General features: G+C 37.1%; 3 protein-coding genes, 5 long non-coding RNA genes and 1 other non-coding gene across 13 annotated transcripts; 3 read left to right on the top strand and 6 right to left on the bottom strand.

Moving 5' to 3' along the window:
• Positions 1 to 2,868: 2,868 nt before the first annotated feature.
• On the bottom strand, positions 2,869 to 5,426 carry LOC139194475 (uncharacterized). The gene is made up of 5 exons (XR_011579345.1): positions 5,254 to 5,426; positions 5,012 to 5,171; positions 4,838 to 4,906; positions 4,080 to 4,138; positions 2,869 to 2,986 (listed from the first exon to the last, which is right to left on the bottom strand). It is a non-coding gene; the product is annotated as an uncharacterized lncRNA (long non-coding RNA).
• A 4,345-nt stretch (positions 5,427 to 9,771) lies between these two features.
• Positions 9,772 to 12,329, bottom strand: LOC139194474 (uncharacterized). The gene is made up of 5 exons (XR_011579344.1): positions 12,157 to 12,329; positions 11,915 to 12,074; positions 11,741 to 11,809; positions 10,983 to 11,041; positions 9,772 to 9,889 (listed from the first exon to the last, which is right to left on the bottom strand). It is a non-coding gene; the product is annotated as an uncharacterized lncRNA (long non-coding RNA).
• Positions 12,330 to 16,328: 3,999 nt separating this feature from the next.
• LOC114824190 (uncharacterized) lies at positions 16,329 to 16,835 on the top strand. Its single transcript, XM_029100609.1, has one exon. It carries the CDS (start codon positions 16,329 to 16,331, stop codon positions 16,833 to 16,835), a length of 507 nt encoding a protein of 168 aa, XP_028956442.1.
• Positions 16,836 to 27,687: 10,852 nt separating this feature from the next.
• LOC103426771 (uncharacterized) lies at positions 27,688 to 30,382 on the top strand. The gene is made up of 6 exons (XR_011579343.1): positions 27,688 to 27,972; positions 28,141 to 28,225; positions 28,362 to 28,458; positions 29,189 to 29,346; positions 29,499 to 29,554; positions 30,081 to 30,382. It is a non-coding gene; the product is annotated as an uncharacterized lncRNA (long non-coding RNA).
• On the bottom strand, positions 30,280 to 31,682 carry LOC139194473 (uncharacterized). The gene is made up of 3 exons (XR_011579342.1): positions 31,406 to 31,682; positions 31,146 to 31,304; positions 30,280 to 31,027 (listed from the first exon to the last, which is right to left on the bottom strand). It is a non-coding gene; the product is annotated as an uncharacterized lncRNA (long non-coding RNA).
• On the bottom strand, positions 31,471 to 31,568 carry MIR398B (microRNA MIR398b). The gene has a single exon (NR_120955.1). It is a non-coding gene; the product is annotated as a microRNA MIR398b (primary transcript).
• Positions 31,683 to 41,999: 10,317 nt separating the features above from the next.
• LOC103407894 (ankyrin repeat-containing protein P16F5.05c) lies at positions 42,000 to 69,434 on the top strand. 5 transcript variants are annotated; one of them, XM_070819147.1, is made up of 8 exons: positions 42,100 to 42,150; positions 60,782 to 60,835; positions 60,937 to 61,026; positions 61,136 to 61,223; positions 68,211 to 68,275; positions 68,791 to 68,859; positions 68,941 to 68,990; positions 69,090 to 69,434. In XM_070819147.1, the coding sequence occupies exons 3-8, from the start codon at positions 60,949 to 60,951 to the stop codon at positions 69,199 to 69,201; spliced, it is 462 nt and encodes a 153-aa protein (XP_070675248.1). In that variant the 5' UTR covers positions 42,100 to 42,150; positions 60,782 to 60,835; positions 60,937 to 60,948; the 3' UTR covers positions 69,202 to 69,434. The 5 variants fall into 5 exon arrangements, with proteins under 5 accessions (XP_070675249.1, XP_070675248.1, XP_070675250.1 ...); XM_070819148.1 differs by lacking the exons at positions 42,100 to 42,150; positions 60,782 to 60,835 and adding an exon at positions 42,000 to 42,069; XM_070819149.1 differs by lacking the exons at positions 42,100 to 42,150; positions 60,782 to 60,835 and adding an exon at positions 42,216 to 42,234.
• Positions 45,365 to 46,815, bottom strand: LOC139194472 (uncharacterized). The gene is made up of 2 exons (XR_011579341.1): positions 46,636 to 46,815; positions 45,365 to 46,525 (listed from the first exon to the last, which is right to left on the bottom strand). It is a non-coding gene; the product is annotated as an uncharacterized lncRNA (long non-coding RNA).
• Positions 69,435 to 77,073: 7,639 nt separating the features above from the next.
• Positions 77,074 to 79,809, bottom strand: LOC103426737 (protein LATERAL ROOT PRIMORDIUM 1). The gene is made up of 2 exons (XM_008364820.4): positions 77,694 to 79,809; positions 77,074 to 77,540 (listed from the first exon to the last, which is right to left on the bottom strand). The coding sequence occupies exons 1-2, from the start codon at positions 78,592 to 78,594 to the stop codon at positions 77,197 to 77,199; spliced, it is 1,245 nt and encodes a 414-aa protein (XP_008363042.3). The 5' UTR covers positions 78,595 to 79,809; the 3' UTR covers positions 77,074 to 77,196.
• Positions 79,810 to 121,896: the final 42,087 nt, after the last annotated feature.

Raw genomic sequence — 121,896 nt, 5'->3', positions numbered from 1 at the left:
CCCAGAGGGTTGCTGTCGATGTTGTGTCGCAGGGGTAGTGCCATACTATGTCCAATTTCCCTTAGGGTTTAGGAAACCCAAATTTGCTTCTAATTTATTTTATATAATTTAACTCGAATATTCCACATAACAATTTAATTGTGCGATGCATGAAACAAATATATATATTGACAAATATATGAACATATACAATATATATATATATATATATATATATATATATATATATATATATATCGGATGGAAAATATAAACATAGAGGGGTTCATGCATCATGGGGAATGTTTTCATGCTTCGTGGACATTTCAAATATCTTCTTTTATTTTAAGCGTACCTGATTAGCAGAAAACGAATAAGCCTTTGAATTTGGTGGATGATAGCCTCCTCCTACGATGAGTCAATTCCTCAGCTTCTGGCAAGTGAGTGCTGATAATGTGTTGTAGGCCTATTTGATTGAACAATCTAGGGTTTAGAGAGAGAGAGAGGGGGCCGGCTATGGTTAGAGAGAAGAGAGAGTGATTTAATTGTGAGGTGTGTTTGATTCACCCCATTGTGCCTTTATTTATAGTAAGGTAAAAACTTTTCCCTTTAGGATTACAACATTTAATAGGTAATCTACTCCTAATAGGAATATAAGATACATTCCCAAATTCCCTAAGATTTACACAATCACATTCCTATTCTAAATATGACTGCAACAGTATATACATTTTCATATATTTATAATTAAATACTTTTCCTTAGTTAATTAATTATTGTTTAGAATTTGATTATAATATTTATTAAAAATTAAAAAAATAATGTTTTTGACAAAAACAAAAAAAAAAGGGTTTGCGCGACGAAGAAGAAACTTATGTCGCGCAAAGCCACTTTGCGTGACTCATGTTTCTTATTTGTCGCGCAAAGCCACTTTGCGTGACTCATGTTTCTTATTTGTCGCTCAAACCCTTCTGTCACTGCCTTGGAACGACGATTATCACGCGACGAAGGTTTGTTGGGCTAATTTTTGTGCGACGATTGACTTTGCGTGACGAAAGACCTGTGTCGCACAAAGTGTTTTTTCTACTAGTGCGCCTCCATATTTTTCTCGATTATTTTTTACTCCACATGATTCATTGCATCAAATCTAGCAATGATTTACAAATTAAAAGTCACGTGCTAATTTTAGGGTTAACTTTTTGGTTTAATTAAAAAACTGGTGGAGTAGATATCTACTATTCTATTCGCTGCTGCGTACAACACGGCAAAGGTAAACAAGAACATTGTGGAAAAAAAAATTATGAAAACCATTCAAACGTGGTTTCATTCTATTCCGCATATATGCGTGTGTTTTCTGCAAAAATTGAAGAACCATTCAACAATCCACATCCATGTTATAATTTAGGATCACAGTAAGATTTACTATGCAAACCTAAAGATAACAAGCTAAGATGTAAGTTAGACCAGTTTGTTCAATGTGTCTGACTTGTATCTTTGTATCCTAATTCAAATATCTTCAGTTAATTAAAATTGGGGTAGAAAATATGGTCAAAGGTATAAACTTTTCCGCATATCTCATAAATAAGCACAAATTGGCTAGCTAGAACAGTGAACCAATGATTAAGACAAACCCTAACAAGGCCTTTGAATCTAGGGACGAGTTTTATTGCACGCATGTTATGCATGGTCCTATGGGTCTGGGTAAGTTTCTCATGGAATGGGTCAACAAATCAAGAGCATGGGACTTAACCAAGTATCAAGCGTGTGGCTGTTCTTAATTTGAAACCATGAATTGATGATAACTCCAGAGTTTCTTAAATATTAAGTGCCTCATGATTATACCGGGTCAAAATATAATTAACTAGGTAGAAGCTAAGCAAAGCACTAAAAATGAAGGGAGAGAGGCCTTCACACACTATTTTAGGATCTCATACGCTTCTTTTGATTTTTGGCCATCCAATTGAATAATTCAAACGAAAATAACGGTCTAGATTAAACAAAAGTGTGTTTGAGGCTAAAAAGGATGTGTTTATTATTTTCCAAATAAAATTCATCATTCCTTAATTCTTATATATTTTGCAAAATAAAAATAAGAAATAAGGATGCGGAGGCACTGAAGAGAGTTAAAAGTAGGGTTCGGTTCGGTTCTAAACGGTTCGGTTTTTTGCCAGAACCGAAATTTTGGTTCGGTCCAATTTTTTTCGGTTTTTTTTTTCAGTTCGGTTTTTTTCGATTTTGATTTTTTTCGGTTTGGTTTCGGTTTTTTCATGAATTTTTTTTTAATATCTGGAGCTTGAAGCACATTTTTTTTTTCGCATTCGGCTGCAAATTTACCCTTTCTCTCCACACTCCGCAGATCCAAAGCCCTCTCAAGCAAAGATGAAGGTGGTCGCTGCATACTTGTTGGCTGTGTAGGGCGGCAAGACCAACACAATTGGTGGAGGTGGTGCTGTTGCAGTTGCTACAACTAGTTGTGGTGGTGGTGTTGACGCTGCCCTTGCTGCACCTAAGGCAAAGAAAGAGGAGAACCAAGCAACTAATGATATTAGGGGAGAAAAAAAAGAAAAGGAAAAAAATGGGTGAGACTCTCACAACACAAAAATCAAACAAATCTGCAATACGAACCATAACAACAACCCATAAATTTACACCAAAATTTCATATTCCCTCCATGGAATTTACTCTTAAAAAAAAAATCGACAAAAAAACAAGAGAGGTTGGAGATCTTACCCTGGAGTGAGAAGATCGAGAAACGGAGAGAAAACAACGGAGAAATTGGAGGCATGGACATGGAGGGAGATAGTTTGGAGGCACAGGGTGACACACCCCGTCCCGAAGGAGGGCATGCTGGCCGTCACGTGAGAGTGACGTAACCATTTGCACAGTACGGAAGCTTTAATTATACAATTTATAAGTTGATACACCCGAAGGTGAGTCCTAATTTTGTCCAATCTGTCAGAACACCGTCGAATTCCTCGTAGTCACCACACCTTTGTGATTCCTGAACCTGGAGGGGCGCAAAACCAAAATTGAGTGGGTCAGTAAAACAATTCTTTTCCAAATCCAAACATTTCTCAAAACGTTGTAACCCCTCTCCGTAAAACCTGTATACTTTCCCAGAAATGTAAAATATAAATATACATATATATTCTCAAAACTTCATTTTTACTATCTCAACATTATCTCTTTATCAATCATGCCATGCTATGTCATCTCAACATTTCTCATATTAATTATGCCATGCCACATCATCTCAACAGTAATAAGGTATGAATGCATCAACATAATCATATCAGGTGCAAGAAAGTAATCAACCGTAGGCCCTCTAATAGCCCTATACGGTTGAACCTAGAGCTCAAAATCTATCATTATCACTCTACCGGAGTCACCTCTGTGACCCGTCCGGCCTTCTGCACACAAGTTACGCTCTAGTGCTTCTCATAAATCATCTGTGCACATAATCTAAGGTCACCCACCAGTCGGAATCTCACTAACACTCTCGCGACTGGTCTGTCGTACCCACTCCGCGTGGACTGTACGACTAGCATCTACTTGGATCCAAGGCGAGCGTGCGATGCGGTGAATACTATAAGCACTAAACCATGGTGCAGGATTTGAGCTCAATATATATCATCATCATCATAACAGTAATTAAATACTCATCTGTGCGTCCACCGCACCATTTCATACATATGCATCATAAATCAATTCTTACCTGTGCGTCCACCGCACCAATTCATACATATGCATCATAAATCAATTCTTACCTGTGCGTCCACCGCACCAATTCATACATATGCATCATAAATCAATTCTTACATGTGCGTCCACCGCACCAATTCATACATATGCATCATAAATCAATTCTTACATGTGCGTCCACCGCACCAATTCATACATATGCATCATATATTAATTCATGCATGGCATTTCAACTCACATTTCTATATACTTTTCATATCAATTCTAAGCATGGTATTTCACTTCCCGTTTTTCCACATAACTCATATGCATTTCATTTTAAACATATTTTCATTTCAATTCAATTTCTGGGAAACGTCAAGTATATATATATACGGAAAACAAAACTGCCCACTCACCTGGAGTTCGTCCAACAACTCCCTAGCACCACACATCAAGGCGTCATGACGATCGCCGCCTAGAATAGTAATCAAATCCAGGCTCAGAATTCATATCGATAGAATACATAACTTATATAAAATACGTCACTACGTTGATCGATCCGGAAGATCTGCCACTCAGATTTTAAATCCATAACTTCCAGAGGTCCACATTATACCTCTAGGACAACATCCTAAAATTTCATTACCATCCAACGGTTGGATTTCCGTCAATTTCCAAAACTAAGTGACGGTTAACATTTTATATTATGGACTTACAATTCCAATTCCGGAAGATCCGTAACTCGGATTCCCAATCCGTAAGTTCCAATAATCCTCAAATATTACGTATTACAACGTATCAAAGTTTGGTGACGATCCAACGGTCGGATCATCAATTCACATTTTCACCTAAATGTGAAAACTATAAAACGTTATTTGAACACCTAACCAACAATTCCTCAATAACTTTCTCATACGGTGTTCAATTTAGGTATATGAATATACCACAGTGATCTACTCGACGTCACGGACGTCGACATATTTTTAAAATAATTTTAGTTTTATTTTTTATTTTTACTGTAGCACCTTCTTCTTCCTTGGGTCGCCGGACTGGTTTTTCCGGCGGCCGTTTTCCGGGCAGTTTTTCAAATTGCCATAACTTTGTCATTTCTCAACGAAATCAAGTGATTCAAAAACTAAAGTTGTAGCCCTTGAAGATACAAAGAGAATGGTACCTTGCACAACACCTAGTTCGCCGTGGTTTGGCCGGAAACTGCCTCGAAAGCCTCGGAGGTCGCCGGAAACTGGGTATTTTTCAAATGAGTATAACTTCTTCAATACTCAACGAAATTGAGTGAAACAAAAAGGAAAGTTGTAGTACTTGACGAGACGAAGAGATTGATACCTACCTCGACTCCTAACTCGCCGGGGATTCGCCGGAAAACGCCTCGAAAGCTCCGGCCAAACTTTGAACTTGTCGATCTCCGTGTTCTTACGTCCAAAAACTTCCAACGAAGCACTCCGAGCTTCCTTGGGACCTTACTAAACTCGCTGTGATCTTGTTTTAGCCTAAAACGTAACCAATTCAAAGCTCATGAACAGTGCCATCTCACGGCAACTTTAGAACTAGGGTTTTCGAAGTGAAACTCACCTGAAATTGGTATCCCCGTGCTCGTGAAGTCCCCAGGATCACGATGGTGGTCTTAAATGGAACGTTGGTACAAGATTGTGGTGGTTCTTGGTGGTTGCCGTGAGTTCGAGAGTAAGAGAGAGAATGAGAGAGTTTTCAGAAAAGAATAAGAGAGAGAGAGTCTGGAATGAAAGAAGAAGAGAGAAGAAAGGTTACGGGTTTTAGGGAGGGAATTCAGGGTAGGAGGCCCTACCTAAGTCCAAGCACAAATTAACACATACAAATATAAATCTAACCCTAGTTTAGGATCTTAAAGTAAAACAAATGTCATACATTTACACACCTTAATCCCGTTTAAGGTCACATTGGTCATCTCACGTCCTCGGAATTAATAATTCCGGGACGGGCTGTGACAATCTCCCCTCCTTATAGAATTTCGTCCCCGAAATTCCAATCACCAACCAGAACATCAAAACTCATAAAATAGTCTCGGATACATAACTCTCATCCGTTCTTCTGTCTCCCATGTAATTTTCTACTGAATGATTTCCTTCACAAAGCTTTTACTACTTACTCTGTCTTAATTCTTAGGACCTTCTTTTTCCAATCCAAAGTCGACATTAGTTCCTCACCAATCAGATCCGGCTTAATTCTCAATAGTTGCACCAGAATCTCATGTGACGAATCTGCCACCTAGTGACAACGTATCGAACCCAAAATACATTAAGTACCTTAGCCAACTCTGAAGACATCACCACTTGTATGCAACTTTATTGATTCCTTTAGTGATCAAAAATGGTCTGATGTGTCTAAATCTTATCTTGTCTCCTTTCCAATTCTCGCCATTTCTGTTCGTGGTGAATTTCCAAAAATATCAAACCATTTACCTTACACACTCGATTAGTGGCATATCCATCTGTTGATCTCTTTTGCCATTCCTGGTTACTTCAGGTTAACTTAATCACCTGAATACTTTGAGGAGACTCATCCATAGTCTCAGGGTCTACTAAAACTCTTTCTCGATCGAATCTTTCTCTACCCAGAAACATTCCATTCACAAGTCATCAAAAACCGACTCACGTGACACATTTCATGGTCCTTATGGCGTTACTTCGGAAACTGCACAACCAACATACTTAAGAAACTTAGCAGTTCCGTAATCCAATTCTCTTTTCCATAAAACAAATAAGTAGTGTTGCACTGTCTGGGAAAGGTTGTTACTCAACACTGGAGTAAATGTACTAACTTGTTACTTAACAAGTATAACTTCTTCTCGATCTTCCATTCTTAATTTTTCTTCCGTTGGTTTTCAATCCACAATATGATACTCTTGGCAAACGTGCCAGATATTAATCTTACTGTAGTCTTCTCACCAAGTGCTTCAGCTAGAACAAACTTTACGATCACCCTGATCGTACAATCATGTTCATTAAGCAATACAATTCACTTTCGCTGCCTCATATCAAAATCCTTCCAAGTAATGGATATTGAAGACTTTTTGGATTCGTAAAAATCTTGCATTCTTACCAAATATAATGCCTTCATAACTTCACAGCAAGAATGGTAATCATGACTTCCAAGTCACCCGTAGGGTAATTCATCTCATGAGGTTCCATTTATCGTGAAACGTATGCAATCACCCTAACATTTGCATCAACATGCATCCAATACCATTCAAGAAACATCACTAAAAATTTATGATTACCATTATTCTCTGGGATTACTAAAATACGTGCATGAGTGAGGAAATACTTCAGTTGTTGAATCCTTTGCTCACAATTTCCTTCCCACTCATACATAACCTCCTTTCTCAATAGTCTCATCAATGACAAAACAATGACTAAAAATTCTTTCACAACCACCCAAAATAGCCTGATAAGTTAAGAATTTCCGAATCTCAATTATGGCTTGTGGTTGTTCCAATTTCTCAATTCTGCTGCCTTTTAAGAATTCATTTGAATACCTTAAGCAGATATAACCAATCTCAGAATGCCACTTGATTCATCCAACATTCGCATTTGCTAAACTTAGCATACAACCAAAGTTCTCTTAATCTTTGCTTCACCGACTTAATACGTTTACATACTCTGCTCTGGCTCAGAATATGCCAGAATATCTTCAATGGAAATGATATCAATTTATCAAGGCATTATTGGAATACTTCATCCAATAACTCATAAAACAGCATGAGTATCCATATAGCATCACCAAACTTCATAAAGACTATAACGAGTCCAGAAAACCATCTTATGATCAATGTCACTTATAATATTCAATTGGTAGTAACCAGATCTCAATTCAATCTTTGAATCTTCGCAATTACTTCTGAGCTGGTTAAATAAACATCAGTACATCACCATGGATAACGGTTCTCAATCGTTACCCGACTCCATTGTCTATAATCAATGAACAGTCTCAAGATCCATTTTTCTTCCTCACCAACAAACTGGGCTCCTCAAAAGTGTTGTACTAGGTTGAATAAAACTTTTATCAACCAATTCTCTCAACTGAATTTCCAATTCCCTTAACTCATCCTGAACCAATCTCCAATATAAATTTATACCTGGCAACAAATCAATAATGAACCTCATATCTCTGCCTGAAGGCAATCCAGGTATACTTTCAAGGAAGACATCAAGAAAAGTCTAACTCTTTCGACATTATTCACACTACTCCAAACAACATCATTTAGCACCACATGAGCTAAGTATTTTTGACAGCCTTTCAAAACAATCTCTTTGCTTTCACAGCATAAATAATGGCTGAACTCACTTCACTTTGCATACTTACAAAAGTAATCTCTGGTCATCCAGATCGATGGAAAGTGACTGGTTTCCCGTAACAATCCATTTAGTCACAATTATAACCAACCACTCTAATGGAAATAATTTAACCGACACAATACATACTTTATTAATACTGAACATTCTAAATAAGTACAACACTAACATAAAATAATCTACCGGGTTGCTTGCTTAACGAATCCACGAATGAGTTATTAATATTACGGTCTGCAGCCCGCAATACTGATAAATCATCGTTGTCTCGATAAGTAAGCAACAACTCTCGAAGATATAATAATACTATTTTGTCACTCAATGCAAAATACATACACTCGTCTCAACTACATTTATTTACTACTCTCTAGGTAATAACATACATAATAAGAAATATATCAGCCGAAGTCAACTAGAATGACCAATACGGTTGATTCAACTCTTATCTCAATAATACGTCGGCCGGATCCACTCCGCGTGGTCGGTACGGCCGAGCCTATAACTCACAAATTTCGCATGTGTCAGTCAAATCCATTTCTCATGGTCTGTACAGCTGAACATATAACTCATCAAATCTCTCTGTACTCACGGTCAATCCGACCAAACTACTAAGTCCATAACTCTGCTGAATCGACACTATGATTTCATGGAAAATTATTGAGTACAACTGATTCTAGGGACGATTCACAACTCTGTGTCCCTTCTGTTCACATAAACACATTCATTAATTTCACATTTCCCAAAGTGTTAATTTTGTACCTGCTGCACAAAGTACATTTCCTTTACTCGAGACACCTTGTCTCAAATATCTGGGATTACCAGTATATCCATCACTTTTACTCTGACCAGCGACATTAAAACCTCAGCTGGAAGAATTAACTCTAGCTTCACTTCTTTCGAAGCTCTGAATCCTTCGATATTCTTGATATGACGAATCATTAACTTTATTGTCTTCTTTTAATTCCCATTCTTTTCTTATTCCTCTTTATTCTCGTTGCTCATGTTCTCAGAGTCCTCAAGGCTCAACAACATCTTGTATACTCCTGGTAAGAAGTACAATGGATAGTGGTCACCCAAAATACCACTTCCCTTTTTGCCACCCAGCTTAAAACAACATAACACCTCCACCAAATTAACAACAATATCTGGATGGAACGAGGCAAGTCTGAAAACTTTCTATAATATCCCTCGATCATCACCTTCCTTGTCTCATATTTGTAAACTCTTGTTTACTACCATCGATAAATGCCGGAGGGATAAACTTTTCCTTTAAACAAGTCCTTAAACAATTCTCAATCGACTGATTCCTCTGGTGACAACAATTCATACTCCTGTTTCCACCAGGATACAAATTCATAACCAAAACCAGGTAGTCGTCTCGACCCCTTGTCAGAAGGAAATTTCCTTTGACTTGCATAATCTGAAACATCTTTTCCAATTGGTTAAACCGTCACTCCGCTCCCTCAGGTTCATCATTTCATAAGGTGATTCAAATTCAACTCATAACCCGTCTTAAAATGTCCATTTTGATAATATACTGAATCACCATAATAATAGTTTCCCCCAAACCGCTAAATCAGGGAGACTAAATTCCTCTAACTACGTGGTTTGCTACGAGGCGGTGTAGTTCTGACAGAATTCACTAGAACTTCTCAAAATGTCCAAGATTGCAACCATGCTCTGATACCAACTGACACACCCCGTCCCGAAGGAGGGCATGCTGGCCGTCACGTGAGAGTGACGTAACCATTTGCACAGTACGGAAGCTTTAATTATACAATTTATAAGTTGATACACCCGAAGGTGAGTCCTAATTTTGTCCAATCTGTCAGAACACCGTCGAATTCCTCGTAGTCACCACACCTTTGTGATTCCTGAACCTGGAGGGGCGCAAAACCAAAATTGAGTGGGTCAGTAAAACAATTCTTTTCCAAATCCAAACATTTCTCAAAACGTTGTAACCCCTCTCCGTAAAACCTGTATACTTTCCCAGAAATGTAAAATATAAATATACATATATATTCTCAAAACTTCATTTTTACTATCTCAACATTATCTCTTTATCAATCATGCCATGCTATGTCATCTCAACATTTCTCATATTAATTATGCCATGCCACATCATCTCAACAGTAATAAGGTATGAATGCATCAACATAATCATATCAGGTGCAAGAAAGTAATCAACCGTAGGCCCTCTAATAGCCCTATACGGTTGAACCTAGAGCTCAAAATCTATCATTATCACTCTACCGGAGTCACCTCTGTGACCCGTCCGGCCTTCTGCACACAAGTTACGCTCTAGTGCTTCTCATAAATCATCTGTGCACATAATCTAAGGTCACCCACCAGTCGGAATCTCACTAACACTCTCGCGACTGGTCTGTCGTACCCACTCCGCGTGGACTGTACGACTAGCATCTACTTGGATCCAAGGCGAGCGTGCGATGCGGTGAATACTATAAGCACTAAACCATGGTGCAGGATTTAAGCTCAATATATATCATCATCATCATAACAGTAATTAAATACTCATCTGTGCGTCCACCGCACCATTTCATACATATGCATCATAAATCAATTCTTACCTGTGCGTCCACCGCACCAATTCATACATATGCATCATAAATCAATTCTTACCTGTGCGTCCACCGCACCAATTCATACATATGCATCATAAATCAATTCTTACATGTGCGTCCACCGCACCAATTCATACATATGCATCATAAATCAATTCTTACATGTGCGTCCACCGCACCAATTCATACATATGCATCATATATTAATTCATGCATGGCATTTCAACTCACATTTCTATATACTTTTCATATCAATTCTAAGCATGGTATTTCACTTCCCGTTTTTCCACATAACTCATATGCATTTCATTTTAAACATATTTTCATTTCAATTCAATTTCTGGGAAACGTCAAGTATATATATATACGGAAAACAAAACTGCCCACTCACCTGGAGTTCGTCCAACAACTCCCTAGCACCACACATCAAGGCGTCATGACGATCGCCGCCTAGAATAGTAATCAAATCCAGGCTCAGAATTCATATCGATAGAATACATAACTTATATAAAATACGTCACTACGTTGATCGATCCGGAAGATCTGCCACTCAGATTTTAAATCCATAACTTCCAGAGGTCCACATTATACCTCTAGGACAACATCCTAAAATTTCATTACCATCCAACGGTTGGATTTCCGTCAATTTCCAAAACTAAGTGACGGTTAACATTTTATATTATGGACTTACAATTCCAATTCCGGAAGATCCGTAACTCGGATTCCCAATCCGTAAGTTCCAATAATCCTCAAATATTACGTATTACAACGTATCAAAGTTTGGTGACGATCCAACGGTCGGATCATCAATTCACATTTTCACCTAAATGTGAAAACTATAAAACGTTATTTGAACACCTAACCAACAATTCCTCAATAACTTTCTCATACGGTGTTCAATTTAGGTATATGAATATACCACAGTGATCTACTCGACGTCACGGACGTCGACATATTTTTAAAATAATTTTAGTTTTATTTTTTATTTTTACTGTAGCACCTTCTTCTTCCTTGGGTCGCCGGACTGGTTTTTCCGGCGGCCGTTTTCCGGGCAGTTTTTCAAATTGCCATAACTTTGTCATTTCTCAACGAAATCAAGTGATTCAAAAACTAAAGTTGTAGCCCTTGAAGATACAAAGAGAATGGTACCTTGCACAACACCTAGTTCGCCGTGGTTTGGCCGGAAACTGCCTCGAAAGCCTCGGAGGTCGCCGGAAACTGGGTATTTTTCAAATGAGTATAACTTCTTCAATACTCAACGAAATTGAGTGAAACAAAAAGGAAAGTTGTAGTACTTGACGAGACGAAGAGATTGATACCTACCTCGACTCCTAACTCGCCGGGGATTCGCCGGAAAACGCCTCGAAAGCTCCGGCCAAACTTTGAACTTGTCGATCTCCGTGTTCTTACGTCCAAAAACTTCCAACGAAGCACTCCGAGCTTCCTTGGGACCTTACTAAACTCGCTGTGATCTTGTTTTAGCCTAAAACGTAACCAATTCAAAGCTCATGAACAGTGCCATCTCACGGCAACTTTAGAACTAGGGTTTTCGAAGTGAAACTCACCTGAAATTGGTATCCCCGTGCTCGTGAAGTCCCCAGGATCACGATGGTGGTCTTAAATGGAACGTTGGTACAAGATTGTGGTGGTTCTTGGTGGTTGCCGTGAGTTCGAGAGTAAGAGAGAGAATGAGAGAGTTTTCAGAAAAGAATAAGAGAGAGAGAGTCTGGAATGAAAGAAGAAGAGAGAAGAAAGGTTACGGGTTTTAGGGAGGGAATTCAGGGTAGGAGGCCCTACCTAAGTCCAAGCACAAATTAACACATACAAATATAAATCTAACCCTAGTTTAGGATCTTAAAGTAAAACAAATGTCATACATTTACACACCTTAATCCCGTTTAAGGTCACATTGGTCATCTCACGTCCTCGGAATTAATAATTCCGGGACGGGCTGTGACACAGGGGACGAGAGGGAGAAGAGGGGAATGAAAAATAAAAAAGGTATGGCTGCTACCACTAGTGGCTAGGGTTTTGTTGATTTCTAATTCCACAAAAGACTATAGATTTCAATCTTTATAAATACTTTAATCTTACAGTCATAACAAAACAAGACTCGTTGCCAAGTTGGTTTCAGTGAAACCTTTCAACCTGAAAAGCTTGGGTTTGAACCCTCAAGCTTCCAGGGTTTCTGATATTTTTTTTAATTTTTATGATTTTTATAATTAAAATATTATAAAAATAATTAAATATATATATATTGGTTCGTTTCGGTTTTTTTTCGGCCTCAATCCTATTAGGTTCTCGGTTTTTTTCGGTTTTCGGTTTTTTGAACCCACCCCTAGTTAAAAGGTGAAATAAAACTATTTTGAAAGTTCCTTGGCGCACTGGTTTACATATATATATCCATTATTTTGGGGTACTGGTTTAAAAATTCTTCTTTGGTTAAGGGATCTCTTAAATAAACTTTTTTTTTGGAGGACAATCTCTTAAATAAACTTATTTGAGGATCTTTTTGTAGAATGATCCACCCATACATCTTTCGGTTTTTTCTCAAAGACTATCACTACCAAAATTCACCTAAATTCGATACCATTTGACCGTTAGATTAAATGGTAGTCATATTAGTTCTTCTTTGAAAAATTCTATTCGTCTATTTTTTACACTACAATTGAATGTATTAATAATTTTAAATTTATCTAATTTTTTTTTTAAAGAATGATCTATAAATAAAAAACGTTATGTAATAAAGATCAAAAGGTGTCCCTTAAATAAAATATTTGAGAAATCCCTCAAGGGACTGCAGGTTCACATATTTATTTATTTATTTACTGTTTGTCAACCCAACAATGGAATTTCTTTAACAAAAGAAAAAAAAACCTAACAATGGAATAAGACATTCCACATGATATTCATTCCATTTCAGTTTTAAGAATCATTCTTGATTCTAATAATTAAACATGTTGCAAGTTAATTAAAAGTGGATAAATTAGGTTATCTTTTTTTTTTTAAATGAGACAACTAGTGGGAAGCCATGGTTATTCACTTTTTCCGGGATAAATTAGGTTATCATTCTTTGTTTTTATTTTTATTTATAAATTGATTTTTTTTCTTGTCATTATTTGAATAATAAATTATTTACATGTCATCATATGTACATTTTAAAATGTTAAGCTTATTAATCATTTCCAAGGGGAACTGTTATTAGCACTCGAAAAATCTCATTCTACATTCATCACAAGTATATTTTTCTTTCTAATTATAGAAAGTTTGGAGTGCACAATGAGATTTTTTTTAGTGCAAATAACAATTCTCTTTCCAAATATATCTTTTAGTATTTTTGATATATTTTTATTTTAAATTTGTACCCATTTTTTTAATTTGTACAAATATTCTATTAAATTTTAATTTGTACCCATACTTTTAATTTTAATATGTACTCATATTTTTTAATTTAATTTGTATTCATCTTTTTTTTTTTTGCTAAATGTACCCATTTTAATTGCATGTATTTATTTTATTTCTTAAAATATATTAATAATTACGTGGGTACATTATCTTTTTGCTTGAACTATGTGAAGACTATTATTGATTTTTAAGTAATTATTATATTATAGAAATATTATTTGAATTTGTTTAAATTTCATTATTTGTGGGATATTGAATGCATAAATGCAGAAGTTAAATCCCTTAAATGATGTTAGATATCTCGATCAAACTATTTAAACAAACAATGTTTCATTATAACTATTAGGAAACTTCCCCAAAATGCGGCAAAGGGGATAAATCTCCCTTAAATTTGGCAAAAGGGTCAAAATTGATCCTAAAACCAGAAAGAAAGTTAAAGCATCTTTATAAAACAAGCAAGAATTGAAGATTGCTCACAAAATAGGCAACAAGGGCTCTTAAATTTGGCCAAGCAAGGGAATTAATACACAAAACATGCCTAAATTCTCCCATGGATGAATTAGGACATAAATGAAAGCCAAATCCATCCAAAGGCAAGCCTTGAAAAGCCTATAAATACAAGGTCCTCATACAAGCATAAGGGTCGAAAAATCTCTAAACTGAATAACCTCTGCCAAACCTTTGAAGACTAATACGCTGCCAAAGCTCTCTTCGAAGAACATTCAACCAAAGCCAAAGCACTTCCTTGAAGAATCAACAAGCGTTTGTGCCGATTCCTTCAAGGCTTTGTTGCAAGCTTAGAAACTTGTAGCAACGTTCGTTTCAAGATCAAGTCGCCAAGATCCTTGAAGCAACAAAATCCCACATCAAACACTACCTTTGCCGCACCCTTGAGGTGAAGATCATCCACACGTTGTTTTCAAGCTCAAAACTTGAAGCAATCGTTTGCCCGAGATCAAGTCATCGCGACCCTTGGATCAACAACCTACGCATCTATATCTAATTTGAAGACTAAATCAAAGGAAAATTATAAACAAAGATTGTAACGTACAAATTCAAATCAATACAAATCTACTTTGTACATGTGTTCTCGTTTTATTTGTTACAGAATTTTCATGTTTACAGTATGTATCTGTAAACAAAACCTATTGCAGTTTTTGCACTCCGTTTGGGTATCTCTCAAACGATGTGATTAAATCTTCAACATGAGTCATCCATAGACCATAGCTAATCTAAACCCTGACCTCTCTCCTAACCCTAAAATCAAAGATGTTGTCGAAATTAAAATTCAGATGTTAAGAAGTAACTAAAAACCATTTGTCGGCACACAATTTAAGGGATTTAGGTATGATCACGCGCAGTTGAAGGTATTTTGTAGATGGGTAATGTTAAGAAACTAAATTTGTAGATAAAATTTGTAAATTAAATGATGTGTCACCAATAGAAATGAACACATTTATCAACGTTTAAGTAATAATTCAATCATTAACTTTCATATCATTTAGTTTACAAAATTAGTTTATGAATTTAGTCTCTCTGACATATCCTTTGTTTATATATAGACACACAAACACACTAGCTGGCAATCTCCACACATTATATGCATGTGCTTGTATGAAAAATAAAAGTATGGTTGAGTGAGGGACATCTAAATTAAAAAAAAATAAAATAAAATAAAAATATATATATATATATATATATATATATATATAGAGAGAGAGAGAGAGAGAGAGTAAGGACGAAATGGATTCCAGTTTCCCTCTTAAATTTACAAAGATTAAAATTTACATGAAAAGTATAAAATAATAATAAAAAAAAAATCTTCCACAACATACTCCCACTTCTCTCTCTGTGTTATGTCATAGATGTATTAGTTACACCTTACTTTCATGACCGAAAAACCGAATTTAAGGTAACATAAAGGGCACCACACAAAAAAGAAAACGATCTGGTTAAAGTAACTTTGAAAAGAACAATTAATCACGTACCAAAAGATAGAGCTTGTCAAAGCCGTCATAACTGACCACCGGCATGCTCAAATCTAAAGGAAAACAAGGAAAGACTTTATCCAAGTCAACTTCATCCCTTCCCTCACATATAATAACCCCCAACACCCTTTCTCTCCCGTCGTCCATTACCTAAAAGCCAACTACCTTCCCAATTCCTTAACTATCATCTCGCTCCATCCAATCATATGGGCAATGCAGTTTCTCCCTGCTTTCAGCAAAAAACAAACTCAGTTGTGAAAGTAATATTTTCAGAAGGCAGCACCACAAGATTCCTCAAAGGAAAACACATCGCTGGAGAGATCATGTTCGAGTTCCCTGACCAAATGGTTTGCCACGCAGACTCTTTCTTCATCGGCCGCCCGGTTCCTGCCTTAGCCATCAACGACGAGCTCATGCTTGGCCAGACCTATTTCGTTCTTCCGATTGATCGTTTCGCATGCAGCGTCCTCTCAGCCTCGACCCTCGCCGCCCTAGGCTCATCGTCGAGGCCCAACAAGAAGGCAGCTCCTATCAATTTCGGGGAGTGCCCGTTTGAGTATATAAAGGGTTCAAACGGAAAGGTCTTGATCAAGGTGGTGCCAGAGTTCATAGCAAGGCTAATTGCAAGAAGTCACAAGGAAATTGATGGGTCGTCTGAGGCTATAAGTTCTGTAAATACTACTTTTCTTTGTAGCACACCTGAGCTGCAAAAGCACTATGAACAACTCGTTGTGTCTAAAGAGCAATTATGGTCGCCTAAGCTTGAAACCATTTCTGAGTATAAGGTTAGGTTTTCACCATGCAAATATATAGGGCTGGAGTGGAAAGAAAAAGAGCAGGAAGTCATCTAGTTAATTTCCTTTTTGTTTTTATACAATTTAATTGAATTTTGTATCAAGGGAAAAGTTAATTTGTAAATTTACTATACTAGTAGCTAATTAAGGGCATTAGAAGAAAGAAAGATTTGCTAATTGTACGTGTTGTTTTCTTGATTATTATCTATATGTATTTGTGACTAGTACAAAATTTAATTTTTGTTAAAGTAAAATAGTAAAATAGTTTTTTCTTTTTATTATAAGAGATATTCGTAGTCTAAGCTACAATAAAATAAAATATATATAAAAAAAAAAAGGAGTTTGAATCCGGGATAAAGTAGCTTCAAGAGAAAGGCTAATCCATAGGACAATCCACCACTTGCTTCTTTTTCTATTAGAGCATTGCCCTTTTAGTTGCATAAATCTTTGTTCAAATTGGTTCATCTTTATATTTGGTCATGTACTAGTCGCTATATAACTTTATTGTAATTGTGGAAACTAAATTTCATCGGTTTCAAATGAGATGTCAAGTGTGTATTAAAGCAGATCTAGTGAACCTGGATTCGAAAAAGAGTACTTGGATTCTCAAAATAACTAAAAAGTGTATCATGCCCGAATCTAATTGGGGTTAGAATTTCGCCAACACTCAAGCCTTGCATGCGTGTGTTGAGTATTAACTATAAGAGGGGATGTCTCCTCGTAAATCACGCTTAGTAGAGGTGACACCTCTGCAAAAGTTGGCGTGTGAATCCTTCATGTGATGGGCTCGGGAGCATTTTTGCTCACCACCATTTCGTGTGGTGTATGCTCACCATCCTAGTTATCACCGTTAGATGAATTTGAATTTCGAGATTCGTGTAGTGGATAAGCACAAATCTCAATATTCAAACTCATCTAACAGTGATAAATAGGGTGGTGAGCATACACCACACTAAATGATGGTGAGCAAAAATGATACGCTAGGCCACCCTCATTCAGCAGAATTGGTGGGCTATACAAATTGTACGTATTGTTTTCTTTCTTTCTCTCTATATGTATTCGTGAGCAGAACAAAATTTAGTTGTTATCAAAGTAAAATTGCTTATATTCTTTTTATTACTAGTAATATTTTTATTCTAAGCTCGACTGAGAGAATGGAAAATTGTAATACAATAGTTTAAAGTGAAAGGCGAATCCACCAGAGCAGTTCGTCATTCGCTCCTTTTGTATTAGAATTAAAATTTATTATTTCAGTTGCATAATATATTTTTTTAACTAGTTCATCCCTATATTTGGTCATGCATCCATATCAAAGTTTATTGTAATTTGTATAGTCCAACTTTAGAACGAACATTTGTCTATATATCTCGATTCATATAAAATGTGATTATATTATATTATCGTCAATAAAAATTATTAATATGTTGTCGATACATTTTCGACCATATTAACATATTAACATAGTAACAATGCACTTCCGTCCTTTATGCATAAAGAATTTTGAAGTAGTTTGTATTTTTATATGTCTTAGGAAAGAGTATAAAGCTTTTCATATGCATATGAATGAATATATACTGTACGATACCGTTAAAAAGGGTCTGCTAGGTATCCCATGAGAATAGAAAAGTAAAATAAAATATGCATGTGAGTTTAAGATAAAAGAATATGGGTTGGACTTCTTGTCCACCAAAACCCATTATACGAATACCTTCGGGGTCAAGGCAAAATAGCTTGAGTGGCCGCAAGGCAAGTGAGATGAATCCTGATTCGACGTACCTAACCCAAACCGCCAAATCTAGTTGGATTTGGTATTCAATTCATCGTACAGATTGAGGAGGCAATAAAGCTCTTTGACCTAGATTCTCTCATAGTTTTAGGTTATACCTAAACTTGTTTTACAACTTATCAACACACGGCATGCAACAGTCTCCTAAGCCTGAGCACATCGGTTTCAACTTGATACAGATTTCTGACTTGACAGTCAGAAATGTTCATTGGTCAGCAGTTATTTTGCCCTCAAGGTTTGTTCCTCTTGTAATCGTATATCTAAAGAGACAAAAATAATAATGATTTTCATTCAAATCAACCATATTTATGGATTTCTTGCAGTGGTGGTTTTGGTGGGGCGCCCGGAAGGTGGGGAGGGTGATGGAAGAGAAGTGTCCAGCCGCACAGAGCTCAAATGTATCATCCGAAAATATTTACACAGTTAAACGCGAAAAAAGTTTCAAGTGGGACCTACAACTACCTATTTTTCAACTTTCCCATTTTTTTGGTAAAAACAAAAAGCTTTTCTAGTTTTCTGATTTTTTTAGCAACTTAATAATACTTTAGTGGCCCTTACAATTTAATTTAATGATGATTTTGCAGCAAAAAATGCACGGACAACCATTTTTAAGTGAAACTTTAATGTTGTACTTTTTGAAGGTTTTGTTATTTGGTTTCTTAAGATTGAACTAATTGTTGTTTATTTAGTAATGGTTATTTTTGTAACTTTCTTTACTTATTATGTAAAGATATAATTAGCGTGAGTTCTAAAGTTTGTTTCAATTTTAGTTATTGCTTTCTAGCATTAATATATTGAATTTTTTAAATACTATCTTAAAAAGGCCTTTTTTATAAATTAGCTTTTTAGCCAAAGTAGTCCTTGAGATTGGCCAAACTCCTCAGTTTTGTCCCTAATACCAATATAGTCTTTTCGTTAGAAATCTTAAATTTTTTGTTAGTGTGCTGATGTGGCATTACACACAAATAATTAATTTATTAATTCTAGAATATATAAAAAATGAAAATGAGATAAAAAAACAAAATGAAAAAGAGAAAAACGGAAAATAAAGGCTTGTCTCTCAATCTCTCAGCCCATCAGACAATGTCGTCCAGCCCGTCATCTTCAGCATTGTTCCCATTCATCATCTCCTCCATTCGTACCTTTCCACTTGCTGCACCTACCAACCCAAAACCTAGCCATCGACCTCCATGCTATCTAACGCATCCCTTTCGACCCAAACCCTAAGAGCAACTCCAGTGTAGGCAGCCCGAGGGAGAGTGGAGGCTCAAGCTTCGGGTCTATGAGGAATTGCCAGCCCGGGAGCTCGAGTGGATGTGACGCCAGGGCTGACGTCATCATGGCGTCAGCCCAATTTTATATTTTTTCTGTCAGGCGCGTGCGACTCACTCGCGCTTGGGGCTGCGTTAGCCGATAACTTTTCAGAGTATGGGGCCAGTGTCACATTCTGCCGAGGTTACTGTTGGGAAGCCACATGGCTTCCCACGGTCCATTCGATCTCAACGACTCTTTAAATTGGACCGTTCGATTTGCAACGGTAATAAAAATAAAAAAATCTTATTTAATATCAACCGTTGGATCTGAGATCAACGGTTGATATTATTCTACTTTATAAATAAATAAATAAAAGAAAAAATAGTTTTAAAATTAAGAAAAGTTACCGTTGTGACACGTGGCACAATCTGGAGTGTTGGAATTCAATTTTTTTTTTAAATCCAACAGCAGAGATTAATTAGTTCAATAAAAATTTAAAAAAAAATTATAAAACATTAAAAAAAAATCTAAAAAAATTTTTAAAAAAATTGTTTTTACTTTTCTAAAAATACCTTCTCATTATCATCTACCTTACACCACAATTTCATAATTTCTCAACTACTTTCAATCAAATTCCTATCTTTCTCTCAAAGTTTCAATCCAATTTTTTTCAACAAAATGACTACTGATGCAGGTACGATTAAAAATCTGATCGAAATCTATCCTCAAAGATTATGAAAATCTTATCCGAAATTACAAATAAAAAATTATTTTGTATTATTTTTAAAAAACTATATTTTATTGCCTATTGCCACGGTTATTCAAGTGCAACGGTGGAGATGCAAAAGGTAGTTACTGTTCATTAAGGGTGGTTACTGGTCACAGGGTGGATTGAATTGTGAATAGTCGGGGAATGAGGGCTCCCACGCTGGAGTTGTTCTAATGGAATGCGTAGACATAACATCGCACACACCCAATATGCCATCAATTTTTTTTTTTAAATTTAGCTTCTGTTTATACTCCAAATTCCTAGCCATTTTAGTGATTAGTTGAGAGAAAAATGAGTGGGGATAAGGAAGTAAGGCGGGTGGGGGATTTAGATTTCATTTGGGTTAGAAGAAGTAGTGGGGGCCGGAGCTGCCCTAGGCAGCCGCTTAGGCGTTTGGCGGTGGTCTCCCGATGCGATTGGGGGGAAATCGTTACAAAAGTCGGTGGATATCTAGGCGGCCGCCTAGGCACTCTAGGCGGTGCTCAAGACGGTTTGAAATTCTTGCTATCGTCGAAGGCTCTGCAACTTTTTCCTTCTCGAACTCTCATCGGATCTGGAACTCTAACTCTCGTATCTGCATCGAAACTCCCATCTGCGTCCGCATCTAAATATAGCCATTGCTTTGCTAGAGGTTTCTGGAAAAATAACAAGAGAGATAGCCATGGTTTTCTCGAAAGAGAGAGAAAAAGAGAGAAAGAGAAAGAGAAAGAGAGAGAGAGAGAGAGAGAGAGAGAGAGAGATACATTTCTGGGATTTTGTGATCATAGGTTAATAAAAATAAAGTGGGCGCTAGAGGTTTCTGGAAAGAGAGAGAGAGAGAGACTTTTGGGATTTTGTGATAGGTTCACGGGTTGATAAGAAATAAAGTGGGAAAAGAGTTGTGGGAAGAGAGATGTGGTTGTTTGCCACGTCTCTGTCATTTATTTTTTGTCATTTTTTGTCTCTGTCATTAGGGAATAAGAATTTGTGGGCTGAGATGTGGTTGTTTATTAAATGATAAGCAAAGCCCAATAATAATTCAAATATGTGGGCTGAGTAAATGTTATAAAACTAACATAAAAAGTCCTAAAATTTTACAAATATACTCATATTTTTTAATATATATAATAAATATACATAAATCCGCCTAGGCCGCCTATGTTGGAAATGTGCCCTAAAACCAATCATATGATGATACTTTACGAACATTTCACATGTTAAACTAATCTAGTTTAATGTCAAGGACGAAGATTATTGTTTGAAGCTGTCTCATATAAATGTTATATGCTTAAACGATAAGTCCAATGAATATGTAATTAGGAGAATGTAATTTAAAGAAGTTAGATTCATGAGACCATTCTCTTTCGTATACATATCCTAAATGTTCCTGATCATAGGATTGCCAATTAGGCATTGACAGTCCGTTAAGATCAGTACGTGCTATGTCTTCTCTTAGGGAGAGTGACTGGTCTCGAGTCATTGGTGTGATAGACACCAAGACAAGCATGTAGGTGCTCAATAAGGAATGAGTCCACTGAACACGATCAACGAGGAGTTCTCATACTTATGTCACATAAGAACTCATGGTTGGGATAATGCAAAGTAGTCCTTTGACCTGAGGCATCATAGTTGTCTTGTGGTTAGGTCCTTGATTTTTGACTATGTCAAAGTCACTCCATCAGAGGGTGTCCACGGCATAGTTGGGGTTAAGCCACTTAGCAATGGAGGCAAGTGAATGCGCAACAAGGGATCTCTAACCTTCAAACCTTTTGAGGGAGAATACTCTATGATATGATTAAGAATCTCTGGCCAGAGTATGAATGAGATTTAGGAAATCGTTCCAAATCACATTCAAGGTAATCATATAACTAAGAGAATCACATTGGATAGTAGACATGAATAAACTATCAAACCAAACAATGTGGTCAAGAGTATTGTATTAGAGAAAGACCGTATTGCATTGTAATCCTAAACTGAATAGGTTCTCCACCTCTTCTGATTAGCTTGGGTAACCATGATATACTGCTAGGTGTCACTCATGGTTTGTGGAAGCCCTAAACGTGTATAATCACTAAAGGGAGAATTGAAAGTAAGTTTCAATTCACAATCGATTTGAAAGAGGTCTAATCGCCTACTGCCTCGCTAAAAGGAACCTAACGGATCGTACACCGTGTAAGGTAGAGATTGAAGAAATAACGGAGATGAGTAAGGATAATTAAATGGTTTAATTATTTATGTCAAGGATTAATTAATATGTTAATTAATCAAACGAATAAAATTCGTTAAAGACCTCAGGTTAGTTTTGGGCCGCAAGGCCCAATGAGATTTGAATGTCAAGCCCATTAACTCAAGTTGTATGACAACTTGAATAAACAAAGGGCTTGAAAGCCCAATAAACCCTTAAGGCCGGCCAAATAGAGGAGGGTAGTGAACTTACTTTAATTGCAAGTTTGCCATTCCATTGTGAGGTGGTATAAAGGCAACTTTATAGCCATTTCATCCTTAGGGTTTTCTTTTAGGGAAAGGATGAGAACACAATGCTCTCCCTTTCTCTCTAAGAGGCCGGCCCATTTGGAGGAGATTAGCTAGCAATTTCTCATCCTCCAAGGTCACTCATCTCTTCTTCAAGTCCCTCCTTGGTGTGGAAAAATTAGAGGTTCTCAATTTTGGGAACTTGGAGAATCCTTTCTACCATCCTCCTCCAAGAAATCGATGGAACTAAGAAGCAAGGAATGAAGGCCCTCTCCTTGGGTGATTAGCATTTGCTTATGCAAAGAGGAATCAACAAAGGAATAAAATCTCTCAACTCACTTTGTTCTTGAGTTGAGTCTTGGTTCACCTTTCTACTAGGCTTTGAATTTCATGGGTAATGTTTTGTTTTGAGTGCATACAAGCACGATTCTACCTTTAAATGTTAATTACATGCAATAGATGTTGCTCAAATGAACATGTTTTTCACAAATTTTCCTTCAGCCTAGGCGCTAGGCCCCTACCAGCGGCCCGACTAACGCCTAGCATTTTTTAGAACCTTGCTTGTGCATAGTGTAAAACATGGAAAACTCCTAGATACCCAGCTCTGCCCCATACCACTTGTTCAGGCACTCAAAGCAGAAGAGTATACGAAATGCAGTGGGGGTCAAGTTACATAGAGCAACACCAAAGCAATTCAACAATTGTTTTCGAAAAGGGGAATGAAGAATGAGGAAACCTCAAACCCAAATCCGAATACCAATGGTGGATTCTAGTACAAGGATGTTTGGGATCTGAAGGTTGTGGCAAGGGATTTTGGACATTATGGCCCCTCTCCCATGTGATGGTGCAACCGTTTAGAAGATGCCGACGGAGATTAGCAAAAACTTTTGCTTCTTCTTCACTTTGCACCCTCACCATTAGAGGTTTGAACTGAGAATCATAGTTAGCAGCAAGATAAGGAAGCTCGATTAAAGGCGCGGCCATTGGTTTGGGTGAAGGAATTTGAAGGAATTAAACAAAGAGGTGAAAGGTTGATTTGAAAAAGCTATTACCATTGGAGGCCACGTGGCACCTTCGTGTCCGTTGGATTTCAACAGTTACATTTTGTGAACCGTTGAATTTCCAACAGTAAAAACAAAATTCAAACCTTCTTTAATTTCAGCCGTTGAATTTGAGATCAACGGTCCACATTATTCACCTTTATAAATTTTAAAAAAAAAGCACAGTAAAAAATTCTGAAATTTTATTGTTGTGCCACGTGGCACAATTTGGAGGGTTAGATTTCAAATTTTTTTAAATCCAACGACAAAAATTAATTATGTGAATAAAAGATTAAAAAAATTAATAAAATTAATAAAATTTTGAAAAATTAAAAAAAAATTGATTTTACTTTTCTATAAATATCTTCTCATTATCTTCTACCTTACACCATAATTTCATATTTTCTCAAATACTTTCAACCACATTCCTATCTTTCTCTCAAAGTTTCAATCCAATTGTTTTTCAACAAAATGACTAATGATGCAAGTACGAATTAGACACTTATTAAAGATGTTACGTTGTGTTCTAGTTAGGTTGAAGTTACTCGTGATCTGATTACGGGTAATGAGATGCAGTTACGAGAAATGTGAAGTCTTATTCATACCAATTATCTTGAGAAAATTGGTGGGAAAGGAACCAAATAATCGATGTCCAGTTGTTGGAGAATACTCAGACAATCATTTAGTATGTGGAGAGATGCCTTGGCACAAGCTAATAGTAATCTTCGAAGTGGGGAAAATTTAGTTGATCAGGTAAAAATATATTATTTATTTGTTTGTACCATACCTAAATTTACATTAGCTACTTTGATTACAATTATTTCTTCTCTAGCATTGTGTAGACACTTCAAGCACAAGCTTGGTATAATGCCAAAACCAAAAACAAATCATTCAACCGGTGGGAATGTTGGAATATTGTCAATAATTGTCCTAAATTTAAAGTTGTGCCTGTCGGTCCAGAAGTTGTCATAAACAGCACCCCTCTACATTCTACGCCCGATCATGCCTCGCATGTTCATGAAGATGACGCGGAAGAAGTGCAGGAAACGCCCTCTGCACAAGCGTCGGGGTCGACCCGTTATCCAATTAGGCCTCAAGGTAAGAAGGCTTCAAAGAGAAAAGTGAGTGCTTCCAAGAATGATTATGCAAAATATATGGAAGAACTTGCTCACAAAGGTGAATTGACTTTGGCGAGGGAAATGGTTAAATTTGAGGCTGATAACACTAGAAAGGAGGCAAAAGTTGCAGCTACTGAGAGACTATTTCAACCTAATGAGAGAGAAATAGAGCTATTTAGGCAAGAAAGGGAAGATATTAAAGAAGAAAGAAATGCTCAACAAGATCGTGACATTATGAAGGAGCATTTAGAGGGGAAGTCATCGAATTCTAAATATTTTTGGAATTCGGAGAAAGCGGACGTGGTGCGAAAGAGGTGCAAGGGAAGCGAAAGCAAGAGGAGATGGTCCTAGCACCACAAGAGGAGATGATCCTAGCATCACAAATTGGTTAGGTGATGATTTTCCATTCACGAGGGACTAGGGAATTTGTTTTTAATCGGAGCCTATAATTTTCCAATCACTTTGGATTGTAATTTCTTATTTATTGAATAGAGGACTTTATGTTGTTTCCAATTTATTGAATTTAGTACTTTTTTAAACTAAGAGTATATTTATTTGATTTGGTAATTTATTTAAACTAAGAGAATCTTTATTCAAAGAACATAAACACACCAAATAAAATTACATAAACATACCAAATAAAAATAAACACACTAAATGAACTTAAGTTTCTTGAGCTTCTTTCAATTCCCACTGTTGCTTTATCAAGTCAATTTGCCTTTCATTGTGCATATATGGGTCCTGAAGCACAGTATATCGTTGAATGAGCATTTCATTGTAACGTGCATCCCTTTGTAATGGCTCGTGTCGCACGGGTTCTTCGGTGGAGTCATGAGCACAATATATTTGTGTTTTGGAATTGTTCACCTTGTCTGGCTAATATTCATCAACGACATCATAATCGTACTCATCTTCCACAATCATGTTGTGAAGAATGATGTACGTCATCATGATGGATCGAAGCGATTCTAAATCAAACATTCTGGCAGCACCCTTGACAATCGCCCAACGAGCTTAGAGGATACCAAAACAACGTTCCACATCATTCCTACATCCCTCTTGACAGCTTGCAAAGTGTTTTGACAAAAGATGATCACCTTGGGTAAATGTCGTCTGCTAGGTAGTATGGCCCGTGGTACTTACGTCTGTTGACCCAGTACGTGACTCTTGGTGTTTTTTCTTGCAGGACATCGTTGAACATTAGGGATTGGGGAATGACATTGAGGTCATTTTAAGCCCCGGAACATCGAAAAAAACATGCCAAGTCCATGTGTCAAATGATGCCACCACCTCCAAAATTATACTTTTTGCTCATTTTCTGTCCCCATAAGCTCCTTGCCATGCACTTGGACAATCTTTCTAGGTCCAGTGCATACAATCGATACTTCCAATCATCCTAGGAAAACCTCGCATCTTGGCCTTCTTCAAAAGCCTTTGCAAGTCCATTTCAGTAGGTCTCTGAAGGTACTCTGCGGTGTAGATAGATTCGATTGCAGAGCAAAACCTCATCAGGGACTCAAGAATGGTTGATTTTCCCATCCTCCCTCACTCATCCACTTGGTATGCAGATGCTTCATATGCAAGCATCCGCAAGGCAGCAATAATTTTTTGCTCAGGAAGGAGACCCATAACACCAAAAACATCATTTTTTTTGCACAAAGTAAGAATCATGATTGCAAACAGCAATCATAATTTTTTTGAACAAATGTCATTCCATTATAAAACGACGTCTAAAGTACATATCAAGGAATGCACTGTTACGAACAAAATAATCGTCCAAGAGATCCGTATCTCGTCGTTGCGTGCTTCTATCAAGGTTTGCGGAACGGCTGGGCCTAGAGATCTGAGCCACAACTTGGATGATTCGATGAGACTGTGAGGCTTTTTGGCTTCTTGCTTCGTTGTCTCTCCTTCTACGATCCTTTTCATCTTCCATCTCATTTTGGGCCACATGGAGATTGAACATTTCTTCCCCTTGCTTAAATAATTCTTTCTCTTGCTCCTCGATTTCCCACAACATCCTTGAAGAAGAAGACATTGTAAGAAGGAAGCAGAAACTATGAATAATGATAGAGATTTTTATTTTGGTGTGTGATTTCTTAAGATGGATGGTGGGTTATATGGAGGAAAAAGAAATGATTATGTTGTATATAATGCTATGTGACTTGTCGTTATTCGTAAAAAATCTAATCGAAATCTATCCTCAAATATTGTAAACAAATTGTGACACGTGACGTGACGTGATTGGTTAAAAATCTTATTAGAAATCTATCATCAATGATTCTAAAAAGGTAACGACACGTGGCACGACATTGGATAAATATCTTATCAAAATCTATCACAAAAAATTATCTTATCAGATAATGACACATGACATAACGAGAACGATTAAAAATCTTATCCGAAATTACAATTAAAATTATTTTGTATTATTTTTATAAAATAAAAAAAATATTAATATTTTATTTTCTATTACCATGCCATTCAGCGTATACGTGGAGATGAAAAGCCAATTACAGGCTCTTCAATAGTGACTCCCTAGGGAGCTTTGCAACGCTGGAGATGTTCTTAACTGTGGTTAGTGTTGCTGGAGCGAGTGGAAGAGTTGTAGTGGAGGCACTTTTAGGGTTTTCGGAAGAATCAAGAGATTATGAGGACCTGGGCATATCAACGCCGCCGTCGTACAACTACAAATAGGTGCGTTGGTTGAGCTGGGACGAGTGGCTTGAATCTCTCTTTTCGAATTCACCTGATTCTGGCCTCCGCTTTGAGAAGAGTAAGAGAATCCAACTTCATATTTTGCGATAATTTTGAAAACAATGGACATACTCTTGTTTTTATTTTTATTTTTTCAAGTGGGTTTTGCTTTTAATTGAGTTTTGTGGAGGTTTCTGGCAATTTCATATATGGTCTTCATCTTTGAATTGTTGTTAACCGATATCAGCATGGAGAAGCAGAGGATGTCTTCCTGTTGCGGTTGAAGTTACCGAAACGATTGTTGAAATTCAGCAAAAAGATCCTCAGTTTAGGTACGTTTTTCACCCAACTCCACTCCTCCGAGCCTTTTCAGATCAACTTCTTATGTCTTTTTTTTCCCGACGGGGGCGGGGGATAATGTGTTTGTTCTACTTTGCTAACTTCATGTATGTATTTTGTGAACTATAGATTGGACATGATTTAGATAATTGTAAACGAATCAATCAAGTGATGCTTCACTTTCAGAGGAAATGTTGGCCATGTTATATTGTATGGCAATCATAAGGTGAGCTTTCTTTATTGTTGTGTTCTTACATCTCTGTTCTTTTCTTTACTCCCTTATCGTCATGTGTTCTCTATCTCTCTCTCCCCCCCCCCCCCCCCCCCCCCCCAAAAAAAAAAAAAAATTGTAGTATGTAAAAGGAAACCATTTACTAAAATTTGGTAGTTCTCAGAAAGAACTCCAACCTTTTGAAACTCCATATATAGCAGATGTATATGTTCATTGTACAAATCATTTGGAAGTCTTTAAGCATCCAAAGTTGTTGTCAGGAGTTCTTTTGATATAGCGGCTTATTATTTCCAATTTTTTGCATGTGGTCCAATATCCTAGTGGATAGGCCGATAGGGTGTTGGGTTTTAACCATGCGTCCTGAGTTCAAAACTCTCCCCTCCCCTAGTTTAATATAATAGTTTCAAACACTCCCCACTCCCCTTAATAATAGTAAATTTTATTTATTACATCTTCAATTTAAGATTTCCTTTAGAAGGGGTTCTTGTAAGTGTAACATGAAGAGTTTTTGTAAGCTCTATGTCCCATCACATATGTGATAATAGTTGTATAACAATATAGTTTTGAAGGTTTTTCATGGTTAGGCATACAACAGAGATATTTGTAATTGATTGGCCTTCCATGAATTTGTGTTCATATAAAAATATATGTAATTCACTCAAATTCGTTGGGGATTATTATTTAAGCTCATATTTATTTTTTGCCCCTTTCAATTTTGTCGCAGGTAGTGCGACATGAATAAGTTAGCTTCACACTAGTGGTCATGTTTCTGAAGGCTTTGGAATGGTGTTGCCAAGAAGACATGGAAGAAAACAGAGGTTTAAATTGTTGTGGTTGCTGATGCAATTAGCATTCCACGTCCACTGATTGATATTAATCATGGTGAGAAACTCAAAATTTCATTTGTACATTTTTCTTTTGTTCGTTGGTTAAGCCTTTAGGCTTTGGGTATTTAAGTGATTTTTTTTTAATACTTGTGATACTGCATGTTGATATTTCTTTTTTCTTTCGCTTTGTATTGAATTCTTTTTTAGAGGGATCTCACCGTGATCTTCCCACACTTGAGGTTCTTCATGGTGCATCAGTTAAGGTACAGATCACGCTTGGTATTTCAAAGTTTTGTTTCTTCAGATTCTTCTGATGTTTACTCTTAATGTTTAGATTTTATGTTTGATGCATCTAGTTTATTTGGTGATGAATAATCATAATAAAATTCCTACTAAGACATTGTTCGGTGTCTGAGAAAACTACAAAATAGTTGAGAAGATTTCTGAATTCTATTAAGCTGTGAAAATGAGCTTTGTTTTACCATTCAACTTTAATAATAATTTACAGAAGATAAGGATGCACATTTTCACTTAATTGACTTGTGACAAATTCCAACTCACGAGTCCCTTGTGTTATGAAGACAATGAAAAAAATTTAGTATCAACAATCAATGTGAATGGATTTACCTCTCCCAGACCCTGCGTAAAGCGGTAGCCTTGTGCACTGGGTACGACCTACCTGGGTGAGATTTTGAGAGAGAGTTTACCAAATTACTTTTCTTTTTTCATGTAAGTTCCAGCCGCTTTCTTCGTAAATAAATTCTTATCATCTCTCTCTATTATCTGTAGTGTTAGTTGAAGCAAACATGGTTTAAAGAACAGTATTGAATGGAATCTGGCTGTAGTTTGGAAGTAATAAGGAACCGGAGTTACTTCTGGCTCTTCCGAACGCAGTCCTTGATATGATTGAGACTCATGAAGGAGTGATGTATGAGAAGGGTAATCACATGACCTTAATTTCTTTGTATTTGTTTATTCCATATTCAGATTGACTGGTAAACTTATGCTGAGGTTCTGCATAGAATCTTATGATATTTACATGATACAGTATGAATGCTGATATATATTTCCTCTTTCTTCCTGTCATCAAATTACATACTTCAACCTTTGTATTACATTTGGTAGCTACTAAACAGGAATGTACAAAATACTATGTTTCCCTAAAGCATGTTCATTGTTCATGGCAGCTAGCCAGATGCAGTTTTAGGTGGATGGTGTGTATTTAGTTTCGGAGTCTAATTTCAGAGTGCACACACCTGCTTTTAATTTGTGCTGAATTATGCATTTGATACTCTCAGTTCCTAGCATGAATTCAACGTCGTGTAAAGCTGGATATACAAAGTCTTCTGCTTCACCAAAATTGAGCGTCTGATGGATTTCTCAAGTGCTCAAAACTTGAAAGTATCCAAATGTTCTTATCCTGGTTGCCAGGGCAGAGGTTGAACCCCTCTCATCTCTGTTCACACGGCTTGTCGGAAATTTCAAAGAATTAGAACCTCGTCATGAAAAAGATTTTGAAGCGGAACTAAAAGTTTCTTGAGCAGAAAAAAAACCATCTCCAAAGCAATTCTGGTTGAGCTCCTATGCAAATGGCTTGTTGTATCAGCTTTTGCTAATAACAGGCTCACGGATTCTCTCCTCCATCTTGCACAGCTGACAAAGGACTGCTTTTGAGTTTCATCACATTCGGATACTGCAGAAGATGTTCTTCTAGTGTTCTTCAAAATACAAATAATCTATATATAAAGCAAGATGAATCATAAGTCAAGCGGCAAAAAAGCTACAACTGATTAATGTCGCAAAATGAAGAGCAAGGAATTGAAGAAGACAGATGCTGATGTCGAAAATACGAACAAATGGGTTCTCGCCAAATCATGGAACCGGCGTCCGATTGGAATGTTGCCTCGAGCTGTTGGGTTTTCTGGCGGGATGTCAATAATGTCGCAGAAAAGGTTCCTGGATTACTAGGAAGAGAAGAGAAGTGGGAACTAAAACAATGTAGTGCCATGAGACCTATAAAACTCAATTTTGGTCAAAATAATATATGCAAGCAGTCGAGAGCAAGTAATGTGTCTTATATTTCAATACACCGAAACATGGTAGAACTTTCTCACCTTTCAATGTAACACTTCGGGTCCGTTGTCAATGTCCATTCAAATCTACAGCAGTGCAATGATATGGTAGAGAAGGTACCGCAGGGGCGACCTGAGAACACATCAAGCGCAATACATAAATGCTACATGTGATCTCAGGTCACTCCTGTGGAACCCCTCTACCGCTTTGGCTTATCTCTGTACAACTTCCTTGCCTTAGAATGGTAATATATAGCACAACTTAGAACTTAGTTGTGTACTATTTTCACTCCATTGTACTACATGTTTCTTTCTAGTACAAATCTTCTTGTTTGACCATATACACGTTTATTTATTATATATTGGATTTAAATGTACTACAATGTCAATGTGGTACAGTTTGATTTTTCGAAATTGCTTCGTACAATTGCAGCTTTGTACTTTACAAGCTTTGGAGGACCTTGCTGATTTGCAGACATCTATCTAAATCTTATCCATTCTGATTGTTCAAAATTGCTCTAGTAATCAAACGGACAAGATTTGTCCTTCTGATTTTCAAAATCCCTACTTTTATATATGAATTTTGTAATAATTCACATTCATAACACCAGTCCCAAATACAAATGAGTGTCTTTATTAACTAAAAATGTGGATTATGCGCATGAGTTACCTTGTTTGGACTATAATTTGTAATTCATACGAGTTCTACAACAAAGGTATATGTGCGTTAAAACTTCGGTTTTGGGGTTTAGTGTTCACTGAATTTATGAATTCGCATAGACCCCTATTATGTTTCAAATATAATGTGTCACAAGCCGGATGCATCCGTATTCGACCATCAACTTGTACGGGGTGCAAATTATGCTTGGTGCCTGGATAGATCCATCATATTAAGACGAGTGTTATATGTGTCCTTTTACATACCATCAATGTCCATCAATGTATGTTTCCACAACTTTCTCACACACATTTTTTTTTATTGTTTCAAAATTGTGACGTAATTTTTGTTGGTGTGAGTCAATATACTTAGAATAGGGATTTAATATATGTTGGCAAGAGTCAATGTACTGCAAGAATTCAATGCATATTGGCATGAGTCAATATATCTAGAATAGGAATTCAGTGTTCCCAGAATATGGATTCCATATCCTAGACATCCTTGTACTTTTATATATGTATATTGTCCTCCTATTGAGAGAAATAAAAGACGAAAAATATTCAAAATCCTAAATCAACTTTTATCTTGGCGTCAGTGCAGGTTTCGACTGATCTGTTCCTTAATCCTAAACTCAATGTCGTTGTGCAAATTACAGCTAACCAAACCCTTTCTAGCTAGTTTTGAAACCTAAAACCAACCCACACAAACTCACGCTGCCTTGTGTTCTCTAGGCAGTGCCAATCCAAATCAAAAAATACAAACGAGTCACGCCGCCTTTGATATTGATATGAGCAATCATAAAATTAACTTAGAGTTAATTGCGTTCATTAAGCAAACTTTTGAATATACTCATGTGAATAAATCAAGAGAGCTTCAAAATCACGGTGGGACCTTTGCCCTTCCCTTCTAGTGACCTTAAGGTGGACTATAGACATCCCTTAAGGGTAGGTAATGGAAAGAGAGAGAAAGGCAACATATATAGTATAAGGTGAAACACCTAAATGCTCTCAAAGGATGAGAAACAAATTTATATTGCCTAACCCACTATAGAGTTCAAGTTAGTCATAGATTTAGAGGGTAGATGGCGTACTTGAAGTTCAAACATGAGGTTTTGAGGATCTTGCAAAGACTAGATAGCCTAAGAGATGGGGAGCTGTACTTGAATGCAGAAAATAACTGCCCTAGTCCATGCAATTAGTCTCTAATATGGGAAGATCCAAACATATGCTTGCTCCTATCAGAAGTGCACAAAAAAGGTGCAGTCTAGAGACGCATCTTGAGCAACATACATGGTTATATCCACGAGTTGCTCTTGACATGATTATTGTTTGGTACCATATTTCATACATGTAAGTGAAATGATGCAGACACATCTTCATTATGTGTCGCTGGGCTTTGAATTGGTTCTTTCACCCGAAATTTCACCTTGGCGCTTTGAGATAGTGAGCAAGTTGAGAGATTCATGTCTTCAATGTATAGAGTGCATCCAGACATGTCCTGGGCGTAGAGAATGCATCCGGACGCATGCATTACTTGGCACAGCAAAGAATGCCATATATTATCTGATATGTCATTTTAGAGAGAGAACTAAGATGTGACCTTATTATTATGGAGAAAGTCGATCTTGGAGTAATTTATGTATGTGTTTCCATTACTCCAAGTAGCCCGATTACAGTTGAATGTGAGTTGTCAGGTGGGCGCTGAAAGGGCATCTGTACTGAGAGATTCAGGTCAGGTATTGGCATAGGGATTGTAATAAGATTCGTATGATGATTCAGACAACTATATGTGCTTAAGTCGACCAAAATAGTGGGTGTAATGAATGAATCCCTTCTTCATTACTATGTGAGCCACTGGATTTTAATCCAATATGTGTACCATTTGGATTCAAGACAATGTCAAAAAGAGGATACTTGACTATTTCTACTTTGGCATACTCATATAAGGCGATCAACAATCATTGCTGCATGTTTGAGAAAGCAGTCAAGTCTAGTTGGACTGACATGAATGCTTAGAGAAGACAATTTGTCATTACACCACGTTTAATATGGCTTATTAGCTGGTCAGCGTTCATGTAAAAGATGAGAATAGTTTATTGATTTTCGTTCGTATGTTGTATATGGTTTCACTAGGTCGCGCCACAATACGCCCTTGTGAATATGAGAACGAGAGGATGATGATAGTGTTGTGAATGTGAGGACACCACTCCTATTTGGGTGAGAGATGATAATTTTATAGAAAAACTAATGAAAATTGTTTGAAAACTTTGAATTTTAACGATAAGGACAAAAATAAAGGGTAAAATGAATAGTACCAGGATTGACTTTTTAGTGTAAAAATATAGTTTTTCCTTAAAATAAACTGTACCGGAAGTTTTTCGTTAAAAGTTTCCTAATTTTATTGGACTTAATAAAACAATATAATCCACCCAAATAAGATATGGATTCAAAAAATATCTATTTGGTTAAATCTTTATTTAACAATGAAGGGATATGGAATATTCTTTGCATAGTGGACTTGGCTTAAGCTTCCTTTAGCTGGGCAAGATGCATCGGAATACAAAAACGGTAGCGTTCGTGCTGGCAAACAAAGAAGACTCGTAAGAACGAGACGTTGTTACAAAATTCATCAATCTCGTTAGGTAAAAACCTAAACAATTTTGTTATTATTTGCATAAATTTCTTCCAGAAACAATGGAAAAACGATGAGGAATTTAGATTGCTTGATTTGTTTTGTAAATTTTTTATTATATGGATTTAATTGATTGCTACTTTTTGTTGGTTAGATTAGATTGATCTTATGTAATTGTTCAATTAATACCAATACTAATGCAATCAGTTGCTGAGGACCATAAGAAGATATAAAGCGTTAGAACATCTCTAAAGGAAATGTCAAAATGTCCACATAAGCTATAATAATAAAAAAAAAAAATCACACTAATGTGCTCCAACTGAAATGTTAAATTTGACAGCAACTTCAAAATTAATTATTAATTTTTTATTGGTTTAATCATCATTGCAATTAATGTTGTTGTTGACCTGTTTCCCTTTTGTTCAATTAAGGTAAGTGAACGGTTCTCTCTTGTTAAAAAGAAATGGTGAACGGTCTGGATTTCATAATTATTAAATGCCTTTTATTAAGTTTTTATTAATTTAATAATTTATTTTATAATATAATAAAATAATAATTTAATTTGACATATCGGGTGGACAATAAAACTTTAAAAGATGTCAAAATCCCACATAGGTTGTCAAATTTAAATTTTATGTTCAAAATTTGACATTTCCTTTGAATATGTTCTTAGAGATTATTTATTTGACATGCCTGTGACTGACTCTTTGCTGAGGATACTTTGTTCTCACTTCGATCAGTTTCAGTACTATTATAACTTATTTGTTCAGTCCTTGTATATATTTTAATTTTTATAGATTCAATTCTCACCCCCGCTTCATGGACAATGTTTATTCATATTCAAAAACAACATTTTTTTAGGTTTTAAAAAACCAAACTGAACCGGAAAAATCAAACCAAAATTAAATCGGACATAAGAAACCAAACTGAACCAAGCAATATTTTTAGTTCAGTTTTCGATTTTGGCGAAAAACCGGACTATTGAAACTAAACCATCCTTACCAAAAACAACATTTCCCTTCCAATAGTTTTGGCTTAAAAATTTAGATTATTAAAAAATGAATTTAGGTTAAATATTTTTTTTAGTAATTTTCTTTAAAAAAAATTTATGTAGATTATCATAATTTATTTTATAAACATTTTAACCTAAAAATATTTAGATTGATAAATAATGGATTTGCTCCTAATGATCGAATTATATCCAATGTTGTTTCTGTGAACACGAAATTTTCCTGAAACGAAAGAGACAAGAACAACGTGTACAAAGAAATATTTTGGTGTTAATGGATTTGTAGGGTTACGATCTCTTTTAACTTGATCCTCTGATTCGATCTCCGTAAGGTGTTGATTTATGAATGTTGTTGATCCAAGGGCCGTTGAGGCTTAATTTTGGATGAACGGTTGGGAGCTTCTTCAAGGGCCGTCGGGGCTTGATCTTGAAGAAATGCTGTGTAGATTTGTTGATATTGTTGATCCAAAGGGCCGTCGGGGCTTGATCTTAGGATGAACAGTTGTGTGGATTTGTTGATGTTGTTGATCCAAAGGGCCGTTGGGGCTTGATCTTAAGATGAACGGATGTGTGGACGATGAACACTTTCTTCAAGGGCCATCGAGACTTGATCTTGAATTGGTGGAAGTTCTTCAAGGGCCGTTGGGGCTTGATCTTGAAGGAGGATTTGATGAAGAACGAAGAGGGCTTTCTTGATCCTTCGGGATTTGCTTGAGAGCTTTAGAGTTTCAAAGCTTCAAAGATTTGGGGGATTCTCTTCCAATTTGGGAGTAGAGAAATGTATTTGTGAACTGGTTCATGATACCTTGATGTAGAAGCCTATTTATAGGCTTTGAGAATGAATCACCACCACAAAATATTTTTTTCTTTTCCAAGCACCATTGCCTAATTTCCCACTTAATACAATTTTAAACTTGAAGTGGTAATTTTATGGCCTAATTTTCCACTTAATATCATTTTAAACTTGATATGTGCATGCTTTGTCATTGCCCAAAATGAGAAGAAAACCTTGTTTTGATCTTCAATGGATTGAAATGTGCTTGCCTTGTCATTGCCCAAAATGAGAAGAAAAACTTGTGTAATCCTCCAAGGGTATTTCTTCTTATTTTGTTGAGTCACACACCATGTGTACAATTTGTATGACACGTGGCATATGCCATGTATGCTCTGACACGTCAAAATTTTAATGCGTTGGTGAACATTTATTTCACCGCAATTTCGATGTCTACAGTTTCGACTTTTCCAATCATTTTAGATACAATTCTTAAATTTAAATATTGGATCTTTTGTTATTTAAATTGTGTATCACCTTCATTTGTAATGATTTATGGATGATTGAAATGTGATCCAATTTTTACTTTGTAAATAAGCAAAACATTCAAAATTGCTAGGGTGAGTCTTCCTACACAGTGCCCGACTCTAGACTAGACAAAGTTGCAACCTACCCTCAAAGTTCTTCATAGCCCGGTGGGAAAAAAAATATATTAATTATGCTTCAATTTTGGGTGAATTTTGATTTAATAATGGGTAAATTACATTTTACCGCCTTAGGTTTGAGGTCGATTTCAATTCCTTACAACATCTTTAAAACATTTCAATTTCATACATTTACTTATCATTTTATTTCAATTTCATACATCCGTTAGAAAATCTATTAAGTAAACCGTTAAGTGATGATGTGGCAAATATGGGGTCCCCATTTGTACTGACGTGGCTGCCATATTTGTGCCAAGTAGCTAAACACTTAATAAAAATTTTAAGATATTAAAATAAGTATTTAAAGAAAAGTTAAAATAAAACCAAAACCCAGATCCCCTTTTTCCCCAGAATCTCCACCCGTGCCCACCCTCCCACCCCCCATCACCCACCCCTTCCCTCTTTGCCCATCACCCATCACCCGCAACCACTTCCCTCCCCACTGCACCTCTATCTCCGACGAGAACCTCCCTGCCGAGCGCCTCCATCTACAACATGAAATCATGGAAACGGTATAGTCAGAGAAGCAACAAACCACCTTTTCCATTTTATTTTCCAAGTTTTTAAATTTCAAAAGTGTGAAAAGTTTGAGAGGAAGCACGTACGTAAAATTGTAAGAAAAACCCAGAAAATTCAAAAAATAAAATTTAGGTGAGAAAATAAATGTGGAGTGAAAAATTGGTAGGAAGGGAAAAATTGAGAAGAGATCTGAATCGGAGAAAATTTTCTCGAGAAAGTTGGAGATCACAGGGAAGGTGGAAAATTTTTGAAAGCTAGAAAATCCATAAAACCAAAACGAAAACGACTAAAAAATAAAAACCCACAAACCAAAAAACCCAAATGTTGAAGGAGTGGTGAAAATTTTCTCCATAAAGTTGTAGATCACAGCGGCGGTGGACGAAAAAAACCCATACAATCCATCTTCGTCGAAGATGGTGGTGGTCTTTATCAACTTGATCGACCGGGGTTTTCTTCGAGTGATGGAGGATGTCGAGAGAGTGGTGAGAGAGAAAGAGTGTTAGGGGGTGGGAGAAGGGGTGGGTGATGGGGGAAGGGGTGGGAGAAGGGGTGGTGATAAGGGATGAGGGGAGGGGTGGGTGATGGGGGGTGGGAGGGTGGGCACGAGTGGGGATTATGGGGAAGAAGGGGATTTGGGTTTTGTTTTTTGTTTTTTTGTTTTTAACTTTTCTTTAAATAATTATTTTAATATTTTATTAAGTTTTTAGCCACGTGGCACAAATGTGACATCCACGTCAGCACAAATGGGGACCCCATATTTGCCACATCATCACTTAATGGTTTTCTTAACATATTTTCTAACAGATGTATGAGATTGAAATAAAATGATAAGTAAATGTATGAAATTGAAATATTTTAAAGATGTTGTAAGGAATTGAAATCGACCTCAAACTTGAGGGGGTAAAATGTAATTTACCCTTTAATAATTTTTTAGTTATTTTAGTCATTGGATTTAATTTGGACAGTTAAATCTTTTTTTTTACCGTTATATTTGATCATATTCAATCTCAACCTTTAAATTAATGTATTTATAAGTTATATTTTAAAAAGAAAGTTGAATGTGAACGTTGTATCAACCAACAACCCAATTGTTACAACCGTTGGAGTACAAAATAGGCTTTGGGATGGGATAAGGTGGCAGATAAAGTTGTCAGCGATGGGTCACCCACTGCAGCTTCGCCTTGTGCAGGAAAGTGGAGAGCGTCTGGGCGTAGTGGTTTTCAATTCTTGGGAGCGTTCACCTTTATCGTGGAGACATGCTGCTCACCTGGCTTAATTTTTGGGCTAAATTTGCTTAAATTTTAGCCTAATTGTTGGAATATATTTGGGGTTTTAAAACTGAAAATGTAGGTTTTTTTTTTTGAACAAACAATATTATTCATAGGGAGGGGGTGGGCTTAGTTGCACAATGGCTAGTAATGATGTGGTTTAAATTTGCATTTGTCAATGATCGAACCTAAGACCTCTCATTTACAAGTGAAGAGAAATACCACTAGATCATAGTACTAAGTGACAACTAATAATGTAGATTTTAACTCAACCGTTAGAGTTGATCTTAAAGGACATTACAAAAGTTACAATGAATTGTCCATATTATGAAAAGTTGAACGATAGGACTCAAATTCGAGCTGTTATAAATAGACAAAAGTTAGAGAAATAACCTTTGCTAAAGACAGGAGCGAAGTGGGTGCAAAATATCACACTATAACTTTAGTAGCTATAACACAAAGGATGACAGATAAAGAGAGGGAGGGAGATATACTGATATTATTTTTTTTATTCTTTCTTTCGCAGTGTGTGTTTTGATAACACATAGATCACTCTATTTATAGAGCTACTCCCATGAGAACATCCAAAAATGATCTGATGGCTACTTTTGACAATATTACATAACAACAAATATATCACTATCATTTTCACCTTTTTTCCAAATGCATGTGGGTATACTAATGCATGTGGGATGTGGGCATACACCATACAGTTCTTACAACACCCCCTTGGGTGTCCGCATATCAACATCAGTTGCCTCGTTAAAACCTTGCTTGGAAAAATCCAGTGGGAAAAAACCATAGCGAAGGAAAAAGAGTACAACTTTACTTGGATTGTTAATATAGTGTTATGTAAGCTTATGTTGCCTTGTTAAAACCTTGATAGGAAAAACCCAGTGGGAAAAATCCTAATCGAAGGAAAAAGAGTACAACATGCATGTATCATGGATGCTCCTCCTGAATTGTATCTCCCCCTGATTCTGCATTCTTCAAATTTAGTTGATTGGTAAGCCGACGTAATCCGATTCCCTGCACTAACTTCTGAAATGTGCACTTTGGTAAAGATTTGGTGAACAAGTCTACCAGATTTTCATTGGAACGAATCACTACAAGAAAACATGGATTAAGTGACCGAATTTTTTGTGGCGCATGAAAATTCATCACATATAGGTAAAACAAGTGACGCTTTTTTAAAAATTGTCACTTTAAGATTTTTGCAAGACACCAAAATATTTTGCATCACTTATACTTTTGGATTTGCCACAAAAAATTGGGCAGGAAAGTTTACCGACAAACGAAACTTTAATAAGTGACGCAATGTTAAATTAATCACATAAGAAGAGGGAAGGCCACCTGGCCATTCCTCACATATAATACTGAATTAAAAATAAAAAATATAGATGCAATTATCAAAACCCCCAAATAACAAAACCTATCCATTTATTCTCATTTCTTCCTAGTCTTCAGCACCCTTTCGTCTACTCCTTCACCCTAACTTCGACGACCGACTATTTGGTGGTTGCCAACGACGACGACTACCACCTCTCCTTTGTCTCACTCCCTCAGCCATTCTCCCACCCTTTGATTCTCATTCACTCTCTTATCTATTTGACATAACAAAATCAAATTGGGGAAAGAGAAGTTCTATTTTTTTCTCAAGTTCTTTCAGTTGACAACAAGGTACTTTGTTTTTCTATATTTCTTTAATTGTTTTTGGATTTTTTTTCTTTAATTGTTCCCCAGATTCTGATTTTCTTTCGCTAAAGATCCTATTGTTGGTGAATTGTTCTCTGCTTCAGGGAGAGTTATACTAGCAGTGAGTTTTCTGTTCCAATGAGAGTTTTCTGTTCCAATCTTGATTCTTCTTATTCTTTGGAGTCAAAATTTTGGTCTTGGTGGTTAATATATGTTTTTATATTTTTTTCTTAGTCCCCTGACTAAGTGTTAACTTTTTTTTTTCATTTTTGTTCAAATGTTGGAAGTCTGTAACCATTAAGTTGCGTGTTGTCTTTCTTGAGACTAGTGTTGTCAAGAGTCAAGACTAGGTTCACCTTGAAATTTTTTGGGTAGGGCCTACAATGATCTTAGTGCCGTTTCTTACTAGCTACTTGTGATAGGAATTCTTTAGATGTGTACTTTCTTGTGTTTTGGCTGGCTGAAAAGGGATGATGGTAGGAGATCTGGTAGTACATAAATATAAGAAATGATTAAAACTACTTACATCCCTCCAGTAGAGCTCCGAAAATCACTCGTAGAGTTCTCTGGAAATTTTAAGTTTGTTTGAATGTATTTTTCATAGATTGATTGAATGGATAAGAGGAGATATATAATGAGGTAGAAAGTCACAAGCAAACAGTTCTTCACGAAGGTATATCCAGTATGTGAGGCAAAGGAAGAAGAAGAATAGTAAAATCCTACAAAGAAACATTTTCGGCGAATGGAGATGATAACTGTTTAGGGTTAGAGAGTCGTGTTGATAACGTGTTATAAATATGCAAAAGTTAGAGAAATAACCTTTGCTAAAGACAGGAGCGAAGCAGGTGTAAAATATCACACTATAACTTTAGTAGCTATAACACAAATGATGGCAGATAAAGAGAGGGAGGGAGTTATACTGATATTATTTCTTTGATTCTTTCTTTCTCAGTGTGTGTTTTGATAACACACAGATCACTCCATTTAGTACTAGTTTGGTACTGAGGTACTTTTATAAAAAATGAGTATAAAAAAAAGTTGAGCTCAAAAAGGTGTTTAGTAAACACTTAAAAACAGCTTATTTTCACAGTTTTTGATGAAAAAAAGCTAAAAACGTGAGGCAGCAAAAATGAGTTTATTCTCACAGCACAGCAGAAACAATTTTTTTTTCAAAGCACAGCAATACCAAACTAGCCCTTATAGAGCTATTCCTATGAGAAGATCCAAAAATGATATGATGGTTATTTTTGACAATATTACATAACAAATATATCACTTTCTTTTTCACCTTTTTCCAAATACACGTGGGATGTGGGCATACACCATGCATTTTTTACAACACGAGCATGATTGAGGAACCAATTTTCGAATTATAACCGAGTTGCCACCGAATTGATCTTGAATCAAACACCCACCCACTCTTTGATGCTAGTAAACCATCTTTTGCCGGGTAAGCAATCCTATTTGGTTTTGCTCATTTCTTTTGTTTTTAGGGTAATTCAGCAAATCCAGTAGCTTTGGTATTTTTGTCTATTTATTTGCTATAATTTTTTTTTTGTATGACGCTTTACATTTTCCTGTAATCTCTCATTTATCTCCTAGAAGTTGAATTCAGGTTTGAATTTGGGTTTAGGGTTTAGGGTTTAAGCTGATGAGAGTGATTGTATTTATGCTGTGGGTTTTGGGTCTTAAGCTAATGGAAACGATTGTGTTGTTCTTGTAGCGGCGGTGGCAAATTTGGGTTTAGGCTGCTAGGTACGATGACATGGATGATCTTAAAAGCTTAGAATATGCTGGTCTTTCTCTTGATTCTAAGGATCTCCACGGCCGAACAGGTTATTTATATTTTCGTTCTACCACATTTATCATTCTATTGTTGGTTTAAGGAATTAGTTTGCGCTAGGATTAACAGATTCAACATGCGATGACACTTTGTGGATTCATCTAGTTCTTTTAACGAGCATGCATTTTTTACTTTTCTTTTGTTTGTTTGCTTTCCTGGGAATAATCACTTGTATCCCATGTAATAATGTTGGAACTTGGACTGGATCAAATCACCCATCCAGAGGCCTTGCTTTCGCACGACTAGCTGTGGATAGTGGCCCTTTCTTTCTTCCTTTCTTAGTTCTTGTACTAGTTGGTCTCCATAAGGTTGATACTGTAACGAACAGAGCAATGATTTGCCATCAGGAGTGCTTTAGGAAAATCTGAAAAATATTTCTGTGGTTAAGAATTTTGAGATTCAGCGGGTAAGGTCACTTTTATATACCCTCGGAGTCAGAGGTTTGATAAAATTGATAACAATCTGTAAATTTTGTGAAGAAGGTAGAGAAGTTGAAGAGATGCAGGAGTGGTATTGGAAGAATAGGGATCTCAAAACCTAATTTATCCTGGAAGTAAAGAATTAGGTTTTCCATTTCATCAGAAAGTAGTTAGGTGTTAGGATGTTTGAGGACATGAGGGTTGAAGAGGTGGATTATTTGATAGTCTTGTTTTTATTGTATAATCTGTTTATATAGATTAAGTCTTGTTTTCAAAGAAAGGGGACGATCCCTCTACTCTTTCTTAACTGTGGATGAATCAGTAACACCTCCTGAACAGTAGATTCCAAAGTCCACGGACAGCACAAAAAGCTACAATTTTAAGTCATCTTTTTGGTGCAATGTTTCATTAGTTATGGGATGTGTCCTTCCCTCCTCCTTATTCTGTGGACTCCGCTTTGAGAAGAGTAAGAGAATCCAACTTCATGTTTTGCTATAATTTTGAAAACAATGGACATACTCTTGTTTTTTTTTTTTTTTTTAAAGTAGAGTTTTGTGGACGTTTCTGGCAATGTCATATTTGGTTTTCATCGTCTTTGAATTGTTGTTAACAGTTATCAGCATGGGGTAGCAGAGGATATCTTCCTGTTGCAGTTGAAGTTACCAAAACGCTTGTCGAAATTCAGCAAAAAGATCCTCAGTTTAGGTACCTTTTTCACACAACTCCACTCCTCCGAGCCTTTTCAGATCAACTTCTTATGTCCTTTTTTTCTCGGCGGGGGCAGGGGATAATGTGTTCGTTCTACTATGCTAACTTCGTGATGTGTTTTGTGAACCATAGAAAGGAGCAGTCAATGATTTGATAATTGTAAAACGAATCAATCAAGTGCTGCTTTGCTGTCAGAGGAAATGTTGGCCATGTTATATTGTATGGCAATCACAAGGTGAGCTTTCTTTAGTGTTGTGTTCTTAAATCTCTGTTCTTTTCTTTAATCCCTTATCGTCATGTGATGTATGGATTTATATGAATGTAATGCTCTCATAGTTATTAACCACAGTGCAATAATTTGTATAAACAAGGCCTTTGATCAACTATAATACTCAATTAAACCACACAAACTCTCTCTCTCTCTCTCTCTCTCTACCAATATTGAAAAACTGTTTGAGTTGTTGACTTATCCCAGCTGCATTACACTTTCAGCTATACCTGAAACCTTCCCATTCAATAGTATATAGAAGGAAACGTTTTACTAAAATTTGGTAGTTCTGAGAAAGAACTCCAGCCTTTTGAAACTCCATATATAGAAGATGTATAAGTTCGTTGTACAGATCATTTGGAAGATAGTCTTTAAGCATCTGAAGTTCTTGTCAGTAGTTCTTTTGATATTAGCGCTTATTATTTCCAATTTTTTGCATGTGGTCCAATATCCTAGTGGATAGGGTGTTGGGTTCTAACCATGCATCCCGAGTTCGAAACGCCCCCTCCCCCTAAAGTTTTTGATGATAAAACTTTTCTTTTTCCATGTTCCAGTCACTTTCTTCAGCCAGTCACTTTCTTCAGAAATAAAGTTTATCATCTCTCTCTATTTTCTGTAGTGTTAGTTGAACCAAACATGGTTTAAAGAACAGTATTGAATGGAATCTGGCTGTAGTTTGGAAGTAATAAGGAAAGTTTGGTGAAGTCACTGGGATTAACGGAAAATGTGCTGTAGTAGTTGTTTGGATTAGCTAAAAAGCATATCAGAAATTGACATACCCATGTAAAGCTAAATCGAGCAATCATAATAAAATTTAGAGGGACACTTGTATTATGTTACATATCATGAGCTATGATTTGGGCTCCTTTCCTTTTCCTTCTAAATGGAGAGGACCTCATCTTTCATTGTTATTGCCAATCATGTATTACGGAAAGTTGCTTGTCTTTACAATATGCTCAGACTAGTGTAAATCATAATTGATGTCCGTGATTAGCGAACTGCAGTCTCCATTAATATGCTCAGACTAGTGTAAATCATAATTGATGTCCGTGATTAGCGAACTGCAGTCTCCATTAATATGCTCAGACTAGTGTAAATCATAATTGATGTCTGTGATTAGCGAACTACAGTCTCCATTCGAAAGGTGTTACCAAGATATTGAAAAGTCTTAATGGGTTGTATTCTTCCTTCTCTCCAGAAGTTGTTTCTGTACTGTTGGAGTTCTTGTTGAAGGCCTATGAATCCTCAGAATCCTTGGAAGCGGAGTTACTTCTGTCTCTTCTGAAGACTGATGTATGAGACGGGTAATCACCTGACCTAAATTTCTTTGTATTTGTTTGTTCCATATTCAGATAGACTGGTAAACTTATGCTGAGGTTATACATAGAATCTTTTGATATTTACATGTTTAGAATTGGATTGCTTTTTTACCGGACATGGGTCAGTGATCTAGTATGCAATAAGGATTAGAAACAGCCTGATTTCCTGAGTTTAGAGAGTTTGTAAATTTACATGAAACAGTTTAATACTGGGATATGTTTTCTCTTGCTTCCCCTCATCAAATTACATATTTCAATCTTTGTATTACATTTGGTAGCTACTAAACAGGAATGTACAAAATACTATATTTCCTTTAGATTGGAAAAGCGTGTGCTTGCACAAGGTTCCAGAGCATAAGCTGCTGAATTAGGCTAGATGAATAATCGACATTGAGTATACAAAAATTCTGTGTAGGCGTCCTTTTCTAGTATAAAATACTACACAACAGCTTATGGTCATGGAGAGGAGCCGAAAGCATGTTCGTTGTTCATGGCAGCTAGCCAGATGCAGTTTTAGGTGACTGGTGTATATTTAGTTTCGTAGTCTAATTTCAGAGTGCACACACCTGCATTTAATTTGTGTTAAAGTATGCATTTGATATTCTCAGTTCCTAGCATGAATTCAACGTCATGTGTAAAGCTGGATACACAAAATCCTCTGCTTCACCAAAATTGAGCGTCTGATAAATTTCTCAAGTGCTCAAAACTTTAAAATATCCAAATGTTCTTATCCTGGTTACTATTCTTATGAATTTGTCTAGGAGGGTTTCACACATCACCAGACCATAGGGCAGAGGTTGAACACCTCTCCTCTCTCTTCACATGGCTCGTGGAATTAGAACCTCGTCATGAAAAAGATTCTTCAGCAGAAAAAACCATCTCCAAAGCAATTCTGGTTGAGCTCCCATGTAAATGGCTTATTGTATCAGCTTTTGCTAATAACAGGCTCATGGATTCTCTCCTCCATCTTGCACAGCTGACAGAGGACTGCTTTTTAGTTTCATCACATTCGGATACTGCAGAAGATGTTCTTCTAGTGTTCTTATAAATACAAATTATCTACATTTAAAGCAAGATGAATCATCAGTCAAGCGGCAAAGAAGCTAGAACTGATTAATGTCGCAAAATGAAGAGCAAAGAATTGAAGAAGACAGATGCTGATGTCGGAAATACAAACAAATGGGTTCTGCCCAAATGAGGGAACCCACGTCCGATGGGAATGTTGCCTCGAGCTATTGGGTTTTCTGGCTGCCTTCCTCTTCTGGATGTCAATAATGTCCCAGAAAAGGTTCCTGGATTACTAGGAAGAAAAGAGAAGTGGAAACTGAAACAATGTAGTGCCATGAGACCTATAAAACTCAATTTTGGTCAAAATAATATGTCCAAGCAGTCGAGAGTAAGTTGGTAATGTTTCTTACATTACATTTCAATACACCGAAACATGTTAGAACTTTCTCACCTTTCGATGTAGCACTTCATTCCGTTATCAATGTCCATTCAAATCTACAGCAGTGCAATGATATGATAGAGAAGGTACCGCAGGGGCAACCTGAGAACACATGAAGTGCAATACACAAGCGTTACATGTGATCTCAGGTTACTCATGGAACCTCTCTACCGCTTTCGCTTATCTCTGTACAACTTCCCTGCCTTAGAGTGGTCACATATAGCACAACTTAGGACTTAGTTGTGTACTATTTTCACTCCATTGTACTACATGGTTCTTTCTGGTACAAATCTTCTTGTTTGACCATATACACGTGTATTTATTATTTATTGGATTTAAATGTACTAGAATGTTAATGTGGTACAGTTTGATTATTCGAAATTGCTTCGTACAAATGCAGCTATGTACTTTTCAAGTTATTCATTCTGGTTATTCAAAATTGCTCTAGTAATCAACGGACAAGATTTCTCCACCTGATTTTCAGAATCCATACTATATATGAATTTTGTAATAATTCACATTCATAACACAAGTCCCAAATACAAACGAGTGTCTTTATTGACTAGAAATTCTTTTCTGCGCATGCAGGTTGTGCTCATGAGTTATTTTGTTTGGACCTTAACTTGTAATTTATATGAGTTCTACAACAAAGTTATGTGCCAAAACACTTGGGTTTTGGGATTTGGGGAAAAACTGAATTTACGAATTCAGACCCCTAGCATGTTCCAAAAATAATGTGTCACAAGTCGGGTGCATCCGTATTTGACCATCAACTTCTACGGGGTGCAAATTATGCTTGATGCCTAGATCCATCATACTAAGACGAGTGTTATGTGTCCTTTTTCTTACCATCAATGTCCATCAATATTTCTACAACTTTCTCACACATTTTTTTTGCGTTGTTTCAAAATTGTGACCTAATTTTTGTTGGCGAGAGTTAATGCTCTATAGGGATTCAATGCATGTTGGCATGAGTCAATGTGCCTAGAATAGGAATTCAGTATTCAGTGTTACCAGAATATGAATTCCATATTGTACTATATATTTTGATATTGTCCTCCTATTGAGAGAAATAAAACACGGAAAACATTCAAAATCCTAGATCTACTTTTATCTGGGTGTCGGTGCAGGTTTCGACCTTTCTGTTCCCTAACACTAAACTTCCTGTCGTCGTGCAAATTACAGTCGACCAAACCTTTTCTAGCTGATTTTGAAACCTTAAACCAACCCAAACAAACTCACACCACCTTGTGTTCTCTGGGCAGCGCCGATCCAAATAAAAAATTACACCAGAAAAACTCTAATTCATCCCGCTCAACAATTCCGCTACAATGGCTAAAGAGAAGTCTACGATATTTCATACTCAAACTGTACCTATCCCAAGTGGGTCAAGCAATCATTGCAATGGGAAAAAGCATACACAAGAAACATGTTTAGAGAGGAGGAAGTAGCTCAGGGAAAAAGGAAACACACAGGCCAAGGTAAAGGTGGCAGATGCTGGATGAATTAGTTCTAGTGGAGCAAACCTAGCCCGATAAGCCGAATGATAGTAATAATGGCTTAGTTCTTTCTTTAATCAACCAATTCTCTGCAATTGATGGTTTTGATGCTTCAGGTAATATCCTTACTGCCTTAGTAACATCTGCTGACGGTGTTACAGGTTGGATTCCAGAGCCACAAATCATTTGACATATGATCAATCTTTGCTTCACCTAAATAGAGTTTTGTAACTGCGAATGTTGATTTTATCTCTGTCACTAAAGTGAGATCCATACCTCTTACAAATTCTTTGTCATTACATAATGTACTACTTGTTGCGGCTCTATCAAATCTATTAAGAAAAGTATTTTCCATTGCATAAATGAATAATGTTTACACTTGGGTACTTATACACAAACTATCACAACCAACAGAAAAGGAAAAACAACCAAAACAAACTAAGATTCCTTATCCTCTAAGTATTCTCCCTTGTAAGTGTTATTACATTTTTATCCTTAATATCCCCCTGCAAACGAAACTGGGGAATTTTTAGTTGAAGTTTGTCTCGTAGAATCATGAACCTGGATTTAGAGAGAGATTTGGTACATATATCAGCAATTTGGTCCTGTGTTTGAACAAACTACAGAGAGACTTGATTGGCAGGAACATTTTCACGTATGTAGTGATAATCGATTTCAACATGCTTGGTCCGAGCATGGAATATAGGATTTTTGGCCAATGAGATTGTAAAAACATTATCACACCATAACTGTGGAGAAGAATGGAGAGGATAAGCAATGTCAGTGAGCAATATGCAAATCCAAGTGATTTCAGCATCTGTGTTTGCAAGAGACCGGTTTTCCACTTCTGTGGAAGATGGAGCGACAATGGGTTGCTTCTTGGCACTCTAGCTAATGAGTGAGTTGCCAAAGAATATGCAATATCCACCAATGGATCTTCTATCAAATGAATAGCCTAGCCAATTGGCGTCTGAAAAGGCTTGAAGAGATGCAGTCGTGGAACTCTTGGAAAACCATAAACCGAGATCAATAAACCCATTTAGGTATCTGCGAATGCGTTTGATTGCTTGTAGATGTGAAACTCGTGGCCTGTGCATGAATTGACAAACCAAGTTGACTGCAAAACTTTGATCAGGTCGTGTCCAAGTTAAGTACTGAAGTGCTCCAACCAAAGACCAATATTCAGAATCATTGTCAAGAAGAGGAGAAGAGTGATCAAGTTTAGTTGTACTAAGAGGAGTGCTACAAGGTTTAGCACCTTCCATTTTGGCTTTGGTTAAGAGATCCAAAATGTACTTAGTTTAAGATATGAAGAAACCAGAGGATGATCTTTTGACTTCAATCCCAAGGAAAATAATGAAGGGCACCAAGATCCTTAATGGGAAAAAGGGCACTGAGTTAAGTTATAACCTCTTGACATGCTGCAGAATCTGGACCAGTCACCAAGATATCATCCACATAGACTAGGATGAAAACCAATTATGGAGATCTCTTCACAAACAAAGAATGATCACTTTAAGAACCTGTGAACCCAAGAGATATCATCCACATAGACTAGGATGAAATCCAATGATGGAGATCTCTTCACAAACAAAGAATGATCACTTTAAGAACCTGTGAACCTAAGAGAATGCAAATCATGATGAAGTTTGTCATACCAGGCTCCTCAGGCCACAGAGGGATCTGTGCAGTTGACAACATGAGTTGGTTTTGTGGGATCTTTGAAACTAGGTGGCTAGTGCATAAACACGAATTCAGTAAGTGTGCCATGTAGAAAGGAATCACTTACATCTAGTTGATTGAGAAACCAATCAAATGGAGCTGCAAGAGTGAGAATAAGTCAAATGGTCACATGTTTGGCAACTGGACTGAAGGTTTCAGTATAGTTCAATCCTTCTTGTTGGTGAAACCCTTTTGCAACCAAGCGGGCTTTATACTTGTCAATAGAGCCATCTGGTTTTCTCTTAATCCGAAAGATCCACTTGTATCCAACAAGGTTTTGAGAAGAGGAAAAGGGTACAAGGGACCAAGTGCCAGTTTTGAGAAGAGCATTAAACCCTTCTTGCATTGCTGTGTGCCAATGAGAGTGTTTGGAAGCTTGTAGATAAGTTTTAGGAACATAATCAACTGCAAGATGAGGAGGAAGAGGATGTTTAGTTGCAGTTAAGGAGAAATCCATTATCTTATGATGCTTCTTTCCTTGATCATTTTTCAAGGAAACTATTCTAAAGTGTTATCTTTCCTTGGATCAAATCTAAGGAGGCAAAAACTTTAGACGTCTTACTCATCAACTTACATTTCTTGAATTCTTTGAAACCTTTTGCAAAGTATTCGAACTTGTGTTTATTCAAAATAAACTATAGTCCAACCGAGAGTGATCTTCGGTGAATGTCATATAACATGAGTAGTATTATGTTGTGGACAAGTGCCACTAACATCTAAGTGGCTTAACCTCAACAATTTTGTGATTCTTTCTTCTTTCCAAAAGAATAAAGATTCGAACATTTCGCCTCCATACAATTTTAATAAGAATGTATTGGATCCGGATCTAACGATCCATAGTATCCATCTATGACCAACTCGTAATTTATGTTTTAGAGGTATCACAACTTTAGTTGGGATTAGTCACTTCCTTGCAACCTTTTGGGTTTTAAGCATCATTATTTTCTAAACAGTTAACACCACCATATTATCTCTACTATAGAGACAATCAATTAGATTACCATAATCCAATATTTGATTAATAAAGAACAATGTTTTGTCAAACAAAACATTTATCCATTTCACATAGTGACAGAATTTAGTTCCTTAAAATTGGAATATAAAGACAATCTATGTTTTTCCAATTTCTTTGGTAGTTCATATGAGGAAGTAAGTACCATCTGCTTTCGCAGAGATCTATATTTGATTCACATTTCGAATGTGAAGTACTTTCTCTTCTCTCATTAATCTTCTACTTCTTATTAGCCACACTTTTACAACGATTGTAAAACATAGTTACTAATACGGAATCAAGCATTCAAGTAGAAGAACCAACTGTTTTGAACTATTCAAGAACAATTTACAACACCTTCGAAAGGTGTGTTCTTGACACTTGCAAGACATTTCTTGCAAATACCCCTTCCAATGTCCATCCTTTCATAAAGAAAGTTTGTTCCCTTGGAGTTAATTTAATCTTCTTCATTTGACTTCTCCTTTGACTACAATAGTCATGGTCCCTAAACTCCCACTATCTCTCTTGAAACTTATTTCAATTGTGTTGTACACATCAAACATTTTGGAGAGCATGTGGTTATTGTTCACTATATAGTTTACAATAAACTTAGTGAACCATAAGGATAGGGACACAAAGGTGAAGTCCTTGCCTAGTTTCCGTCTCATTAAGTGGTTTATCATTTCAACACTCAATGATTCAAAATCATTATAAGTCCATGTTAATGGACTATTTTTGTCAACCAACCATTATGTTCTAAACATAATTACAAACCTTCAAGAGTTGTACAATGCAACTCTCATTTCTTCATACAACAATTTGTAAGTGAAGAATCATGGCACATAAAGTGTCCATGCCTTTGTGCTTTCTTCTCAAGTTCTTTGTTCATTTAACAAAGAAACAAGCACTAGTGTTTGCATTGACTAAGGGTTGTTCAAAGCAACTATTATTTCTTCATACAACAATTTGTAAGTGAAGAACTAATAACACTAAAAGTGTCCTTGTCATTATGCTAATCTTCGTAAGTTCCTTTGTTCATTTAACAAAGGATTAAGCATTGGTTGTTTGTGTTGTCCTCTTCATGATAGACTTATCTAACATGTTCTTTCAATGATACATTACCAATAGAACGATTTTGAGGATGAGACTAGTTAGGTACATATACAATCCATTTAAGACAATCTTTGGGATTGTGTTACCAAGTCCGGAAACTAAAGCATTCGGCTTTTCTTTGTCAAGTTTTGGATAGCGTTTGCAAATATATTGGTAAACAAATACATAACGAATATAAATTGATTGATTTTAAGCCATTTGATTCGGGTCTTTAAATCAAATAGCACCACCCACTATTTTTGGCAAATTCCATATCCCTCATTGGAATTCGAGAGTTTTGGATGAAACTCCTAGTAGGGTATGGGAGGCTCACTATTACCAAGCCCACCTCAGAAGAAAATCATATTGGCTAGCGTTAATAATAATGAGAGAGTACGCTTACTCATTTGCAACAACCTCTTGCAAGTACCCATCTAGTTTGGCCTCTAGAGAATGATGCCTCAGAAGAATATCATATTGGCACCATTGCACTTAGTTAAGTCATTCCCACCATGCTAGTTCAAGTAGGGGTTCAAGAATGGTCTCAGAAGAATATCATATTGACCACACTCGTTGCCTACCTTTCACTTCATCATATGTTTATAGGCTTCTCCTGAATGTAAGCACATACTTTGCAACCCCAGAACTGGACGAATACGGTGTATGAGTCACAAACGATTGAAGCCCACCACGGTGGAAGGCCACGAAAGAGTGTTCAAAGCACTCTCACGCTTATCAACTTAATAAGGGTTTGGTTGAGGGTTTTAGGTCTCATCACATATAAACATACATTTTAATCTCTATTAAAACTATTTTGGTCCTATTACAACTATTGGTCCATATGATTGTTTTTAGTTGTATATAATACTCCCACTATGCTTATAAAACGGTTTTTAAAGCAAGAGTATATAATACTACTAACATAACCTTTGCATTCATTTGATGGACTATATAGTTGCCTTAGGGCCTTAGGATGACTATGAACCTTTGTTTAGATTCAACACGAGCCTTGTGTTGAATCTTGGTCTAGGGATGGTGATTGATTTTAGTTACGCGTTTAATCACATTAAGGCGTGTTGTCTTAAGGGCGTTGGACCCAACTACTTCATTTTCATGCATATCAAATAAAGCAAGAAAGAAGTACTACAAAGTAAAGGTGAGCTTATGCTCATTACAACATTTGCATAAAACAAATTACTTTAAAGTAAAGAAGAGCTTATGCCCTTTTACAACATTTGATCAAATCAAATTACAACCAAAATCTAATCTACACATTCCCATGGTTCAAACAAATTTGAAACGGCCTATCACATAGCTCAATTATATTAGGCTTAGGTTCATAATCACCCTTTAATTAATTAACACTTTAACTAATTAAATTGAATGCAACATTTTCATTTGGTTTTTGTATCCATAAAATTGATTTAAATGGAGCTAAACAAAATGAAAATCCAATTCTCATTTAAAGAGACAAAACAATTTTGTTCTCTACTTAATTTGGGCCAATATGCAATAACCACAACTTTTGGGCTATGTTGCAAAACTTTTGGGGTCACTTTGTAAAGACACAAAAGTCCACTACTTCATGTAATTACACTAGAACCCAAAATTTAATCAATGCAAAAACTTCATTAAAGGAGCAAAACAATTTGTCCTTTAGCGTTTTTGGACCTAAACGTAAAAACGTAAACTTTTGCGCCAAAGTGCAAATACACAAAAGTATCAAAACTTTATGTAATTGCATAAAAGACCCAAAAGTACTCCCATTGAGGGAGGGCCGGTTTTTAGAGAGGGAAAGGGAGTGGAGATAAGTCCACAAAAATTTGGAAATTTTTTCAACAATTTCATAAAGCCTTGCAAGTGGAATTTGGTTGTTGTGAATCATAAAACCATGCATGTGGTGTGTAAGGTGTGTACACACCCATCACAATTTCTATCACCTTTCAAAAAAAATGTTTTGGTGATAGAAAATTCACATCAACCAACACAAAACAAAGACTTTATGAAATTAACCAAAACTTTGAATCAAAACACAAAACTTTTTGTTCTTGGCAAAAATGTCAAGAACAATGAAGAACACTCATGAAAAAAAACTCAAAATTTTCCATGAACATTTTTCACCCAAAAACATTCCAAAACCATTCAAACTTTAGGGAAATAACATCTAACCAAACTAGGGTACATAGGGGTTCCAAAAGTCACCTTAAAACACTTTTAACAAGTCAAACAAGAACCCAAAATTCCACCCTTTGGATTTGGCCGAAAATCCCCAAAGTCATGGCATCAAATTTTAGCTCCAATATTCATGCTCATATGAACTACATCTACAACATTTGAGATGGCAAATTTTCTAACAAAATTTACATTCAAAGAAACAAGAATAAAGCTTGTAACATATTACAACTTTTAAATCACACACTATGAACTACAAAACACAAAAGGATTCACCAACTACTAGACCTAGGCTCTGATACCACTTGAAGGAATATTTTAGGGAAAACATGTTCATTTAAGCAACATCAATAAGTATGCAATTAACAATTAAAGGCGGAATCATGCTAGCATGCACTTAAAAACAAAACATTAACCATGAAATTCAAAGCCTAGTAGATTGGTGAACCAAAACTCAACTCAAAACAAAGTGAGTTGAAATTTATACCTTTGTAGATTCCTCTTTGCATAAGCAAAGGCTAATCACCCAAAGAGAGGGCCTTCATTCCTTGCATCTTAAATCTATAGATTTGGATGGATGAATAGGTTTCTCCAAGTTCCCAAAATAGGGAACCTCTAAGTCTCTTCACCAAGGAGAGATTGGAGAAGAAATGAGTGACCTTGGAGTAGTGGGATTGCAAGATGCATCCCCAAGGTGGCCGGCCTCCTAAAGAGAAAATGGAGAGACAAGTTCTCACCAATTTTCTCTAAAAGAAACCCTAATGAATAAAAGGCTATAAAGTCATATTTATACCTTTATTCATTTGAGTGGCAAACTTGTAAATAAGTCCAAGTTCACTACCCTAAACAATATGGCCGGCCATTAGAATATTTTGGACTAATTGGGCCTTTGTGAATCATTATTCATTAAGTTGTCATACAACTTAAGTTAATGGGCTTGACGTTCGAAGCCCATTGGGCCTTAAGGTCCAAAACTATCCCGAGGGCTTTAACGAACTTATTCGTTTGATTAATTAACATATTAATTAATCCTTGTCATAAATAAATGATTAAACCATTTAATCATTCTTACTCATCTCCATTGTTTCTTCAATCTCCTCCTTACACGGTGTGCGATCCATTAGGTTCCTTTTAGCGAGGCAGTGGGTGATTAAAACCATTTTACATCGATTGTGAATTGAAACTTAATTTCAATTCTCCCTTTAGTGATTACACACGTTTAGGGCTTCCACAAACCATGAGTGACACCTTGCAGCATATCATGGTTACCCAAGCTAATCAGAAGAGGTAGAGAAAACCTATTCAGTTTGGGATTACAAATGCAATACGGTCTTTCTCTAATCTAATACTCCTGACCACATTGTTTGGTTTGATAGTTTATTTATTCATGTCTACTATCCAATGTGATTCGTGTGCTTATATGATTTCCTTGAATGTGATTTAGAACGACTTTTCTAAATCTCATTCATACTCTGGCCAGAGATTCTAAATCATATCATAGAGTATTCTCCCTCAAACGGTTTGAAGGTTAGAGATCCCTTGTTGCGCATTCACTTGCCTCCATGACTAAGTGGCTTAACCCCAACGATGCCGTGGACACCCCGATGGGGTGACTTTGACATAATCAAAGATCAAGGACTTAACCACAAGACAACTATGATGCCTCAGGTCAAAGGACTAATTTGCATTATCCCAAATATGAGTTCTCATGTGACATGAGTATGAGAACTCTTCGTTGATCGCGTTCAGTGAACTCATTCTCTACTGAGCACCTACGTACTTGTCTTGATGTCACACACACCAATGACTCGAGACTAGTCACTCTCCCTGAGAGAAGACATAGCACGTACCGATCTTGACGGACTGTCAATGCCCAATTGGCAATCCTATGATCAGGAACATTTAGGATGTGTCTACGAAAGAATGGTCTCATGAATCTAACTTCATTAGATTACATTCTTCCAATCACATATTCCTTGGACTTTATCGTTTAAGCATATAACATTTAGATGAGACGGCTCAAACAATAATCTTTGCCCTTTATAGTTAAACTAGATTAGTTTAACATGTAAAATGTTCGTAAAGTATCATCATATGATTGGCTTTAGGGCACATTTCCAACATGGCATACGAGTTTGTCATATACGAGCTGGCACCAGAGTCTATGATCCAAGTAGGTGTAGAATGTGATGTGTTTACAACCATAGCAGAATGAGAGGATTTGCCACCATAGTTTTGATCCATACGATGAGGACAGTCACAGGCTTCATGATCGAATTGGCGACAAATCTGACACGAAATCTTCTTGTTTGAGGAATAGTTGTTGCGAGCTCCACGGTTGAATATTTGAGTAGTGTTACGAGAGTAGTTGTTTCTCCCAGTGTTGAATCGGTAGTTGCCACGATTTTGATGATTACCATGATTTGTATTTTGATAATTTTGCTCCACATTTCGACCTTGATTGTTGAATTGAGAGACATGATGAGCAACAAATGCTTGAGGATTAGGGTTTGCAAGCAAGGGAAAAATACCAGTTGAGGAGTTATACGCCTGAAACAGTGCAGCTAAAACTGTCTTCTTTCGATTAGTGAGTTGAATCTCTTTGCTCAATAATAAGCCGTGCAATTCATCAATAGTCGTAGAACTAAGGCAAAATTGAATGAAATCCACAAAGGAGTCAAATTCAAGAGGTAAGCCATGAAGAGTGACTGAGATTAGTTCTAAATCTTCAACAGGAGCATCGACACTCGCAAGTGCATCTGCGATTTCTTCAATTTACCGGAGATATTGAGCCGCAGTTGATTCACCTTTAACAATACTAAGAAGATGAGATCAGAGCTCGTGAATATGAGATTGCAATGTAGAAGCAAGTCGAGATTCCAACTTTGCCTAAAGTTCGGGAGCAGAAGTCACACCAACGATGTAAGGGATGAGAGATTCAGAGAGGGTTGAATTAATCCAGATGAGAATGTTTTGATCATTCTCAAACCAAGCAACATAGGCTAGATTAAGAGTAGCAGTTCGATTTCCTGACGAATCAAGAAGGTATTTGGGCGGCGCCACCATAGTTCCGTCGATAAGACTAGTAAGATTGTAGCGACAGAAGATTGGAGCACACAAAGCACTCCAAGTCAGGTAATTGGTAGTTGTAAACTTGATTAGAACCATAGATCCAATGTTTTGGATGGTGATGGAAGAAGAAATCGTAGAATTAGGGTTGGGAATTTCATTAGGAAGCAGATGAACAGGAGAATTCAATTCGGAAGATTGAGATGCAGATGACACCATAGTTGGAGATTAAGGAAGAAATCATGAATAAGAGAGAGAATAATTGAAGATTGAGGAAGAATTCACGATCAAGATCAAGAAATTAATCGATTGATCGAAGATGATGAAGAAGTTCAAGCGGTGCAGAGAGATGCGTGAAAAGAGGATTGAAGAATGAGAGGTGTCGTAAGACTATTGGCGATTGATACTATATTAGGAAAATTATTTTCCATTGCATAAATGAATAATGTTTACACTTGGGTATTTATACACAAACTATCACAACTAACAGAAAAGGAAAAACAACCAAAACAAACTAAGATTCCTTATCCTCTAAGTATTCTTCCTTGTAGGTGTTATTACATTTTTATCCTTACTAAAATCATCTACTGTAAGTTATTTAGGTCACTGAACAACTGGATTGTGCTATGCAAATATTTCATAGTTTTTTCTTGCTTTAAGACATCTGAACATGAGAAACCATTGGGTGTGGTACTAAGAAGAGAGGGTTATACTATGTGGATGATGCGGCATTGAGGTATGTCAATCAAGACCGTAGTTGTGACAACAACAAGATCAAGACAATTTTGTTATGGCATCTTCGATTGGGGCATGGTAATTTAAGGAAGGTAGTTGATTGGGGTATGGTAATTTAAGGAAGGTACTTCTGTCATTATTCAGTAATGTTTCAGACTCTACTCTTAAATATAGTGATTGAATCTTAGCTAAAATTCATCATGCTTCGTACCAGTTAAGTTTCAATAAAAGAATAGTACCGTTTGAGTTAATACATTCTAATGTGCGGGGTTCTTCCCCTGTTACTACACAACATGGAATACATTGGTTTATTATATTTGTGGATGATTGCAATAGAATGACCTATATATCTATATACTATAAAGCCTAAGAGTGATTTTGGCTTAAATTTTCAAATGTTTCACCGCATGGTTTGGACTAAATATTCTTTTCCTATCAAGGTTCTATAGTCTGATAACAGTGGCCAATATCTCAATTCCTGAACTCTCTCAAATTTTTCAAGAACACGACATCCTTCATGAGACTACATGTCCACAATCCCCATAACAAAACAAGGTGGCTAAACATAAGAATAGGCATATTTTGGAGACCACTTTATCTCTTCTTATTGGTGCCCAAGCACCACAGTCTTTACTGGAAGGATGTCGTTACCTATGTTGTGTATCTCATGAACTGGACCCTCCAAAGTTCTTAATTTTAAGACGCCAATGGAAGTTTTGGCCAACCATGTCACTTTGCCATCAACTCTTTGTTTGCTCTCACGTATATTTGGGTACGCAGTGTATGTACATCTCCAAAAAAATCAACGCAGTAAAGCTTGACCTGTGTGCAGTTCAATGTGTATTTCTTGGGTTTAGTCCCCAACAAAAAGGGTATCCTTGTTGTCATCTTTCTTCATGGCACATGTATGTTACAATGGATGTCATATTTTCCAAGGCTGTAATGTTTTTTACCTTAGATCTATACTCTTCCAAGCTTCAAGGGGAGATGAACAGTGAAGATTTCGACTGGACTAATCTCCTAATCCAAACCGTAGTGGCTAGTCCAAATGGACCGAGTGATTAACTAGGTTACCAGGCCTCAAACTTTGGATTGGAATGAGGGGGAGCGAGCCAAGACTTCATCGCCAGCCCAATTCCTAACGATGTTGATGATGACACAAACTTGCGGGGTAAAATTGGAAGAGAGAGTCTGGGTAGGATTCAGTGACCCTTATTTAAAAAAAAAATTACTAAATTTGATTTTTAGTAATTTTTTAAAATAAATTTATGTAGATTATCATAATTTATTTTATGAACATTTAACCTAAAAATATTTAGTCTCTGATAAAAAATGGATTTGCACATAATGATCAAATTATCTGGTCTTTTTTCTACTTTTCAAGTCATTTTAGATACAAATTTTAAATAGTAGATCCTTTTTATTTAAATCGTGTATCTCCTTTACTTGTAGTGATTTATCATTCAATGGATGACTGAAAAGTGATCAAACGATCAAATTTTTACTTTGTATATAAGCAAAACATTCAAAATTGTAGGACGAGTCTTCCTACACGGCGCTCGACTCCAGACTTGATGAAGTTGTAGCCTACCCTCGAAGCTCTTTATAGTCAGGTGGGAAAGAAATATTAACTATGCTTCAATTTTTTATTTAATAATTTTTTTAATTATTTTAGCCATTGGTTTTAATTTGGACCGTTAGATCTTTTTTTACTATTAAATTTGATCACAGCCTTTAAATTAATGTATTTAGGAATTATATTTTAAAATAAAAAGTTGAATCTGAACGCTGTATCAACCAACAGCCCAATCTTTATATTCGTCAGATTACAAAATAGACTTTGAGATGGGATAAGGTAGCAGACAAAGCTGTCAGCGGTGGGTCTCACCCACTGTAGCTTTGTCGTGTGCAGGAAAGTGGAGCTCGTCTGGGTCGTAGGGCTGGTTTGGTATTGCTGTGCTTTGAAAAAAAGCTGCTGTGAGAATAAGCGGCTGTGAAATAAATCAGCAGAGTGTTTGGTAAACTTTTTTTGTAAAAGTACTTTTGAAAAAAAAAAACAGTCTGATAGTGGGTCTTTTCATTAAAGGAGCAATGTAGCTTCGTGTGCTTTGAAAAAAAAGCCAGTTTTCCAAAGCTGCAAATAGTAGCTTCAACTTTTTCCTTTGATTTTAGCTTATTCTCACAGCAGCTTCCAAAATAAGCTTTTTTTTTTTTTTTTTTTTTTTCAGTTTACCAAACACCTAAAACCCTCACAGCTTTTTTTCATGGGTGTTTTTTTTTTAAGCATCTCACTCCCAAACCACCCCGTAGTAGTCTTCAATTTCTGGGTGCATTCTTCTCCATCGTGGGGGACCTACCACTAACCTGCCTTATTTTTGAGCTAAATCTACCCAAATTTAAATTTTGGCCTAATTGTTGAAAGAGATTTGGGGGTTTTAAAAATAAAATGTAGGTTTTAACTCAACCATTAGAGTTGTCACTTTGTACTATGGTTTGGTAGTCTTCCTCTTTATTTGTAAGTGAAGAATTTTAGATTCGATTATCGCCAAAGGCGAATTTGAATCACATTATTACTAACTTATTGTAAGACTTAGCCCACTTCTTCCATCCCTTAGTGTAGAAAATATTATTTGTTAAAAAAAAAAAAAAAGTTAATAACGAATTGTCCATATTGTGAAAAGTTGAAGGACGGGACTTAAATTCGACCATAATTGAGGAACCAATTCTCCAATTATAACCGAGTTGCCACCGAATTTATCTTGAAACAAACATCCACCCACTCTCTGACGCTACTAAACTATCTTTTGCTGGGTAAGCAATCCTATTTGGTTTTGCTCATTCTTTTGTTTTTATATCCAGTAGCTTTGGTATTTTTGTCCATTTAGTTGCTGATAAATCAATCTTTCATTCCTCTTCTAGAAGTTGGATTCAGGTTTGAATTAGGGTTTAGGGTTTAAGCTGATGGAAGTGATTGTATTTATGCGGTGGGTTTTGGGTTTTAAGCTAATGGAAGCGATTGTGTTGTTCTTGTAGCGGCGGTGGCAAATGGGGGAAGGGAGAGATAAAGTTGGTGATTCTCCAGTCGAAACGGCATCATTGGAGAGGGTAGAGGCCTTGCTGGAGGTACCCAACTCCCTTCTCCAAAGCGTCTGATTGTGCATTGATTAAGATATTTATTAGAGATATAGATCCTTCTTTTACGATAAAGATTTGTAGTTTGAGATGGTGGCAGGCTGCTAGGTACGATGACATGGATGATCTTAAAAGCTTAGAATCTGCTCGTCTTTCTCTTGATTCTAAGGATCTCCACGGCCGAACAGGTTATTCATATTTTCTATTGTTGGTTTAAGGAATTAACAGATTCAACATGCGATGCCACTTTGTGGCTTCATCTACTTCTTTTAATGTGCGCGCGCTTTTTTTATTCTTCCTTTGTTTGTATGCTTTCCTGGGAATAATCACTTGTATGATAATGTTGGAACTTGGACTGGATCAAATCACCCATCCAGAGGCCTTGCTTTCGCACGACTAGCTGTGGATAGTCGCCCTTTCTTTCTTCCTTTCTTAATTCTTGTACTAGTTGGTCTCCATAAGGTTGATACTGTAACGAACAGAGCAATGATCTGCCATCAGGAGTGCTTTAGGAAAATCTGAAAAATATTTCTGTGGTTAAGAATTTTGAGATTCAGCGGGTAAGGTCACTTTTATATACCCTCGGAGTCAGAGGTTTGATAAAATTGATAACAATCTGTAAATTTTGTGAAGAAGGTAGAGAAGTTGAAGAGATGCAGGAGTGGTATTGGAAGAACAGGGATCTCAAAACCTAATTTATCTTAGGTTTTCCATTTTATCAGAAAATAGTAGGTGTCTTTTTTTTTGGTAAACTGGAAATGCAATATCCGGGCAAAGATGCCAAAAGATTACAAGAAGGCCTACAACGAGGCAAACAAGCACAAACACCAGCTACAGAAACAGTAGTGCAAGAAGGTAGAAAGAAAATCATGACGCTGCATCTAATGCTAAAGTGCCCCTTCTCACACTACCAAAAACAATCAAGGGGGGCAAGGAAGCCCATCATTACACAAAACATGAACCAGGGAAGATGGGGGTCTATCGACCCAGATTAAGTCACATGCTTCCCTACAATGCCGCGATGCCAAGGAATCTGCAGCCAAGTTGGCCAGTCTTGGGATCCAAAGACCAGCGGCAATCTTGGAAGACCGATCCCAAACTGGAACACTTCCTAAGAATGGGAAAAGCATCCCAACTGCCCTTCCTTGCCAAATCTCTCAACAACAACAACAACAACAACAAAGCCTTTTCCCACTAAGTGGGGTCGGCTGAATATATGAATCCTAGAACGCCATTGCGCTCGGTTTTGTGTCATGTCCTCCGTTAGATCCAAGTACTCTAAGTCTTTTCTTAGAGTCTCTTCCAAAGTTTTCCTAGGTCTTCCTCTACCCCTTCGGCCCTGAACCTCTGTCCCGTAGTCACATCTTCGAACCGGAGCGTCAGTCGGCCTTCTTTGCACATGTCCAAGTCACCGGGGCCGATTTTCTCTCATCTTTCCTACAATTTCGGCTACTCCTACTTTACCTCGGATATCCTCATTCCCAATCTTATCCTTTCTCGTGTGCCCACACATCCCACGAAGCATCCTCATCTCCGCTATACCCATTTTGTGTACGTGTTGATGCTTCACCACCCAACATTCTGTGCCATACAACATCGCTGGCCTTATTGCCGTCCTATAAAATTTTCCCTTGAGCTTTAGTGGCCTACGACGGTCACACAACACGCCGGATGCACTCTTTCCATCCAGCTCGTATTCTATGGTTGAAATCTCCATCTAATTCTCCGTTCTCTTGCAAGATAGATCCTAGGTAGCGAAAACGGTCGCTTTTTGTGATCTTCGCTAGATTGCTCCGGTCATTAGTGTGGATAAGTATATAAATGGATAAAGATAAGAAAGCAAACACAAGATGTACGTGGTTCACCCAGATTGGCTACGTCCACGGAATAGAAGAGTTCTCATTAATTGTGAAGGGTTTACACAAGTACATAGGTTCAAGCTCTCCTTTAGTGAGTACAAGTGAATGATTTAGTACAAATGACATTAGGAAATATTGTGGGAGAATGATCTCGTAATCACGAAACTTCTAAGTATCGGAGTGTGGTGTCGTCTTGACTTGCCTTATCTGTCTCATAGGTAGATGTGGCATCTTCTCTGGAAGTACTCTTCCTCCATCCAGGGGTGGTATTTTTAACTGGTGGAGATGCACAAGGTAATGTATCAATTTCACTTGAACCTTACTTGTAGTTTCAGGCTTGGTCAAGCGCGATACAAACCATGGAGTAGGAGTCCCCCAAGTCGCCGAGCTAGGGGGTTTGCTGAAAGAGGTGACAGACAAGGTAAGCAATCAGAGCTCCGACTGATTGTTCACCTTCTCCCCATCTTGCAGCAGCATGAAGGATAAAGAGAAGAAAAATGAGAAGAGATGATATGAGATACTTTTGCTTTTGAAGAAGTAACTTTCCACAGGCTTATTCTTGAACTGAGCTGGAGGGTTTTCTGGTTTCTTCCAGAGTATAAGGCCGACTGAAGAATTTGAGGGTCAAAACAAGTCCATCAAATCTGGAGTACGTTCCACCCTGCTGATATGGGATACTTTTGCTTTTGACAGAGTAATGGATGTATCGGCACGTGTGCTGTTACGCTTGTCTCCACATGCTTCCTTGTATCCTTCGCACTTGCCCTATCTGTTCCTCAAGCAGATGCGGAATCTTCCCTGGAAACATAAGATGTTGAAGATGAGTACTCGAGAGCAATGCCAGGTAAGTAATCAGGTAAGGGGTTCCAGGCAGTCAGTTCCTGGCTGGAAGCTTGATTCCAAGTGCTGACTGATTGCTCTCTTTCTCCTTGTCTTGCAGGTAAAAACAAGGCCAAAAGAAAAGACAGGGAAAAAGCATGATATGGGATACTCTTGCTTTTAACCCTGATGATATGAGATATTCTTGCTCTAGTATAGCTTGTTTGCAGAGGTATTATCGGGGGGAAAGAAAACTGAATATTTCGAAAGGCTTCGTTGGGAGTGCCCTCTCAGATATGATGAAGGGTTGAGCATTTTTGCAGGTCTGCTTGTCCGTTAGGGATGGAGGTCGACATATATAGGAGTCTCCCTAACAACAAGTAGTAATGCTATTCCTTTACCCTGCTTGGTCATAGCACGGTAGTGGGAGCTGCCAGTTTCACATGTTTTAACTCTGTCAGAGCACTTTGAAAAAGTGGTCTGTGGTATCTGGCTCTCGAGATTCGGAGAACGATGCCTCTTCGATTTTTGAGAAAGCAATCATGCTGGGGGTCTGACTCTCGAGATTCGGAGAGCAGTGTCTCTTCGATTTTTGAGGAAGTAATCATGTTGGGAGTCTGGCTCTCGAGATTCGGAGGGCAGTGCCTCTTCGATTTTGGAGCAAGCAATCTTGTTGGGAGTGTTGTCTCGAATGTGAGTAAAGGTTGGGCATGTTTGCTAGTCTACCTTGCCACGAAGCACAAAGGTTGACACACAGGGACTTTCCAATTATCCAGCAATGGTACTGTTCCTTTACCCTCTCTTCGATTTTGAGAAAGTAGTCATGTTGGGAGTCTGACTCTCGAGATTCGGAGGACGGTGCCTCTTCGATTTTGGAGCAAGCAATCTTGTTGGGAGTGTTTTCTCGAATGTGAGTAAAGGTTGGGCATGTTTGCTAGTCTACCTTGCCACGAAGCACAGAGGTTGACACACAGGGACTTTCCAATTATCCAGCAGTGGTACTGTTCCTTTACCCTTGTGGGTAATAATATGGTAGCTAGACCTTCAAAATTTATGTGTCTAAACTTTGTTAGTGCTGTTTCTTTGCTATTCTTTTACCTTTCTTGGTCAGAGCGATGTAGTGGGAGCTGCAAGCTTCACGTGCTCAACTTTGGCAGAGAACTTTGGCAAAGTTATCTGTGGTACCCATGAGCTATTGTTGCGTGTGGGAAGTGGGTGATTGAACAGTAAGATTCATGTGCTTTCTACTTCACCAGAAGTCTTCGACAGAATGCCCATAATTTCTGCAAAGCTGAGTGTGCGTGTGACAGGTGCTGACAAGGCTAGAAAAGTAGGTGCCTCTTCGGTTTCTGAGATCGGCCCTCGTGGTCTCTGAGCAGCCCAGCTTTTGAGAAAGCGAGCGCCTCTTCGATTGATTCGGAGAACGATGCCTCATCGATTTTTGAGAAAGCAATCATGCTGGGGGTCTGGCTCTCGAGATTCGGGGAGCAGTGTCTCTTCGATTTTTGAGAAAGTAATCATGTTGGGAGTCTGGCTCTCGAGATTCGGAGGGCGGTGCCTCTTCGATTTTGGAGCAAGCAATCTTGTTGGGAGTGTTTTCTCGAATGTGAGTAAAGGTTGGGCATGTTTGCTAGTCTACCTTGCCACGAAGCACAGAGGTTGACACACAGGGACTTTCCAATTATCCAGCAATGGTACGGTTCCTTTACCCTCTCTTCGATTTTTAAGAAAGTAGTCATGTTGGGAGTCTGGCTCTCTAGATTCGGAGGACGGTGCCTCTTCGATTTTGGAGCAAGCAATCTTATTGGGAGTGTTTTCTCGAATGTGAGTAAAGGTTGGGCATGTTTGCTAGTTTACCTTGCCACGAAGCACAGAGGTTGACACACAGGGACTTTCCAATTATCCAGCAGTGGTACTGTTCCTTTACCCTTGTGGGTAATAATATGGTAGCTAGACCTTCAAAATTTATGGGTCTAAACTTTGTTAGTGCTGTTTCTTTGCTATTCTTTTACCCTTCTTGGTCAGAGCGATGTAGTGGGAGCTGCAAGCTTCACGTGCTCAACTTTGGCAGAGAACTTTGGCAAAGTTATCTGTGGTACCCATGAGCTATTGTTGCGTGTGGGAAGTGGGTGATTGAACAGTAAGATTCATGTGTTTTCTACCTCCCCAGAAGTCTTTGACAGAATGCCCATAATTTTCGCAAAGCAAAGCTGAGTGTGCGTGTGACAGGTTCTGACAAGGTTGGAAAAGTAGGTGCCTCTTCGATTTCTGAGATCGGCCCTCGTGGTCTCTGGGGAGCCCAGCTTTTGAGAAAGCGAGCGCCTCTTCGATTTCTGAGATCGGCCTTCGTGGTCTTTGAGCAGCCCAACTTTTGAGAAAGCAAACGCCTCTTCGATTTCTGAGATCAACCCTCGTGATCTCTAAGCAGCCCAGCTTTTGAGAAAGCAAACGCCTCTTCGATTTCTGAGCAGGCGCCTCTTCGATTTCTGAAGCTCCGTCGAGTGCAGATTTTTATAGGGGCTGGCATTAAGTTCCAAAGCACACTTGAATCTCCACCAGTAGAAGCTTCATTCTTGCACTTCTAAGATCTTGATTTGTCCGACCTCTTCTCTCTTCAACACCTTTGAAAATGTCTGGCCCCTCCGACCGTCGTTTTGACTTGAACCTTGTTGAAGAGGCAGCCCCGCCTTCTCCAGACAACATATGGCGCCCATCCTTCGTCTCCCCTACTGGTCCTCTTACCGTTGGGGATTCCGTGATGAAGAATGATATGACCGCTGCGGTGGTGGCCAGGAACCTTCTCACTCCCAAAGATAACAGACTACTTTCTAAACGGTCTGATGAGTTAGCTGTTAAGGATTCGCTGGCTCTCAGTGTTCAGTGTGCAGGTTCTGTGTCTAATATGGCCCAACGCCTATTTGCTCGAACCCGCCAAGTTGAATCATTGGCGGCTGAAGTGATGAGTCTCAAACAGGAGATTAGAGGGCTCAAGCATGAGAATAAACAGTTGCACCGGCTCGCACATGACTATGCTACAAACATGAAGAGGAAGCTTGACCAGATGAAGGAAACTGATGGTCAGGTTTTACTTGATCATCAGAGATTTGTGGGTTTGTTCCAAAGGCATTTATTGCCTTCGTCTTCTGGGGCTGTACCGCGTAATGAAGCTCCAAATGATCAACCTCTGATGCCTCCTCCTTCTAGGGTTCTGTCCAGTACTGAGGCTCCAAATGATCCCCCTCCGGTGGCTTCTCTTTCTGGGGCTCTACCGACTGCTGAGACTTCTCCTAAACAACCTTTGTGAAGGCTCCCTCTTGTGTGTTTATTTTGACTCATGTATATGTACATATTTGTAGCTTATCGGGGATATCAATAAATAAGCTTTTCTTCATTTCAACGTATTGTGTTAATGTGATCCGATTCCACAATTATCAAGTCCCACCCTCTACTAGCCCCCAGCTTGCACCCATGCAAAATAGCCAAAGCCTCCGCCATTGCAACACCATTAGCCTTTATACGGTACCTTAGGATATTTGAGAATATGAGGGTTGAAGAGGTGGATTATTTGATAGTCTTGTTTTTATTGTATAATTTGTTTATAGATAAAGTTTTGTTTTCAAAGAAAGGGGATGATCCCTCTACTCCTTAAATGTGGGTGAATCAGTAACACCTCCTGAACAGTAGATTCCAAAGTCCAAGGATACCACAAAAATCTAAAATTTTAAGTCATCTTTCTGGTTCAATGTTGCATTAGTTATGGGTTGCGTCCTTCCCTCTTCCTTATTCTTCTTTGCAGACTTCGTCTCCTTCGGTTCTTCTTTTCTTCCCTAACAGGACTTTAACTGACATTTGACATGTGGCAGTGAATATTCCTTTGTTTCTTGGATAAGTGGCTTTACTTTTGGCTTCGGCTGAGATTTTTATTATTGGGTTGATTATTAGTGTATGTCCTCCCAATTAAGGAGGCGTGTTAGTTACTTTGAAATTTATCATATGCTGAGCTAGATTTTGTGTTTATGCAGTATGCAACGAACATCCTCTTCTTTTCCTTTCACCAAATTTCCAAATTCTATTATTTCCTTGCTTCTGAGATGTTTATGGTTTCTAAACTAGTTCAAACAGCTGACCAAAATGAAATTTCATTCCTTGATAAGAATTAATAAAGCATAACAAAGCCTTCAGAAATTGATGGTTTTTAATATGTCATGTTGCTACTGTAAAGCTTTAAGTGAGAAATTATTATTTGTTAGGCTTAGTTTTCTGCCGTCATCTTCTTTTGGTTCTTGGTCAAGGATTTGTAGATTATGACATTCATACAGGGAAGCTAATATAATTTATGCTCGCAAAAACAAGTACTTCTAAGTTGAATTTCAAGACTTTGATGTGAATGTTTATTTTTTTTTCCATTTTTAATTGTTATAGTTAGTGATAATTAAGCTATAGGTCATCTGCAGCGAATGCAAAACTGTGTTTGAATTAGTTTTGGTTTAACTGCAGCACTGCACATGGCTTCTGCTAATGGGCATCTTCAGATTGTGGAGTATCTAATCAGCAGAGGAGTGGTGAGGTTTTTTACTTTGATACTCTTTTGATTGATTGAAGTGGGGATAATGGTTTTAACTATTTACTTAGTGTTTTACATGGATAGCATGTAATTGATTTAGAGATAATATCATCACTCTGATCTTATGCCATGAGTATGACTAGCTAGCTCCGAAAGAAAGAAAGAATGAAAAAGGTCAATTTTCATCATAAAAGTTGACCATTTGTTGGATGAGCATTCATCGTAAGAATACATTTTCGGATGTGTATTTAATTATTGATTGGCTTCTTAATGCAGAAAGTTAGTCAAGCTAATTCAAGGTTTTTAATCTATGTTTGATGCATAATCGTCCAAACTAAACACCCCAAGGTCGGTTGTGACTTATTTAAAATGATATGTAATAATGTTTAAGGTCAATTAGGAAAAGTGGTCGAAGACGTGAAGTATTGGAAAAGATTGACCGCGTGTTGTCCATCTTCTAGTTGTGATATGTCGTTATGGTAAATTCTAATTAGTTTGTATTGCTCGTGTAAGGATCTGAATGCTACAAATGAGGAGATGAATACACCTCTGCACTGGGCTTGCCTGAATGGACATGTTGAGGTTATTATTTTGGTTGCTAGGCAGTGGGCGCAGTTATATTCACTTGTGCCACTTCATTGTTTAACGTTTTTGCCTTTGCAGGTGATTAAGAAATTGATCTTAGCAGGAGCAAATCTTAGTGTATTAAACAGGTAAGCATTGTAGCACGTTAACTAAACCCTGAACTTATTTGAAAAAACAAGTTTATACACAGTTTACCATAACAACGGTTGTGGCGTTGTTATCTTCAGCTACGAAAGGACTCCAGTTGATGAAGCAGTGAGCAGGGGAAAGATGGATGTTCTGGATGCCGTTAATGTAGCGGCTGCCCAAGTAGAGCTTCGTGACGTCAGCGTGTCCTAGTGTGCTATTGAGCCCCCTAATGAAAATGATTTATGATAATAGTGATGGATGTTATCTTCTTGTAGAATGCAAGCTTTGATATGAAATAATGAAGGTTTTGGGATAGCTGTAAAACTAGAGAGGGTCAAATGCGTCTTTGGCCACTGTGTTATTGCCTTCATCTCTGTTTTGGTCATTGTAGTTTTATCGAGTACAATTTTGAATGATAGAGAGTAATGGGTGGATTTAGAAAATTGTCCCTAAATTTATTTTTAGGAAAACTAATCAAACATGTTTCAAAAACTTTCAATCTTAACCAAAATTATTTGAATAACTTTATTTAATGGTTAAAACAAACCTAACGTCAAACCAGTTTAATAAAATTGGCCCAAGTAATGAGTTTTTTATTTTACCCTAATGGCAAACCTTGCCCTTGTTTATTTGGTCCGTTTCACTTTAGATGAATACAATTTCTACATACCTCATATTCCTGTTCTCTTTGCTATTTCCTCATTTCATTGCTATTTCCTCATTTCATCAGCCTAGTCGACGATCTTCTTATCTGTTAAATCAGCGAGATACCATCTCACTTGATTCTATGGTTCTCCGAATGACTAGTAATTTTCTCTTCAAACTAAATCAAGATCTAACTACGCCTCCATGGGAAGCAAAGGCCAAGCTTCAACCTTCTCCAACACCTTCTCCTTCATATGAGAAGTCCTTAAATTCATTAAATCTTGTCAAGTTCCTCCGTACTATACGATTGGAAGCTATTCTAGTCAATTTTCGTTCAATATAAGATTGAAAAACAATTAATGAAAAGAAATTGAAATTAAGAGCTCAAACCTTGCTTTATAAATTATTTTGGACGGTGATTTTAATCAAGTGCCAATGAACCAATCAACTTTTTCATCTATTTTCCATGTGTCTTTTCTTTGCTTTTTCCAATAGCTTTTAAGACAAATGCATATTTTAAGTACTAAAACGTTGTAAGAAGCCTGGAATCCATGAATAAAGGTATGCGATGCTGCCAATGGTGCGCATTGCATTGATGCTTTTCCAATTCAAATATTTTGGCATTTCTTTTCAGTAGCAATTCAAGGCAATCAAACATTCCTGAAAGTGAAAGCATTACCATAATTGGAAGCAACTGTGCTCAAGTCACTACACACTCACTCTCTTTTTAATTTCAAAATATAATATTAACGATATCCTTTCATTCAAAGAGAGGTTCTTGTGTGAGCCAACTGCCATCCAATGTTTAACTTAGGACTTAGTAGATAAAATGATTGCAAATGCTCCAGTTTTCTAGGAGGAGAGCCATTTAGTTCTCCATATATAGTTGATGGTTGTGCCTTTATATAGCGGCAAGCCTAAGCTTGAACGTGATTCATTAGGGGCACAAGTAACGTTCACAAGAAGCTTAAGCTTGCTATGCTAATGTTCTGTTAATTAGTTTTAGTAGTAAATACAGAAAAGAATCGCAATACCATTGCTTAAAGAAAATGAGTATTGAGGTTTAATTTTCTTTCTACTTTTTGTATGTAATTTAACTTCCCTGACTACATTCTATATGTACATATAAAATGCTTGAATTTGATATTGTGCGTCCTTTTTGCTTCCATTTTTGTATTTGAGCTTAAATCGTATACAATTTGATATTGTATCAAGTACAACATGCTTGAATTTGGTATATAATTCAACTGTTGTATCGGAAATACTTTTCCTTTTTCTTATATAATTTAAACTATCGTTCCTCTGCCTCTTGCTTGGTCACAGTTGTGTTTTGAGGATAATTTCTGTCGGAATTACAATTATATAAACCTGCTTTGGAACCACATTGGTAATGGTCTCCAACTCTATGTTTGAACGAAGGACTTAAGTAGCTATGATCAGTTTCATTTTGACGTATTCCTGTGTCATATTCTCATGTCCGTGTCTGTGTCCATGCATCGTAGGATATGAGAAAAGATTGACGATTTGGTTAGATGGTGATCAAACGCAAGTGTCATGTCTTAAGTGGCTTTGGTTGGAATGAAGAGAAGAAGTGTGTCGAGGTTGAGAGAGTGATGATGCATGGAAAGCTCATACCATTTTCTTTTCATTAAAAACAAGTAATTGTGCTTCTAATGGGACCTGGCCTGCCTATTTATTATTCACTTCCTTTTTCTGTCAAATAAATTGTTTTTACTGTCATTATATATGTGACCTTGTTATAATGTTGGATGTATTATTATATTTTCTGTCGTAGGTACATAAATATGTTAATGAATGGAGAGATAGACCTTTTCCAAGGTTAGAAAGGTTTTTGTATATATTTGGCCAGGATCGCGCAACTGGAAAAACAACTTTAGCTCTTTCGGAGACGGTTATGGATGATGATGATGAAGATGTGGATGCATCTGAAACTAACATTGGGTTAGAAGGGAGTCATCAAACTAAAGTAGCAACTCAAGCTCATTCTGATTCATCATCTGCTTCTACAAGTAGGAAAAGAGAAAGGCCAAACAAAATTTTTGATGGCTTGGGCAAAATTGCTAGTGTACTAAAGAATATGGTGGGGGGTCATGATTTTAAAATGCTAAAGTTGGTTGATGGGTTGAAGGAGTATTGTGAAGATGATGATCATAATTTGTCGGAGAAGAGCTAAAAAAGATGGGGTTTTTTATTTTAGATCATATTACTTTACTTAACTTGTTCATGGATTCAGCAAAAGTGTGTGTGTTCAAGACACTAGATGAAGGCGAAGATAGTAAGTGAGGACACTCCTTGGAGATTGATCATAGAGCTTGTGATTTAGATGTAGTTGCTTTTTATATTTCTAGTTGGATTTTAAAATTTGTAATTTTGTTGATGTTGTATTTTAATTTGAATTTTGTTAAATTTTCTAGTAAGATTTTTAAGAAATTTAACTTTGTTAATGTTAGAATTTTAATTTGGACTTTTTTATTTTCCAAAAATTGTACTTTTCTGGACGACTATATAAATGTATGTATCTTCATATGATTTTCTTATTGCCAAATTTGTGGTTGTTTTATTGTTTTGATTAATTATATATGATGCTGAATTAATGAAAATAAAAAAAACAAAGAAACTTTTTAAGTCCAATACAGTCATGTACCAAACAATGGACTAGATTTAAGTCCAATTCAATCTCATCTAGCTTAACGTTTCAGCAAACAATGAACTGAGATTCAAAACCTAAGCAATCCATAACAGTCCAATTCTGTTTCTACGACCCATTCTCATCCATCCCATCAAAGGGGCCCTTGGGGGTGGATTTGGATCCTCTCCTGAGCTAATGGAGAGATCCTCCTGACCAGTTATTATGAGCCGTTGGATTATAATTATTATAACTTTAAAGGGACTTCCTGTTTGTAAACGTTGGATAAAAATCCAACGACACATGATAACTGGTCAGAAAGATCCTCTCCATTAGCTCAGGAGAGGATCCAAATCCCTTGGGGGTGTATAGGAACTCAACTAGCAAAACTATGGGCGAAAGAGAGGTTTCAACAATTTTTCTATTTTATTTTTAACAACAGAGAACAGACAAAAGGTTACTATATTTCCATTAAGTTAAGTTACTAAAGAATAATATTTATTATAAATGCGCACTATGGCACAATATTCTAGCCACAACCCTAGCTAGCTCTAGCCAGTTAATTTCTTCTTTCCAAAACCCAGCACCATATGTACCATCTTAACCCTAATTACAGAATACATGCATGCTCACACTCATGTCATGCTCATGCATGGTTCGGTTCACGAGATTTACACCTTCAAAATAGACCAAGCATCAGGTAGCCATCTCGGTTTTATTCATAACTAGTTAGTTAGTGAAGAAGAAAGTTGAGATTCCATCATAAAACCAATTGACAATATGAAGAGTAGCTCAACTTACTTATAAACTCATGCAATCCCTCATTCCGTCAATATAAGACTCATTTTCAACACGTAACCCCTTAAAAGTGAAATAGTTTTATCACAAATTTAACAAAAAGACGTATATTTCAAACAAGTGGACTATTCCTAATAAAGCCTCACAAAATTGAAATTATATATATTTATCTTTAAAGTAATTACTTATTTCGTAAAGGTATTAATCCATATCAAAGGGGTGAATGAGCTCATTAACCTAAGAAGTGGACGCAAGTATTATTCATGGAGCAACTACAGAAATACTCGTGCATATATATGATTTAGCTAAAAATGGCAAAGATACATGCATGAAGCCGAAATCAAACCCTGGACAGGACAATCCCAACGAATAAGAGCCAAAAACAAAACCCTAGCTAGACAACCGAAGAAAGGGGACAAATGGAAAAGAACGGAGTTAGGTTCTCATGAAGTAGGAGATAAGTTCATTCTATCCGTTAATAAGTCATCTTGCGGCCAAAAATTATTTTGAATTTTTTATTTAAAATTGAACACAAATAATACCTAACAAAAACTGATCGCATAATGTACCATGAACAATTACGATGAATTAATCCCTAAAATCCCCACATAAAGAGTATCCAAAGAGCATCCTCATCCGATTCTCATCTCATGGAAAATATTAGAGAGGATATAATATAGGGTTTCTCAAAAAAAAAAAAACCTTCTTAATTGATTAAGGGCTGGTTGGTATTGCTGTGCTTTGAAAAAAAAAAAATGTTTCTACTGTGCTGTGAGAATAAACTCATTTTTACTGCTTCACGTTTTCATCTTTTTTTCACCCAAAACTGTGAAAATAAGGTGTTTTTAAGTGTTTATCAAACACCTTTTTGAGCTCAGTTTTTTCTGGTTCCCACTTTTTATAAAGGTACTTCAGTACCAGTACTAAAAAGAATGGGCAGGATAGCTTCTAGAAGAGGTATACACACAAAACTGCAACTTACAAGTAGAAATGATTTAATTCATCATCACCTTGATATATATTATATTAATTAAATAAATACATAAGCAAAATTATTGGAAATAAATCATGGAACAAGCACAAAGAGAAAGAGTGTAGCAAAGATAAACAATAATGATTTTTTTTCCAACTTACATTTATGAATCAAATCATGAGCTGCAAATATATGAAGTGCATGGATCTGAAGGATGAATAAGTAAAAAAACAATACAGTTCAGGTACTGCACAGCTAGTAGTAGAAAATAAACAAACATTTACAAACAATGCTTTTCTATATGGAAAATGACATATATACAGATAGATATACATATATGTATATGATGTATGTTAATGCAGCCAACAAGAAGACGGGACAAATGTTACAAAGAATAACAAAAAAACCTTACATGATTTAAGTGGTTTTAGCAACTTAGCATTAGGATAGATCAAAGAATAACAATAGGTATTCATAAATACAATACATAGTTAAGCTATAAATAACTTAAGATCATAAATGTGAATCAATAGTTTATTTTTCAAGCGGTAATTTTACTCAAAGCTATACTAAAAGGAGGGAGGGGGAAGGGTTTGAACTCAAAACGCAATGAGTCGAAGATGACTACTTGCCAAAATAATACAAATTTAATATGTTAATTCACTCATCAACAAAACTTCCAATCAATCATTTTTCACTTCTTGGATACCTAATATCGATATGAGCTCCCAAATTCAGTTCCAAGAGAGACTAAGGAAAAATAACAAAATACAAAATATATATTAGGAATAGCAGTAAGAAGATATATATATATATATATATATATATATATATGTATATGTATGTATGTATATATATTACATGTATAGAGGAATAGCTAATCAAAACTGGGCATGTCACATAATTAAGGTGATTATACTTAGAAGAGGTGATCATGTGCAGCATAGTAAGAATTAATATAAAACAAAAAATGAATGTGAACGAAATCCACATGATTAAACCAATCTAGTAATATATATTAGTTCAGACAAGCAAAGGGGACAGCATGTGGGAGAAAGAGAAAATCTAAGTAATAAGCATTGAATTTAGACACCCTCCTTCATTAACCCTTAATTAATCAACATTAGTCAACATTTGTATGCAACATTAATTTCAACTAAAACAAAACAAATCACCCAAATCCACGTACGGTACGTAGCATCAATCACAAGAAACCAAATAAGCATTCTGGATAACACTTATCCTGCTAATTAAGCACAAATATATATTAAACATACACAATTGAAGAAATTAATCTTATAGCAAGCATTCAATGGAGGAAGAATACAGAATGTTTTTTCTGTAAAATTCATATAAAGATCACTATTGTGCAAGAATATTGTACTACCTAACTAGTGCCATATATATGATCCGAAATTTTAAAAAAGAAAAAGAGAAGTACAAATTAAACTTATGGGGTGGGATCCCCTTCACAAGATGTGAGACAACCAATAATCGATCGGTTGTGCATTGACAGTCTGTCTCACATCCCTTGAAGCAAAATTTTGTTCCTCCTAATAAGCACACATGTATACATCAAGACACGATAACCACGTACCCTTTTCTTATCCTAATGTGTCCTTATTAATTGTATTGAATATATCAAACGGATACAACCTGACATGATTAAACATGAATGTATAAGGAGGAAAAGTATCATTTCCATATACAAGGGACCAAAAATACATGGAAATTGAGTAGCATATATAAAATAACAATATAAAGGTTGGAAGAAAAAGTAATATATTAGAATTTGTGTACACACACACATATTTAAGAAGAATTTGGCATACAAGAATAAAAAGGAGAAACAAGTGACATATAATGTTGATGAACGCAAGCAAATGCACGATTGTCCAAAAACAGTGAAGGGAGATTCTAAAAGTAGTAAAGTGAATGGAAAAGGACATGTATAAAATGCTTTTTCTTCTTTGGTAACAAATGATGGTAACATTACAACTACTCTCATTCCCTCATGCTAAAAAGTAGCACTACCAAGTCTACCATTTCCCACATTTACTTCTACCCTTGATGATCCATGAAAAATCTAGACCTACCATCAAGTGTACCATCTCTCTAATAGAGATGAGACCCATATGCGTTGGAGGGTCTTATCTTTACTAGAGAGATGGTACAACTAATGGTACAAATAGATGTTTAGTATAGCATTATTCAAATATATATATATATATATATATATATATAGGGAAGGAAAGAAAATCTGCTACTTCAGTGAAAATATTAATTTGGCCCTAATATCGAAAATATATAGCTGGAATAATAAATACCAGGTCTAGCACAATTATTTGGATATATAATTTCTTTCCTTTTTCTTTGCTTATGAAAAATAATTAAGAGAATACTTTACACTGTAGATTTCACCTTTGACAAGCAAAGTTTAATGAAAGGAAAAGAACAAGAGGGCAGATGAGAAGAAGGCAAAATGCAGCTTCTATATATAGGAAAAGAGATTAAAAATGAAATGACACCAATACCACGGGAATCGATTAATGGTATTTTTATCTTAAAATGCAGTTTGTTATGTGAGTAGTGCTAGGTAAACTAAATTCGCAAACTAAATGATGTGTCACCAATAGATTAAGCATGTTAATCAACATTTAAATAACAATCCAATCATCAACTTCCATGTTATTTAGTTTACAAGTTTTGTTTACAAATTTAGCCTCCCTTATAATCCACCTAGTGCATCTTATGCAAATGCAACCAAATAGAAACTAGAAAGTTAGAAACCGTGAATCTGAAAACAATGAAGGGGAGAAATTAAGGGCCGAGTTGATAACTATTTCAGCTTTCACTCGTTTGATAATTGTTTGGTTTATAACAAAAATTTGAAAATTCGAAAAATGTAGCTATCAATTTTTGGTAACAAATGACTTTTCATTTTTCATTTTTCAAAAAAAGAAAAAGTGAAAACAAAATGGTTATTAAATGAGTTATAGACATGTTAGTAGAATCCAAGTTTCAAATATTAACAACTGGTTAACATATATATAGTAGGAAGAAAAGTTAGACAAGTACAATGATGTTCCTTCCAAACCACAAGGGGTAGGGGTACCTAATTAAATAAATCCACAGTATATCATCAATTTATTGGATTACCAAAGTTTGAACCTCCCAGCAATCCTGCACCAGACGCGGCATAAATATCCGACGGGTCAAGAATCGGAGAAGAAGCCCCATTTCTTCCGCCATTGCCACCACTAGTAGTGCCACCACCCCCCAGATGCAATTCAGAGATGTCAGGAAACCCTTCTCTACCATCAACTCCTTGATCATGCAAGAAGCCTTTGAACACATGACCGTTAATTTTGACAACGGCCTGATATGCGTACTCATCCTCGCCGTCCTCCACGGCAGTCACTCGAACACACTTGAAAACCGCTGGGGCACGTACTTGTCCCGGCAGTGGATCTTTGAAACCAGCATCTGTATGCATAAATTATACATAAGATGGTACATTTTTGTTGGTGAAATAAAACAAATGAATCAAAACCCTAGCTAGTCAAATAATACACACACACACACACACACACACACACACATATATATATGATTCGAGAGAGAGGTGAATTAAAGAACCTTGGTGACTAGAACTAGTGTCGTAGCTTCTAGGGGGAGTAGTGTTGGAAGTGGAAGTGTGAGAAGGAGTGGTTTGAGAGGCGCCAACCAGTCTAGGCTTCTTGGCACTAGAAGTAGACCCAGAATTAGACCCAGCCCCACCACCAGCCGCTGCAGACATGAGCTGCCGCTCCCTGCGCCGAGCCGCCGGCACCCACGTGCTCTTCACGTGAGTCGCACAGTCGAAACCCCGGCTCTTGCAGCACGTCCTGCACCGCCGGTGCGTACAATCCTTCTTGGCCTGGTTCCCGCAGTCTTGACACGTCATGGTGGACGACCCCGACGATGCAGCAGCAGACCCAGCGTTCATAATGTTATTCCCTCCCCCGCCGCCACCACCGCCTCTTCCTCCACCACCTCCATCTTGGTTTAAGTGGATCCCGCCTAGATTAGTAGTAACGGCGGCCTCATGATGATTTTTCTTGAAGAAATGTGGCGGGTTCTGCTGCCACAATTGAATCCCTCCCCCTCCTGCTGCTGAGGAGCTTCTGTTGTTGCGCTGATGGCCGCCACTCATCATACTCATACTCATTCCCATTCCCATGCTCATACCCGCAGGTGTGTGAGTGTCTTCGTCATCGTCATCGACATTTGACATATTAGGTGGGGCGAGACAAGGGGTTGCTGTGAGAAGAGGAATGACACCGACGCCGACACCAAGAGCGGGTGCGGGGTTGTTGGAGGCATTGATGGAGTGGTGATGGTCGGAGGAGGAGAGGAGATTGGGGTCGTGGCCGTGGTGGTAGGCGGCGGCTGGGGCAACGACAAAGACGTCGCGGAGGCCGACCATACCGGCCATCTCGGGAGGGAGGTGGCCGTAGGTGAGGGGTCTGTTGGAAGGGGCGGAGGACCACATGGACATGGTGGAAGGGGAGGCGGAGGAGGGTCCAGCGGCGGCGGGCCCCGCATTGAAGCCGAGGGAGAGGACGTCGATGTCGGGATGGTGAGTCGTGGGCCGCCCTGTGGCAGCGGAGTTGTTGGAGGAAGATGAACCCACCCAATCTGCAAATGCACCCGAATCGGAAGGCAGCCTCCTTGTAGTAGCCACAACTACTGAATTAAGTAACCCAGCTCAAACATACACCCTTTTCTCAAATTTTCTAATCCACTTGTTCTTCCTTCCTTCTTCTGAGCTCTCTCACACACACACACACACACACACACATATATATATATATATGTGATGGAGGAGGATAAGAGGGAGAAAATCTATGTGTGGGTGTTATGTGTTTGTATGAAAAAGTTGTGTGTCTGAAATTTGATCAGATTTGGCGCAACAGATGGTTGTTGTATCGACGTGAGAATAAAGCTATTGCTAGGTTCATTTAGAGAGAGAGAGAGGGTTGTGTTGGGTGTGTGTGAATATATATATGCCTACATAAATATATATATATATATATATGTAATTGGAATAGTGGCGGTGCTGTCACTGGTGGTTCCGTTGCTGCTGCGGCTTCCACTGTCACTCGTTTGGCTTTTTATGAAGAAAAAGTTGGTTTATTTCTGATCAGAAACAGATGGAGAGTTTCTATTTCTGCTTTTGGTTGTGCTTGTTGTAATTGTGGGTGGGGGCTGCCCCCAAAACCCCAAACTGAGAGAATAGCAGAATTAGACAACACCAAGCATAACCTATCTCCTCTCTACTGATGAGAGAGAGAGAGATGCAATAACAAATTAATAACAACAACGACCTTTGCTGTGTATTTTCTGTTGTTGCTATTGTGCCCAGTAACCTTTCTCTCTCATCATCATCATCATGGATCCATATCCATCCATCCCCTTCTCTTCTCTAGTTCTCTTCTTCTCCTCTCTCTCTCTCTCTCTCTCTCTCTCTCTCTCTCTCTCTCAGAGCTAGTACTGATGAGCCTCTTTTTATCTTTTCCTCTTAACTCACTCTCTCTCCCTACAAACCCTTCCTCAGCATGTTTCCTAGAAAGCCAACTGAAGGAGGTGGGTTCCTCTCTACCTCTCACTCCCTCCCTCACTCTAATAATCACTTAGCCGAAGGGCAATATAACATATTTCATAGGAGGAGAGACATAGGACAATAAAGCGAGAGTGAGATTATAAAGACTTTTCTTCTCTAGTTTTTGTAGGTTTGTGAGTATTGAGAGCAATCCACCCGTTGTGGGACTGAGAGGACAAGGGCATGGACAATGACATTTAATTTGTCTTTACTATTTATTTTGAAAAGTAATTGTTTTTTGCAACTTCATTTGTTGAACAAGAGTATGAACAGATAAGTCACAATTTTTTTTTTTTTTTAAAACGCACAATTTTTTTATTTAATAATAGACGGACGGGTTAAACTTTGTAACTTCACTCGTTGAACAAGGGTAAAAGAACGAACAAGCCACAAATATACTTTTTTATTTTTTAACGCACAATTATGTTATTTATTAATACATGAACGGGTTAGATTTTTTATGTGAAAATGAAGATGATGATTAGGTATATATAGAAAATAATATATAACTTTTTTTTTTGTAGTTTTATAGATAATAATTTTGAATTTTTCAATTTTTTTTCAATTTTCAAATTTTTTTTTGTTTTAAAATTATGAAAATACTAGAAGGTTAGATATCTTGACCGTTGAAGATCAAAAGGTTGAAATCACGTCACATGGCTTAATAGTTGAGACTTTTTTTTTTTGTGGGCTCAGCCTCACATGAGCTTCATTCGCCCAGATCAAACGTGCAATGCACACTGTGAAGTCTAGTTTTATTGTTTAGCTTCCCTTATTAAATGTTGTAAATTATACCACATATGGTCTAGTTAGATTTAGGGTTTAAATGCTACATTGAGATCATGCTACTGGAAATATCATTTCAAGAGCTTAACTTCTCTTATCAAAGGTTTGTTCATACATATGCATTTCACAACATTATTTCCAATTCGTTATGTCTAGCGGTTCTGTCTCGTCAAAACTTCTCGCTGCTTTGACGCGACCTGGGCACACACTTTAAGATAACCCACATGGGCTTTCTGTCAACTTTTTTCTTGAGAGTGTTTTTAAGCCCTAGATCTTTTCAAATTGATTTTGCATATGACACGTGACTTTTCTAGTCCTCTTTCTGTCTGAACATCAAGCCCTCTTTAAAAGCTAAATCTAGGTTTCATTTGTTTTTGGGGTTTGAGATTGGAAATTTTTTTAAAGCTTTATTTTTCATCTCCATCTCATATCTCCTAGGTGTAAGCCCAGCAACGACTAGTGTTGGTGGCTCAGTTGCACCTTCAGCTCAGAGAGTGCCATTCAGAGCACATTTAAGCTTGAGACAGCAAAGAACTAGACAACAGAGAGGTCGATAACTGGAGAAGGTCAACAAAGAGTAGAAGCTCAAAGTAGTGGAGCTGGCACATCGTAGGGAGGTTGTCAACAAATGGCTAGAGTTAGTGCACTTTCTACATTGAGGGATGAGGCCGAGCCTGACACAACTATATATACACTGAGTTTAGGGGACTAAGCTTTTTTTAAGGGGGAAGGATGCGAAATCCTGTCTTCGGTTTCATTCTTTAAAATTTCATATTTCGTAGCTGTTATGACTTGTTTTTGTTTTCAACGTCTAATTTTTTTTTTAATTTGTAAAAAAAATGAAAAGACCGTTGATGGGCTACGCATAATTTTATGTGGACGTTTTAGATGCCTTCATGTTTTTCCACATTTCTTGGCATACATAGATAGTATGTGTCAAAAGAAACGTGTGGGCGTAGTGGAACGAAATTCGGAGCTAGAACGAAGATTCTACAAAGTGTGGAAGTTAAGGGCATTTTAGTAATTTAACCATTATTTCCACAAATGTTATTTGTGCCTTATTATGTGTGTCGTATGGGGCCAACCCTACAATTCTGGAACCCTTTCCTCACTTCTTCTTTCTCTCAGTCTCTCACTTATCTTTCTCATCTCTCTCTTTTGCCCATGAAAAGCAATCTACCAAACTAATTTTCAATAAGCACATGATCACCCAAACCACCATCAAAACCTTCCTATCGACCCTAAGAACGTGAATCCAACTTTAATTTCTTGAAAATCAATGCCAGAGTTCGAAGTCATTGTTTTGAGCCCATGCCTTATCAGTGATTTTCTCGTTGGTTCCGACCAAGGTGAGATTTCTAGTTACCATAAATCAATTTGTCGTGTTGACTAGATAAATTTTCATATATAGATCAACAAATTGAGTTAAGAAATGACTGAGTCATGGCTATTTAAAAAATTCCCATAAATCCGGCATTTTTCTAGATTCAGGCAATTATGACGGCGGTAGGCACCTATGATCGGAGTAAGGTAAAATGAGGTGGAATATTTTGTTACTGTTCGAGATATTCCCTAACGTTGTTAGTTATATACTGCAAATATTCCTTCCCAACGAAAAAATATTCTGTCGTAGGGGAGCATGTGGTGCCCGCATGGCAACGCGTGGTGGCTGCCCAGGGTTGAAGAAACAAAAGGTGTTCCTGCACTAATTTCGAAGTTTAGGGTATTTTGGTATTTTGACCATTATTTCCAATATGTTGTTTGTCCTTTTATGGCCTTATTGTGTATGCCGTGTGGGTCCCACGTCCACAATTCTGGAACCATCCCCTATTTTCTTCTTTCTCTAGATCTCTCACTTCTTTTTCCCATCTTTCATGTCTTTCATTTTTTTCTCGTGAAACGCAATCCACGAAACCGATTTTCAACGAGCAAATGATCACCCAAACCATCAAAATGTTCATATGGACCTTACAAATGTGAATCTAACTTTAATTTCTTGAAAATTAGTGCCTAAACGCTAGTATGAAGTTACTATTTTGAGCCAACACTTTTTCGGCTCTTTTCTCGTTGATTTCGGCGAAGGTGAGATCTCTAGTTACCATAAATCAAGTCTTTGTGTTGAGTAGATAAATTTTCATATATGGGTCGTAAATTTTGGTTAAGAAATGAGTGAGTTATGGCTGATTGAAAAATTCTTATAAATTCGGTATTTACTGTGACGGCAGCAAACAGCCATGCGCTGGCGTCGAAAGAAGGTAGAAATAGGGCATCGATCGTAGTTCAACTCATGAGTGGCATGTACGGTGGCACACGGTGATGAGTGGTGGGAGCATAGACACCCATGGCGATGCATGGCGACTGCTTGGGGCAGAAGAACCAAAAGGTTTTCTTATGCTAATTTTGATGCTCTGAATCCATTTTTTTACATCTGTTGAATGTAATTTCACCGTCTTTACTTAGTTTCGTAGTTGACTTTCACTTAAACTTGGTATGATCTTCCAAAGTGAATGACGTAGGGTTGTAAACCCAACCGTTAACTGCGTTGATTGATGGTTTACTTTTGGTCAACACGTCTCAAATCCTTCTCGAGTGTTGTAAGGGACATGTCAACTTAGAATTATGTGATTTATTAAAATAAATCTTAGTTGGGACTTGTTCTTTGTTTTAGGCAGCGGTTGTACTTGAAGGTATCGATATTTGTGCCAGGTTAACATAGCGTGAACTTTGGGTGGGTGACTTTAATATATGGATATGTTTATTATTTGATCATTCCCATGCTAGTATACTTAGTGGATATGGCATGGATTTCTAGAATAAATTCTTCCATCAAATCTATTTTATGAATTATGATTTGAATTGCACCCTTGAAATATTTGAGAAACGCGAAGGCTAGTAAAGGACTGTTACCCTAGTGTCAAAAGGTTAGGTGACATCGAGTATGCACCATGTAGTAAGGGTATATGGATGATCCTACTTGATAATCTGCGATGGGTGACCATACTATGTTACGATCGTGTTTGGCTAATCCGCAATAGATGATCACCACCTATCAATGTTCATAGGAGTGAATATCACATAAAGGGTCCTTACATGTTCATATGAGTTGTTGGACTACTTTCCATATTGTCCACTGGTTTTATACAAACCTCAACTTCCTTAAAGCCTTACAATTTCAAGTAGTCAACAGAAGCATTGAGAATTAAGTTAGGGTTGAACCTTAAGCCATAAGGCCATCTCTAATGGATAGGACTAAAGGTCCAAAAGAAAAAAAAAATGGCCTAATTTGTCAAAAAATTCATCTACAACCAATGGCTGAGCTATAATTCTATAGAGTCCACTAGGCCATTATTGGTCAAAATGGCATTAGGCTGGCAAAATGTGGCCCCATATCCCCTCTTTTCAGGTCCAGCTCCTCTGTTGCAATAATTCATTCAAATTCAACGCCAAGATTTGAAAACATCCAACACTAGTTTAATCCAATTAACCAATAAATTTAAAACTAATAAATTATTGAGGGAGCTATGTTTAGTTCATTCGGTTGGAGATGGTACATGAGTATAACTTAATACTGTTTATTTAAAAATAATTTTTTACAAAACTATAATTTTGGAAGAGGCTATGTTTAATTCTTTTCATCGAAGATGGGCCTAACTCTTCGAGTATATTGAATCTAGATGTGAGTTCACCAATTTCAGTTGAAGGAAGAGTGAGTTCGTCAAATAGGGTTTCTTTATTTGACACAAATGACATATTTATTTCATTATGTTCGTGGCTAGAATTTCCGTCGGGGATGTCTCATAGCTGATGAGCACACAGCTCCCCAAGAGGTTGGCGCCGGTTGATGCTTTCTGTCGGGCTTATGCTGCACTAGCGGGCTTATCGGGCAAGGCTTGTCGGGCAAAGCTGAAAGAAAAGGACAGAGTTAACTTTGAAAGGTGCCTTCGTGGGGCCTTAGGTGTAGGCCTTGAGGCTCACAATCAAGATTAACTTTTAAGTGCTCAGGCGTGCCACTACCATTTTCAGCATGGCAGATGTAAAACGGATGTTGAGTTTTAATTGTATATATACCCGAGAGACTATGTTAGTTATGACAGGTGCCTTTGTGGGGCCTTAGGTGTAGGCCTTGAGGCTTCCAGTCAATAACTAACTCAGTACTCGAACATATAAGGTTCGTTTCATTGATTATATGAGTCTTATAACTATTATACTTCTGATTACCTGAGCCCGAAAAACAGAATGAATCCAAATAGGTGCCTTTGTAGGGCCTTAGATATAGGCCTTGAGGCTTCCCATCAGAACTCCTTCTATACTCAAACGTTCTATGCCCGAGGAATAGAATGAATCCAAATAGATGTCTTCGTAGGGCCTTAGATATAGGCCTTGAGGCTTCCCATCAGAATTCATTCCATACTCAAATGTTCTATGGTAATCATAATATAATAAAAATAAAACTAAGGGATCGGTCGATTACTTGCGCCCCAAGTAACTTCGGACTTCTTGTTATCAAAGCTTGTTGGGGAAGGGTTAAGTCCACATAAGGTTCTTTTTTATGCCTTGAGGCCAAGGACTTTTAAATGATCAATCTTACATGCCCAAGAGCTTAGAACTTAGATTTGGTTTAAACTGTGAAGACATATTCAAATCGGATCCAAGAGCTGAAATAGTCTTTTAATAGTCATCTTACTAGAAATAGCTTGAATACAACTTGAAGTATACAACATATTGCTAGGTTAATGAATAAAAAGACAGAAACAAAGAGGGTCGGGCAACGTTTAACCTTGTTGGGCAAGGCTGATCGTCTTGCAACTTCCTATCTTTGTGGTTTATCAAGGAGGTTGAGAACTTTAGAAAAAGGGTAGGGAGATGAGTTTACAGAAAGAAATCAATACTACAGCAGGTTCTTGACAAGGTAGCAGAGCTATTATAAAGGGTTTATCCCGAGAGGGATGAAGGCTTGGGCTGACTACATCTTCGTTTTGAAGGCAAATCTGGCTTTGAGCAGAGTTTGTGCTTGTATTTGTTTGTTTGATTGAGTGTCCTCAACTCTGATTTCTCTTTCTTCTTTTATAAACACTTTGGCTTGGCCTCCTGTAGCAATAATCTTGCCCGAATGCGGTTTGAAGGATAGTGACTCATCAGCTATTTACTTGTACTGCCATTGTAAAGTACTTTTTGGGCTGATTAGCTGGCTGGTCTATACCACTTGGTCTTTAGGTAGGTGAGTAAGTGGTACAAATGATCTGCACCTAGTCGAGAAAGGCCTTTTCTGCCTTCTGGGCTTGGGCTGGACTTCGAGCTTCTCTCCTCTTTTTAGGCCAACTCCCTTTTGAGCCCAAAGTTTAAGTTTTAGCCCAAATAGTGCCCCCTTCAATTAATATTCAGACTGGAATTCCAGGCGCCAATATTGATTGAATATCCGCATGCTTGTATACCTGCTCTTGGAACTTGTGTTTTCTAGACAGGATGCCTACGATCTTGCGTCTCTTGCTCTTCTCACGACCTTTGGGCTATCCTCTGAGGTTTCTATAAATTCAGGCTTGAAATTGCTTCTGTTCAGCCAACAGACCTCCTTCAGCATTCGTTTTTATTAACCCTGAGTACTTCTGCCTTCTTAGTTTTCTTCCCAAAACTATGAAATGAGTTCTTCAGGACTCAAGTGGGGTTTCCTAAAACTTACTTTTCGTGAGAAAAAGAGTTTTCATCAGATAACCATTATCTCCAACACCTTTGGTCAAACACCCCGCTATCTCCAACACCCTTGGTCAGGGGTTTTCCTCATGAAGACTTGCCTTCCTGCTCGTCGTCATGATAAATAAGGCTTCACCATCATATATGGTGATGACTCTGCCTGAGGATCCTCTACCAAGCTCATCTTGGCCGCACAACCTGATCACCTGATCGGATTCTATCCATGAAGACATCGAAAAACCAGCTGAGACGTCATTGCAACCGGAAGGAATAGAACGTAGCACATCGAAATTGAATCTGTTGTAAACTTCACCAATTTGTCGAAATGAAAAAAAAATTATCTTAGCAGCTTTGTGTCTTTCTGTCTTCTTGAATGATTGATGAATATACATTGCACTTTAGCATCCTGAAACCTGCTTTACTTTGCATCCTTTTCAATATAACAATCTCTAACATCCCATAATGTAAGACAATACTTTTTCAAGAATTTAACATTAATGGGATGTTTCTGCCAATTTCCTTCGAGGTCCGCCAAGTAATATCCTCCTTTGTCTAATACTCGACTAATATCCTCCTTAAAGGACCATCTTTGGATGTTTCAGATGATTCAGCTTTTCCCGATTCTCCCTCTTCAGCTACCTCCACACTGACACGGGCCATCATTGGCTCAGTTATCACATAGTCTTCTTCCATCGTGGCAGGCTGATTAGGTCTGGCACTAAACATGGCGGATAACATGTACGCTTTGTGGCACATGGTTTCCCTCGCCTTCTTGGCACCAGGATCATATCTTCTTGAGCTCTCCTCAAGATCCTATATTTCCCAGGATGTAGGCTTTGTGGCACATGGTTTCCCTCGCCTTCAGCCTTGCTATTAGCCTTTTCCACCTCTTTTTTACTCCTTCAGCGGAGCTGACTACTCCCCCCAGATGACGTTTTCTCCAACTTTTGATTCTTGGATGCTTTTGACGTCGCAGGGGTTTTTAAGGAGTTCATGTAGGCTTTGTGTTGCCTTTGAACCCTTCTGACCATGGAAGCCCCCATTTGTTTAACGGGCTGTCCATTTTTCCCAACCACGTACCATTTTCGTCCGAGGTGGGCAGGGTTATCTTTTTTGACAGGATTTGTTATCCGGTTAGTTCTCCTGACTTCTCTTCCCATATGGTCGTACTGAGAGTGCTCTACACCCCTCTCTTTCGACTTCTTGGCATCTTTATCTTCTGCCTCTTCAGAAACTTCATGATTGCGAAATATCACTGATAAAGCCCTAGGTTGGGAATCGCCTCCTAACCGCTGAAAAACACTTCGGGAGGTATCCCTTCCTGCAGCCCGCCGAGCTTTCTCATGTGCCTCTTTTCTCTTTTCTTCTTCATTCCTCCTGATTAGTTCATGATCTATGAGGGCTCTTGTGGGCGGTATTTCGAGCTCACACTCGCATTGGCACTTACTGCATAGCACCATCCCTTTGATTATAGCTCCTCTTGGATATTTGGGCAAGTTGACCACCCATTTTATGGGTTTGTTAACCAATATTCTTTCTTCTTCCCTTGTGACCTTTTCTTTCCCCTTCTCAGCCCAGGCCATACTGATCATATTTATTGGGGCATCTGAGAAGGGATCCGTAGGTTTATCCATCACTGCTTCCTCTGGCTGGTTGGTTTTAAATCCCCTCTTCTCCCTATCATCTTTTTCCCCAAGTTGAGGTAAACATATAGGAATAGTTGGTCTTATAACCGGGCCAGCTTCCTTTCTGGAGCCTGCAGAGGCGTTCTCCAATCTTTGTAGCATTTGCAACAAAGCAGTTTGCAAATTTTCTGATCGTTGTGACATATCTCTTTTGATCAAATGGGTCCCACTGGGCATGTCAAAACTATGTTCGTGGCTAGAATTTCCGTCGGGGATGTCTCCTAGCCGACGAGCACACAGCTCCCCGAGAGGTTGGTGCCGGTTGATGCTTTCTGTCGGGCTTCTGCTTTACTGGGGGGTTATCGAGCAAGGCTTGTTGGGCAAAGCTGAAAGAGAAGGTGATGTGATAAAAGTTAAGCACACAAATTGAACCCTCTTTTGACAATTGTAGTATATGTATAAGTAGGGATCGTTCTGGACCGGGGATTAGGAGGGATTGCTAATCTAATTGAAACTGACTTAAAAACACAAAAATAAACTTAAAAACACTTAACAAGACTCACAAGACTCAAAACAAACTTAAAAGACTCAAAACAGCACAAAACAACCAAATAGACTCAAAACTGACTCTAGGGAGTTATTTGGACGAAATTTGGTTTAAACTTGACTCAAGACATTTAAAAACACAAACCAAAACAGATTTTAACTAATCTAACACTTTAAAGTAAAGGGGGATTGGGTTTTGGACGAAAATAAAGTAAAACAAACAAATTAAAGACTAAAACAGATTTTGGACGAAATTGGGAAATTGGATAGGTGATGGTCTAGCTAGAAGGTCCTTCTCCACACATGACACACTTGCGTACAAATCAATCTCCAATTTCTTTTCAATAAACCATGAACCTCAACGCCCCAGATTAACCGTGAATTGCACTAATTAACCCTCAGATTTTCCTAATTTCATTGAATTGGATGATTGCATACAACAATCCAAAACATTCCCCACAAGTTCCCTACATGAATTGCATAATAGAGATACAAGCAAAGATCATTAAGTTCTATGAAAATCATAAGCATTGACGAGGCACTTGTAACTATGAATTGCATGAAACTTATGCCAAGAATTCACTAAACACAATCGTGACAAGCAACCTTCACTACTTGTGAATATAAGTTCATAACGATTAGGTGAAAATCCTTTATATTCTAGCATCAAATTCATGCATGCAAACTAAGTTGGCCACCTTAATAACCATACAAGAATAAGTTTTGAATAAAACCGTTAAACGAATTGCATTCACAATTTATCAAATCGCAATTGAAAGTAATCAATTCATATTGCAAGTATAATCATGGTTTCAAATTCCCCTCTAACTATAAAGAAATTAGTTCCTCATGTTCGCAATTAGACAAAGATAACTTGAATTAAACATTGAAAACAAAGATAGAATACACCTAGAAACACTCCAGATGGCTTATTCTTCTCCTTCCTTAGCTGCGGCACAAGAGGATTGTGGTGGATGGTGTGGTGGATGGATGTAGGTGATTTTTGGTAGAGGGTGGTGGATTAATTGCTGCACAAAGGTTTGTATTTATAGGGCTAGGGAAACCCACGAATTTCTGAAGGAAAAGAATGTGTATTTGGCACAATTCGTGAAGGAAAAGGACTAGGGTTCACCAAAATCTGAAGGGAAAAGGATTGCACAATCCTAAGGGAAAAGGATTGCAGGTTCTAGGGCTTCTAGAAAGGGTCTAGGCGCCAGATTTTTAGGTGCTTCTAGAAAAGATGTTTTAGCACCAATTTAGGGGTTCTAGAAGGATAAAGGTTCTAGAATCTGAAATATATAGTTTAAATGCATAATTATCCCTTAGAAATAGCTGGAATTAAGGCACAAATTGATTTGGATAAGATAGGATAAGATAAGGTTAGGTTAGGCAAGGATAAGATAAGATAAGGTTGGATAAGGTTTTGGATAATGTTCCTTCTTTTGAGCTGATTTCTTATCTTCCTTGACTTGGATTTATTTCTTCACTCTTTTCAGCACATTCCTAGCCTCTTGAACTTCAAATTCGTCCATCCATCTTGCTCCATTCATAAGCTATCCATTTGGTGCCCAAAACTGCCTCAAAATGCTCCAAATTGCACTTTCTTGCCAACTTTGTCATATGGACCTACAAACACACAAAAATAGCTTACAACACTATAATAAACACAAACAAACTATGAAAATGCAAGAAAATAAGCTAACTAAGTCGCATAAATATGCTCCTATCAGAAGGACACAGTTAACTTTGAAAGGTGCCTTCGTGGGGCCTTAGGTGTAGGCCTTGAGGCTCACAATCAAGATTAACTTTTAAGTGCTCAGGCATGCCACTGCCATCTTCAGCATGGCAGATGTAAAACGGATGTTGAGTTTTAATTGTATATATACCCGAGAGACTATGTTAGTTATGACAGGTGCCTTTGTGGGGCCTTAGGTGTAGGCCTTGAGGCTTCCAGTCAATAACTAACTCAGTACTCGAACATATAAGGTTCGTTTCATTAATTATATGAGTCTTATAACCATTATACTTCTAATTACTTGAGCCCGAAAAACAGAATGAATCCAAATAGGTGCCTTTGTAGGGCCTTAGATATAGGCCTTGAGGCTTCCCATCAGAACTCCTTCTATACTCAAACGTTCTATGCCCGAGGAATAGAATGAATCCAAATAGGTGCCTTTGTAGGGCCTTAGATATAGGCCTTGAGGCTTCCCATCAGAATTCATTCCATACTCAAATGCTCTATGGTAATCATAGTATAATAGAAATAAAACTAAGGGATCGGTCGATTACTTGCGCCCCAAGTAACTTCGGACTTCTTGTTATCAAAGCTAGTCGTGGATGGGTTAAGTCCACTTAAGGTTCTTTTTTATGCCTTGAAGCCAAGGACTTTTAAATGATCAATCTTACATGCCCGAAAGCTTAGAACTTAGATCTGGTTTGAACTGTGAAGACATATTTAAATCGGATCCAAGAGCTGAAAGAGTCTTTTAATAGTCATCTTACTAGAAATAGCTTGAATACAACTTGAAGTATACAACATATTGCTAGGTTAATGAATAAAAAGACAGAAACAAAGAGGGTCGGGCAAGGGTTAACCTTGTCGGGCAAGGCTAATCGTCTTGCAACTTCCTATCTTTGTGGTTTATCAAGGAGGTTGAGAACTTTAGAAAAAGGGTAGGGAGATGAGTTTACAGAAAGAAATCGATACTACAGCAGGTTCTTGACAAGGTAGCAGAGCTATTACAAAGGCTTTATCCCGAGAGGGATGAAGGCTTGGGCTGACTACAGCTTCGTTTTGAAGGCAAATTTGGCTTTGAGCAGAGTTTGTGCTTGTATTTGTTTGTTTGATTGAGTGTCCTCAACTCTAATTTCTCTTTCTTCTTTTATTGTCACTTTGGCTTGGCCTCCTATAGCAATAATCTTGCCCGAATGCAGTTTGAAGGATAGTGACTCATCAGCTATTTACTTGTACTGCCACTGTAAAGTACTTTTTGGGTTGATTAGCTGGTTGGTTTGTACCACTTGGTCTTTGGGTAGGTGAGCAAGTGGTACAAATGATCTGCACCTAGTCGAGAAAGGCCTTTTCTGCCTTCTGGGCTTGGGCTGGACTTCGGGCTTCTCTCCTCTTTTTGGGCCAACTCCCTTTTGAGCCCAAAGTTTAAGTTTTAACCCAAACACATTCTAATTCGATTTTAGGCATCAAACAAAAACAAAATTGACATTATTGAATGTGGGTGTATAAAGCAGGTAGCCAAGCCAGCTTGTGAATCGCTTTCATCAAAGTCACCGTCCAAACCATTCTCGCATGCAAATGCAGTTGACCATCTCACATTGTTACGCAGAGGTGAAAGGAAGAAAGGCAAAATGTAGAATAATAATTACATCAATCCCATCCAAAGATATGATTTGTTACATTCTTGTTTACATGTTCATCCAATAATAGAGTTTTAGCTTTTTATTTTATTTTTTTAAATGAACTAATTAGTGGTTTTGTTACGTCAATTCATCATTTCGGAAGCTAAGAAAACTTAAAGAAACATTTTAGCTTCCATCTGATCACCATCTTGTGATTCACGAGCGTCAGAAAACGAAGTCGAATATGTCATATGGAATATGAGCCTGGAATTCATCTCTAACCACTAGACCACCCGTAGTAATTTACTTATTTATAATTTTTAAAATGAGAAATTAGGTTCTCATCCTTCATTTTGCTACTTCATAGATTAAAATCATATTCCTTTTCAATTTTTAATCACGGTCCTTGGGTATTAATAACATCATTAATTATTTCAATAATAAAATATTTTTTTATTTCTAAATATATTCATTTAATGTTAAAAATGTTACAATTAGTATATTTATATTTATGACTAAATTTTTTATCATATATTTTTAGTTTTAGTTTGTACCCATTTTTAATTTGTAATTCGTTTTTAATTTGTACCAATTTTCTTTTCAGTTTTAATTTGTACCCATATATTAATTTCTTTTTGTGCCCATATTTTTTAAAGTTTATTTGTATTTGTACCCATATATATTTTTTATTTGTACTTTTTATTTTGCTAAATGTACTCATGCTAATTATATGCACCCCTTCATGTAAAACTTTGTAATCTTAAAATGTACTCATTCTTAAATATACCAATTTGTTATATGTAAAATGTACCATTTTTTTTAATATAAAATCTATTCAATTTTTTTCTAATCCATTTTTAAACTCATATGGGTACATTCTTTTTTTCTTTGATTTTAAAATGTATCAATGTCAAGTTTAATCGAAGAAATTTATTAATGTTATTAAGCCTAATATCTTTTCTTTTCTTTTTTTGTGATTTTGAAGAATGTACCCATGTTTATATACACACACACACACACACACAATAGTATATCTATATTTTAATATTTTTAATCCCACAAATTATGGTATTTTTAATTTAAAATCTGATTTATATAAACAACTAATTTTTTTAATTTTTAATTAAAAAAATATAGTAACGTAAATAGAAATAAATTATCACATTAATTTTAGGGACCTCAATCAAAAATTAAAAACCAACAAGATTTCAATCAAAGAATATTCATAACCAAGGGATGCCAACATCTCCATTTTTAAAAATAAATGTTTTGTCGTTTTGTTGTGTTCATAATATTTAGGAGTGAAAAAAAATTCTGAAACTCCCGAACCGTACCGATTTCATATCAAAACCAAACCTAAAACAGTCCAAACCAAACCAAACTAAAAAAATGCATCTAAAACTGAGGCAGAAAAATCAGGTAAATTTAAAAAAAAAAAAAAAGTTGCAGTCTGAAAAATAATATAAATTTCACCATGGTATATGGTTGTTACTACCTTGGGGCTGCGGTGCTGGTGCTCCAGTGCCAGTGGTAGTAGCCTGCGACATTTTCAAGCATACAGTTAGAATTCAAGCCAAGGAATAATGTACATGCATGCACTCAATAGTACCACTGAACAAAATATTAATTAATTCTCTCTTTTTTTCTGAATAAAAGATTCTGCTTTGCTTATGTTTTTTTAATCCTACAGCTTTTCATTTGCTTTTTTTGTTAATCCTATTGCATTAGACTAGTTTGTGAAATACGGATGATGGTGTATTACTGAGGAATTGGCAAAAAAAAGATTATATTTATGTAAAAAGTACGTATATCATGTATGAAACACATTTTCATTTAGTTTATAACTTTATACAATAGAACTTCGTAATTTCTCATATTTATCGTTGTGAACTGATTCTTTTTTAATCAATACATCATAGACATTTAAACGTAGAACCTTTTTCAACTTAAAAAATCTACTACACTATCTTGTAGACTAATAGCTAGTTGATGAAACGAACGTATGCACGGCTAACAAAACCATTTTGAGGGACAAGTATGTACAGTTTTACACCAGAAATGTTCATCTCTATTGAGATCTGCCTACAGTTTTACAGTGTGACAAGTATGTACAGTTTTACACCAGAAATGTTCATCTCTATTGAGATCTGCCTACAGTTTTACAGTGTGAAATGGAAAACAAGTAGAAGTTATCTTTTACATCAACATAGCTTATGAATGTACGGGTTAATTATTTTTGAGTAGATAAAAACACTTCCTATTGCTTCGCAAACAAGAGCGCATCCAGGATTTAAACCTATGACATTTTAGTGTTGAACAAATTAGTTTTGTATTCAACTGGAGTATGAGTTGGCTTTTGACTGAAATGTCAATTTGGGCATTCGACTGTAATTCATAGGAACACACTATTGGGTGTCGAGTTGGGCTTATTTCTAAAAGCCCACTAACAACAAAGTTGCTAAGGTTGTGTAGCAATAGAGATTGAACATCATTTTGAGCCTCCATATGATATACACATGTTTATCATGAGAAAATCACAAGCAACTGTTTTCAATTTAAAATGCATAAAATTAGATAAAGGGGTTGTTGAGAATGAGTCCCACATTGATGGGATGAGAGACCTTGCATGGGCTTATAAGAGGTTAAGCTACTCCTTATATTGCCAATTGGTTTTATGGTGGAACCTCAACTTTCTTCATGGTATCAGAGCAGGTTGTCCCATGTGTGAATCTTGAAAATTCACCACACGTGAGGGGGCGTATTGAGAATGAGTCCCACATTGATGAGAGGAGGAACCTTGCATAAGCTTATAAGAGATTGAGCTACTCCCCATATTGCCAATTGGTTTTATGGTGGAACCTCAACTTTCTTCATGGTATTGACTGTACCAATGGCTTGGCAACTAACTAATGACTTGGCAAACTTGCAGTTGGGGATTGATGACTCAGTTGATGACTTAGTATTTGATCTGTTAGTATTGTTGGTTGTTATACTTAGTTAACACAGTTAAGTTATATAAGCTCAGATGCTCTTGTAAGAGATTCATTTTCAGTGTATCGTTTACTCAGAAATACAAAGTTTCTCTCTAAATTCTTTCCTTCCTTTTCTTCTTCAATTCCTTTGAAGATCTTCATTTCTTGATTTCTTAGTTTTGTTATGATGGTATCATCGCCAAGGTACAATCCATGTTGTATATTCCGCTGTGTTTTATGAAGTGATCAGTGTTCTTCGAGGTGTGTTCTTCAACTACAGATTTCAGCAGGTTTCAATGGTGCAAGTTTCCAGGCAATCTCAGGTTTAAAGTTTCTAACCTTGAAAACTCATAGATGAACTGTTCGATAAATTGTCTCAGTACGAAAAATCTAGTGCAATTTGATGAAATTTAGGGTCGATGCCATATATGTTGAATGATTGAAAGTTGAAAAGTGTTAGAGATTGAAAGATTACAAAGGTTGAAGCCAATCTTTCTTGCACAAACAATTGAGTTGTTCTTTACAAGATTTCTGAGATTTTCTGCAATTCATAAAGTCGAAGTTGAAGAGCAGTATTGATATAAATTGTTGAGTTCTCGATTTCTGCTTGTTGGTTGTGATAATTTGATCAATCTTGAATCTTTGAAGTGTTTCTTTATAGTAAATCATGTTTGATTCGGTCAAAATTGAAGGGTTATTGGGGATGTTAACTGTGAAACTCCAAGATGACAATTTTGTCAAGTGGAGCTACCAATTTCAGTCAGTGCTAAGATGATACGATTTATTTGACCATTTTACGGGTGAATCACCATGTCCACCTAGATTTGTTATCCATGCAGAGACAGAAGGTGACAAAGGAGGTTACAATAGCATACAAGAATTGGGTAAAGAAAGATTTGGTGCTGCTCAGTTTGTTAATTGCTACATTATCTAATGATGCGATGGAGTATGTCATTGGATGCAAAACTTCACAAAAAGCTTGGACATGTCTGCAAGAAAGGTTTGCCTCAATCTCTATGGTGAAGAATAATCAATTTAAAACTAAGTTCTATACATCATAGAAGGGTGGAGAATCTATTGAGAAGTTTATGTTGAAATTGAAGGGTATAAAAGACCAGTTGGTCTCAGCTGGAGAGAAAGTTACAGATAATGATTACATGATTGTGGTGTTGTCTGGATTATCAAAACAATGATTCTTGCAAGGGAAACAATTATGTTTGAAAGATTTCAGGGCTCAGTTACTTGGAGCTGAAGTTAGCATTGAAACACGAATGAATTCACTGAGTTCAACTATGTCAGCAATTGTTGTACAAGGAGAATGATCCAGTTCTCAAATATTTTAGGGAGGATATGAACATAGGGAAAGCTCAAATTCTCGTGGGGAACAATTTCATGGAAATCAATCTGGTTTTTAAGGAGGGTCCGGATATGTTGGCAATGGAAACAAGTATTTTCAGAAAAGGAACAATTATTCTGGCAACAATACTTATTTTGGAAACAACTACTACTCTGGAAATAATCGAAGATTCAATAATAGGAATAATAGTTCGAGATCTTACTTTAGTAATTTTGGAAATAGAAATGGGAATTCAGGTGATGACAATGGAAGCAGTAACTAAGAAGTTCGGAGTCACTGTGGTAAAAAATGAAGATAATGAGCTTGTGCCCACCCGAATCCAAACCGGATGGAGAGTTTGTATTGACTATCGGAAGCTCAACGCTACGACAAGAAAAGATCATTTCCCGCTGCCCTTTATTGATCAAATGCTGGAAAGGTTAGCCGTTCATTCATTTTATTGTTTTCTTGATGGCTATTCGGGTTATAATTAGATTGTGATAGCTCCCGATGACCAAGAAAAGACTACCTTCACATGTCCCTTTGGTACATTTGCTTATCGACGCATGCCATTTGGGCTATGCAACGCGCCAGCCACATTCCAAAGGTGTATGATAAGTATTTTCTCAGAATTTGTGGAAAAGATCATTGAAGTGTTTATGGATGACTTTAGTGTTTTTGGTGACTCATTTGATGCATGCTTGAATAATCTTACTCTGATCTTACAACGATGCATCGAAACTAATCTTGTCTTGAATTGGGAAAAGTGCCATTTTATGGTAAAACAAGGTATAATTTTGGGGCATATCATATCAGAAAAAGAGATTGAGGTTGATAAATCTAAAATAGATCTTGTACGTCACTTACCCTCTCCCACTTCGGTGAGGGAGGTTCGTTCTTTTCTTGGCCATGCAGGATTTTATAGGAGATTCATCAAGGATTTCTCAAAAATCGCCTAACCCTTTTGCCGTTTACTCCAAAAGGAAGTAGCCTTCGAGTTCAACAAGGAGTGTGAGACCGCTTTCAAAACCCTCAATGACATGTTGACTTTGGCCCCCATCATCATGCCACCAGATTGGAGCCTTCCATTTGAGCTAATGTGTGATGCATCCGATTATGCCATTGGTGCTGTTTTAGGCCAAATAAGGAACAAACAGCCCCACATCATCCACTACGTTTCCCGGACACTAAATGATGCTCAATTTAATTATTCTACCACTGAGAAAGAACTTCTTGCAATTGTATTTGCTTTAGATAAATTTCGTTCATACTTACCTGGCACTAAAGTGATTGTATATTCTGACCATGCAGCGTTGAAGTACCTCCTCACCAAGAAGAAGGCCAAACTAAGGCTGATTCGTTGGATGCTCCTACTTCAAGAGTTCAACATTGAAATAAGAGACAAAAAGGGGAGTGAAAACATGGTGGCTGACCACCTCAGCCGTTTGGTGCACGAGAAGGACTCCTTACCCATTCTAGAGACCTTCCCTGATGAGCAATTACTGTCCCTAAAGGTAAGTGAGCATTGGTATGCTGATTTGGTCAATTATTTGGTTACAAAACAAGTTCCTAGCACTCTAGATAAATACAAGCGTGATAAACTCCGAAATGATGCACGATTTTATGTGTGGGATGATCCATATTTGTGGAAGTATTGTCCTTATTCGTAGATGTGTGCACAATTCCGAGTTTAATTTAATTCTTGCATTTTGCCATAGTTATGCATGTGGGTGTCATTTTGGCACCCAAAGGATAACCCTTAAGGTTTTAGAGAGTGGTTTCTACTGGCCTACATTGTTTAAGGATGTTAGAACATTTTGTATAACTTGTGATAGATGCCAAAGAACAGGTACAATCGGTGCCAAAGATCAAATGCCGCAAACCCCCATCTTTAATGTGGAGATCTTTGATGTATGGGGTATGGATTTCATGGGACCCTTTCCGCCCTCATATGGTTTTACTTATATTTTGCTAGCCGTTGATTATGTGTCGAAATGGGTGAAAGCCAAAGCCACCCATACTAACGATTCTAGAGTGGTGGCAGATTTTATCAAGGCTAACATCTTTTCCAGATTTGGCATGCCGAGGGTGTTCATAAGCGATGGAGGCTCCCACTTTTGCAATCGCACCATTGAGGCGCTGTTTAAAAAGTACAATGTGAAGCATCGGGTTTCCACTCCATACCACCCTCAAACAAGTGGCCAAGCCGAAGTCTCGAATAGAGAAATCAAGCAAATCTTGGAGAAGACTGTTGGGCCAAATCAGAAGGATTGGAGTTTGTGTTTAGATGATGCACTGTGGGCATATCGCACTATCTACAAAACACCTCTAGGGATGTCTCCATTTCGACTAATCTACGGCTAGCCGTGTCACCTACTTGATGAACTGGAGCACAAAGCGCACTGGGCTGTGAAAACATTCAATTTGGACTTAGATGCTGCTGGAATGAATAGGAAGCTCCAACTAAATGAACTTGAGGAGATACGGAATGAAGCCTATGAGAATGCACGAATTGACAAGGAGAAAACAAAGGCGTTTTATGACAAAATGATTTGGGGAAAAACATTCTCAATTTGACAGAAAGTGCTACTATTCAATTCCCGTCTACGATTGTTCCCTGGTAAGTTACGGTCTAAGTGGATTGGGCCATTTGTTGTCACTAATGTTTTTCCCCATGGTGCAGTCCAAGTTAAAAGCTTAAGGAACGGTGACAAATTCAAAGTGAACGGGCTTCGCCTGAAGCTATACTATGAGAGTGATATGGGGCAGATTGTGGAAGAAATCTCACTCAGTGCCGTGGGCCCTATCCAAGCTTAGAAGGAAGTTTCGTCCGGCTGCAAAACGTTAAAGCAAGCGCTTCTTGGGAGGCAACCCATGTTTTGCGTTCCTAAAAACCTTCAATTTTCTGCAATTTTATTTTGCCATGATTGTCATTTTTATTTGTTGCTTGTTTAATTTTTTTTGGTGTGGGTTTATTTTTGAAACATTGACAGATATGCAAGGTATTTTACATTAAAATTCGTTGAAAATGAACAGGAGGCAGAAAAATACAAGAGGGAGCCTTCACAAAGGCTGCTTAGGAGAAGTCTCAGTAGTCGGTGGAGCCACAGAAGGAGGAGGTATCAGAGGTTGATCATTTGGAGCTTCATTACGTGGTACAACCCTAGAAGACGAAGGCAAATGCTGTTGGAACAAACCCACAAAACTCTGATGATCAAGTAAAATCTGACCATCAGATTCCTGCATCTGGTCAATCTTCCTCTTCATGTTTGTAGCATAGTTATGTGCAAGCTTGTGCAACTGTTTATTCTCATGCTTGAGCCTTCTAATCTCCTGTTTGAGACTCATCACTTCAGCCACCAATGATTCAACTTGACGGGTTCGAGCAAATAGACGTTGGGCCATATTAGACACAGAACCCGCACACTGCACACTGAGAGCCAGAGAATCCTTAACAGCCAACTCATCAAACCGTTTGGAAAGTAGTCTGTTATCTTTAGGAGTGACAAGGTTCTGGGCCACCACCGCAACGGTCATATCATTCTTCATCACCGAATCCCCAATAGTAAGAGGACCAGTAGGGGATATGAATGATGGGCGCCATATATTGTCTGGAGAAGGCATGGATGCCACTTCACCAAGGTTCAAGTCAAAACGACGGTCAGAGGGGCCAGACATTTTCAAAGGTGTTGAAGAAAGAAGAGGTCGGACAAATTGAGATCTTAGAAGTGCAATAAAGGAAGTTTCTACAGGCAGAAATTCAAGTGTGCTTAGAAACGAACTGCTTATCCTCTATAAAAATCAGCATTCGACGGAATTTCAGAGATCGAAGAGGCGAGCTCAGAAATCGAAGAGGCCAATTCAAAAATTGAAAAGACGCTAACTTTCTCAAAAACTGGGCTTGCTCAGAAACCACGGGTCGTCCTCTATTCCAGATTTGTCTGCACTTGTCATATGCAACCTCTGCACTCGACGGAGCTCAGAAATCGAAGAGGCAAGCTAAGAAATCAGAGACGCATTTGCTTTTCCAGACATGTCAGCATCTGTCACATGCACACTTAGCTGGCGAAAATCACGGGCAAATTGTCGATGCACCGATTTCAAATATCGAAGAGGCATTTGCTTTTCTGGACGTGTCAGCATCTGTCACATGCACACTCAGCCTTGCGAAAATTACGGGTAATCTGTCAAAGATTTCTGGTGACGTAGAAAGCACATGAAGATTACTATTCAATCATCCAACGGTTGTCGACAAGAGTGAAAGAATAGTACCGGTTATTAATTCATATAAATGTCGACCTTCACCCTCCATTGCAAGGCAAACAAACATAACCCTTCCTCATCTCCGAGAATGCCTTCCCAACAAAGCCTTTCGAGTCACTCAGTGTTTCTTATTCCATGGGATACCTCTGTAAACAACCCATCAAAAGCAAAAGTATTTCATATCATGAAGGTTGAAAGCAAGAGTATCTCATATCATGCTTTCTCCCTATCCTTCTCCTTGTCGTTGTTTTTCACCTGCGGGACAAGGAGAAAGAGAGCAATCAGCCAGCACTTGGTATCAATCTTCCGATCTGGAACCGACTGCCTGGAACTCCTTCCTGATTGCTCTTGAGTACTCATTTTTAACATCTTATGCTTCCTCAAGCTACCACATCTGCCTGGGGAACAGATAAGGGAAGTGAAAATGATACCTCGAAGCATGTGGAGACAATGTGCTAATTCATCCTCAGCTAGGGACAAGGAGAAAGAAAGCAAATGGTCGGCACTTGGAAAGATTGAAGAAAGAAACAGACCATCACATCTACCTCGTGCCTGCCTGCCGTGCAGAAGAAACAAGCAGGGAAAAATGCAGACTGCACAACCAAGGAACTCTAATATTCCTCACTCAGAATTCCAAACCAGTTTGAGATCAAAGCTGTGGAAAGTCAACAAGATCATCTATCTCCAAAACAGATTTGCGTTCTTAAACTCTACTCTATATGGTTTTTACTTTGCTATACTTGTCATGTTTATTCGTTATTTGTTTGTTTGCTTGTTTTTGTGTGAGTTTATGCTTGAAACATTGAGGACAATGTTTGATTTAAGTGTGGGGGGGGGTAACCAAGTTGTTTTGCATAAAATTCGTAGGAGTTTATCACCCGTTACTTCTAGTGTTGTTCCTTGCTGTTTGTAAGTATTTTTAAGCTATTTTGGAGTGTTTTAGTGTGTTTTGACATAAAAATCCGAAAATCTCTTAAAACTTTGAAAAATTGTTTTGGAAACCCCAAAAAGAGTTGTTTTTGTGTGTTTATTTGTGTCTTAGGGTACCTTCCAACACAATGATGAGGATTTGGTTTTTAATTACATGACTGTTAAAGAGAGTTATAAACATGGATGAAAATTTGATTTACTCTTTGGTGTATGCTTGGTTGTGGTTATAATTTATGAATTCACATGCAATCATAAAGGAAAAATCAGTTTTTGTAACATGCTTGAAGGAAGGAACTTAAATGAACGCTACAACCTTGTGAGACTTGAGCCTAAACGTTTATTTGGAGAGTTAATAATCTGTGCATCATTGTTTTCTAAAGTCGTTGCATGATCTCATTATTCTATGCTTGGTTGCTACTTAGAAGGCGTTTCATCATTTAGTTCCAAATGCTAGAACTCATGCCTATTTCATTCAAAGCATGCTATTGATTTGCATAACACATATTCAAGATGAAGTTGTGTAGTGACCACCAAAGCCAAATTGCCGTGCCCCTATTTCATTATGTGTTTAAGTTTAACCCCGTTGAGCCTTGTTAAGCCTATGTTCTTTGTTAATCCACACTATCCTTACCTAGCCTAGTTTTAGGACCATCCATACCCTTGTTCTTGAAGCATAGTAAAGCATGACTTAAAATGAACTCCTTTTTTATCAATGTATTGCAGAAAGCAAGTGTGGGGGAAGTGATTCTTGTGTGTGTGTGTGTGTGCGCCAAAGTCCTTAATAAGGCATGGGTAGAGAAAGAAAAAAAAAAGTGAAAAGAAAAAAAAGTTTGTTAAAAAAGGGTCCAAAACATTGAATTCGACCCTAAGTGTTGCATGAATCTTCCCTTTGTATTTAAAAGTTGATTCTGGATTCTAAAGTGAATTCCAAGTGTCTATTTCATTGCTTTGCTTGCTATCGCTTTAAGAATGTTTGTTATTCCTATCCTTTCTTTATTAGCCATTACCCCCAAGCCCTGTTACAACCCTTGACTTCAATCTTGAGTGTTGTGTGTTTCAATTTGTGGAGTTTGAAATTGGTATGAGCATATGGTGTCACTGGTTCTCGCATCTAATTAGTAGCATTTCATTCATGAGATCATATATAAACATGCTTAATAACTCCAGAAAATTGATTTCTTTGTTATAACATATGTGAGTCATAGTCTTTCGTGTTTACATTAATCTTCTCACATATACTAGTGTAGGGTGTGTAGTCAGAAAATGTGTGTGAAAATAGAGAGTATCTTGTAAGAAATTGAGCAAATTCTCTAAGGCATGTTACTACATTTAAAACATCGTTTTAATTGGTTAATTGTGAACTAGTAAGTGGTGATTGTGATTAAGTATGTGCTCAAGTGTAAAGATGACCAAAATTTGTGGAAATGATGATTTTTAACATGTCATGTTTCATTAAAAATCCCTGAGGCAAATGTTGGAAGGTCTAGGTTGTGTTTTGTTTGTTTCGTTTGTTTTGTTTTGCTCGAGGACTAGCAAAAGCTAAGTGTGGGGGAATTTGATAGGAGCATATTTATGCGACTGAGTTAGCTTGTTCTCATGCATTCCTATTGTTATTTCTTAGTTAATTATGTATTTTAAGCTATTTTCGTGTGTTTGTAAGTCCATAGGCCTTATGAAGCATTGAGATGCATTTTGGTGCATTTTGGAGCAGTTTTGGGCTTGGAATGAATAGCACATGCATGGAGCAAGGTGGATGGACGAAATTGAAGACTAAAGAGGCAAGGAATGTATTAAAGAGAAAGAAGAATTAATGTAAAAAGGACAAAGAGCTCAACCACAAAGGGGTGTCACTCCACCATTCACCTTTCCATCATTGTTGTGCACCACCATTGCACTCCATTTGGATTCCTATGCCGTGTATCATCATCCATGTTCCCTCCATTGACTCATTTGTTGCATCATTCCACCTCCCTTTCCTTTCTCTACCATGTGCATAATCATTCATGTTCTCTAGCTGCAACACCACTCCATTTTACCCCCATGCTTTGCATCATCACTTCACTTTCACCTTTGAATCATTTCAAACACCACTCATTGCACTCAATTGCTACACCATTCCTTGTTCCCTCCATCATTTCAGATTCATGCATCATTACATTGAATCATTGCACTCAATTGCTACACCATTCCTTGTTCCCTCCATCATTTCAGATTTCATGCATCATTACATTGCATCATTGCACTTAATTGCTACACCACTCCATGTTCCCTTCCACTGCCATGCACTTCCTCTATAAAAGGAAGTTTGTGTAACATAAATTTAGTTCATACTTGGTTAGATCATTCACTCCCATTTCAACACAACCTTCATCCAAACACATCCATTCATCTTCACATCCATTCCTCCGTACAAACAAACCTTTAAATATTGACCCAACACCTTGTGCCGTAGCAAAGGAAGGGAAGGAAAGTGCTTGGATGTGCTTGCTGTCCAACTTGGATCGTTGGAGCGGTTAGGTGTTTTCTTTCTTTTGTTTCTAATGTTTAAATTCATTTCCTTTCGTTTTGTTGTAAATATGAGTGGCTAAACCCCTCTTGGTTAGGGGTGATTTCAAAGCCATGATTATGTGTTCAATATAATTTGATAAATTCCAGTTATGAACTCTTGAATCGTGAATGCAATTGGCTTAACTATTTGATTGATAACTTATTTGTATTTGTTAATTAAGGGTCGACACTTAATTGGCATGCATAAATCCGTTGCTAGAATATAAGGAAGTTTCACATAATCGTTACAAACTTATATTCACATGTAGTGAAGGACGCTTATAAACGATCGCGTTAAGTTCAATTCCTAGCCTGAGTGACATGATGTCATAGTTGCAAGTGTTGTGTCAATGCTTATGATTTTCATTAAACGTAATGATCTTTGATTGTATCTCTATTATGATGTCATGTAGGGAACTTTAGAAGAATGTTTTGGGTTGTCGAATGATGTCATCCAATCCAATAAAACAAGGAAAATCTGAGAGTTAACTAGTGATGTCACGGTTAATTTAGAGCATTGTCGTTCATAATTCAATGAAGTAGTAACTGGAAATCGAATTATTTGCATACATGTCATGTGTGGAGAAAAAGCCTCTAGCTATCCCATCCATCATCTTATTTCTCAAATTTGTTTTACAATCTGTCTAGTTTTTCATACTTGTTTGTTTGTTTCAACTTCGTCCAAAACTCAATCCCACTTTGCTTAAGTGTGTCTAATTAGTTAGAATCTGTTTTAATTTGTGTTTTTAAATGTTTTGATTCAAGTAAAAGTCAATTTTTGTCCAAAGTCATTCCTAGTGTCTAGTTTAAGTTTATTTAGTTGTTTTAAGTTGTTTTGAGTATTTTAAAGTTTACTTTGAGTCTTGTGAGTCTTGTTAAGTATTTTTAAGTTTAGTTTTATGTTTTTGAGTTAGTTTAGAGGTTATTAGCAAGCCCTCCTAATCCCCGTTCCAGAACGATCCCTACTTATACTTATACTACAATTGTCAAAAGAGGGTTAAATTTGTGTGTTAGGTTAATTTTCGCATCACTGCGCTGACCATTCCCTCGATCCAGATCCAATACGCTCCCAGCTCCGCACTTCGACCACAAGCCCAGCACGTGGCACAGCCTACTCCCGCGGCCTAGCTTACTCCCATGGACCAACCTACTTCTATGGCCCAACATGTTTCCGTGGCATTCCAAGCAGCCCAAATCGGTCCAAGATTAGTTCAACCATCCTGACTTCAAATTTATGGGCCTACGATTGAACCAGGGGCATTTTCACCATATTTCTCCGTGGATTTGACATTTCCCAACTTAAATCTCGCCCCCGAAGTCTACCACACTTCCACTACTCAAGGAGACGCATTCCTTTCAAGCTCTTCTAACCTAAATGGAGAACAACACTTTTCTCGAAAAATATAAAATTGACGAGTGCCCTCGCACAGCAGACAACCTTGGTGACTCAACTATTGCAGTGCACCAAGATGCAACGTGCCCCAAACGAGGTGTCCCAAAATAAGACAAGGGCAGATGAAAATGAAGGAAATTTTGTGAAAAACATGTTCATTTGAGCAACATCTATAGCATGCAATTAACAATTAAAAGGCGGAATCATGCTTGCATGCACTCAAAAACAAAACATTACCCATGAAATTCAAAGCCTAGTAGTTAGGTGAACCAAGACTCAACTCAAAACAAAGTGAGTTGAGAAATTTATACCTTTGTTGATTCCTCTTTGCATAAGCAAAGGATAATCACCCAAGAGATAGGACCTTCATTCCTTGCTTCTTAGCTCCATGGATTTGGATGGAAGAATTGGTTTCTCCAAGTTCTCAAAGTTGAGAACCTCTAAGTCTCCACACCAAGGAATGATTGATGAAGAAATGAGTGACCTAGAGGAAGTAAGATTGCTAGCTATGTTCCTCTAGGGTGGCCGGCCTCTTAGAGAGCAAAGAGAGCTTTTGTTCTCTTCTTTTCTCCCAAAAGAAACCCTAATGAAGAAAGGGCTATAAAGTCATATTTATACCTACCTTCATTGGAGTGGCAAACTTGTAATAAGTCCAAAACCCACTCCATTATCAATATGGCCGGCCATAGGGTGTTATTGGGTTGTTTGGGCCTTTGTGAATATTTAGTCATTAAGTTGTCATACAACTTAAGTCAATAGGCTTGACGTTCGAAACCTATTGGGCCTTAAGGCCCAAAACTAACCCTAGGTCTTTAACGAACTTTATTCGTTTGATTAATTAACATATTAATTAATCCTTGCCATAAATAATTAAACCATTTAATTATCCTTACTCATCTCCGTTGTTTCTTCAATCTCTACCTTACACGGTATACGATCCATTAGGTTCCTTTTAGCGAGGCAGTGGGCGATTAGAACTCTTTCAAATCGATTGTGAATTGAAACTTACTTTCAATTCTCCCTTTAGTGATTATACACGTTTATGGCTTTCACAAACCATGAATGACACCTAGCAGTATGTCATGGTTACCCAAGCTAATCAGAAGAGGTGGAGAACCTATTCAGTTTAGGACTACAATGCAATACGGTCTTTCTCTAATACAATACTCTTGACCACATTGTTTGGTTTGATAGTTTAATCATGTCTACTATCCAATGTGATTCAATTACTTATATGATTACCTATTTGGAACGACTTCCTAAATCTCATTCATACTCTGGCCAGAGATTCTTAATCATATCATAGAGTATTCTCCCTCAAACAGTTTGAAGGTTAGAGATCTCTTGTTGCGCATTCACTTGCCTCCATGGCTAAGTGGCTTAACCCCAACTATGCCGTGGACACCCTCTGACGGAGTGACTTTGACATAGTCAAAGATCAAGGACTTAACCACAAGACAACTATGATGCCTCAAGTCAAAGGACTACTTTGCATTATCCCAACCATGAGTTCTCATGTGACATGAGTATGAGAACTCCTCGTTGATCGTGTTCAGTGGACTCATTCGTTATTGAGCACCTACATGCTTGTCTTGGTGTCAATCACACCAACGACTCGAGACCAGTCACTCTCCCTGAGAGAAAACACAGCACGTACTGATCTTAACGGACTGTCAATGCCCAATTGGCAATCCTATGATCAGGAATGTTTAGGATATGTATACGAAAGAGAATGGTCTCATAAATCTAACTTGTTTAAATTACATTCTCCTAATTACATATTCCTTGGACTTATCGTTAAGCACATAACATTTATATGAGACAGCTTAAAACAATAATCCAATAGGTCATGACCAGGGGCAGCTGTTAGTTCCATTGCCCCAGTAGAGGTAAATTCAAGAAGAAGTTGAAAGGCTCATGACAAAACGATTGCGTAATTTCCAGAGCAACAAGATTACTGACGATTGCGCAATTTCCAACGTAATGAGATTACTGACGATTGCACAATAGGCAAGTCATAATTCACGGATGAGTTGGAGCAGACAGATCCACCTCGCGGGTTCACTATGCCTCACTTCACTCCGTACAAGGAAGACAAAGATCCGGACCGACATCTCACGCACTACCGCAATACCATGATCCTATACAGGAACAACAGCGCGCTTATGTGCAAAAATTTTGCCACAACTCTACAAGATGAGGCACAAGACTAGTTTCACACCCTACCACCGCAGTTGATCCAGAGTTTCAACGAACTTTCCTTAGTTTTCACTAAAAAGTACTCGTCTAATCGCTCAATCAAAATGACATCCGACCATTTCTTCAACATAGTCAAAAGCCCTTGGAGACAATTCGTGACTATGTCAAAAGGTTCAAAGCGAAGAATGCCAAGATTGTTGGCTGCAACGAAGACATAGCAACAGCAACATTCAGAAATGGGCTTCCACCGAACATCCTTTATTCGAAAAATTAATCATGGGAGAAAAATTGACCTTGGCAGCTTTGTATGCTTTGGTGGAGAAGCACACACTATGGGACGAAGCTAAGCAATCTAACAAAAATGAGTTGGAAAAGAAGCGCATGGAACATTCCCCGACTAGAGAAGACTCAACGCCCAAAACATTCACCAAGTTCACAGTTCCAATCAGCTAAATTCTCCGTAAGCTTAAGAACAAACCTTGGTTCAAACTCCGCCACCCATAAAGAGCGATCTTACCAAGCTAGATCAGACAAAGTATTGCGCATTCCATCAAGGACCAGGCCATACTACTAACAACTACCAAAAGTTGAAGCAGTACCTTGAGAAGCTGACAATAAAAGGCCAGTGCGACAAGTATCTTGACAGGTCAACGACACAGCTTATGCAAGTAGGGGAAATCTCCATCACCCCTTGAACCCCGTTAAGGCTTTTCCAAATAAGTTCGAAGTCTCAAGCAACCAGACGAACAAGACCTTGCAAACTGAGGACTATCCAGTTTATTATGCATTTTCTACCTTTTAGCACAATTGATCCATTTATTTATTCTTAATGAAGATTCAATAAGTTATTCATAACCAGGCTCAACTGATGTCTACAACAACTGCTCAAACCTTTATCTGGGTCTATTATCCAGTGCAAGAGGGTAAACCAATTCCCTGACACCCATGTGGGTCTGCTTTCCAATGCGAGAGGATAAATTAATTGATCTCCAGTGTGAGAGAGTAAACTAATTCCTCGACACCCAAAAGAGTCTGCTTTCCAGTACAAGAGGATAACTAATTGCTCTCTAGTGCGATAGGGTAAACCAATTCCCCGACACCCATATAGGTAAACTCTCAAGTGCGAGAGGGTAAACTAATTCCCTGACACCCATCTGGGTAAACTCTCCAGTGCAAGAAGGCCACATAACTCAAAAGATCGAATGCTTGAAGACCAACAAATGGTCAAGGGGCGGCAGCTGATAAATCAAACTCCATTCTTGACTGCTTCATCTATGGCAGCTGATAAATCAAACTCAAGTAGTTTCCTCATTTTTTTGCAAGCAGCCTAGACATGGTAGCCCAAACTGTAGTCGATGCCACGCCACTTCCTCGGCCCATACCAAGCCAGTCCTTAGCTTCAGTCAAGCCAAGCAGCACAAGCAAATGCCCCTGCCACACCACTTCTTTGGCCTATGCCAAGCTGACTCCTGGCCCTTGCTAGCCGACATGCTGCACCACCCCGACAGCTGTCCTCTGGCAGCACCACCCAAGAAGAAGATAATGAGAATTAAGTTTTTCTTACATCAGTGTGGCGCGAAGAATACAAATTCAAGCAAAGAAGAGTGCTAGGGGAGAGGGAATAAATATCCTCTAGTTTTCTTTCTTTCTTGTAGGGATAAATAATTGCCCTCCAAAGTTGATTTAATCCCATACTTAAGGTAGGCATAAATAGGCTTTGGAGGCGATTTATTTCCCTTTCCTAGAAGAATCTAATTCCAAGTTCAAGTGAGAATCTGCATCAAAGTTGGAGATCTCTACACCTGATGTCCTTTCTTGCGAGCAGTCTAGTAGGTATGGGGGCATTTGTGGAGTCAAAATAATCAAGAAAATTATGGAGGCGACACGTGGACTCTTGGGTAAAAAAGACAAAATTACCCTCGAGACACACCGAAGCTTCTACGCGCAAGCAGCGGATAATCACAATTCAATCAAGGTCAAAAGTGATCAAAATAGGTAATTATTCAACACCTATTTCATCCATCCTCATCAAATCCACCCCACAAGGTAACTCTCAAATTATTTCTTTCAAATTATATTTATTGGCAAATTAATTGATTTATTACTCAATTAATTCATTAATTAGCTAATGAATTGTGAATCACACCCAAAAAACCACTAAAGTGGTAGGTTCCCATCTCTCCTAAAGGGACCGGCCATCGTATAAATACCACCCCATTTTCTCCAAAAAAACCAAGTTCAACACTTTTGCAAAATTCTCCAAATTCTTTAAACAATTTTCCCTCAAATTTTAACTTTTATACCAAGGAAAGAGTGATGGTGGAGAGCTGTTCAAGTTACTTGTGAAAACTTTTTCTGAATCATTTGTTGTCAAATTAAGTAATTGTGCTGCTTTTCTTGGAAAGAGGGTTCAAGCATCAGTTTGGCACCAGAGACTTGGACATCCTGCTAAAGAAATATTGACTGCAATGTTGAAAGTGTACTAGTTAGTACATAATATGATACTTGTATTTCTATATGTCCTTCATGTATCAAGGGAAAAATGAGTAGGCAGCCTTTTCCTGTAAAACAAAGTAGAGCTAGTAGTTTGTTTGATAAAATCCACTCTGATGTATGGGGTCCATCTCCTACAAAATTTATAGAAGAGTATAGGTATTATATGAATTTTGTAAATGAATATTCAAGATTCATGTGGATTTTCCCATGGTTAATAAATCAGAAGCTTTTCACATTTTTGTCAAGTTTCATGCCTTTGTTTTGAATTAGTTTGTTACATCTATAAAGTGTTTACAGTCTGATGGAACTGGTGAATACATAAGCAAGATGTTTAATGATTTCTTAAGTATTAAAGGTATCAAACATATGGTTTCATGTCCTCATACTCCTCAGCAGAATGGTCTTGCTAAGAGGAAACATAGACATGTGGTGGAAACTGCAATAACATTAATGGCAGAAGAAAATTTAGCATATAAGTTCTGGTATCATGCTTGTGCACATACAACTTTGTTAATCAATAGAATGCCATGTAGAGTTCTGGAAATGAAATCCCCTTATCAGTGTGTGTTTGGAAAAATGCCAGAGCTATCTCATTTTAAAATGTTTGGCACTGCTGTGTACCCATTCTTGAGACCATTTAATGAAAATAAGTTATGGCCTAAATCAGCTTAATTTATTTTTTTGGGATATTCAGTGTGTGTAAGTTACGGCCTAAAGGAGCAGTATGTTACAATATGCAAACTGGAAAATTAATCTTGTCCAGACATATGATCTATGATGAATTAGTTTTTCCATGTAAAAAGTTGCCTATACAGGTAGAAAATGATGCTTTAGTATTACAAAAATCTAGACATGTTCCAATACTGGTTCAACTACCAGTTTTAAATGCAAATGGTTTAGTATCTATTTCAGACTTTGGATCATCTCAAGAGTCTCAAATTGTCTCAGTACCAGAAGGATTCAAGTATGACAGACTTAGCATCATATGAAATTCCCCATCACCATCACTCTATTCCAACTTCTTCTTCTTCACCCTTGTTGCATGTCATCACAACTCCTAACTAGAGGTATGTCTTCCTATTTCACCTCATGATATCATAACTTCTGGTATCTCTTCAACTGGGATGAATTCAATTCCTCAGCATCATATGGTGACAAGGTTGAAAAGTGGAACAATTAAGGGGAAAAATTATGCAGCATAGTTGGCAACATTCCCTGAATTACAGACCTTGCAGTTGACAAAAGATGAGCCATTTTCTAAAGGTTTTTTTATTTGTTACTTAAGTCACTGATGTTACTAAACCATCAAACTTTAGAAAGACATCTAGCATACCACAATGGCAGCAAGCTATGCAGAAGGCATATGACTTTTTGAAAGCACAGGGAACTTGGAAATTGGTTCCTGCACCTAATGATAGATTAATAGTTGGAAGTAAATGGGTTTATAAAGTGAAAAAGAATCCAAATGGCAGTGTTTCACGGTATAAGGCTAAATTGGTTGCACAAGGGTTTTCTTAGGAGCATAGGGTGGATTATTCTGAAGCATTCAGTCCTGTTGTAAGATAGTGAGAATCATTTTAGCTCTTGTTGCTGATAGGAGCATATTTATGCAACTTAGTTAGCTTGTTTCTTGGCATTTACTTAGTTTAATTCTAATTATTTTAGTACTTTAAGCTATTTTCGTGTGTTTGTAGGTTCAAATAACAAAGTTGGCAAGAAAGTGCTATTTGGAGCATTTTGGAGCATTTTTGGGCCAAGATTGGATAGTGCAAGCATAGAGACATGAGGATGAACGTTTTTGAATATTAAAAGGCTAGAAATCAGCATGTGTGCGTGCAAGTGTGTTGACTTACAACTACAAACATCATAGCTGCCATGTGATGACAGAAAATGTGTTGATTGCTAGCTGAAATGATGAAGATGAACACGGCACATGGAAGAAACATGGACACCACACACACATGCAAAGAGGAACACGGCATGGGCAGAAAAGGTGTTGATTGGTGGCTGAAATGATGAAGAGCATGTGTGTGCAAAAGTAACAGCTGGTACATGTGGAAATAAAGAAAGAAAACAGCAAGGAACACACGGCATGGGCAGCAGAAAATAAAGAATGAAGGAGTGGAAATGATGAGTACATGGACAGTACACACACATGTGAAGTGAGCTGGAACACATGGCAAAGAGTGCAAAAAATCAAGTTTGAAGACACATAGACAACTGCAAAATGGTGTTATCCATCACATTTCCTTGCCCATGCCATGCACCACCCTTGTCCCCTTCATTATTTCTGTTTTCATGCACCATTACATTGAATCATTGCACTCAATTGATGCACATTCCTTGTCCCCTTCACCCATCAAATTTCATGCAACTTTAACCTCCACTCCATTCACTCATTGATGCACAACTCCTTCACTTTCCTTGCCCATGTCGTGCATCATGAATCAACCTGCACCTATGACTCATTTCTGCACCATTCCACCTCTCTTTCCTTTATCTACCATGTGCACAATCATTCATGTTCCCTACTTGCATTCATAGCTACAACACCACTCCATTTTACCCCTCATGCTTTGCATCATTACTTCACTTTCACCCTTGAATCATTGCACACACCACCATTTCACCCTCATTGTCGTGCACTTCCTCTATAAAATGAAGTGTGTGTGGCAGCCATTACAATAAGTTTTTGCTTGATCATTCATCCCCATTTCAATACAACCTTCATCCAAACACATTCATTCATCTTCACATCCATTCCTCCATACAACCAAACCTTCAAACACTCACTACACCTTGTGCCGTAGCAAAGGAAGGGAAGGAAAGTGCTTGGACGTGCATGCTGTCCAACTTGGATCGTTGGAGCATTTAGGTGTTTTCTTTCTTTTGTTTTCAATGTCTAAATTTGTTTATCTTTGCCTTGTGAGTATGAGGAACTAAACCCTCCTTAGCTAGGGGGGAATTCGAAACCATGTTCATGCTTGCAATATGATTTGATTACTTTCAGTTGTGATTCATAAGTTGTGAATTCAATTTACTTATCCATTTGAATTAAAACTGATTTGTGTATGTTGGTTGAGAGTGCACGCTTAATTTTCATGCATAAATCTGATGCGAGGATATAAGGGAATTTCACCTAATTGTTATAAACTTATATTCATAAGTAGTAAAGGTTGCTCGTCACAACCGTGTTAAGTAAATTCTTGGCATAAGTTTCATGCAATTCTTAGTTACAAGTGTTTCGTCAATGCTTATGATTTTCATAGAACTTAATGATTCTTGCGTGTATCTCTATTATGCAATTCATGTAGGGAACTTGTGGGGAATACTTTGGGTTGTTGTATGCAATCATCCAATTCAATGAAATTAGGAAAATCTGAAAGTTAATTAGTGCAATTCACAGTTAATCTGGGGCGTTGAGAATTCGTAGTTTATTGAAAAGCAACTGGAAATCGTTTTGTTTGCAAGTGTGTCATGTGTGGAGAAGAACCTCCTAGCTAGCCTTCCATCCATTCAATCTACTCAAATTCGTGCAGATTTCATTAGTTCTTTAATTTACTTGTTTTGTTTTCAATTTCATCAAAACCAAAACCCCCTTTACCTTGTTGCGTCATATTAGTTAGAAACTGATTTAGTTTGTGTTTTTAAGTGTTTTGAACCAAGTTAAAACCAAAATTCGTCCAAAAGTGTGTTTAGAGTTCAAATCTGCCCAGTTTGTGTTTTTAGGCAGATTTGAGCGGTTTTAGCTTGTTTTGAGTCTTTTGAGTTTGTTTTGAGTTCTTTGAGTCTAGTTTAGTGTTTTTAACTTTGTTTATATATTTTTAAGTCAGTTTCGAGGTTATTAGCAAGCCTTCCTAATCCCCGGTCCAAAACGATCCCTACTTACATTCTTTACTACAATTGATACAAAAGGGTTTAATTTGTGTGTTAAGTTATTTTCGCATCAGTTGCAATGAATCATTGGGATTTAAAACAACTGGATATCAAAAATGCATTCCTCTATATTGATTTACAAGAAGAAGTCTATATGGAACAGCCACAAGGCTTTGTTGATCATTCACAGCCCAATCATGTATGCAAACTGGTCAAGTCCTTATATGGTTTAAAATAGGCACCAAGGGCCTAGAATTCCAAGTTCACAAGTTATCTGGTTGCAATGAGGTTTATTGCTTCAATGTCAAATACAAGTTTGTTCATGAAGAATGATGATTCAGATATTGTGATATTATTGTTGTATGTTGATGATATTATACTTATAGAATCCAGCACTTTAAAGATCAGTAAAGTTGTTCAAGAATTAGCTGAAGTGTTTGATTTGAAAGATCTTGGCAGACTTACATTTTTTCTAGGGCTGCAGGTTCATTACAGAGATAATGAAGATATCTTTGTGAATCAAACAAAATATATCAAGGATCTTATTCATAAGGCAGGTTTAGAGTCTTGTAAATTTGCAACTACTCTATGCAAGCCTCACACTTCAATGCTTGTAAAAGAAGGCAAACTGTTAACAGATCCTAGTACATATAGAAGTATTGTTGGTTCTTTGCAGTATTTGACCTTCACAAGGCCATATATAGCTTTTGTAGTAAATTATGTATGTCAATTCATGACTTCACCAACTGATGTGCATCTAGGAGTAGTAAAACGAATTTTGAGATACCTACAATGAGCAATTCAAGCTGAAATTTGTTACTCAGCAAATGCAAGTATGAGTTTGAATACATTTTCAGATGCGAATTAGGCAGTAGACTTGAATACCAAAAGATAAGTGACAGGATATGTAGTATTCCTTGGAAGTAATGTTATTTCTTGGCAGTCTATGAAGCAAAGTTCTGTTTCTAGAAGCTCAACAAAAGCCGAGTATAAAGCTCTAGCTCATACAACTGTAGATATTACTTAGGTGAGGTATATTTTGAAAGATTTGAATGTATTTCTTCCTAATCCTCCTATGATTCATTGTGATAATATGTCATCAATCTCATTAAGTGCCAATCCTGTGTTCCATTCGAGATTTAAACATTTAGACACAAATTATTATTTTGTCAGAAAGAGAGTACAACAAGATGATCTGAATGTTGTGTATGTTCCCACAGATGATCAAGCAACTGACATTTTGACTAAAGGTTTACATGGTCCTGCTTTTACCAAGCATTGTTACAATCTGTAACTAGGAAATCCTAGTTGAGATTGAGGGGGGATATTGACTGTACTAATGACTTAGCAACTAACTAATGACTTAGCAGACTTGCAGTTGGGGATTGATAATTTGGCATTTGATTTGTTAGTATTGTTATAACTAAATCAGGTTGTTAGGATTGGTTGTTAGAGTTAGTTAGCACATATGTGCTATATAAGCTCATATGTTCTTGTAAGAGATTCATTTTCAGTGTTTCATTTACTTAGAAATACAAAGTTTCTCTCTCAATTCTTTCATTCCTTTTCTTCTCCGATTCCTTTGAAGATCTTCATTTCTTGATTTCTTAGTTTTGTTATGAGGGGTTATGCACCATGGTAATTTTTCGTGTCGTAGGGGTTTCACAAAATTGCAAAAAATAACACGATATATGATAAACATAAAAAAATAACATAAGCAATAAGATAATATTATAATCGGTTTCATGTGGGATGTTTAAACATATAACTATGGGTTTGGCATGAACTTGAACTCATGAAACTAAATACTTACTTCAAAACTCAAAGATGATCCTACTTTCGAAATTCAGAGGATTGTTGACAAAAGGTGAAGAAAAAAATCAAACTACAGGTTTTGTTTCTTTAAGAGCCAAGTGTTGATAACGTGTTGTAGAAGAAAATAATTTGAGAGAGAATGAGAGAATTCTATTAGAAAAACTATTGGTGAGATATAATGTGAGGCAAAACCACCTTTATATAGTAGTGTGACTATCCTCACAAATTACATAATATCCCTAATTTAATAGGGAGAATCAATTATCTAATCAATTGAGGAATGAATGACCTATTCATTTGAGTAATCAATGGCCTAATGGTTACAACAATTACACCAATTAGTGGACAGATAGAAATGTCCTACAACCAAAACCATTCTTTAGTTGATTTAAAATAACATTGTCATTTTTTTAACAAACGATATTATCTACACTAAGGCCATCTCCAATCCTTGGGTTAAATCTAAAATTTTTAGCCTAGAAAATTAAAATTTTAGATCAAAAATAGTTTTTCTGCTCCAACTCTTATGGGTTCAATTTTTAGCCCGAGATTATTCAAGAATTAATTTAGGATAATTTTTTTTTCTTAAAGTAACTTTAAAAAATATTATGTAGACTATCTAAATTTAATTTTATGAACATGTTAACCTAAAAATATTTAGATTCCGATAAATATGGAAAAATTACTAAATTGACACCATGAAACTTGTGGAACACTATGAAAGAATATGAAACACATGAAAGAATCTTTTTTTAATTATATTAACAGTTAGATTTAAATTTGGACCGTTAGATTTTTTTTTTTTTTTTTTTTTTTTACCATTGGATTTGATCATGTTAGATTTTAGCCTTTGGATTCAATGAAGTTATAAATGTAAAACTAAAAAAAGTATACATATTTGGTGGGTCAACCCATTAGTCCAGGGAGAATTTTGGCCTAAATTTGCCCCAAAAATGAGTTTTGGGTTAAAACTCATATTTCGCCCAAGAGTTGGAGCAAGTTGGGGTAGGTTTATAACCTAAAATTTGAGTTTTATTCCAAGGGTTGGAGTAAGTCTAAAGGGGTGGGGGAGTGGGCTAGGCATAATAATGTTTTTGAAATTCGCCTTTGACAAAAATCTAACATAAGACATTTCACTTACAAGTGAAGAAAAATACTATTAGACCATAGTAATAAGTGACAAATAACATCATCATTAAAGAAACGTTTTGAATATAAATAGGTTGAGAAAATAGGGTTTACCATTATAGTTATATAAAATCTTTATCATTACTACAAATAATGCAATCTGAGTAATAAGTGTTTTTTTTTTTTTTTTTGTCAAATGATAGATTTGTTAGATTAGATAGCCGACAGGATTCGAACCCACACTATGGTACAAGAGCAACAAATCCTTTCCACCACTGTGGTAGAGTGTCACTTGCCATAAGCATTTGTTTTGTGTGGAAATGTTATGTCCCTACTAAGCTATTTAAACTCACCCATTTATTGTTATGCATGCTTACAAACTAGACCGTCAAGAGGGTAGGTGAAATGAGACTGAATTAAATGCTAGACTAGGCTTGTTATTTATTTATTTTATCCTTGTAAAGAATTCTTGATTATTTTTATAAGAGAAATTTTTTTTTTACCCGTTTCAGCTTTTATTTATTTATTTATTTATATTTAATTTTTAGCTCGTGTTTCGAATTCGATTAGCTATGGCCTTTAGATAGTAGGGTTGAGCATTGTTGTTATTTTAATTAGCAAATTAGTTTGCCTTTTCTATTAGTAACTAAGCTAAAATTTTGATATTATAATATAAGGTTGATCTTAGTTTATTACCTAGAAATTTTTTGACTTTCAACATTTCATACATCAAGTTTTTTTTTTTTTTTTTTGTCTTAGTCTAGTACCTAAAGTCATAATTCTGTGACACTTTCATACATCCATTAAGTATTTTGTCAAAACCTCTATTAATTTATGACGTAGCACCCACGTATACCTAGGTGCCACGTGTCAATATGGTGTCACGTGGACATTAAAAAAGTTAAAAACTAAAAATTAAAAATTATGGTAAATCGCATTTTACTACCCTAAAGTTTCTTGTTTTCAACATTTCATCCATCAATTTTTTTTCATCCTAGTCTGGTACCTAAAGTGATAATTCTTAGACAGTTTCTTACATTTGTTAAGGTTTCTGTCAAAATCGCAGTTAACCTGTGACCTAGTGCTCACGTGGACAATGATTGGGTCCACGTGTCAGGGCCGTCTTTGAGATTTTAGAGGCCCTGTTCGAAATTTGTAAAAGAGCCCCTCCTTAAGATATATATATTTTTTAAAGGACAATGTATTGATGCTAGAAAATAATTACTTAAATCAAAACAAATTTAAGCACTCACTGATTGTACTTTTACAAATGTCATTAATTATAAGTAAAACGAGTTACAAATCAAAAGTTGTTCATTCTTAAGCAACCAAACATGCAAAAAAAAAACTTCAAAACTCTATCTTTGAAGTTTCACTTGAACACATAACACTATTATATAATAAAATTGAAAAAAAAAATCATTTTTAGGGTGTTATTACTGGCACACACAATATATCATTGTACTCCAAATTTTTATATTTATGAAGGAAAAAATATTCTTATAAGAAGTGCACAATGAGATTTTAAAGTGCTCCAAAAGCAATTTTTTTTAAATATAGAACATTATTACATAATATTAGATTACAAAAATTTTGGAGGCTCCTTCAAATTTTGGGCCCTGTGCAACTACATATTTTGCTTCCCCTCAACGCCCTCTCTGCTACGTGTCAATCTAAAGCCCACATGGATATTAAAAAATTTTAAAATATAAATAATAATACAGGGATTGAAAACACTGAGTTCCCATCGAGTTTAAAACTTAACCTGTGCAAACTCGGCCTCACTGCCCCATACATGTTGACCCAAATATCAAAGCCGGGTGTCGAATTTGAAACAATCAGGTCGCTGGGAACTCGAAACAACCATCTTCGATCTTTGCATCAACGTGTCAAAGGCGGCGAGGTCGAGTCTTCCCAAGCTGAGTTTTGAACTCCGTGTTTTCAATCTCTTCATTTTTATTTTGTAATTTTTTTTTAAATTCTTTTAATATCCACATGGGCCCTAGATTGATAAGTGGTGCCCGGTCATTGTCTACATGGATGCCACGTCACAAGTTACCTACAGTTTTAACATAAAGGTTAACAAATGTATGAAACTATCCAAGAATTCTAACCTTAGGTACCATACTGGAATGAAAGAAACTTGATGTATGGAATGTTGAAAACCAAGAAACTTCAAGATAGTCAATTGAGATTTATCATAATTTTTAATCTTTTAATTTTCTAATGTCCTCCTGGTGCCAAATTAACACGTGGCGTTCAATTATTGTCAACGTAGGAATCATGTCATCACTTAACGAAGGTTCTAACAAAAAACTTAATGAATGTATGAAAGTGTCCCAAAATTTTAACTTTAAGAGATTGAGACGAAAAAAAAAACTTGATGTATTAAATGTTGAAGCTCTCTAAATTTTTATTAGCTATCGTCTCCCTTGCTAAATTGTGAAGTGGTATTTTCATTGTTCCACTGTCTAGGCCCTAGGGACCATAAAACCAATGTGCATGCAGCCAATATGTTGTTCTTGCTTTTTATTTACTCTCCGAATTTCCGCGATCAATTAATCCTTCTTGCAGGCAAGAATCAACTTCTATTTTCTGTACTTTTTTCACGCAAAATACGACTCCAATCCTACTTTCTCATTCTTTCGCATTCCCGAATTATCTTTTCCCCTTCTCGCGTGCAGTGCTTTCGACTTGAAGCAAGAGGATTGGAGAATTTTGAACCCTTCTTATGATTTTACAAGATTAAAACTTGATTTTCGACCGCAAGATCGATTCCCACCGGCTCGAATTGGCTGATCCCGAGAATCCGGCGTCAATTGATCCGGAGAGTATTTATTGTCCCTTGTGGTGAAAGACAGAAAGACATGCAAGGGGGCAGCTGGCATTGTACTGTTGAAGAGTTGTACGACTTTACCGAGGCAAACGAGAGACAGTAAAAAGGAAAGAGAGTGAGAAAGTGGAGACATAGTCACAGTTTTACGCTACACGTAATCTACTCTCAACTGGCATTAAATGACTTTCCTTAGCACCACCGTCCGGTGTCGATTTAATAATATAAGAATATTTGTATAAATTTTCATTTAATACTACAATATTATGCATCAATTCACATTACATTATAGTAGTATTCTTGTTCACTTGTAAGTAAGAGATATTAAATTCGATTTTCGTCAAAGGTGAATTTGAACCACATTATTACTAACTCATTGTGAGGCTAAACGAGAGCAATTTAAACAATATTATGCAGAGAGCAATTTAAACATAACATTGTATTCTTATATCCAAATGTTATGATCACAATAAATTAATTATTTATAAGCGTAGAGAGAATTTGGTGAATTCTGATATGCATTTTCTCACTTTTATTGTGTTTTTGTTTATAGTAGTAAGAAAAGTTAATTACTTACACCAATAAAATTATAACTCCAATAGGATAATATCTCAAGATAAGATGTAGTAGAGTCTCATAAGGATTTCCTAAGATTTGCATAATCACATTCCTAAACTATTAGAACTACAACTCTCCTCTTTGAGTGTGTTAATACTCAAGTAAATGGCGCATTAGATCTTCAGCGATGAAATAAGTTCAGTTGATGAAGTTATCGACAAATTGAGCGAGTGCGAGTCTCAAATCAACGGAAGAATGAACAAAAAAAAAAGTAAAACTCACAAAACCTCGTTATGATAAAACCCAAGATGGGATAAAACTCATAGACTATGGAGAAACGTGAGAAATTGCATTAAGTCAAAAATATATGTCTTTTGGACGCAAGTAACAAGCTCACGAAGGTATGACGAATCCAGGACAGATGCTTCGTTAAAACTTAGTTAGGTAGCAAAAAACCCAGCTAGAGAAATGCTCCTAAGCGTAGGAAAATAAAAGTACAATTAGATCAAGTGAGTATACTTCTGGACACTCCTCCTAAGTTTGACAAAACTTCCAAATGAGAATTACAAGCATTGCATATTAATAGTTATGCATACCAATTACTTGGACAAGCTTTTGGAAGGTTGACTTTGGTAGTGACATCGTGAAGAGGTCGGCAAGGTTATTTGTGATCAGATTGCTTAACTTCAATCTCCTGATACTTTATTGAGGTCGGCAATATTCTTTGGCGTTGACTTCGTTGATGTATCATGTCATGGTCTGGTCGATACATACGGCATAGTCTTCATGGATCCTCGTTGGGACTCAACGATGGGATGAAAACATCAAGTACTTCAAACATACTCAACAAGAGCTCTCAACCATGTCTCATGTACGTCGTAGTGAAGTGTGGTAAGTCTAGGAATGATTCGAAGATTTTGCAACTAAGTTCTATATTTTGGACCTTCAAGATATTAAGGTATCTCTAACGGTAAAAATACAACCATTTAGGATGTGCGTTGAATGGGTTTTATAAGTAACTTGTGTCAGCATAACAATTCAATGGTTTCCTGTAGGCGCAGTGATGCATCTTTACTAATAAATCAACAGGGAAATGAGGTGTCCTGTCTAATGCAATGAGGTAAGTAAAACAAAGCGCAAAGTTGGACTCAGTTATGGAACTTCGATTCCATAACATCTTATGCTCAAAGGCAACACCTTCGAGGTATAGTTCAACTAGTAGACCAAAATATCGTCAAAACAACACTACTCAAGTCAAGGAATAAATGAGTTTTCCCAAGATCCTTCATCCCAAATTTCGTCTTCAGGTGCAAGACTGTTTTCTCAATCTCTTAAAGAGTCTTAATGAGATTCATGTCAACAAAAAAAAAACTACAACTCTAGCAATTCATAATAAAACTTCTTACCTTAACACACAATGGCATACCTTCATGTCTCTAACTGATCGAATAATCACTTAGACATATATGCCACATTTGCCTGATTTCTTTAATTCGTAAAGTGAACACCTCAAACAAGTTGAGAATGTGTTATGTGGTTAGGAACTATTTGAACCAATTTATGTAATTCTTCGGGAACTTACATGTAAATCTCCATATCAATATCACCATAGAGAAACACTAATGACATTCATAATGATGCAATCAATCATAGACGCGGGCCGGAGATGTTGAAAATGTGCCCTAAAGTCAATCATATGATAATACTTTACAAACATCTCACATGTTAAATTAATCTAGTTTAATATAAAGGCAAAGATTATTGTTTAAAGATGTCTTATATAAACGTTATATGCTTGAACAATAAGTCCAACGAATATGTAATTGAGAGAATGTGATCTAAAGAACTTGGAT

Source organism: Malus domestica, chromosome 03 (genome assembly GCF_042453785.1).
Source record: "Malus domestica chromosome 03, GDT2T_hap1".
In the NCBI taxonomy this organism is placed as follows: Eukaryota; Viridiplantae; Streptophyta; class Magnoliopsida; order Rosales; family Rosaceae; genus Malus; species Malus domestica.
The sequence above is the reverse complement of the archived record's forward strand: the minus strand, read 5'-3'. Positions and strand labels throughout refer to the sequence as shown.

Excerpts from the sequence above, each read along its gene's own strand:
- LOC114824190 (XM_029100609.1), top strand. The coding sequence starts at position 16,329 with ATGGTTTGCCACGCAGACTCTTTCTTCATCGGCCGCCCGGTTCCTGCC.
- LOC103407894 (XM_070819148.1), top strand. The coding sequence starts at position 60,949 with ATGGGGGAAGGGAGAGATAAAGTTGGTGATTCTCCAGTCGAAACGGCA. Across the intron at positions 61,027-61,135 it reads GGGTAGAGGCCTTGCTGGAG|GCTGCTAGGTACGATGACAT; the intron begins GTACCCAACTCC and ends AGATGGTGGCAG. Across the intron at positions 68,276-68,790 it reads ATCTAATCAGCAGAGGAGTG|GATCTGAATGCTACAAATGA; the intron begins GTGAGGTTTTTT and ends TGCTCGTGTAAG.
- LOC103426737 (XM_008364820.4), bottom strand. The coding sequence starts at position 78,594 with ATGTCCATGTGGTCCTCCGCCCCTTCCAACAGACCCCTCACCTACGGC. Across the intron at positions 77,541-77,693 it reads CACTAGTTCTAGTCACCAAG|ATGCTGGTTTCAAAGATCCA; the intron begins GTTCTTTAATTC and ends TTATGCATACAG.